The 134795-nt window shown below is 38.3% G+C and overlaps 2 protein-coding genes and 1 long non-coding RNA gene across 12 annotated transcripts; 2 read left to right on the top strand and 1 right to left on the bottom strand.

Annotated features, from left to right (window-relative positions):
- Positions 1-10335: 10335 nt before the first annotated feature.
- Positions 10336-36214, bottom strand: MARCHF5 (membrane associated ring-CH-type finger 5). Of its 2 annotated transcripts, none has more exons than XM_071439160.1 (6): positions 35942-36214; positions 21598-21800; positions 17624-17724; positions 14280-14463; positions 13684-13850; positions 10336-12564 (listed from the first exon to the last, which is right to left on the bottom strand). In XM_071439160.1, the coding sequence occupies exons 1-6, from the start codon at positions 35983-35985 to the stop codon at positions 12448-12450; spliced, it is 816 nt and encodes a 271-aa protein (XP_071295261.1). In that variant the 5' UTR covers positions 35986-36214; the 3' UTR covers positions 10336-12447. The 2 variants fall into 2 exon arrangements, with proteins under 2 accessions (XP_071295261.1, XP_071295260.1); XM_071439159.1 differs by having other exon boundaries at positions 17624-17754; positions 35942-36213.
- Positions 21721-33450, top strand: LOC139595636 (uncharacterized). The gene is made up of 2 exons (XR_011681076.1): positions 21721-21827; positions 32988-33450. It is a non-coding gene; the product is annotated as an uncharacterized lncRNA (long non-coding RNA).
- A 91-nt stretch (positions 36215-36305) lies between the features above and the next one.
- On the top strand, positions 36306-116829 carry CPEB3 (cytoplasmic polyadenylation element binding protein 3). Of its 9 annotated transcripts, none has more exons than XM_071439150.1 (11): positions 36311-36488; positions 44461-45371; positions 64537-64696; positions 75595-75651; positions 85106-85129; positions 89618-89785; positions 91561-91650; positions 103873-103991; positions 105284-105398; positions 108079-108260; positions 111143-116829. In XM_071439150.1, the coding sequence occupies exons 1-11, from the start codon at positions 36431-36433 to the stop codon at positions 111368-111370; spliced, it is 2112 nt and encodes a 703-aa protein (XP_071295251.1). In that variant the 5' UTR covers positions 36311-36430; the 3' UTR covers positions 111371-116829. The 9 variants fall into 9 exon arrangements, with proteins under 9 accessions (XP_071295253.1, XP_071295251.1, XP_071295258.1 ...); XM_071439157.1 differs by lacking the exon at positions 36311-36488 and adding an exon at positions 41806-41922; XM_071439155.1 differs by lacking the exon at positions 36311-36488 and adding an exon at positions 43780-43917.
- The last annotated feature ends 17966 nt before the right edge of the window (positions 116830-134795 follow it).

Here is a 134795-nt window from a genome sequence, read left to right on the forward strand (position 1 = left end):
GCACCGAGCGCGGCCGCCGCTCTGCCCCGCGCCCTTCTCTGAGGGCAGAACTGAACCTGCCCAGGAGGCTGTGCCGGGCACTGCTCGGCACTGCGACAGCTGCCACTGCAGGGACACGCATGGAGACAACAGCGGTTTTGCCTACGGAGCAGGTTTTGAGGGACAGTGGCGCACAAGCAGCTGAGGGAAACAGAGAACGGCGCTGGTCTGTCCCGGCGTTTGGCATAACGGGGCCTTGATGGTAACGTGCTCGTAGCACAGACTGGGAGGTGCAACTGCCCGGTGTTCAAGCGAGGGAAAAGGGTCAGTGCGGGACAGCTTTCGTTCCGTGGCAGCCGGTGACACCAGGGGCGTTATCTGGCGGGGCACACACGGGCCCGTCACGTGCAGGACGCGTGTGTCGGGCGATAAGGGCCCGGCGCTGCCGCTGCCCGCGCCGCGGAGCAGCGAAGGGCTGAGGGCCTGCCTCGCACGGTGACAGGCCCACTGTCTTCTCCTCCAGACCATCCCCTCCCCGTCTCCCATCCACGTCCTTCTCCTCCGGCCAGACTCAGTCCTCATCTCCTCAGCCATTTGTCACCTGCCGCCTTCAGCCCATATGTGATCAACATCCCCCCACAGCCTCCTGCAGCTCCTGGCTCTCTGTCACAGATTGATGCCAGCCAGCTCTCATGCGCTTTTCTCAGTGACGGCTCGGTCCCCACCCTCTTTGTCCTTCCTTCATTACATGTGTTGCTAAAGCCACGTTTTATCTTTTGCCTTGGAGTACGATAGGATAAGCAGGGAAGTCACCAAGAGCTGTGGAGGACAGCCTTTTTGCTTTCAGGTCCAGCCATACAGCACTGCAGGTGGTGATAAGGTGCTAAGATCCATCTCTTCTCTTAATGTGGCCCTTAAAAAAACCCAAACCCTTGGAAAATTGCAGTTCAGTTTCATCCAATCCCACCTAAGCAGCTCCAACATTCAGATTTTCAGGGTGTTTGGAAGATTCGTCATACAATTCATAAAGCACACCATCTCAATCTGAATTCACCCCTACCACCTAATTTTCAATTCCCTGCTTCAAACTGTAAGACTGTCTGAGATCTGCTACCATTTCCCATAAAGTGTCCAAACTATGCCAGAAGAAGTCTTCCATAGTTGCTCACTGAGGCCACAGATCATGGTGTTTGAAGCTCAGTATGAATCTTAGCAATTGGAAACATGGTCTTATTTAAAGAATTACCAGGCAACCAGGCGGTGATAGCAGCATTCCTGTGTCAGGTGGAAGTAGAGGAGGAGCTCTGTAACTTAAGGCTTGAATGGAATCAAGAGTATGATTGCAAATATACAGACTGCAGGTCCTGCACATCTGCCTTCCCAAGGTCTGTATAACAGCCTCCTGTTGGCTCCAGACTTCCCAAGGGGGAGCTGTGAGGATGCACAGGTGGAGTGCAGGCACACGGGCACTGAGAACGAGCCTTAGGACAGCACAAGAACAGAAACTGGCAGCAGTATCTCATTAACTGCACACTTTGCACAGTGAGCAAAGAACAGAATTACAGAGCCACAGGCCCCTTCCTCTGTGCTTTGCCATGCAGCAGGACCTTCCTTTTCCCCTGGGTCACTTTTCTGCTGGGTGTGAGTGTCCCTGAGCTGCACCTGCTGTGGTGACTCGCTAATACATCTGCTTGGAAGAGATGCCTTGTTTGCACGTTGAAAGGATAAACTGCTTATCCTGTTTTCTGTAATTCTGTCACAGAGAGAAAAAGCTCATCTGACTGGTTTAACTTAAGGCTAAATACAAGGCAATGTGGTTGAAGGAGATAGAAAATGGAGAAGGGACTCTAAATCAGCTGATTTGTATTTAAAGGCTTTATTCTGCTTGCTCTCCCTTTCTAAAAATAATTTTTCTGGTTTGGAGAAATAATATATAAATGATACCCTGGCAAGAAGTGCATAAAATCTGACAGATGAATAAATTGCACTCTCCAGAGCTGTAAGCTTGAAAAGAACATTGCAGAGATAATGAATGTTCTTGGCTTGAGAGAAATCCTGACCATTAGAAATATACCTCTCTGAAGATTGATCTAAACTTTTGAGCTTTCAGCTCTTTGAGATTTGAAAAAAAATGCATTTATTTAATTTCCCATTCACCAAAATTGAATAACACTGCAGTTGGTGATTTAAAATGTTGTTAAATTAATTATGACATTTTGTTAAATTCCCTTTTGTCTTTCCTTTGTCCGTTTTTTATTTCAAAGGCCTCAGTAATAGCCAAAGTGTATCACCCCAGTAGAGATGAGAGATGAGTCAAAGATTTGTCAGCTTGAATGGCCTTAGACCTGCACTTATCCCTGCTGACTACCCAGATGCAAGTCTGAAATGATGTTACTTGCATCTTAAAGAGCAAGACTGAGAAAACTCAAGCTCCCTTGCTCAGCTTCGTTCTGACCTTTTCTGCTACAGCCTGTCATGCCAAACAGGTCAGATTCACACTCATAGAGCTGTAATAAATAATCTAAATCTGGCAGCAAAGGAAATAGTGAGAAGGAGTGAGTCTGAAGAGTGGTTTCATGAGTGACTGCATCAGTCTCATGGCTGTATGGGGAGGATCAGGTGTGCATCTGCACCCTCCTTTCCAGCCACCCACCTCAGCCAGGACCTGGGAATGGGCAACTCAAACAGCTCCTGCTAGGAAGGACAGTACAAACCATCAGTACCCTGGCTCATGGCTCTTCAGTAAACCATGCCCCTGCCCATGCAGATTTATGGGAAATCTAATATGATGTTACACACAGTATGAAAAGAGTAGATGAATCTGTTGTTCCAGCATCTTTCTTCATTCACTTTTAAATTCACCCGTGTGAATCTGAAGTCTCCTTAAATTTTCCAGTAGCAGTTACATAAGTAACAGCATTAGCCATGAATGTACAGCCCTATTTGCAATCCTGGACACGATTATGGCACAGATTTCTATGACTTTGCAATATGAGAGTGGAATCTGTACACAAACAGCTGCTTTTGAAGCTGGACTAGGCAGCTGCCTGAGTCAGGCCTTTGATAGACAAACTCTGCTGCCAGCCCCTGCCCCTCCCACCCAGCATGTGAGCTCAGTGCAATAATTTGGTCAAAGCTGCATCAAATATTAATGCTTCAGACCACAGGCATTGTTCAGACCACAGTGACCCTTTCACATGGTCTGCCTCACATCCACCCTGCAAACCAAACGTGCTACCCATACTGAAACAGGAAAGGCCTGCAGCCATGACTTAGAGAATACATGGTAGGAAAGGAAATCACTGCTGTGCTGATGAGAGGCCTGTCAAAGCCTCTTAGGATGTGCTACATAGGTTTGCAACATTTCAAATTTCAGCTGAAGACAAATTTCTCTGCTTTTCTGTACCATACAGCTAATTTTTGTGTCATCCCTGCAATTTTATTGTTCTGTGGCATGATTTACAGCAAGCTATTTATGGGACTAAAATAACTGCCAGTTTGGAGAAAGGACACATTTTCTCTTGTACGTAATGGGGGTTAGAAGACTGTTAGAAAGTTCCTGTCCCAAAACGGACAGCAGAATATGGATGCCTGTACAGGAAAGGTGGAAAGATTTGTTTCTTACTCTGGTTTTATGCTGTCTCCTATTCTTGAACAGTTGAATTTTAATTTCAGGATTTTGTATTCTCTTTCTGATTTAGGTATGCCATGTTGTATACTCACATCATCAATGCACTTAATATTACAGCTGATGACTATCTTTAATTATGAGAATGATTGCTGCCATATAAATTTCCCTGAGATGCCATTCTTCATTTGAAAAGGCAGGCACATGTTTTGCTATTCCACTCATCTGCATGTTGGTGCACTGGAGCAAAATTTATTTCTGAGAAATGGGCTTTGCATATTTTTATATATCCTTTTAACATTTCATTAATTTGAAGCATCTTTTGGTGAGAGAGCATATCAAGAGGCTAAACAGTCATTACCTCCCACAAATCACTATCCTTGGTAGAATAAGCCACCAGTGTTAGGTGGCAACCCCTTCATGATGAAACAGATGCTGGATTTATGAGGTACAACCTGAAGATAGCTGTTATCGAGACAAGACTTCACAAACCTGAAATGCAAGTTTAAACCAAAATGAATTCATATTTTGGGCTTATAGAGAAAGGTGAAGGCTAGAACAAACATCTACGGAAGAAAATAGTGCATGCTCATCACCTTGAGGCTTGCAAGCAGATTCAAATCTCAGCTCAACAGCAGGTGCCCATAAGGGAAAAAAAGAGACCCTCCCTTAGGACTTAGTGCTCAGCCTAACAACATCCTGCTGCTTTTGAGAGAGGAGTTATCCCTGGCACACTGCATTTGCATTGTGTCTGCTAACGTCAAGGCTTAGCACAGGACAAAAACATCATGAATTTAGCAGAAGTACTAATTCAGATAAGTACAGGCTCAGCTGTTGCTAAATTGGCAATTATAACTAGATAGTCTCTCTCCCCTGCCATCATCATTGTCGGTGCTGAAGTGGTGTCTCAGTTCAGCGAGTATTCTATTTTCTAAGCTCTCATTTGTCTTCTGTTTGACAGCTTACAGTGATTTTGTTTAGCTGTACTGATGAACTGCTGTCAATGGAAAAAACTCCAACCACCAGAGGCATATGAGGATTAGCCAAAATGTACAATTCCTACACAGTTGGAAAATGGGGAGATTAACTATAAAAGGACTGAACCAGAGTATGAGATCAGATCATCTTCTCAGATACCGCATGTGTTCAGGATTGCAAATCCATATCCAACTATCTTTATCTCTGACCTTTTAAAATAACTTTCCAGCACTACTGCAGCTACTGGCAGGAGCAGCAGAAGCCAGAAAAAGAAAACAGTGCTGGCAAGTCCAGCATTTTACCTGCTGGGGACCTAGATCTGCTTTCAGCTGGTGCAGAATTCTGAATTCCAGCATCTGCTCTAGGCTTATATTGCTGTGATAAGGAGGGATAATCTTGTTCTAGACATTAGATGAAATTCGAATCTCTTTTTTCTAAGCAGTTGGTACAGTCCCAGAATTCTGCCACAACGCTCTCATTTCCATCTTTTGTTACTCTGCACACTCTGAGGCCAACCTGGCTTCTGTAAGGTTGTACTGTGGTCTGTCTGCATTGGTGTCAGAGCCTTATAATGCACCACTAGAGGATTTTTTTAAACATAGTATCTTCTGGGAAGAAAGAGGCCATGAAGCTTGTTCCATAGGTGAGATCAGTCTTAGCCCCATTCAGATCAAGTACCAGCCAGCTCAGCTGTTTGCATTTCAGTTCTGCTCTCCTGGTACAGCCATGGCTCCCTGTGCCCTTGGTGCCTCTGACTGCAGGACAGGGGCACTGCTGGGCGCTGCAGGTGCTTCCTGGGGAGGCAGCTGAGCCCAAAGGCTGGAGCATCAGGGTCTCACCCAAAAGATTCCCAACAGCATCCAGCAATCACCTGGAAAGTAGCAATGGGCAAGGTGCAGTAGGATTTGAAGCATCAGGTGGCATATCCATCCATGGCTCATACAGTCAGAATTACTGTTTGTGCATCTGCTTCCCCAGGACACATCATTCCTGAGCTGTGTCACTGCACCTTAAACCAGGTGAAATTTAATCTGCAACAACATCCAGCTGTGATAGATTTGTCAGAGGTGCCAGAGGATCCCAGTCCTCTGTGATTGAGAGCTTATGTTGACAGGTGGTTGCTTTGTTTCTGTAAATGGAAGAGGGCAATTGTAGGACTTCTGGGACTGAAAAACCAGATTGTGCAGCTAAAAGTGGCCCTGCAGTCACTGCCTGTAGCAATCACCTCCTACACTTGAGTCACCTGCAGATTTTGTCCCAAGTGGTTTCTTCCCAAGCTCCTGCTGTGCAGCAGTGCTGCTTCCTCCAGCCAGTGGGACCCAAGAAGGTGAAGAGAGCAGAATTGCAAGGGCAGCATGGCCAAGGTACTCAGCTCCCACTCTGGGTCTCACTTTTGGTTTGGCATCAGTTTTGAACAAAAAGGCAGGGTTTGTGTGTGTGTGTGAGCATGGGTGTCGTGGTTTATCTAATACTGATTAAGTGTTAATTTTTTAAAATGCAAATAGATTTTAAAAGACAAAAGTGCAGTACTCAAGACAGCACCAAATTCACCTGTTAATAAGTATTAGAATTTAATTTCATTGTACAGTCTCTCCCTCTGCTTCCTTACCTACTGGACAGGGAATATCAAGTGTTGGTTACTGTATTTTGATGATAATACTATTCTGTTCCTCCATATGTCAATTAGTAAAAAAAGATACTCGACTTTCAAAAAAGGGTTGTTACAGAAAAAAAAAGCATATTTTGAAGCCATCTAATTACATCTCAAAAATGCAATCATAAGAAAAGAATTTGCTTTTAGAATACAAGACATGTTACCATGCAAAAATACACTTCTGGAGTCTGCCTACCATGAGCCATGTAATTGTGGTGTATATTTGACTTGCCCTTGTTATGTTTCAGCATATTTATTTGCTTTTTGACTGGAGCAGAACTGCCACATGCTGATCAATTCAGCTTGCTTATGCCTTTTGTGCCTCTCCTGGGGTGTGCAATATGAAAAGCCTTGTTGTTTTAAAAACAGAATAACACCAAACCAAAACTAAAAATCACCCGGCGAGCTGCACATCATGGCTGATGCAGAAATACTCCATTTCTCTTAGTCCTGTTCATAGGTCTGCCAATGTGTTTTAACATTGGCTCAGTGGATGCCATTCACAAGGTGCAAGGAAAGGATTACATTACTTCCCAGATGATGATTATGCAGCTGCCAAAAGGGATGAATTTATCATAAGCACAACTTTTTAAAATGCTTTGTTAATTTGCTCGTGAGCACTATCCAGATGAAGCTGATTACCCTGTAATGAGGTTCCTAAATCTGACAGTCTAACAGGCTTTTGAAGGTGTCCAGCTTATTATACAGCATGATTTTTTTTATTACTTTTTTTAAGCTCTTCATATGTGGATGCCATAATGAACTCCTCAATAATGAGACAGTCTAAGGGAGGTTTATAGGAGTTAATTAATGTGGTAACAAGAAAAATAAGATAACCATGAAAGACACCTTCTGCTTGTCAGCTGGAGGTTTGCAAATAGTTCCTTATGTAACATCTGAATGCCAGATGCAATAAAAAAGGACTAGGCCATCATTTTGAAATAAGAAGCCAGTAACATGACTTACTATATGCTCCTCATAGAGTTTTGGGAGGCTTTGGCACTCTTGTTTCCTTTTCTAAGAATATTCTGTAGTTCCATTATGTGCAAGGCAGAGGTTTATCCCCATCTTGGTACATGGTTGAAAAGACCAAGGCACAGAGAGCTCAGCACAAGAAGCCACATGATCCTTGCAAGGCATAGACTCAAGCCTCATGCCCCGTGCTGCTCAGATTTATGAAGACACAAAATGATTTCCCTGACATGTGGGGCAACTTCCATCATCTGTTGCTGGAATGAACACTAAAATGTTTCCCCAGATGCTACTAGTAAAGCTGGTTTAGTTTTTCTTGGTCCTAATCTGTAGATTAGGGCAAAATATTTCTGTGGGCTGCTAATAATTCTACTCTTCAGTGTTACATAAAGGGATTTCAACACAGTGTGTGTCATTTAGCTCAGTGAGAACTGAAATGCTGGAGGAGTATTATAGACTATCTATGGTCACTTACTCTGACTCTTCCCAGAGAGCTTCTGGCCTCAAGGCTCAGGAAATACACATAGATTTGCTGTCATTTGGCATACGGTACCCCCTATGTAAATGTTGTACCTGTGCTTCAAAAAATATAATAAATAGATGTAATGAGTCTTAGCACTTTTGTGCCCCTTTAGAAAGGAAACTAAAAAATCTGTGTTAAAAAAAAGGATCTAAAGCTGAAAAAAGGAAGCAGCCATACTTTTGAAATCACTTGTGAATTTACTCTTTAATTTTATCTGCATTTTAATTAATCTTTGAAATGAGATGGGAAAAGCAGCCTAATTATAAGTAAGGTGCTATGTAGCATAAATCCATAGCACAATTCTGTGTCTGCAGTAGGACACACCTGGGGCTTGGTAATGGGGGAAGGTCAGTTATATTCCCAGTACAGAATTTATGCTAAGTGGAAAGCACTTTCTTTTTCACAGTACCTTGAAATTTAAAAGCATGCTGGGGTAGAGAATCCTGCTGTTAGAAGATGCCATTTGCTTTTTCAAAAGAAACCAACACAAGAACGCAATAACAACTGTTTTGCATTTAAAAGGTACCAAAAAAATTTAAAACCTGAAATTTTTGTTTCATGAAATTCAAACTGAAATATTTTTATAGGTTACCACCAATTTTCTATGCTCCTCTCAGCAATTCCAAAAGAATTGCTCTTGTCTTTGGTTATAAGAAATCCCACTAGCCTTTAATAGCTTCATGCTAAAGGAATTTGGTCTAAGTCTCAGATTCTGTATGTCAAAATGGCATTTTCTTCTATTTCTGTTTTTATTGCTATACACATACCCCAAATGCCTTTCATCATGTACCTTGCATTCCAAAGAGGTAGCGCAGTGCTCTTGATCCAGAGGCAGTTATTGTAATATTTTATCTATACTTAACCAAGATCTGTCTTGGATTAATAAAATAAAATACATAAAGCCCCTGAACCTGAAGTACAAACATACTGGATAAGCAGGACTTTCCTCCTGCACTGTGGTCTTGTTTGAAACAGAATAAAGCAACAGAAATGCTGCAAACTATGATCAGTAACAAACTCTGTAAAGAACTACCCAAGGGAATGATCTAGGTCAACCTAGAACTGTGCAAGAGAGGTAATGTGGTAGAGACTTCCTTCCATCAAGCTATTCAAACAGTTCTGAACCAGCCACCATTTTGCTGCAGAAAAAAACCCCAAAAATCATTCTTGCTTTTCATCAAACTAAAAATGTTTTTAATTCTATTCTTATACATTCTATCTTGTGTGCATGAGAAGTATTTAGAAAATCAGGAAGGGGAGGCTCTTTCAGAGGTAGCTTCTTGTAGTGATTCATGTCAGAGAAATGACAAAAGCTGACAAAACAGTCCTTAAACCTGCAGTAAATACTCAGAGCAGTGTGTTCCTTTATCAACTCCCATTAAACTGCAACCAAGTGTTACTGAGTTGTAGTAAGAGCAGAGGAGCAATTGAAAAACACTAAACACCCCAAACATCAAGCTGTGCATGCTCTACCACAGAGTGGTCTGAAGGCAGGAATTGCTTTTATTTTTTATTTTAAAAGCACAGTACTTCCTATGGAGGACCACTGCTTAGGCAATTGCTTTTCCATGGCTTAGTCATCCAGCATTAAATGAGATGCCTGCACGATATGTTTTGACAGGTGCTGCTGAGTTGTTTGGTTGAGGCAGTTTCAAGTCATGTCTCATGTTTGCTTTTAGTGGTTCTGGAATGGAATTTTTCTACTCAACAACTCAGTACAGTACCCAGAAATAACTGCTTTATGCTCACAATATTCAGCAGAGCAAAAGCAATAAAATATCCAGAGCGTGTGAATAACTAACTGGCAAGAATGGAAAAAGGGGCCACAGGTCTTCAAACCTTCTGAAGGCCCAGGAGCCATGGCCCAATGGGTAGTTCATCCCCATCTGCAGAGCACACTTTTCACTCACAGCAATACTTCTGTGTGCATGTGTACTGGGAGCTGCCCTTCTGGAGAGTGAGTTGTATCACTCAAGCTCTTGAGTAAGCCTTGAAATTAATTGATAAAGCCTATCTGGATCTCTCTGTCTTAGAGAGAAGGGCAGAAGCATCTTCTGTGTATTTACCTAATCACAGTGTAGGTAATTTGTTCCCTTATGTCGATGTAACGGCAGTCTAAGAGAAACCATGTTACTTGTAAGGGTATACTGAGAAATGCCAGACAACATTTCATAGTCCCTGTCCTGAAAGTAATGGGACATAAATCGGCTATCAGTGAAAAATACAATTCCTTCAGCCAGTATTATCTTTGTTGATGAAGAGGGATTCATCTATTGCCCAAATCAATGCTGCACATCAGCCAGCCCAAGGATTCGTAGTCACTTCCCCACAGTTCTGTGTTACTGGAAGTTGCCCATATTGCAACAGTTCTTTTGCTTTAAATGTTTAAGAAACACATTCCCCTATATCATTTATTCATCACTAGAGAGAAGGAAAAAAAAATGTGATGTCAGACTTAAGTCTTAAAGTAATTCTTTCTTCATCACAAAGATATTTCTTTAGTCCATCAACTCAAAATTAATTATATAAATCTTTACGCATGCATTAAAACAAAACACTTTCCCTTCAGAAGTTTTTGTTCAACTGACAAAGTACACTAAGGAGTGTAAAAAATATTTATTCAACCTAATTCAACATAACTATAATTTTCAATACTTAAAAACAAGATTTACAGATTAATGACCTTTAAACCACTCAAGTGAAATCATCTTACAGTCCATACAGTATTTTATAATTGTATTTTTACAATAGCTTTAACTTCCAGAGGAGACAATGAGCTTTCCCATGAAACAAGTTTCAAACCCACTAATTTGCATCATTCAATTCTCTCCACGAGACTTTAAAAAACAGTAATAAATTGCTTGGAAATATATACAGTGAAGACCACTGAAAAGCTGTTTTCTTGAAACGAGGAATTCTGTAAGAAATACATATTATATTGTTTCAAGACTATCTTACAGAGTGTAGCAACTTTCAGAGGTTGCTACTCAGTTTAGGTTTTATATAAAAGTGAGCCTACTAAGACAAATATAATCAGCAGACTTACAAGGTTATAGTCATTCTTCCATTACAGCAAGAGCCTCAAAAGTATTTGATATTGATTGAGTGTATCATTTTTAACACCTGTATAGGTTTTTAATACTAACTGGCCTTTATATACACTTTTGTACAGTTTTAAAATATTACATCTTGGTAATTAAGATAAACATACTATAGAAAAGGTACCTTACTTGGAATTTCTCCTAACATACATTATTGCAGTCAAATAGGAAGTCCATTCTGCATTTACTTCATTTCTGGTGAAAAGAAATATTTACTAATGAATAATTCCACTCAAATATTTTTAAGCTATTCTTCATGCATTTGACATACTAATATGAACAAGAGAAAACTCGGAGAAAAACAAAGAAATTATTGTTAAGAAAGAACTTCAAATACGAAATCCATATTAGGTCTGGTATGAATATGCAATATTCAAATTATGTTTGTCAGAATTTAACTTCACAAAACAATCAATTTCTGTTGAAATCAGATTTAGAAATACATCAAATAATGGAAGTGCTAATGTCTCCCTCAACTGACTACTTTAGACATATGGGAACAGTAAAGCCTACTGTATAAATAAACTTTATGACACATTTAAGATTTATCCTGTAGTCCTTTACAAAAATGGAGCCCAGTTACCTTAAGCCAAGGACCCTGCTGGCAGGATGCTCAGCTCAGGTACCCAGAGTGTAGTGTCAGCCCCTTGCAGCCAGCACTGCCACCAGGGCAGGAGAGCCCAATCCTGAGCAGAGCTGAGTTACACACTCAGGTCTGGATGCTTCAGGGGATGCCCTGCTGGCAGTTCATATGGAGCTTTAGTGTTCAATGCTGCTTTCTCACAGGTTTTCTATGGGTATTTACACAACATAAAGGAATATGGAAATTAAACAAGTGTTCTAATACTTAACTACAAAACAAGCAAGTGAAATTTATTTCCCCCTTGTAATTATTTTAACTGGAGGAAAAAATGCAATCCAGCACCAGTTACAAACCAGTAAAGCCATGAGAAAATTACACTAGGCACTGCAGAAGATACAACAGGACACTGAAAATTACCAGTAGTAAAATAGTCACCTGAAAGCCATGCTAATTTTAACACCTAATACTTAGGTGGTTAAAGCTGACATATAAGTCCTGTAGAGAGTGATCTATCTTCTGCTTTCTCTGTCATTTGGGTATTTCACACTCCCTGTTTGATACCAGCAAAACTCAAGGAAAATTATTTCTCCTTGGTAATGACTCACATTCCCCTTCTAAAGCAATCTCCCTTCATGGTGTGAAATGCTAAACTGAATGACAGCGTGGGTACAAAATCACCTAGAGAAAAGACATTTGGATATAGCCTACCTAACTACATTTAAAATGTTCTGTAGTTGATTCTTTTTTTCTTTTTCCATTCAGTATATTGGCTCAAAGAAAATAATTCAAAAGCCTATTGCCCAACAAAAATACCCAAAAAATAATGAAAGCCAAATCACATTCTTAAGTTCAGTGGTTGCTGAAAGGATTTACCCTGCCACAAGACAGTGCTTTATTGTACTTAAAGGAAAAAAAAAAATAAAGGAGCAGCAACTTATCACAATTTTCCACTACTGTGCAATAACAATGGAACCAATACAACCTGGAAACCTGTTAGGTGAGACTCTGTGACATCTGGAGGGTACAGCCTTACGCTCCTTCTTGTTCAGGGTAATTTAAAATTTTGCGGTGAGCTTGGCGCAAATATTGCTGCTGCTTGAAGTAAACCTTAAAAGCTCCTTTTATAGCAACAAAAGCAATTCCACCCTGAAATAAAAAGATATTTTGAAAACCTGCACGGTTCAGTGTCATATCACTGCAAATGTTCTTAAAAATTTCCAGTCAGAGAAGATTTGTTTTCTATACATATGATATTTTCTTCTAAAGATTAACTAAGTACAGTTCCAAATGAGTATCTCAAAGTTTTCTGTCACAATGCACTATTACAGAGGTTAACATTACTTAAAGGAATTACAGACTGAATCTATAAAAGCTTTTATTTTCTTGGAAGTCTCACCATTATTCTAAGTGTAAAAAATCAAAATCTTATTTCAATAACAAAGAAAATGCAGATATGTATCCGCTTTCCTCCCTTCTCTGAATGTATACTATACAAGGCACAAGGAATAGTACTGATAACCATTCTATAACTAGACTGTGAAAAATGGCACTTGCCAAAAGTGGAGTAAAATAAAATCTATTTTTGTAAAACAACCTTTTTTCCTCTCTAGAAAGCTTTACAATATGTTTATCTCAAGTCTTCAAAATGAGACACCAAGAAGCTTTTAGTTTGCATGAACATTTGCAATATCACTGTTTGATCTGCATAAAAGAGAGGGGTACATAAACATGCAGGAATTGAAAATGGGCTGTGGTGACAGTCAGATGAGCAGGGATTCCATATTACCAAACTCAGTGTACTTGTCCTTGAAAGGCTGCAACCAGAGAGGTTATTCACAAAGCAAGAGATTGTCATTCCCTCTCCATTTGAACTCTATGGAGAGTTAATTTTCCTCTCTTTATTAAACTAAGAAACAAAGAGCTTCTCTCCAAATCAGTAAACAAAAGCTAATATGAAAAGGTTTATGATATAAATCCCAGTCTTCCCTTACAGAGACTGTTCTTAGAAGATGCTGGCTCCTCATCTTCATTGTCAGCCTTAATTACTGCTAAGGCCTGCTCTACTATAGTGCCAGATAAAACTTTCATCCTTGTCATGAACTGAGATTAGTTTCAGTCATAAAGACAGTCTTTCACACACATGATGTTTGTCCACTGCTAAAACAGGCAACCTTAAAAAAACCCTTCCTTTAGTCAAATACTGTTCTTAAAATTCCAGATCAATTTATATATCAATAATTTATGAAACAGAGTATTGAATCTTACCAAGATTGTCCTTTGTAAATTTGAGTTAACACTGCTGAACATCAGCTTGCCAACTATTGTGGCAATAGTAGGGAAAACTAGAGCTCCACACAGAATACGTGTGGCAGAGACGTGATCTGCCAAAGGGTTGGCCTCTGCTGGGATACGAGGAACAGGACATCCAATGCCTAAAGGGATGAGAATGGGGGAAAAAAGGTTACATAGCCTATACTGCCTCAAAAAAGAACACAGAAAGTGCATTACTGCCCACTCCCCACTCCACTACAAATCTATAGCCCAACTACTTTGTGAGAACTATCCCTCTTCTCAGTGAATAGTCTGTTTCCAATAAACGACTGCAGTTTTACTTTCAAGTAAGACCCATGACTTTTAGTAGCTTGTTTTGTTACTAAAGCCTGAACTGAAACCATGTTCCAGCTACTCCTGCCACACCCATCTCAGGACATATTACACAAACACAATCCAAACAGAATGAACATGAAATAGAGGGATAGTGTTAATCACCTCTACTTAAAAATAGCAAAAACTACTTGCCTATCCCCATCTCCTAAAGGCAGTTCAATCTTGGCATTTCTTTTTAAACTGAATCACACTACCTGGAAATATGCTGTTCAAAATTTGTAGTTTATTAGAGTATTTGCGCCACAGTCTGAGCACATAGTCCTCCCAACGGATCATCTTGCCCAGTATTAGCATGACCGGGATAGTGGGAAGGCCAATCAAAAGGAATAAAGGATCAGCTCTCTCCATCACATCAAGACCTTCTTTGTGACCCACAACCTAGAAAATATGCATATAGTTGACAAACATAACAAAGGCCACAACAATGTTACAATGCACAAATGAACAAAAATGTACCCTATAAAGTTGAGTTTGTTTGAAGCTGCCCACGTGTTTTAAGTTAAAGAAAAAAAGAACACTGTTTTACCTAATTTATGCTGTTTTCTCTTTGTATCCTTGGTTGCTTATGGAGCATAATGCAGGTGAGCTACCAGCCCTATTTTGCAAATCATTATTATTGCAGAGAGCTGTAACAGAATTCCTGACCATCTCAAGAAAGGTTTCATGTGTTTCTGTGTACGTAAAAGCCTAAACATCTGAAACACTAATAATACAGCAAGCTTTCCAAAATGCATTTAAGAATTTACAGTTTTATAACAATTACTTCTACACTCAGAAACTGGTCAGATACTACTGTTCATAGGATAAATTGATAGTAGGTACCTCAGGATGTTTTTATCCATATTTTGTGGTTTTTAGGAATACCTTACATAACAGAGATCACAGTATTTAACTATTGTTTCTCAGGACAATGCAGGAAGATGAACATTATTTTCAACTGTAGTGGAAATAGCAGCATATCTTCACATGTACCTTATTTTCATATGTAGTTCGTTCAAGGATTTTAAAAGATCATTATTACTGCTATGGCTACACTTTTCTGCTGATATACAAAAAAAATTAATCAGACTTTTCCATTTATAAAATGCAGATGTTACAACTGCAACAGAACGGTTCCTTATGTCTTTTAAAAAATACATTGCTTTAATTTTAAATAAATCTAGTAGGACTGAGGATAAAAAACTACATTAGAGTGGTAGATATCCTCTAGATTTGTCTCAATTTAATAAGTATAAATGCTAATACAGTCATTGAATTGCTTCCAGGAAGAACAGGCTCTTTCATGACTTTTTCTGTAAGAATCTGGGAGGACTAAAAACACTAAAATAATAATTATGTTTGTCAGGCACTGGATTTTCTGATGTGTTTTCACTGACTTCTTGTTTTCCCCACAAGTACAATAACTTAACAAGTCTTCAATTGCACAAAAATTAGAATTAGAAGGTAAGAACATGAAACAACAGCAAAATTGTAAAACAGGAAAATAACAAACCCAGTACTTCTGGAATAGGTAGGACACAGGGAAGAAGCTACAGTAATGTACCACAGTACCTTCAAACTGTACATTTTTGCCTTGCTCTGAAAAGCATTCCATGTTACACCTCCAGAACAGGAAGTTATGTTATATACCACAGCCTCTAAAAATAGGCATAACCAATATTGTTGCTGCCAATAGATTATTCCTGAAAAAACATTCAGCATTTGTCTTCCAGCTTCTTCAGTATCTTCTACTCAAGCTGTGAAGTCTGACACTATCTTTTTTCTCCTTATAGTCATTGTCCATCACAAAATGCTTCAGTATCTTGTCTCTTTCTGCTTTAGATTATTTTATTTCTCTGCTTTCAGTAACTCCCTCTGACTTGTTACTGACTTAGCTACCACAATGTCAATTCTGTATTTATTTTTCTGCACCTGAAGTCTAAAAATAGCTTCTGTGCTTCTCTCTGGCCCTTCAACTAAGGGAAAAGACTCTGAAATACATCAGGAGAAAAATTATATTAAACCTAGCAAGGCTGGGGTGGCAAAAGGGTTGGAACAGTTTCCCTCTACTACCCACTCAGTCTGCTCCTCTACAAGCAAAACTAAATTACTGTCTTGCCCAGCATGCCATCCATACAATCAAAACATTAAATCATGAAAATAGCTAATTCTTCATATCTGCGATTTGACCAGCTGCCCAAACTAATGTTTACACAGATCCTCACTTCAAAAGCAAAACAACTTCAGAACAAAGCATTTATTTTTCCATCTGGCTGTAGAGCTCTAGGGCAGCTAAAAAGGTCACCATTTCCTACAGAAAAGAGCTCAGTGTAGCAGTGAGCAAGGAGAAAAGGACTGATGCACTTCCAAAGTCTCGTTGTAGTATTACAGATGGTTGTAATGCTCCTGTTGGAGCCACAACAATGAAATATCCAATGAAGAAATACTTAATTGCACCACTCTGTAATACAGACTCACCCACTGGAATGGAGGGGGTACTGAAAGCCATTACACATCACCTATGCAGCTGCCTGACCCTTGGCCACACTGGTACAGGGAAACTGCACCACTCATTTGGGCTCCATTTCTGCTTTCAGATCACACAGAAACTGAACCAAAACAGCACACCATCTTCACAGGGCAGGGCAGTACCACACATCTCAATAACTAGTGCCAAATGACTTATGAGAGAAGAACCAGGTTGTATATTTAAAATTAGAAGGAGAGGAGTATTTATTAACATATTGGCTTGTTAACTCTATCTACAGCTGAATTAGCATCAGAAATACTTTTATGCTTTCAGGTAAAACACGGGTTATAGACTTGATATAGGAATCAACAACTAAAAGGGTAAGGAAGTGCTTCTGATTGTACAATCTCTGAAAACTCTGGTCTTGTGGTTGAACTAGAATCACCATTACCAAGTCTTTCCATAGTTAATAGGGTACCACCTGTCAACGTTACTTTTCCATTTAAACAGTAAGTTCACAAGAACAGAGGCAGGAAAACTGTTTTTCCCCTTTCAACTAATCAAATAGTCTGAAGTAATTAAAACATTAATTTGCAGTGTTTTGTATTTCTTGTTTATGAATGAATTGCATCATTCAGAGCATGTATTTTCCTTTATATAATTTAAAAAGAAAATCACAATTTCCAGAAAATAATTTACCATCTTTCAATTTCTACGCTTTGAATGTTACTAGCAAAGTTTTTCTCCAAGTAAAAGAAAAGATTAAATCTCCTGTCTTTACTGAAGATACTCATTATTGGCAGCTAGGTGGTAATGGCACCTTTTCCCACGAGAACAGAATTGTGCTCACCAGTCTGCCATACACAGGGCAGCCAGCTAGAGCAGTAGTGGAGTTTGTTAGTTGCAGACTGAACCACGCCCAACAGGCAGACTTGCAGTTATAAACTATGACCAGTTAAACATGAAAAACCATCTTGAATTCACTGGTAACCACACTGAAAGCAGCTAAGCACGTTTTAAGCCAAGGAAAGAGGAGTCAGAATTGACTTTTGCTCTCAGAGGGGGCAGGAAGAGGGAAGAAGCGTGTACCTGCATGACTGTCACCGCTCCGTAGGTAACGGCTGTCCAGTATATAGAGCCCACCATGATTCCAGCTGCAGCAAAGGGACATGCCTTTGAGATCAGGCGATCTGCAAGATCCAAAACGTAAACAACTGGACCTATGATAAAGGAAAAGTAAGGTTTCAAGAGAGATATATATATATATAGATACACACAGATAAAAGCATACTGTAGAAAAGTCAGCATCTATCACCAATAAGAAAGAACAAATGAGGCAAAGTGCAAGTCTGACATACCACACATGCTGTATAAGTGAATATATATAATATAATATAATATATAATTAAAAAGCTATTAAGCTAAACTTGTAACTTCTGCCTACCTACCATTTCAATTTTCCAGGAGATTGATACACTGCTTAAAGCACTAATTTACCCAGTGATTAGCTTCCTTTGTGTTGAGTAAGAATTGTTCTTTTGTACAAACCACTTTAGGCTTAGTGCCTTTTTTATTTGTTAGATATTTTAGTTTTCTAAAGGAAAAAATACTGATTTGTTGTAATGTACTTCATGTCCTTATCTTTGACAACTTCACCTGAAAATTCTGTCACTAAACTATCCTGCTATGTAGTAAAAAGTAGCACAGTTAATACAAAAGATTCCTTCCACTGGAAGAAGCTGCATTCAGTATGTTTAAAGGATCACCTCTCAAAACACTGGAGGAAAAAATACTCCTATTCAGGTTATTCAGTGCCTTTGACAACAACACATGAATTGGTTCATTGTTCTGCCTATGCACAACTGCACTTTCCAGACTTACACAGGGCAAGACAATAAATACCCTGACTACCTTTGGTGAGGTAAACAAGGGCAATGCCTGCACCTTTGCTTTGAGGGACTGCAAGAGTATGAGTGAGGCCAAAGCCAGAACACTGAAACGTATACATGGAAGTGAAAACCATCATCACCATAATCCACATTACTTTTGTTTTTGTCAACAAATTCTACATACAGACTGTCCTCCCACAGCTCATATGCATGAGCAGTTCCTGTGAGCTCCCTCCTACTTTTTCCTACCAAAATCAGTGGAAATTCTCAAAACCAGCCTACAGGCATTCCTCAAGTAACTAATCCTCCATGTCTCTCAAAGTTTACCCACAGTGACAAAATTGTGACTCCCATTTCATGACTTAGTTCTTTTTCTAGAGAACAGCTCTACTGAGAATGCTTTCAAAAACCCCAGTTCCATTCAGCTCAAATCAGCTGGTGGAAAAAAGGCAACAGGAACGTCCAGTTCAACTCTTAATAGTTGTGTTTGACTTTCCAGAACACACTTAAGAAAGTGCTGAGAATCTATCAGTATGCTGGAAGTAGCAACAAGGTCATAACTGCAAGTACTAAATGCACAGTAGTTTACACATCTTGACTGTTTCCCAGAGGCACTGAAAAAGTTGTTTGGTTTTACCATTTTGAAAACTTATGTTTGAAGACAGGAGACTCAAATGACACTGCAGGTTGCCTTATAACACAAGTACTAACAAATTACACCTACTGATACTAATCATTAAGAGAAACCTGGCTAGAGAATCAGGTATTGAATCTTGAGAAAATACTAGAAAAAAATTATTGAAACAATCTTTTAATTAGGCCTTAGGAAGGAAGTATTGAGAAAGGAGGACAAAACTGGTTTTGCTTTTTAAGGTGGTATGGAGAAAGAAACAGAAAAATAGATATCACTGATACTCAAATTAAAGAAGGAAATATGAAAAAAATATTTTTCATTTTGAAAAATAGATCATGCTTCAAAGAGTTTTTTTCTGCCAAACAGTTTTCTTTTTATTAAACTGAAATAATTATCTAAGAGATTCTTTGGCTACTTTCAAAGTGGTAACAATATTTTTTCTATTTAGTGAAAGTTCTTGAAAGAGCAGAAAACGGCTCACAGGAACATAATTATCACCAATCACCAGAACTGATAGGCAGTATCAAATCTAAAATGGAATTCTGATTTTGAGATATTTCATGAGAGGTTGTTTTGAACTAGTAAATATATAAAGAAACACCCACTGTTACTTCTATTCACTGATGTCTCCTCAAGTTTATATTACTTCTAAACTATAATCATAAATTAAATTTTGTGATGAGGGTATCCTTTCACAGAATTTTCAGAAAAAAGTTTCCAGTAGTACATTAAGGGAAGTCTTAAAGTAAGTAAGTTTCTGAACTGTGATGCCTCAGGGAAAGGTATGACAAACACTGTCTTCAAAAGAAGTGTTCCAAGGCTTCTTGGAAAATTCTTACTGTCCTTACTCTGCCTGGTGTGACCTTCACTGACTTGTAGTTGAATTGTGCTAGAACAGCTTTGGGTTACTAGAAAGAGTTACAGAAGGGCAAGACTGGCTCACTTGTTTAAGGCACTTCAAGGTCATGACTGATGTTCCATGGACCCAGATTAATTTCCCTGCTCTACTACCAATGTCTTGTGTACTTTTAGACAAGTCTGAATTTTTATGCCCTTATCTTTAAAAATAGAAGAAGATGGTATTATGAGGCAAAATGTATCAAAATCCATGAAGGGAGTCTCATATACCTGCATGCAAAAACTGAACAACGTCATGCAAGAATTTTAGGCCAGCTTCAGAATCCAGGAATGTTGGAATCTAAGCTTTCAAGTACAGTTTGCCACGAATTGCAGGAACAAATGAAAAGTCCTGTTATGTTAATGTATCCTGTCCAAATCAGAGTTGCTACCCCTTTTCGCCATTGTCAAAATAAAATGCAAACACATCTCACATTACAATTTCATCAGTAAAGATACAAACAAGAATTTCAAACAGTGTAAAGTTTTGTGGTGCATTCTGTGTCCAGATGGAAACCCAGTTTTCTTCCCAAAGCCAATTCTAAATGTTATTGTTTGATGCCTTCTTTATGATGGGGAGTTACCCTATTCAGCAAAGCCGAAGTGGGGCTGTTGTATTAATAACTTGTAGTAAGTTTCATATGGGTTTATGTCTTTTTTTATATCAACAATGCAATACTGTTGTGTATATTTTCTTTCCTATTACTCAGTGTTCTATCATGGAAGTAAATGTCACTCAAAATTCCCTTGACACCTTAATTTCATCAGCCCTTGAGCTACTAAGAAAGAGGTCCTCTCCCAAAGAACTGGCAGTGAGTTATTTTCAGCTCTTTCATTACAGAAATAAGATACTTTAAAAAATCTTCTTTAAAATCCTCTAAATGCCTGCACTCAATTGCTACATCACCATTTCTCTAACAATCAGTTTTACTTCTAAACAAAATTTAAGTTTCCATGGCAACATTTCATTTTGATTTGCTTAATATATCCTATAGAACACATGGACAAACGAGGGCTGAAATAACAGCAAGCACTGCTAATTTAAATAAAAGCAACATACTGTGCATTATCCTACTTGGCTAGTCAAGTAAGAGACTGGAAGACCATGTCCAACTTTTTTTTTGACCTTGACAAACAGAGCTACAGCAGTATCCAGCAATCATAAATATTCTGCCTCTTGATTACAGGGCAATATTGTCTCAGAAACACCTCCTGACCAAAGTGAAAGTATGTTTTTCCAGTAATGCCACATGCTGCTTAGGAAATTCTCCTCTAAATTTCCTCTGATAAAAGTGTCTCTGCAAGCTGAGTCAAAAAAAGGATGTGTTTATGTGCTGTGTGGCAACTGCTGAAAGAAGTCACCTTCTGCTCAAGAAGAAAAACAATCCCATTAGCCAGGAAATAATTACAGGTCAATCACAAGATTTATCTATATACCTAAGTGGAACAGATCCAAAATTTTTAGAAGGTATTTAACTAAGCCACCAAACAGGATGCAAGCAGAATATAAGTTATTTCTTTCTGTCTGGGAAAGGGAATAGACAGGTTTCCAACAGAAGTGGTGCTCTGAGCACAAGAAAGGAGGAAAAAAAGGAACGCAAGAACAAATAAATAAGCAACAATTTAAATTATCCGTATCTTACCTAGCTTTGGAAATACTATTAAATATTCTGCATTGCACTGAGGACAAGCAACTCTAGCAGTACTGTTTCCTCTTTGCTTTTCATCCACCCAGCGCTGCAGACAAGTCTGATGCACCCATTTGGTGGAGCCCCTGCACCTGCAGGGCCGCACCCACTCTGCTGTCCGATCGTCCTCATCGGTAGCAAAGCAAACCCAGCAGCTTCTGTAATCACAGGAAGGAAAAAAAAAGGTATTTTCTGCTACTTTTACATGCTTAAAATAAACATTCACGTGTGAAAGCATACAGCTTAAGAAAATGTGCATCTAGAGGAGATGATGGTTATTACTTCACTCTTAATCACCAGAAGTTTAAGTATTTTGTATCACAGTTTTGCTATAAAATCAACATAATAAACATAACTTTTCAGATAGCTAAACAACTGCTTTATACATTCTGAATTATTAATTAAACTTTTAGATAATTTATGATTAAAAAGCATTGAGACTATAGTCCAACCTTTGAATAATTCAACATATGGAAAATCCATATTTTTTAATGTTTTATCATCTCCTACAACATTTTGGTAAGTTTTTTTAATTTTAAAAATATAAGATCAATACTGTAGTCTGTTGGGAAACTAAGTCCAATCCACTTAAATAATAAAACAACACAAATGATACAATATATCACAAAAACTCTAAACAATTATATCAAATTCATTTGCTCTGTTTGAAAAGATGAAGTATTTAGTTCAAACAAGTTGACTTTGTATAATATAAATTAAGTTACAAAGTACTTCAAGAATACTATTGGACCAGTAGAGGAGGAAATTTCTGCTTTTGACAATTATGTGGGCATAAAAATTCAAATATATTAATTCTGTAAGGAGAAAACACAAGACTGACAGTCTATACCACCTAACCTGAAGTGAGCATAGAACCAGGAACTCCCAGATATCTGGTCTGATGATTAGGCCAGACTTTTGGCCAACTTATAAGACAAAGCAAAATATGGATCTAAACTAGGAAAATATCAGGTATGTTCAGCCAGTAATTTCTACTGTGAAACAATTTGCTAATTCCCATACTGAAGATACTGAAATTTACATAATAAACCAGAGTCTAGCAAAATAAGAATATTACTATTTATATATATATATATATATATTTATAATGGTTTGATTTAAAAAAAATACTTTATGCAAGTCACTACAATCATAGTTTAACCCTTATAAAGGAGCACAGCAACAGCCTCCTTATAATTTAACTACCAAGACACAATCTAATTAGACACTGTGACCAAACTGAAGTCTAACATCACAATTTTGATGATGAAGTTTTTTTCTCTTAACAACTTGTGTAACAACATTAAGACAAAACACTAAAAGGTTTCTCATCTGTAATGAGTAACAGACAGTAACTGAGGAAGAAGAAACAGAGAAATGCTCTGACTCTCGTAAACAAAACAACTTTATTATTTGAGAATAATGATTGTAGATTCTATGCCAGGATGTTACAGTGGTTCACAATGCTTTTCCTCTCACTTTTGCTTTTGATTAACTCCTCTGAGGAAAAGGAAGGGGGAATTTGCAATGGGAAATTTAATTTTGTCCGGCTCCAACTTCAAGACATGAAAAATATTGTTGTCTAACAGCTTTGCTTTTAAGACCTCACTGTTTTGGGTAGTATTCTATTTGTAAATTGAAAGTGTTCCTTTACAGAAGAATAGCCATGCTTTTCTAATAGAAATGACTGTGCCTATAAAGTACTTGCAAGACATTCTTTAAAGCACTAAATCTTTTTAACATCTACAGTAGTAGAACTATGTTGAAAAAATTGCAAGTGTGTCACAGCAGAAGGCAACCTAGAGCAATTTTTTACTTGTAAAAAGGGAATATAATTGAGCACATTGTAAAAGGCATACATACAATTGGCATACTTGTAAAAGGGAATACAACCTGAGATTCAGATTCCAGGGAAGACCAGAGAGAAAGCAATTTAATATTGAACAATCCGTAAAATGAACCTGTAATGTCCAGTTTTAATTACAGAACACATTATAGTAGGTACAGATGTAAATTTAAAGTGTGGTGGTCTAAAACTAGAGCCTTTCAGTTGATGACTGACATCTGGAATCAGAACTGTAGTTTCTTCCATTTATCTTAATGGGAAGGTAAAATCAAAGTCTGACTTATTTACATTAAGAATCCCCAAATTTCCTTTAACAACAAATAATACCATACAACACTACTGATAATTGTTCCTCTTCAGAAGTTTTTTTTTCTGCATTACAGGTAAACATTCACTCACTCATTCCACATCCTATTTAAGTCTACAACTGCTCTAAATTTGTAATTCAGATTTTTATTTATAAATTAAAGGCTTCACAACAGAGCTAGTCAGGTCTAAGGATAACATCACAAAATGCAAGTCTAGAGTTTATTCAAATAATGACAGATTTAAGCATGAACATAATCTTGCTACACTGCAATTTTAACTGAATTTGTCCATGACAATGGTTATAGATTAAATTCTGTTCTCAAGTTCTCTGTCAAGGTTATTAAGTCAAGAAAAATATGCATCTTTTCTTTAATTGCTTCTTGCCAGCCAATCATGCTTGAAAACCTGAAAGACCTATGAAATGAATAACAAAATCCTTCACAGACTTAAACCTTCAGCAAGTCATGAATAATGAACAGTAAATTCCCTGTATACTGTCATCAGCTTTATCTCTTTCCATTGACAGCAGCTGTAGCAGAAAGGACTAAATAAAACCATTTCAAAACAGGTATCTAGGCTCTTGCCAGATTTTCCATTTTCTTGTACTGAATAAAATATGACCTTGATTCTTACCACTGAATCAGGCTGCTACTCAGATAACCTGAAATAGAAAGGGCTGAAAAGGTGGAACAAAGCATTGTTTCTGATAGAAACTCGAACCTTTTTCCTTGATGACTTTCTACATAGCCAAATCAATAACACCAATGTATTTCTCCACACTTCCTTGGCTCAAAAAAAAAAAATCAAAACAAAACATACAAAACTCCAGACCAATATCACTATTGCAGCTCTGAATATAAGGTTACAAATGTCTTTTAGATTCAGCTCCCCAGCAGACGAAGCTTTCTTGTCTCAAAAATTCTATTCTGACCCTGAGAATAAAGCATTTTTTGGATCTGGCTTTTTTTTACCTCTAGCAAAGACAAACTCTTTTCAGGGCACTGCTTGTGTTAAGAGCAAAGCAGTTGGGGAGAAATCTGTAATAATAGAAGATTAGAGATCCTATACTCCAAATGTTACATGACTAAGAAACCAAGGCCTGCCTAAAACCAGGTTCCTCCAAACCACAAGTTTCTTACCAGTAAGGAGCTTCTCTCTCTGGTGCCTGGTTGGAGCTACAGCTCCAACACATCCCTAAGACCTCCAGGATCAGACATACCTAGACTGCTCTCCTTTTTATTAAGCTATACCCCTTCTAAAGGTTACTTCTTTCCAAAACCAGTCTTAGATGGGAGGGACGACAGTATCTAATTCATGTTATTTAAATCAAATCTGACTCAATTTGTGAAAGCTGAATCCATCATGAAACAGTTTTGTTTTCAAGCAGGCATGACTGTGTAAAGCAACACAAAAAAGCCCCAAAAGTCCAGCAGATATCCTCGTATCCACAACACTTAATGGAAGATGACTTGCTAGACTGGGACAGTACAGCTGTTTTATGATCTGGTTTCAAATATTCAGTACTGAAGTAGGAATGGAAACATCTTGGAATTTTCTCCCTTATGTTCAGTGGCATACAAATATGAATGGTCAGCAAAACCAGAAAACTTCTCAGAATAGAAAGCCCTATTTGACTTTTAGATCTAACTCTTACCGTGGGAAAATGCAAATTTGAACATGCGTGACGTGCTCTAGAATCAGGAGCTAGAAACGCATTTTCCCTCTCATTACAGTTCATTCATAAAACAAAACATTTTCTGCATTTCTCTCCAATCATAAAGCTCTATTCCTGAAGTGGTAGGAATTTGCTGATATCTTGCTGCAAGAGTAAAGCATCCTTGTCCTGCTAAACACAAGGTGTCAGAGCAGCTTATTGCAATTGAATTTCACATCCAAAAAGAAGAAAGTGAAAAGGCTGAAACATAACTGATAGTAACAATAGCACAGAGAGCCAAGTCAGTGAGGGGTGAAAAGGTACCTTGAAAGAAATGACCAAAAGCATTCCAATCACAAGCCATAAAAAGGCACTGTTCTAAAGGATGACCCACAAGTCTGCTGTTTGGAAGAGACAATTTTTCATGAGCTTCTATAACAACTTTTTATGCATAGTCTATGTCAACAGATAAAATATCTTGGATGATGAACAGTGATAAGCTTTACACTAAACTTACCATCTACACTCTAAGCACTACAAGATCATGTTTAAGTTGGAAGACTAGGATGTCAGAAAAATGGAGTTACCTAGTAGCATTAGGCTGCTTTGGAGCTGGTTGGAATTTTACTAGGGGGACAGCAAACTGTTCTCTCATAAAGCAAGAGAAACACCTCATTGCAAATGCTACCACTAAGCATTTCCTTTTCCAGAGTGTGAAGAACCAGCAGCAATAAGATCTTGTGCTAGAGGGACACTGCCTGGTCACGAGAGAATGCAAGCCTAGCCTACAAATCCCTGACAAAAGCTGCAAAGGAATACCATTAACCTGAGAAATGTTAGCTTATGTCAAGCTTCACAGAGGAGATGAAGTGCCAGAAGAGATGAACCCACTTGTAGGATGGAACACTGCTCTTTCCCCAGTATTTTCCCGGCCATCAAACACACCAAAAAATACTTTAATCTTCAATCCAACACCTGCCTATCAAACTCAAAACACCCTTACACTATCTTAACAGGAAAAACACACAAGGGAAATACACTGAGTGAAGAACAGACACTGGTGCAAAAATAGTGGTCCTAGATGCTCCTTGGGGACTTCAGAGGGTGCTTTTAAGGCAGCATGGCACAGCAGCCATATGCCAGGCTGTCTCACTCAGCTAGAAAACATGCTGTCACTTTGAAACAAAGTCTAAAATTCTCAAAGGAAGTCCTGAAAGTCATCTTATCATCTTATAAGAAAGATCTTATACCCAATTCTGCTCTGCCTAGTCATCAAGGATAGCCTGCAAAGCTGAGTAAAGGAGATATTGTTAAGAGCCTAGATATAACAGTAAAGACACTTTACTACAAAAGCAATGCTTTCAATAGAAACAGCTCAAGAACAGAAAATCAAGCGAATGTTGGTGTGAACACACGGTCACACAAGTGGTATTTATATATAGGCTCTGACTTCCTCTAACCTCAGAATGACATCCTATAAACTAGCTTTTAAAAAGCTTTTAATAAAAGCATGTGGATAACTAAAACTCAGTAAACAAACACATTAAAACCCCACAGAATAATTGACTAGAAAGTGCACCAGAAAGATCTACTGATTATCAGAAGTTCAGTTCAAGCTTTTTTATATTCTTAATTACAGCTTAAATCAAGGGGAAATATTTCACACTTGAGTTCACTGCACTATATAAAGGCAGAGATATGAGTAAAGGACAGTTCCCTGAATCCTGCTGGCTGCTTTCTAGCTTGTGGATAAAATTACATCTTTGACTGCCAGGCATCACCTATTGTGCTTAAATTTGGTCTTATTTTTTTATGGTCTTTGCTTCTAGCCAGCTTAGAATAAGGGATCCCTCCTCAGATCTAGGTATCTTGTTGTGTTTTGGTCTCTAGTTTGCCAAAATCTGGACTGTCAGTAAAAAAAGTTAGCTTTCATTCCGAATAAATTAAATTTTTGCAACCAGTTAATCAGACACATTCCTTTCACAAAGTCTTCAAAATTCAGTTATCTTAAAGTTTTTAATATTACCATACTCTCACTTTTTCAAAAGGAAAAGGTGAGAAATCATCAAAGCTTGGTGGCCTTGCTATCAGCCTTTAAATATGCAATGAATTTTGATATTAGAAACATTTGTTTTATTTCCTAAGTGAGGGAGGAAGAATGGGGCCCTTCTACATGTGCACAAAGGACAAATCAGGAAAAACAACAGCTTGTACGATAAGCACTTTATTACTAAAACATTATATATTTTGCTAACTGAACTCTTACTAATGTGTATTAGCAGCTTGGCCTAAAACTAACAATTTAAGCTACTGAGTGCCTGCTGGGGGTGGGTAACACTGATTCTCACCAGCCTAGGAAGAAAAACAAAAATGACTAAAACCAAGTGGAAAAAGAAAAACCAACCAAACAAAACCTAAACAAAGAACCACATACACACACACAAAACAATTTACTTCCAAAACGGAAACATACTTTGAACAGAAAGTTGACATGTAGTCAAGTACATACACAGCAAATAGTGAAGAATTCTAATAGCATTAAGTTAATGCTTTAAATATTTAATGGATTTTTTATAGTGCAGACAGCATGATACAATATAGGGAAAACATTTTCTCATGCCTTGTTTGATAAATCTGTCAATAATCACAAACACAGGAGAGATGTGAAGCAACTAGGAAATTATGCATTAGAGGCTATTTAAAGTTACTTCCTTGAATGTGACTTAAACACCTTAATTGCTTATTAATTACCTCTAAGATGACCAGACTCCAAATGAAGACAAAAATATGTAGTTTCTATAACCAGCAATGCTATTTCACACGGGGGGAAAAGGGAAGGGAGTTGCATCAGAAGAATACCAATACTGGTATTTGTGGTACATGTACAGAATGGATGACAGATGCTACAAACACAGGAGCAACCTACATACAGAATAGACCAAGTCTGACCTGCCTGCAACTGTAACCATCCTGACATTAAGCTGTTGCTGTGATGAGCAAATGAAAAGAAATGCAAAGTTATTCACTGAGTCTGTATCATGTGAGCTCAATCTCCTGCAGCCCTTTTCCAGTGTCAGTTAATGCAGAAGTACAAATGAATCTTTAGGCACAGCAGCTTTAGTTACAGAAGCAAATACAGCATAGACATCTGTTAGAAACTAAACATGGTTCCTTGCTTTATATTCAATTTTGAGGGATAGTCCTTGTGAAATAGAAGTTTGATGTTTTTTATGTATTCCTAGAGAGTTTCATGGTTAAACCTACCATACAGGGTAAGCAATCTTCCTGCTGAGTTCTTCCAAAGAAAAGACAAGGAAAAAAAAAAAGGAAGTGTAGTCCTCCAACTCCAAAGCAAGCAAATTGCTTTGAACTCAAGAGTTTATGCCAGATAATATTACTCAAGTTTTTCTCAGTTTATAATTGCTATTTTTTACCAGAAAATTTACAGTATAAGAGAACAAACCAAAAAAACTCTACTTAAGTCAGTCATCTTATATAATCCTAATAATAAAAATTGGAACAATTTCTGACCTAAAAATTACAAAAAAATTTAAATGCCAACAAGATAAATTCTTGGGATGTTAATATCTCAAGAACAACAAACACCACCTATCAAATGTGGCAGACATTGAAAATTTGGAAATGTCTTTACTCTGAATAAATGTGAACAAAATTGCAAGGTGTCTGATGGTAACATTAAAGTAACTCTCCTCGACAAGCTGTGCAACTGACTGCATGACTCACCAGCAGAACAGTCACAAGCACCCTGCACATGGTCTTCTGTAATTACATCCCTCACAGAAAGCTAACTAAATGTTGGCACATTTTAGGCCAATAAAAAATATCCACTTCTAAACAAAAATATTCACATTCCAGAAGGCACTTACAAGAAACAAATGAGAAGAGATCTGGAAGGTACATAATGACCACACTGCAGGTTTAAAATAGAGGGTCTTGTCTTTTTTAGAATGTGAAGAAATAATTAATTATACCAACATGGCTTAAAAAATAGCACTGAATGCCAGCCCCTCTTGTCCATGACAACTCTTTTATTTACCATCTTCCCACTGTTTTAGCAGTTTCTTTTACTATGTACACATTGAAGAAGAGCTGCATGGTCATAGGAGGAAACAGGCAGAGATACATAAACTGAGAACACTAAACAGTCCATACTTTCCATCAACAATTACCTGAAAACCTAGAAACACACTTATCCAAAAAGTTTGTTTCTGTGAAAGTTGTTTCCAAACATAAGCACATACAAAGATTCCCTGGATAGCTCTTAAATCAACTGGTATTTACTTGTTGTAGGGGAAATATGATATAGCAGGCCAGTTTAAGTTTTAGGTTGAACAGCTAGCCCCTGATTTAATTTAACTTCACTGCAATTTTTCAAAGCAGCATTTAAAAGTGGATATTTTGATTGTAAGTTTTCTTATCCTACAGTAGTGTTAGGCAGGAAGTGTCTAATTCTTCCCCCAGAATCACCAACACAAAAATCATGAGCATAAGCACTTCCATTCAGTTTTAGAAATTTTTGACAAAAAGCACTCATATTAGCATTAACATGACAGGAGGAAAAATTCTTAAGAGAAAAAAAGTAAATTCCCAATCCAACTAGACAGGAAGTTATCTCAACTTTTAGGTAAAACTTTCAGAGCTGGTGCTAAAGAAGAGCGAGTGCAGATTTGCTAGAAGGTGCCAGTGGGCTGTACCTTCCCATTGGTACCTCCAGCATAGTATGCTTAAATTATGCAGTGCAAATGCTACTGTGCTGTTTTCCCTTAAACTGGGATTACATCCACACTTGGTATCACAGAATTACAGCTTGGAAGGGACCACAGGACATCTTGTCAGACCTCCTGCCCAAGACAGAAGCAACACCAAATTCAGAGCAGACAGCAGAGCGTTCTCCAGCTGGGTCCTGAAAAGCCCCATGGGCCAAGATCCACATCTGCACTGGGCAGCTTGTTCCCAAGCTCAGCTGCATCACTCCCATCCTCACATGCTGAAAACTTCTCTGTTCAAATTTACAGTTGGTTCTCATCATCCTGCCAGGAAACTCCACAGTCAGTGTTCTGAACAACCTCCTTGGTAGGTAGAAGGTCATCAGGCCTCCCAAGCCATCCCTTCTCCAGACAGGCTTAGCTCCCTCTAGCTTTTTCTAGTAAGTCACATGCTCCAGCCCCTTCACCAATTTATGTAATCTCAACAGTTTCATTTAGAAACATCAGGCAGAAGCAGTTTGCTTTAACCTTTAAGATTGACTCCTCTTATTATTTTGCACTGGCAATGAATTTGCTACTTGTGGTAAACTACAAATGCCAGTAAAAGCATGAGCAAGTCACACACTCTTTTGATAAAGGTAGGTATTTATATCCTATAAAAAATCTAGTACTTGGCCCATTCTGCTGCTGAGAGGAAAACAAAATTGTTCATCAGAAAGCACTTATTTTCACACCAGGAATTTTCCACCCTCTTTGCAATGCAGAAAGGCCATAAGCAGGTTGAGATGCCAAAAGCACCAAACAAGCCTAAAACAGCTGGCATATTCATTACCACTTTAAGTATTACTTTAAGAAGTTGTTGGAAAATTGATACCTTAACCTTTTGATATTTGTCTGTAAATTATTATACATATATTTATTCAACACATTTGCATTAACTGTCAGAAGTTTCCATTTCAGTGAGCACTTAAAGACACCATGGCAAATGGCAAAGGAAACCATTAAAACTTTAAGCACTATTACAGAGTCTGAACACTTTTATATGGAAGAGATCAATAAACAGGAGTTTGTACAGCCTTTTTAGATAAGTGAATGTAACAAATGAAAATATTCTCTGAATGCCTTCATAATACATGAGATGCCAAGAGTTTGAATACAACAAATTGTAAGTTGTCTCTCAGGAGTTTCTTCACACTTAAATAGGAAGAATAATTACCTAATGTCTGCAGGTAGAAGTTAATTGTTAAACAGCAACTAAAACACGTCCATTTGTTCCTAAGCATATCAAAGCAGACATCAGAGACAGAAAAATAACAAACATTAGACAACAGTCAAAAGGTTAAGATAGTTTATAAACAACATGCTGACACCTGTACATTTCACATGGGCAAAAGGCAATGTACAGGTCTGCATTGAGTCTCCATTAATCACCTTGACTGGTAAGACACAGGAAGAAGTCAATCTGCATAGAACCTTCAGGATAAAGTGAAGCAAAATACTAAGGGATATACCTGGGATGAAGCAGTAATGAGAAAGCCAAGATATTATAAAGCTATTAGTGTTTCCAACTTTCTTTCTTGAAACCCACTCTCCAAGATAGGTGTGATTTTGCTTTTTCCATCCTGTATCAACATCAACTTCCAAATAGTTGGACTAAGGACAGGGAAAAACAAACTCCTTGTTTCCTTGGTAGAGATGAACTCAGCACAGTCCATTCTCTACTCTCACACAGCCTTTCCTTCTAAGCATGAATAACCTACTCTCAAGGAAGAACAGAAAGCCAGGTACTTCTAGACACTGACAGACTTCAAGCAGAAGTTAGGAAGATCTCTCTCAAAAGATCTCTCTCAAAGGAGTTTAACTCTGTTGTGGAGAAAGAAAATAATTACTTGAGGTTGGACAAGGAAAAGAGACATGCCTAATCAGCAGAAGTAGAACAAACAGACTGAGTAATTGCAGAGATGTCATTCTGTGAAAAATAAAGATAATAAATAAATCCTGTACTGTGTTTTATGTTGCTTATTACTCTGCATATCTTATCTGGTTGAACTCCACTCCTAGAAAGAGTTACTCGTGTGTCAACTTCCCTCAGTGTGAGAAATCAGAGCACAACATACAGTACAAGTCTAAGATGTTCAGAATAAACATCTTTAATCAAGGACCACACTGCACTAATTACACTACTGAGGTTGTAGCATTAGAGTCATAATCCAAAACCGTGTATTAGCTTACTGAAGTATCAACAATTAATTGTACAAATAAAACTAAAACAGTGCCTGCACTTTCAAAGAAGGAAGGAAATTAACTGATCTCAACACAAACACCACCACAAATGGTGACTGGAATGGAAAGAGAAACTGAAAGTCATGTACAATACCATACATATTCTTTTTTCTTGGAAAAAAAAAAAAAAGAAAATTACTATGGAATCAAATGACATTTCAAAAAACTGAAAAGGAAAATCCAATGCTGTTTTGCAATTTTTGAAGTACAATTGCTAGCATTTTTCCAATAAATCAGTGATCTGGAAAGAGAAAATTTAATTGCAACAGCACTCCTCTCTAGATAGTAAGAGTAATTTCTTAAACAAACTACAATTTATTGTTAAATCGCTTTTTAAGTCTACCTGCAATTTCAGCTCTCGTCTCCTTTCAATAGGGAATGGCAGAGACTTAAAGTCACATCATCTTGCTCCAGTTTTTATCAAGGATATCGACCACAACTGAGCAACTACCGCTCAGTCAGAAAATTAAGAATGCTAATTCAAAAACTAAACCATGCTAAAATGATCACTATGTTGATTCTTCAGCAGGTACCTGCACAAGCCTTCAACAGATTATCCATCAAATGTTGACAAACACCTCGAAAGATGGAATTACAGAAAGCAATGGTGACCACGTTCTGACCATGGTGGCAAATACATGGCAAGAGGGGAGCAGCTGTCTTTAATTTGGATAGCATATGAGATACCACGAATCACTGCCACAGGATATGCTTTGAAAAACAGAACCCCAGCCATTCATTGGCATAACCAAGTGCAAGAGCAATCCACACATAATCCAACTGAAGTCAAGAGAATAAAGCTTAAAAATATGAGTACATTTTAGCATTACAGCTCACATTAGCAGCACATAAAAAACCCACTGCCACATAATTTCAAGTTTTAACAAAGATTACTATAATTCTGTAATTTATGCATTAAACTAACACGAACAAAGGCATTAAAAATAATGAAATAATAATAAAATCTCAGCATTTAGCCAGATTACTAATACCTGTCTCAAAAGTGTACGCATTAGTTCAGAAATATGGGGTTTTACCACAGACTGAAAAAATTTCTGCATGCAGAAAAGGACAGTATTTCAATAATTATTATCTGGAACTGTTATCTGAACATGAAAGAGAAGAAAAAAATTACAAGAGGGATGGAAATTCCAATTTTCAGGCTAGAAAAGATGATGCCAATCATATGGATTAGTTTCCTAAATGCTGCAGATGAGACAATCCACAATGTAGTGTCACTTCACTGTCATGCTTCTTGTATTTATGCTACAGTTAATCTTTCAGGTAAGTATAAAATCCTTAGGTAGAAATTTTGAGTAACTGACTCCTTACATTTTAACAGCTATTTACCTTCTTCATTGTAAATCCATGGGCTGCTTCCTAGACTGAATTATGCAGGCAAATAAAGGATGGAGCACAAAATACAGCAAAGAAAGATGAATCCCAGGCAAGAATGTGGTGATGCTATCAAGTAAGTCCTTGCACTAGAGAAATCCAACTTTACCAAGGAAATAAACCTGTAATCATACAGGTATAGAATCTAAGAGTCAAGAGAAGAGTCCAGCTGTTCTCTCTCACAAACAGAGAATCAAAGAACTTGCTCTGGGAGCTCTGACCCTTGTATACAAAGCAGTGCATGCACTCAGATCTACAGCAACACCTAATTCCTGATACAACAGCATGACACCACTCTTGGTGGTCATCTAGGTACTGGAAACATAAGAAAAGCCTTCTTTTCCCCTTCCTCAACTATTAGAATCCAAATCAAAGTCATCTTCACTGAAAAGCTGTTTTCTGCATCCTTCAGTAAAAGATCTTTATTTTATTTTAAAGTATGCATTTTGTGTTAAGCTATAATCATTTGCAATTACTCTTTAAGATTTTGCATATCACACCTCCTTTTATGCTGCTTAGGTATTTCAAATTCTTTCCCTGGTGTCCTTGATATTAAGGAAATCAGAGACACTGTCCAATTGTTTTACACATCAAGCTACTCTAAGCATACTAGGAAAAGTCTTTGAAAAGAGCCAGAGACACAAATTATAATTTGACAAACTTTAAAGGATACAAGAATATTAAGTGTACATCAAAACCCACATCTCTATTACAGGTAACAACTGAAGAACAGTAAACTGGTTTGGCAACCTGGTAACTAATTTCCCTTTTTCTTTTTTAATTAACTGTTTAATTTAACTGGTTGGTCACAACAAAGATTATAAACACAACCTCACAGCCATTTCCCAACAGAGTGAACCAGGACTTCAGAACCAGGGCAATAGCCATGGGCATTAGGGCAGCCACAGAGAGTATTATGGTTTCCTTGGACTGTAAATATTTATTACTAGACCACAAAATTCAGAGTGCAGATAAAAGTTTGTTGTTTTGTTGGTGTTTTTTTCTTTTGGTTTTTTTTTTTAGTTTAAGAGGAGTTGATTCAGCAATACTTTTATAACATAAATCATCCCTATGTGTTCTAGAAAAACTGAAAAGGTAAGAGATGACAAACTTTCCCTCCCCAAATCACCTTTATCCTCTTTCTATATCAAACTGGAACGTCTCAGCTTCCAGGCTGCACAAGTTCTACCCCTGCCTCTCATAGTTTGCATTTCCATCACCTGCCTGATGACAGGCTGTATTTCATTAAACACTCTTTCCTTAGAGGCGACCTGGAAAGGACAAAACCACCAGGGCTCATTTTAATTCCTTATGATGAAAACTTGACAGGTTCATCGACAGAAGCCTGACTGCTTCTGGATCTCCACCTTCTGAGATACCAGGCTATTACAACTCCTGCAATAACAGGCTGTGAGTGTGGTTTATTGTTTGTAGGAATAGGTTGCAAGAGCTTCATAGATGAGTTGAAATTACACTTAAGGAACCTGAAGTGCTCAGTGGAACAGGATGAAAGTGCTACATGTTCAAATAAAAGCATACAGAGAAAAGAAATATAAAAAATAGAATTTACAAGTAGTAATTATAGACAAGGAAAGATGCTTAAGTCATAATACTTCTAAGGTTGTAATTTTTAAAAACGCTCCAGAAAGCAATTGTAGGCTTTCTTCAGATCATAAAACCAGCAACAAAACACACAAGGCCGGCTAAGCTTAGGTCATCTTTTGGTGCCTCACTTTACGTGCACGTCAGTGAGTTCCCTTACCGGAGGCTCTCCTAGGCCCAGGGAGGGCTCCCGCAGCCCCCGGCTGCCCAGGGCCCGTGCGCAGGCACACAGGCGCACACAAACACACACACACACAGACACACAGACACACACACAGACACAGCTCCCGAGGGCTGCGGGAACGATCCCTCCTGGCCCTCAGCTGCCCGCCGTACCTTGCGCTGCTTTACGACAGAGCTCGCACAACTTCTGTCAGGCCACCGAGGCTTTTAGAAGGCAAAAAACGAAACCGAACCCGCGACACCGGCCCCAAACCCGCCGCGGGGGGTCACAGGCCCAGCCCGAGCGTTCCCTCCGCGTACCTGTCCATGGTCTGCGGCAGCGCCAAGCCCGTCTGCTCGGCCATGGCCCCGGGCGGAGGAGCGGGCCCAGCCGAGGGCCCGGAGCCTGACAAAGGCGTCACGCGTGCGGTGGCGGAGAAAGGGGAGCGAACGGGAGGGCGGCAAATCCGCCCTTCCGCGGGACGGCCGGGGCGGCCCCTCCTTCGGCAGGCAGGACACGGCGCAGGGCCGGTGGCCGGGGCAGGACGGAGCGCCCGTGCCGCCGCGGGGAGAGGCGGCGAGCGCTGAGCGCAGCCGCGCCGCCGTCACCGCCGCCCGGCCCCGCAGCGCGCCTGCGCCAAGGGCAGGGCTCGGGCTCGAGCCCGTGCCCGGAGCGCCGGGAGCGCTGGGAGCTGTAGTCCTGCTGTAGTCCCGCCGCGGTGCCGCCGCAGTCCTGCCGCCGCTGGGAGCTGTAGTCCCGCCGCCGGCGCGGGTTTAAAGGTCCGGCGGGGCGCTCCCCCTGCCCTGCCCATGTCTCTCCTCGCCGCCGCCGTCGCGCAGTCGCTGCCCGGCTCCGCGCGCGGGGCAGGTACGGGAGCGCGGCGGGGTGACCGAGCGGGGTCTGCGGGGGGAGGTCCGCGCCCGGCGGCTGCCGCCCCTCCTGCCGCCCCCCGCTGCCGGCCGGGACCGCTCACGGGTGGAGGGAGGGAGGGAGGGAAGGAAGGAGGGAGAGGCTGGGCCGTCTGCTCTGCCCCCTCCCCGCTCCCGCAGGGACCCTCTCGGGCAGGAGCATCTCCCCTTCTCTCCCCTGCCGAACAGGTGCAGGCGGCCCCCGCCTCTGCTCGGCCGCCGGGCCCCGACCTGCCCTCAGGGCGGAGGGACCCTGCCCGGTGCCAGCCCCGACCGGGCTGCCCAGAAAGGCGGTGGCTGGAACGGCGGAAGGGAAATGAATCCGTTTCAGTGGTGGTGTTGTCGATGACAAGGACAGGCGCCCTTGTAAGTGGCACTTGGTGCTCGATGGAGGCCCGGTGACCACTGGTTTCTATGTGCAAGTGGGGTGAGGGATGGCGCGGCCGGTGGTAATGGCAAAGCTCTTTTTTGTTGGTGTGCTTCTAGATGGGAAAAAAAAAATCCTTCTAAGGTGCTTTTGGAGTTTTTTGTATGTTAGGAAGTCAACTTAGAGCATCACAATCTGGAAAAGTGGAAATTTAGAAGCTGAAGAGCCTTTCTAGAGCAAAGAGGTGGATAGTATCTGGAAAGAAGTTGCCTTTCCAATTACCTGTTTGTCTCCTGCCTTCACGTCGTGCTCCCGAAGCAAGGGCAATAGCCTGTTTTTCAGACATGACAGATTCTTGGAAAGATTAGTTAGTAAAAATCAACTTTTCATTTTCCTTTTCATGTTATATTTTTAAAGAATAGTGCTTATTTGCCATATGAAACTAGTTCCTCTACCTTGTGTAAATTACCCTGCAGTTGCTGTTCAAGGTTGTAATTTACAGGGCCAAGCCTGGGGTGCAGCTGTGCAGCTGCATCAACCTAGAGCTGCTCTTGGCTGAGATCAAGCTTTTGCATGTATGTGACAACAGACATCAGGTGGAATAGGAAAGCAAGTTTAGGGAATATACTGGATTCTTTGACTGTGCTGCCTTAGCTAGAGACAAATCACTTGGGTTTTGAGAGTCATTGGGGAAAGAAAAGTGTTGTCAAAATGTGTGTATAGTACTTGGACTTGTAAGCAGTATTATGTGCATAATAGTAAAGGTGTTTCTTTTCTAATTGCTACAAATATCATAAAGAGGAATACTGGAGTATTTACAGAGTTGTAAATGTTCCTTACAAGAGTTATAGAAACAGATAGGAAGAAGGCATCGACATCCTCTCCCAGAAAATGTATTTTGCTCTTATTCTTGGGACCATAAAATTCAGTGTGGCTCCCACTGCTGAGGAGTGTTGGATGTACAGTGGCCTGAGTAAACCACATGGGCATGACCTCCTGGAAGAGATCCTAATACACACTGTCCCAATTACAGCTGTCTGTGGCATGTAAGAGCAATATTGAATATCAAGACTTTCTGGTTCCTATTCTTGGTCTGGACTAAGCTCAATGCCTATTGGCCAGTACATTGAGCAGCTAGGCTAGCCTAGCTTAGGTTTTTTATATTTATTCTCAAGTGTTACAAATGGAAAGAAGGAAGCCGGTTTTATTTCTAGGAGTATGTGGTTTGTGCAGTTTCTGTATTTTTGCTTTGGTGTTGAAAGGATATGCTGGTTGCCTGCCATTTATGATAAAGGTCATAGTGGCTAATAATAGCTGTGAGGAATATTTACCTGGAGAAATGGAACTAGAACCCAGGATCACTTGGCTACCATTTGAGGCTATAGAACTCAAAAGGTGGCTAACTTGCTCTACCACTGGCAAATGAAGGTATGACAAGACTGGAATGGACAAAACTTGAATATCAGATCAAATAGTGAACACTTGGTAGGTTTGGATTTTTTTAATTTTATTTTAATTTTTTTCCAAACATGAAAAATAAAAACGTACTAGGATACATAAAAGCATGATTGGACAAGCTTTAGTGGTTTCAAACTAAAGGATGGTAGATTTAGATTGAACATAAGGAACACATCTTTTACTATGAGGGTGGTAAAGCACTGGGACAGGTTGTCCAAAGAGAGGGTGGATTCCTTGTGCCTGGAAACATTTAAGGTCAGGTTAAGCAATCTGATCTGGTTGAAGACATCCCTCATTGCAGGGAGGTTGGACTAGAGGAGCTTTGAAGGTCCCTTACAACCCAAAGCATTCTATAGTGGTAGACCCCTTACCATCCCATAAATAGCTTAAAGATTCTGAAATCCGAAAACCGATTGTGGAAACTGCTGGCCAGCTTGGGGTATATGTTCTTTTTCTGCTCCTTCCAGAATCAAAGTGTGATCCCAAAATACATATATAACTAACTGGTTTTAAATTTGTCAAAAACCACTTCCTTATTCCTAGACAGAGCAAGAATTGTCATTTTATCCTTCTCTATTCTCCTTAACAAGACTGGATATGCAGCTGCTCTATTTAAATGCTTGCTTTATTCTCCCTACAATCTCTTCCTTCACTCTCCCCACTCTCTCTCATCCCCCTTTTCTCTTTTTTCTTTTTTTTTTTCTTTTTGTTCTTTATGCTTCCTTCTTTGCATTGGCAATTCCACTGTAAATCTCAGATTGCCTCTTGCATTTTGTTTTCATTTTTCAACTATTGCTTCCTATATCATCCCTTAATAGATTCTTCTTTGTTTCTTCCTTCCATTTCTCTGATGTTCGCTGCACTCTGCCTCACTCTGTCATCTCTTACCTGCACCTGGCAGTGAGTGGCTGCATTTGAGCCGAGGGAACTCTCCTGGGAGCAGGCTGTGTTTGGCCAGTGCAGAGTGAGGGAAAGTGGCTGCTCTTCCTGGAGCTTTGCCAGGGCTCAGCTCCCAGACACTGACTGGAGGTAGCAGCCATTTTAAGTAAATTAAGTAAAACTGCGCAGTTGAAGGCAAGTACAGAACTTCATGAAAATTACCAAATATAAGCTATTTAGGGCTCAAAATAGAGTCCTAAAATTGGCTATTGGATTTACTACAAAATATAAACTTTTAAAAATACGAAATGGTTTGATAACAAATTTATACAGATTTAAGCTTAGTAAAGAAGTTGACAAGCAAGTACTGAAAGAATGACATGGAAGTAGATTAAATATGTATGTATATATGACTGTTCCAGGGAGGCCTGGAAAAGAGGACAAATATGGTAGGAGCTGTACCTTAATATAGTTCTTCTGACCTGGCAGTATTAAAACTGTGGAAATTATTCGCTGTTTACAACAAAACGAAGTAATCTGGCAATATAGGAATATTCTATTTTGGCAAATCTAAATGTTATCTGCTATGATAGTAATATGTAAAACTAGTTAGGGCCTTTTTCAAGTAGCCCTCAAGCAGTCTAAAGTGAAACTAATATAAGTCAAAAACATGTTTCTACAATAAAACTTGGGGTTTTTTCAGTACTGTAACACTTCATTTTAACGTTCAAGCTAGTTGGAATAGTCACTTTCTCTCAAAAAGACTAGCATGGTTTGTTAGTCACAGGAGGCTTAAAGAGGCTTAAATTGCTTCATAATGAATTGCTTAAAATAAAAATACACCTTATACAATGTTAATTGAATTAGCTTGGCTTATTTTGGGCCTTTCTTCTATTTGTTTCTTTGGAACTGGCCCAGGTCAAGTAGTTCATATACCAGATTGAATTAAGCTCCTGTGTTCTGATTCAGCTGTCGTTACTATCTTTTAACTTCCAGTTATGAGGGAGTTGGTTGCTAGAAACAAAAAAAAAAATTGTTTTCTTCTAGTGGCTAGTTGATCAAAAACTGTCTTTATATCTTGATTTTCTTTGGTTCTGGAGTGCTTTTCCTTATCCTAATGATTGATCTATCAAGTGAAACTGTCTCCTGGGAAGAACCGACAGAAACAGTGCAGTCCCTTGCATGCAGATCCTCAAATGATCTGAAAAGCAATAACCCACAAGTAAATAGGGACATAAAGGAGGGGCATAGAATGCCTAGAGCCAGCCCTGTGAGAGGTGGGACAGTTCATAGGGTTAAGTGTTTTCTATTGCTGTAAGAAAACAGTTTTGCTGCCTTTAATGATTCAGAGTAGCACAAACAGGTTAGAGCAAGTGTTGAGAAACTCTTAATTACAGAGTTGATTTAGGGCAGGCAGACCATCCAGTCCAACATAAACAGAGTGCAGAAAGCAGAGATGTAAGTGTTAGAACAACTCACTTTCAACTGCCCTAATTTATCTTCCTCAGCTTTAGTCATTGCTCTTTCATGCACAAAGCTGTGCATATTTCATCCTTGGAAAATCAGCCTGCACTTTTATTAAACTCTGTTATTTTCACACTTCTGATTTCAACGATGTATTTCCTTATGAACATTACTATTTGGTCTGAATAATTAATATTATGAATTACCCAGAATAAATATGCAGAATAATTCATGGACTAGTGCAAAATGGAGCACCAAGTGCCAGTGAATGAAATTATGAAAATTTTACCCAACGTACATTAATGATCACTATATTAATATGTTATGAGAGAAACTCCTGTCAGGCTGTGTATTGATGTGAATGCTGGAGATATGTAGATAGTAGTGAAAGGGAGGGAGGTGAAGTGTGGCACCACCATGTACAGAATAGATGGAATGGGAATATTAAATAGTGACATTCACACCTTGATTTTCTTCTGAGCAGTTGCTTTTTTTCTTTTTTTTTTTTTTTGGTGGAATTTTCAGTGTAGTAACCACTCAGTAAGAAAAAGTTGTAACTTGAAAATTGGAAACTATTCAAATAGTACAACTTCTCACCTATGTACTGATTTTCATTTCTTTTTAAATTTTCATACTTGACCTATTTGTGTTTGAGTTTCAGAATATATTTAGAAATTATATTATGACACATGATTATTTAATTTCAGCTAAGCAATGTGGCACAATTTCCTTTGTAATAGCTGTTAACTTTATAGCTGGTGTGAGCTTATAATTAATTTCTTATGCTAGGAGTTTGTAAGGGAAGTGTGGAAATACTGGAACTATTTATTTGTCTAGCAGTTGTTCTGAATAGGTGGCTATTTGATCTGGGCACCTAAATCAGACTGTTTAAAAGCTCATATTTAGTTAGTCACTTTCAGCACAGTCTGTCACATATTTCCTCAGAGCTGATGATTCAGATTGCAGCAGTTTTCCCTGGGAAGAGGGAGTGTGCACATATTTTTTCCTTCCTTTCGAGCTCTCCTCCTTTCAGGAAGCAGCAGTGAAATGCTGTCCATGGGTAAGACTTCAAGCCCCATGATTCCTTGGGAGAGCATGCGCTGAAAGCTTCCAGTTGTCAAAGTGCTCATGCCAGACTGGTCGACTATTTGACATATACCAAACCTGAAAGAAGAAAATAAATATACTGTCCTTTTGTTGACCTTTAAATACAGAAAATCCAAAGGTAACTGTTCCTTAACCATTTCTGTGTTGGCTGTGTGGGTTTCTGCATGCAAATGGATCTGGTATTGCCATGGGGATAGAGATTTCCTGTACTGGATTGTGAATTTGTACAAATACTTACACCAAATAATCAAGAGTACTGCATACCAGTCCCACATTAGACAGTGGCTGGCCTGTCTGTCAAAGCCACTTATTAACCAGTAGTTTTTTCATTTGCATTGGCTTCATTCATTAAAGGAAGGTCTTGACCTTGACAAGAGGGTTGAACGGTGCAGTGATTTTTGCCTTTAAAAAGCACTGTGGAAGGGAATATGAATCACAGTCCTTAGGATAAAGTTCAAAACCAGCTAGCTAAGTCAAGGTACACATTTGAAGCAACTGCAGTATTAGCCACTATAGATAACCTGGTGACTAACTAATTTAAATATAACTTTATTGACGACAGAATTTTAACATTTCAGCTGCTATGTTTTTCTCTCTAAATGTATTTTTATACTGATAGGTCAGACCCGGGGGAGAGGGATACACATAATCCTTTTCTCCCTCTGATGTGGAGTCATCAGTAGTTTTATGTAGCCTTAGCAGTAATAGCGATGTGGGTAGAAGTGAAGCTAATGGAAAGTTACACAGACAGAGCTTGGTATATTGTGCTTTACTGCAGTATTGCTTTAAAATGCCTTGCAAGGTTTTCTGCACTCCCAGCAGCAGCAGCAGCAGCATCGCTGCCTGGAACAGATGCAATGGTTTACCCCATTCTTAGGAGCTTAATGTTGTCTCACAGCATGGTCTGCTCAGGAAGCCTTGCTGCTTGCTTTACATACTGAACTGGTAAATCAGGGGCAGCATTAGCAGTAACTTACTAGATACCAGAAACCCCTCCTGGAATTCATTTAACTAAAATGTGTGTGTATGCCTCAGAAGATATTTAAAGGAAAGAACAAAAAATGTAAGATACACCTGGACCAGATGTCAGAAAGGACAGTTTCACACTTTGCCACCTTTCTTAAACAATTAATTGATTTGGCTTTACATTGTTACATTTCAAATACAATCCTAAAAAATGCAGTCTTAGGCATGTAAATGTCATATGATTAACTCAATAGCAATGCAGTTAGATATTCAGCGATGGCCATCTTTGGCATAGTTAATTAATGTAAGTGATTTGGGGCTCATTTAAAATACTTTTGAGATTTAGAATTATCTCCTCAATTGACTAAAAGCCTGCAAAATGTGGAGGTTCCTGTTGTGATTTCATACAATTGCTGTTCATTGATGTCTGTATTGTATTAGTACTATTGGGTCTCAAAATCATTACAAAATGATATGATCTGCCCTGTTTCATATGGAACACCTTTTCTAGCAGATATAAGCCTCAACCATTCCACATACATTTCCTTTCTGAAGTTTAAACTTATGGAGTGATTTAGCAAATAATTTGCATCACTAGTCTTTGTTTTGTGCATATAAAGATGATTTTTCAAATCATCTTTATATGCAAATCATCTTTTTCAAATGCAGCATGTCTATATTGTAAATATTTCGATTTTCCCTGGTTTTATATTTCATTTGAAAGCATTACAAATATCATGGTCTAATAATACCTCCCCGATCTGCTGATTTTGACCTTAGGGTTTGCTAATGGAGAAATCACGGATGATTTCATATGTATGTGTATAAATAGAGCTGCTATGTATATAAATAGAGCGAGTAGATAGCTATACCTTCAAGTGAAGGACCGCTTTGATGTAAAATAGCGTTTTACGCGGAGAGATCGTAAGGTCACCGAAGGCAAATGTGACACCCATCGGTGGCTTTGTACGCGGAGTGTCCCCGCCCCCGGCCCCCCTTCCCGGCCGTGCCATCGCCTGCGCTGCCCGGAGCCGGCGCGGGGACGGGCAGGAAGCGATTGTGCAGCGAGCGAGGAGCCGCTCCCGTATCAGCCAGCGTCCCTGTGCGCCTCGGCTCTGATAAACCCCAATCACTGCGAGCTTGCTCGGTAATTAAGGAAAATCAGTACCCGGCTCCTTTAAAGGTCCCCTAATAGAAAAGGGGGTGGAGAAGAGCGACGACTGGTGTCTTTTTAACCTTGCTGAAGGACGCAGCAGTATTTATTGACGTATGCAAATAACCAGGGGGAGGAGGTGGAGGAGGAGGGTGCTTGGAAAAACAGGAACCAGAATCAGTTTCTCATTGCAGGGTGAGAGCTCTGAGTTCCGGTGTAAGAGAAAAGAGACGTGGCGAAATTGCTGTATATCTCTGCCCTATAAGCACATCTCTCATTTAGACTGAAGGGAAACAAGGCATCAAAAAGGGTGAAGCATCTTAAAAAATATTTTAAGGGCAATCTAGCACGATCAAAGGTTACATATTCCTAAATGGGGGAGGGGGAAGATTACGGGTTTGCCTTGCAATATGCTGTAGCATAGTACTAGCAATAGGACGAGATTTTTGGCTGGCAAATGATTAAAACAGACTGGCTTGTGGTATGAATGACAATGTTAATAATCTGTCTTTGTGGTTTTTTCCCCTACTGTTTCAGCTGTGCAAACCATGCAGGATGATTTACTGATGGACAAAAGCAAAGCCCAGCCCCAGCAGCAGCGGCAGCAGCAGCAGCAGCAAGATCCAAACTCAGCAGAAGCCCCCTCTACACCCATCTCGTCGGAGACACCTAAACCAGAAGACAACAGTTCAGTGACTAGTATCGGCACATCGGCTCCTTCCCAAAATAGCAAGGAGAAGATGCAGATGGAGTCTCCCATTTTGCCTGGCTTGAGCTTTCACCAGCCTCAACAAGAACCTGCAGCCGGCACCTCCTTGTCTCCCTCGTTTGGCAGCACCTGGTCTACGGGGACCACAAACACGGTGGATGATAGCTTTTTCCAAGGGATTACTCCAGTCAATGGGACAATGCTTTTCCAGAATTTTCCACACCATGTCAACCCTGTATTTGGTGGCACTTTCTCACCTCAGATTGGCCTAGCTCAGACTCAACACCACCAACATCAGCAGCAGCAGCAGCAAGCTCAGCAGCAGCAGCAGCAGCGGAGGTCACCTGTGAGTCCTAACCAGGCACCTTTCGCCCAGAGAAATGCTGCTTACAGCCATCAGCCCATCATGACCAGCAAACCGTCTTCCTCCTCTGCCTCTTCTTCTTCCTCCTCCAGCTGGAATAACCATCAAAACGCGGCTTGGAGTACACCTTCCAACCCTTGGGGTGGGCTGCAGGCTGGTAGGGACCCTCGAAGGGCAGTTGGAGTGGGGGTTGGCGTGGGAGTGGGAGTCGGCGTGCCCTCCCCCCTCAATCCCATTTCACCCCTTAAAAAACCCTTCTCCAGCAATGTCATTGCCCCTCCGAAGTTCCCACGGGCTGCACCCTTAACCCCCAAATCCTGGATGGAAGACAACGCGTTCAGGACGGACAATGGCAACAATCTGTTGCCTTTTCAGGTAAATGACTACATGCACCTTCTGCAGATGACAGCTATCACAGATTTCTGTTTTTTATAGGGCTGTGTTTCGTGTTACTGCTCTGAATGGCATCTCCATAACTCATATTTTCACCAAATAGTCACCTTACGTGAAAGAAGTGGGGTTGAACCTAGGGGCTGCATACACAAAGATTTCCAATTCTAGCTTAAGGTTTAAAATCTTGTTTTTCTTGTAATTTATTGTTAAATGTGGCATATGGGGGGTTTTGTTGTTGTTTTTTGCTCTTTTTTTAGCATCTGAAAGGTAGTAGCCTTCACGAAAACAGGCTCAGCAGACTACGCTCCTTGGTGCTGTGTTAGAATTTTTTTTCCTATTCTCCCATATGTGAGCAAACTGAGATGTTGAAATTGCTGGTTCAGTTTTCTAACTGGGCTGTTAATTTTAACCAAAGATGCTTCTTGACCTGAAATTCAGTTAATGATTTTATCACCATTGCAATAACTAATTGTCCTTATGTTGTGGTGGGATTTAACAGGGAGCCTGCTCACATAAGGCATCCATATGAAAAGCTGTGTACATCCAACACGTCCACCCTGCTGTTAGATTCACAGTGGACGTTTTGAATCCATCTCGAAGCAGCGTGGGTGTGTATGGAAAGAGTGGCGTATCTGTCCTTTGCAGTAAGGAAATGCCTAATACAATTGACATGATTTAGAAATGGCAGGAAAGTATTGTATAAAATAAACCATTTTATGCTGTTCAGAATATTTGCAGAGAAAAGAGACAATAGGACACGACCTTCAGAGCCATATTGCAATGGAGTCTATTTACTAGCTACATAGCTCTGAAATATTTAAAGCTGCAGTGCCCTTCACTGTTTTTTTTTTAAATCTATGACGACAAAGCAGATCAATTGCAGCTGAAACTGGGCCAAATGGAAGATTTGCAATTTTAATGCAGAATGAAACCTGTCATGGTGTGAAATCCATTTTAAGTTGAAAAAAAGCAGAGCTTGCACTTGCAGTTCTATCTATACTAGGTGAAGTGAATCTCAGACCTTTTCTAGGTTAGCTGTTTTGGTGGCCGACAAGTCAAAATTTTCTGCTTTGAAATACAGTTAAATCATTCATATAGGCTTGCTCTTTAGGTAGTTGTTTTCTCAAGAAAGTATGACCTCTCAAACATCTTTAACTTATCAGTTTGGTAAGAATAGCATTTAGATTGACACTTTAGTTTTAGAAACACAGTGAAAAAAAGAAATCAAACCAATGCATCCCCACCCCCATTATTTTAGGAGACTGTTGAAGTAAAATATATGCACTTTCCAGTCCTATTCAAAGAGGACATCTTATAGTCAGCCCTGAAATTTCATTTTGCTGCTTCATTCTGTTTAAAGGGAGAGTTGCAATTTTTTTATTGGCTGCCCTAAATGAAGGTGGGGTGGCTTCTGGTGAGCTGCTGGTTAATGTCTCTGAAGCACTGAAGGCTGGAGGAAGATTACACTTTAGACACAATATGCCTGCTGTAAATACTATGTTGCACAGCACCACAAAAGCTAATAGCTCCCAGTCGTTTTTTAGGAGTGGGAAATGTGTTTCAATTTACAAGTATTCTGAATTGTCTACATGCAAGACATTACAAATCTTGGTATATTTCAATTAGTAGTGAAAACAACAGTAAATGGTCTTATTTCTGTGGTTTGGTTAGTGAGATACATCTTTAATGAATACAGAACTTTATTATTGTGACTGTAAATTGTCACAAACTGGCAGATATTTACTCAACACAAGGAAAAAATAGCTAACTGCTTTTAAAGAAAAGTTCTTTTGATTTTGAAATTAAGGTTTAAAAAAACCTAAAGTATTAGCCAATATGTAAATTGGAAACTTGTTTTCTTCTCTGTGGATTTAACCTGGTATTTTCATGTTCAACTGAAAGCAAATGCGTAGGCTATTCTCAGCACCAGCTGGTATAACAGTCTGATTTCAGAGATTCAGAACACTTGTATTTTTTTTTCCTATTAGGCTCATTTTTTTTTTAATACAAGCTGCTGAATTTTGCTTATTAAAAATTGTAATCTGGGTTACTGTTGATTGCTGCTTTACTTAACGAAATGCCAAAGACATCTTGAAACCATATTATTGGTAGGAGGCACTGTTTAGTTGCACAGATAAAAATGAAATTCAAATTAATCTAAGAGTTTAATATTTGCTGCCAAGGTTCTGGTTGTCTTTTTCCTTCTTTCCCCCACCCCTAAATTGGGCAATATGTTGACACAGTAGGTTCTGCTTGTCAGCACTATCAAGTAGTTCTGGCAGGTTTATCCTTTTACATCTGCCACCCTCCATAACTGTGTGGTTTTGAGCAACTTTAGAAATACCTTCCAGTAAACTTCCTAGCAACACACTTATGCACATTAGCAAGTTCTTTGTGTTAACCTGTTATGTTAGGATTATTAGGCTTTCTAAGAAAGAAGAAAACTACTAATATGTTCACTGTTTGAAATAACATCAGGGAGAGCCGTTTTGTAGTTCAGGTCTTTGCAGTCATCACAAATTTTGATCAGAAAAGATCTGTAACTGGGATTTGTGTTCTGAGTCTGTAATATTTGAAAATAGTTGATACTCAGCTATTGATATATCTTGTTCTAGGAAAAAAATGTTCAATTTGAAAATATTTCTCTTAAGACATGTATATAAAGCAATATGCTACATATTTTCATCCCTTAATTTGAGTAATTCTGTAGTGCTTCTTGTATGTCAAAACCAATTGGTATCTGTCCCAAGGAGTTGTGCTGCAGAACATATCAGAAGATTTAAAATACGACTTGGTAGGAACTCTGCTGGTGCTTGCCTTGTGATTGGTGTGGAAAGGCCACTAAAAATACTTTGAGGGAGACTACATTCATGCACTTACTGGGAAAAATCAATTGCAATGTATATATTTAAAAAATGGAGATACAAAGCTGCTAGTTGAAAGGTGAAAAAGTGATCAGTCTGGAATGAAATGTAATGTAGCAAGTAAGAGTTGGAGACGAGATCATAGGAGCAGGTGTGGAACTAGGCCAGAGAGGAAATACAAAAACATGGCCAGTTGGTTCTCCTGAATATTTTTTGGCTTCTGAGTGGTTGAGGTGAGGGTCTCTGGCTGTCGTGTGGCAAGCAGTGGTGCTGTGCTGTGGTGTGAGGGGATCCTCAGCTCTGGCACCTGAGGCTGGCACTGACTGATCATCCCGGGGACGCCGTTCTCCCGGCACTGGCTCAGCTCCATTTTCCAGCAGAGTCCTGGGGCTTGTGCAGAACTGTTGGCATCTCCTGCTTCTCTTACCCCTCTCTTCTCTCAGGTAAATGGTCTATTTCTTTTGGCTTTTGGCCATGTGAAGATATTGGGACACAGCTTGTGGGGTTAGGAGGATTGATAGAGCCTGAAATAGACCCTTGGAGGCAAGGATAAGAAATTCTCTTTGCAGGGAAGATAGAGAAGGAATTAAATGTTTGCAGACCAGTATTCTAATTATGTATGTCTACCTTGTGGATTTTTAATTATAGCAACACTGTAACAATTTTGCAGAAACTGTGCTGAGTTTTGCTGTTTTCCAAGTAATGTTCTTTAGGGAAAAAAAAATGTATTGCAGTTTGTGCTCTGAAGATTCTGGCATGCATCAAACCATTCTTGGCAGCTTTACTGATAAATATTTCTCTAGCAGAAATAAAAAAGGTGGTGTTTATTGTGTATAAAGATAGTTTTAACATGCTATCTTTTGCAGGGAGACTGAGAGAGGATTTTTGGGCAAGTGTTTTGTTGTGGTGGTTTTTTCTTCGTTGTTTTCCATTTTGAATTAATCTAGACCAGATAAAATTATAAGCTAAATTTAGGAATTTTATATAATTTCAATATTTCGTACTTAAACAAAATGCCAATTCTAACATGCAGTGAGTGTGTGTTTAAATATAAGTGCATATATCTGTATAAAAGTAGAGTTCAAGTATTGGAACGTTCATGAGTGTAACAATTAAAGTTCTGTGTTTATGAGTAAAGGAGTTTTACTGGCTGATACAATCTGGTGACTAATTTTAAAAATCTTTTTTAAATCTAGAGGGTTTCTTTTCAGTCAGAAATAGTTGAATGCAACTATGTAATAAGTATATTTAAAGATTAATTTTTAAAACACTGTATTTCTTTAGTCTAAATTTCATTCTGGGCTCTAACTTCTTGGCATGGTAAATGTCTGCATGTTCAAATTAACTAAAACGTAGTAACAGTACAAAAAAACCCCCACATGACTGTTTTATATTCAAAGTATGATGATTAAGCACTAATTGCTTATTGATCAGAGTTTTGATTTTTAAGTAATCAATCATAGTTAATCTGTCAGAGTTAGTGAAGGTAGAGCAAAGGTCTGAGTTCAGTAGGGAGCTGATGTTCTGACCAACTCTGTACATAGACAGGACTTCCTTAAAAACATTAAAGGTACTAATATCAAACACTGAATGAACAATTCTGTCTTAAAAATTTGATAGAGGATTTATCTGTCTTTGAGAGGAACAGTAAAAGGGAAGGAGAAGAGCATGGAGTTAATTTTGCTATTTCACTCCCTGGATCATCTCTCCTAGTTTTCATCTCTTTGCCTAGACTGCTTTTGTGAATGGAATGTAAGAGGAAGAGAGACCTGGAAAAGTCGTGTTTTCAGGTTCCAGTGGTTCTTCAAGGAAAAAAAAGAGTTTGCTGAGTGAATGATGAATATTTCCATTTGTTAGCAGTTGGTAAAATAGCTCTCCTTTCATGAAGGTCACTCAGGAGTAATTTCTAGCAGACCTATACTAAGGGGAAGCTAAAATATAGCACTGTTTAGTTTAAAGTTCAAAAGTGATCTTACCTGAAACAGAACACATCTGAATCTTGCTTCTATTCTAGACTTCACAGTTTTTGGGCTATTGTGATGTCTTATATGTTCTGTACCTAAATTTAGGGTAGCACTGCCATGTTCTGTTTCATTATTTTTTTAAATCCAATTTTTCCATGTTTCACAAAAGCATTGCTTTTAAGCAGTTGTTAGAATGCTGCACATGCTGGTACTAAGCAGTTGTCTCAGTAGTTAGAAGAATGTAACATTTTTGTATATAGAATTAGATCTTCATTTGTGTAATCATTTTATTATTATGTGTAAATTTTAGAATTTTAAAAATGCAAGTTGTGAAAAGTCACAGAAACTTTGCTTGTGTTTGTTCAGACTTGGTCAACATTTTAATTTCCTTAAGTTTCAGTTACATGATTCTGTTTTTTCCTATAAGCTATGAGTAGATTTGTAAATCACAATTAATTGATGTCTTCCTTTTCCTCTTTGTTGTGGAAAAGTTGCTTTGTCCCTTTATTGCATGTTTCTCAAGCTTATTCCAGAGATACATTTGTCAATTTTTCTAGGATCATCTAGGAGAGAAGCACTGTGCCAGTCAGGGTAGATACTGATCTGCTTTGTCACAACAGTGTTAGAAGGGATGATGTCAAGTCCATTCTACAGAGGTAAATAAGGTGCACAGAGTTTGGGAAATTAATTTTCTTCTCATGCTCAATCTGAGAAGACTAAAAAAATCATATGTTTTTTCTGAAATATTTAGAAAATAGGTCTTTGAACACAGAACATCCACTGCAGTCTCTTAAGTTTGCTGTTTGTGTGAATCTCAAGTTAGGCATGAAAAATTGAAGACAACAAATTGGTTCCCGTGAAAATATTCAGTTCACGCTACATAGCAAATACTCAGGAATTAAGAATTTTTCATCAGGGAAGAGAAAAGAAGCAAAATATTTAATTGCTTTGATACCAACTTTTCCTTCAACTGTGTATGTTTTTCTCTGTGAATATTCAAGATTCTGGAGAATTACTCCTGCTCTTCCTAATTATTTTTTTCTGTTTGTGAGAATTTGAAACAGTTTTCTTTTAAATTCCTGGAGTCTAAATAAACTACTTAAGCAAAACCACAGATTCTGTTGCATGTTAGAATGATAAACTTCACATGATTCATCACCCAAGTTAAGAAGCTTTTGATCAACTCTATAGTTCTTTGTTCTTGGTTTAACAAAGTTAATGAAAATTATGTGTACAGAGCACTGTCAATAGTTTTCAGTGGGCACGGCCCATTTTCTTTGTTTTATCCACCCTTGAATTGTTCAGCTGTTTTCAAGCATCTATTTCTTCCTGTTCCTGAATTTTGATTATTTTTTTCAACGAGGCTTCTCATTTGAGTTGGCCTCCCCTATTCCATTTTCTGTGTCAAAGCTTCAGGTTACAGTGGAAAGCCCAATAAATCCCTGTAGTTGTGTTCACTTAGTCCTGTGCAAAATTAAGAGCATGAGGGGTTTTAAAAGTAGGTTTAATCAAATTCAAGGAGAATGAAATTTTCAGAAATACTGGCTAGAAGTTCTGAATTCTAGAAATTTAGACATTTTAACCAAGTGATAACTTAGTCTGAACATGCAGAACTGATTTTCTTTCCAAATGCCCAAACTGAGCTTTGAAAATGTATGACTTGGGATGGATTTTCACACAGATTGACAAAGAACCACTTCTGACATGGATGAGAAAAGCATTCCTTATGGCTTTTTCATGGACTTTTTATATATGATTTTGTTTTATGTCATAGTCATAAATGGATTTTCTTGTGAAATTCACCTTTCCGATGTAGAATTATTGTGAAGGTGCTCAGCTTAAAAAGATTCATCCTAAAAAGTTATTTTTGGCAACACTGTAGGCAACTTAAAGCTGATCATTTAATGAGAAATGTCAGACAACAAAGAAATTCACCCACCAAAGCTCTCTGGGTTTTATTCTCTGACTGAGGCTCTTTTTTCCAAGTAAAACTCATTTCCTAAAGAAAGTCTTTGGAATTGTAGCTTCTTCTCAAAATTGCTGAAATAAATAGAGCAAACATTTTGTTTTAAAACACTTGAGGGGTTAAATGTTGTTTTGGATTAAATGAAAATTTCCTAATTCCTTGTTGAAAGTTGCTGCTTCATTCTGCTTTGTGAAAGAGATGAGTTTAAAGCATTAATGAATTAACATGGTGGTAGCTAATGTTACTCCCATTTACTGCATTTGTAAAGGGTTAACAAATTATTTATGTATTAACTGATTGTTAGCATGTTAACAGATGGCTTATAAGCAAATCTAATGTCATCTATTGATGTGCTTAGCAAATGTTAAGGTGTGTAATAACCAAGTGTGTAAAATGTTTATAGCACTCTTTGTGGGTTTGAAATTTTTTTTAACTACTTATAAAGATAACTTCTAGTTTTGAATCATGATGCCCACAACAGTCTGACCTAATTATTTCACCTCACTAAAGAATTCTCTTGCTCATGTATTCTCTCCAGGATCATATTGTTTCTTCCTGTGACAATAGAAAAAAAATAGAGAACAGTGAGACCTCTGACAGTAACTGAAAGGGTTTTTCTTAAAACTCACAAAGCCTGAAGTAGCAGCTGACTGTGTAGCAGGAAGACTAAGAAAGAACAAGAGAGTAGAGAAAACAAAAGTCGGGAACAAGAAAAAGTAGGACTTTTATAGTACAGAATGGAAGGGGAGCTGTGGCATTTTCAAATATGGCAATGCAACATGATAATATGCCCATGCACTTTCTGCAGCTGAGAATTTCTGCAAATAAAATCTTGAAAAGGTTGGACCAGATTCAACATTTAGTGGTAAGGGTCCTCAGGTGGGTGGCTCCTGCTGCTTTTGGTTGCTAGTAAGTGAAGCTGTACCTGTGATTTCTGAGTAAAAAAAATCAGCCATAATTCTCAGCAGATTTTACAGGTGATGTTTTGATGCAAGGTTCTGCAGACAGTCTCACCTCCTTTTCTAAACAGAAATACACTCTTCTGGCATGGTTTTACAAGGTAGTAGATTACTTACATAACATTTTTTCTTGCCAGGCAAGGGAGAAGTACCTGCTGTTATGTATGCCTTTCAAAACCACTTGAAAATGGATTGTCATAAATTTCACAGGTTTTTTTTTAAAGGCTTCACTTTTGTATAGGAACTGCAAAGTTTTCTTGCAAATTATTTTGCTTGCACAGTAGCTTTGTTTGAATATAAACGTGAACTGGTGAATGTCTCAAAATATAGCTCAGTCCTTGGCTCCACTGGACATGTAGAGCAAGGAGAATTAATTTAAAAGAACAAACACAATGAACAGAACTTTTTTTATGAATAGAGGCATGCACAGATTCAAAAGGCAACCATGTGAAATGCATAGTTTTTCATACAACCTACAATTTTGTTTACCTTTTCACACATAACATTTATATATGTGATTTATAATTGTCCAGAAATCAACTAAAAAACTCCTGTATTTCTATTTTCTGTGTCACTCTTACTGATTGATGAGGTCCTACTTTATGGTGAGGATTGAATTCTTGAGGTCGTGACCTTGCAGTCAGTGCTATTAAATATCAGTCTGCTTTGCTGCAGTTCTTCAGCTCTTTTTGTATGATGAGCTTGCCCCTTTTGGGTTGATGATGTCTTGTAAATATTATTATTATGTTTCTACTTTAATAACCAACATGACTCATTTCAAGTATCTCAAGTGATCTCAAGGAAACTGGTCTCAAGATTTGCCCTTAAGAAACTGCATTATTTATACTTCTTTAGCAGATTCTCTTGAGCACTAGGCTGTTCTTTCCCTTTTTGCAATTTTCTTTCTTACCTCAATTGCACTGGTTACTTTTTTGTCTCTATTTATGTGGTCACTTTGCCTGCAGCAGCATGTGAAATGCTCTGTGGAAGTCCTTGTTAGTTCAGCCATATCCTCCTCTTTCAAGAAGCAGGAATCACTTTTTCCAGGGTATATGTCAATAATGCATAATGCCACATTATTTCTGTACTGTGCTTTGTAAGAGACAAAATCCTTGTATTTCAGTCATAAAAACTAGAAACAGTGTTTGTCATCTATAGTTTCATATCCTGCTTCAGTTATTGCAGTTCTTTGATTTTTATTTTGCTGGTCAGATATACACAGTGCTGACACTGTGAGTTGGACCAGCTTTAGTGCTTCCACTGACAGCCTTACTGACTCTGGCTCCATTTGATTACAGTGTTGCCATGCTCCTCATCAGTTACTGAGTTGGATAGATGATATTGCTTTCTCTTACTATTTATCTGTCTTCTCTGTTTACCCTTGTTTGCCTGATTTTCCTCTATGAATGTGAAGAGCAGTTATGGAGGCTACATTATTTTCTCCTGACTTCTGGTGTTTTAAAAATTTTTTCTGAGTCTTACTAGACTTTTTCTAGACATTTGTTGTCCATGGTATTCATGCTGACCTTTTAACAGTTTCCCTGAATATGTGTAAGTGGCTGAACATCCTGGTTCTTTCCTTGTAGCAATATTTTCTTAAGGTGCCTGTCAGTTTTTATTATCCTGTGCAAAAAAAAAAAAAAAAAGGAGAATTCTGTTGCAAATCAGGTAGGCTTTTATCTCAAGACATTTTTCCTGTCTGTAGCAATCTTTACTAAATTTGCCATGTGCTAATCAGTTTAGCTCTTATGATGTAAAAGGAAAGTGCTTTTCCTGCTCGTATGAATATGGTTTTCAATTTCTGCATAAAGAAGGTTTCCTTTTGGTTAATTGGCTGTTCACACTTGTACTTGTGTCTTGTAAGTGATTTCCAAATTATTTTAATTAAATCCAAATATGCAGCAGTAATTTGAATGCATAACACCTACCTGACAACACAACTGCTCATGGCCTCTTCTTATCTAAGGGGAAAAATTTTTTATTCTGGTTATTTTAAAGAATTTTAATGTAAGTGTTCAGGCATTTTATATTAGTTATTCTTTTCCTCATATCCTCTATGCCTTTAAGCCCCTTAGGCAATAAAAGATGGAAGTATGCAGAGCATGATTCAGTTACTATTTTAATATATTATCCTATAAAGGTAATATATTTAATACCTTAATTCTGAATTTGTTATTAAATTGAAGTTTTTTTAAATAAGTGGGATGATTCAGTACTTGCCACTGAAAAAATTCCTTTGTTTATAAAATTTAATCTGAAATGGAATTGCTTGCATATAGTTGATCTGAAGAGTTGCTTCTAATTAAAACATAATTTTGGACTGGGATTTTTTTGCTCTCCTTCTGTCCTTCCTTCCTCTAAGTGGAGCTTAATGTTACAAGTGGTTTTTGGATTGCTGCTCTGTGCTCTTTCCTGCCTGTTCAGTTGCAGCCTTTGGTAATTTTGCTGATGATCAAATACATAATAGCAAATACTTTTAAATTAGAGTTTCTAACATAATGACACTTCAGGAAAAGGTTTGCCTGGTATCTCACTGCCTAGACAGGAGTCTTCAACTCATGTTTAGAAGTAAGTGCACAGCTTGAGAAGGCCTGTAGTTCTACTTCCTTTACATGAAGGTGTCTGAGGCAGTTTGGGATTCTTGATAAAGTCCCAGGATGAACAGGAGTTGCTCCCTGGCTATTCTCAATCCCCTTAGGAAGAATGTGACAGAATGGATTGCTGTGTGCCACAATTTAGTATGCTTATTAATCATGCTATATAATGGTATAAAGTTAGGACTTGGGTAGTTCACATGAGTATTTGGTAAGTAATTAGTAATTAAAAGCATATTGCAGCTAATAGGTTAATTTTTTTCTTTAAATCCTGCTGGATGCAAAGTGACATTTGGCTGCAAAGGTGACATCACCTTCTTGTCTTCCCTGGGAGCTGTTTTTCATTGCCAGTGTTTCTGGCCTGCTTTAGGCCTGTGAGTAAATATTGGTGAATAGCCCCAGTCCCTCCCAGGCCTCAGGAACAACGATCCCCACTGTACCATTTCCTCTTCTCAGATGGACCATGACTGTCCTCTCTAAGTTCTCCAGACCTGTAGCTGAGGATCTTGTCCTGTGTGAGCAGATGAAATGTGGTATCTCTCTTTTGTTGAAATAGCTACTGGAGTTCTGACACCTACAAGATTTTTGTTAGGAGGCGCTATTTCCTGAGCACAACAGAAATGGAACAGGAGTGTGAGATGGAATGTGCCACTTAGATGTTATGTTGGTCACATTTTTCTTAAAAGCACTATGATTTAGGGTGAGAGACAATATTTTATTTGTCATCAGGCTTAAAACATTTCAGTGACACTTTTTTTCCCTCTTACCAATATATTCCTTGTCACTGATGATCAGTAACTGTAGACAAAACCACTGCTTCAGAGAAATCCTTGAGTCTCCTTTGCTTGGTGGCCATGGTGAATGAAGCCACTGGGCAGTGGTGCTCAGAGATCTGTTTGACAGTGATTGCTTGTGTTCTCTTCTATCTCCCATTTTGTCTCGTTATGCTATCATACCACAGACAGACTGTAAATCTTTGAGACAACAGCTTCCTTATGCAACATGTCTCTTCTGTCTTTTACATTCTGTGGTCCAGCCTGCAAAGTGGGATTATTGAGCTGTAGCCTCCCCAGTACTCCCTCCTCCTTTGCATCTCTGTAGCGCTTTCATTTTGTGATTTGAGGTTTGCACTTGTGCTGATTTGTCTGGCAAGGAGTTCTTAGGTCAATGTTACTTTTTCCTTGCAATGGGACACAGGCAACATTCTACTGAACAGAGAGGTAGAAGCCCAAAGGTAACTTATCAGTGCTGAACTCTTGCACAGCAGCCCAATGAACCAGTTAAATTATGTCATTTTAATAGCTCAAGGGTATAATGAATGGGCTTGTAAATTCTGCTGCTGACATATTTTTTTTTTCCACTTGCTTGTTTTTGTGAATTGATGGTCATCTTGGGTGTAACTACTTTAATCCTATATTTTACAAGTGTTAGAACTGTTTGTTACTGGAATCAGTCACTATAATAGAAAGTGGATACCTCAGCTGTTTGAGATGCATTCAGCGGCAGGACTGATGAGCAGATTTTTATCTAAAGCATCACATTGAACAAAATATGACTAAACATAAATCCTGTCATTGGGTGTTCAGTCAGTTGTACTGTCTGCAGATCATTCCCTACAGCAGTGTAATGGCTGTAAAAAGAATAGATGTTTTGTTGATTCTTCTGATTTTTTTTATTTGTTGTTGTGGGGATTTTGTTTGGGTTTTTGAAATATGTTGTTCAATTGCTTTCATGGCAAAAGATGATGCTTGAAATATTAATTGTATTATATGATCATATTTCTGTTTGCAAAGATGGAAGCAAGGTAAAAGATGGTGTTCCCCATTGGAGCATTTGACTCTTCATGCTTGACTGTCATTGAATGGAGAAATAACACTAGTGATCATGTAGAGTATGCTTGGCATATTATAAAAATGTGTATTGGAAGAAGAACTAAGTTATCAGCTTTTTTTAGGAAAATGCAGTGTAAATTGAATTACTTTCTTTCCCCACTTTGCAAGCAAATAATGAATATTCAGGAACTTGACAGGATAGTCAAGTTTAGTGAGTGTGATGCCAAGTCTTATAGCTATAAAGACTGAACTTTCTTCTATATATTTTGAACATTTACATTAGGGGCATGCAAAAAGGGAATCTCAACTGCAAAGTAAACTGCAAAGACTGCATTTGAACCAAATAATATAATTTTATTCATTTTTGTAATTCTGTATAATGCTGATTGTGATTGTATCTCTTCATATTTCTATGCTTTTTAGTTAATCTGAAAACTAAAATTTCAAACATTTCACTAAAATATTTTAGAACTCAGAATTTACAGGCTGTTAAAGTTTGAATACTTTACCTTTCTTTCTGGAAAAATTGCTTGAGTAGGTCAAGTTTTCAAGGCTTTTGGATTCAGTCCGAGTTCTTGCATGTTAACTATAAAAGTTTATATAACACACAAAAGATGACTAACTAGAGTTTTGAAATATTATTTTTCAAATTACATAGAGATGTTTCCATAATCTTTATACAGTTAGATATTGTTTCATATGTGTATTAGTCTTCCTTATTTTTCTTAGAAGTCTTCTAAATAGGCTTTAAAAAAATTCACCTTTTGCTCAGTGAACTTCTGAACACCTATGAAAATAAAATGTGCTACAGTTGGTCATCTTGAAAAAAGACAAATGTATTAGAAGTTGATGTGTTCTGTGCACACTCCAAGAGCAACAATAACATAAGAAAACATTCCCCAATTTGTTCCAGTAAAGGAACACAATAAATCCACCTTAAAAATTAACTGGAAAGGTAAAAAAGAAAGTGGAATTCAAATAAAATTCCATTAAGACTTGGTGTTAGTAGTTACACCTCATTATGGGCATAGACAAATTTACCTTATTGTTCCATCCTAGCTACATTTTATGTCTTCTAATTTGTTTTGGTTTATTTCATTTTTTACTAAATCCAATATAAGGAAGAATTACTGAAATTTCTGGTTGTTCTAGTTCTGTGTATCTGGGTTGTCAGTCATGTTGTTGGCAGCATTCCAGCACCAAGCTGCAAAGGAAGTAACACTTGCTATGTACAATTTTTAAAATTCTTTTGTACAGTGATAATTTTACTTTACCATGTGACCATATTGTCAGATTTCCTATATTTTCAAAGACTTTTTTTAAACTTCTCTGAGAATGCAAGTGGGATTGGGCATCCACCTGAAGCTGTGAGGGGTGAAGGACTGCCCAGTGAGCCTTTAGAGTGTGCTGGATGTGATCATTCATATGCACCATCATGGCATGTTGAGCATGTCCCAAGCTAAGCTTCAGAATACATTTTTTTTTTTTTCCAGTTGTTGGTTTTGCTATTTTGAATTGAGATACTGAAACAAGACAAACTTGTTTTCCTTGTGTTCTTAGTAATTACCTGTGCTGCAGGTGCTAGAACAGAGTGAGCGAGCCCTGTTTGAAACAGTGCTGGCACTTTACCCTGTACTTATTCAAAGCTTTGCTTCCATTGACTTCAGCTTTTGTTGGCAATGCTTAGCAATCCTGTCCAGCCAAATCCAGATGTATGGATAAATAAAATAATGCAGCAGTGACCCCTGTGAAGAAGTTTGCATTGATAGGAAAGTTGTTTAAGTCCTAAGAGTTTTAGCTGTTCCCTATATCTCAAAATACTACATGTAATGACTGCTGGGAGCCTCACTGGAGTTGTGGTGTTCTGGAAACAGTTAATATTTCTGTGAGTTGAAGCCATCTTGTTGCTCAGCAGAGTTGGGTTGTGTTGTGCCACATACTGGTGCAGAAAGCTGAAAAATCTAGGGCAGCATGAAAATGAAGAGCACTGAAATAAATTACTGAAACTGAGATAGTGCTCAGAATATAGGAAGCTTGTAGGAAGTCAGTGAACTGAAATATGTAGACCCAGGGAAATGTGTCTTTGGGAAGGTCCAGATACCTGAGGATTTGTTGCTTGCACAGTAAAAAATAGGCAGCTGAGGGGTGTCTCTCAACTCCATGTGTATTTTATGGTATGGATGTAGATGACCATGCCAACAAGGATTTAAACATGCAACCTTGTGTTTCATGGTTAAGGATTCTGATTATGGATGATAGCTGGGCTTGGGCACCATGAGTTAGATTGCTGACGTGCATTCTTAGGATAAAAACGTGTCCCTTTTTAACTGTACTTTAATAATTCATGCTCAAGTGTCTTTTCTGCCACAATCCTCTGCAGAGTCAGAAGAAAATGATACAGCATCAGGTTTTGGAGCAAGATGCATATTGTCCATGTCTCTGCCATGGGATAGGTCAGTCTTTTCCTTTTTTAGTTCATTAGTTCCAATTACTTTGGGCTACTGTTCGAGCTGAGAGTTAATGAGGAAATCAGGCTGTATTAAGATCCACTTCTCACCTGTGGTCCTAGCTATAGATTTGATCTTGACATTGTCATTTGTGATGAAGTCATATATTTTTTTCTCATTCTTTATCTTTCCCTCTCAGCAGTAAACACATGGTTTGTGTATCTACTGGGAGGGACCTGGAGTAGTGCTGGGTATGCCCTGCCCTTACATGCCCCTGCTGTGAGTCTGAAGGGATCAGAACAAAGCCTACCATGTTACAGGGTACAACAAATGGGAAAAAGTTCTTTTTATTCCAAATGTTACAAATGTGTCAGTACTTCAGTACTGCTATGTAATATTTGTTTCATAAATAAGTTTCAAAATTACTTTTGCCTTCCTGGAATTTGGTGATGCACTTATTACAACTCAGCCATCTCCTGGAGTAAGTGACACAGACAGGCATCTGTCCTAGAGATAAACAGACCTCTTCAAAGCACTGTTTTGATTCACTGCTAGAGCTCGTTCATTATGTGTGTTGGATGGAGACTGGAGACTTCTGACTAATTATCATGGCTGTGTAATTAAAGACTAGCATAATACATATGCACGAAAGTGTAAGATTCAGATAAAATGCACATTGTTGTATTTTCTCATTTTATTTTAATGCATTGACTCTGCAGTTATTCTTGGCACTTACTCTTTGGTTTTGGTTTTTTTTTTTTAAAGTAAAATATTATAGACACTGTGTTATGTGACATTTTTTATCAGACTTACAAGTAAGATATTTAGAGGTAGAAAGTTGAGACCCAGCTCCAACTAAAGGTTCATTTCACTTTGTGATTCTTCAAAATCTGATCCTGATATGCATTTGTGTTTTCTCACTATATTGATGTCCACTTTGAGGAAGTCCATGGCATAGATGAATGTAGAGATAGCAGCCATGAAGGGCTGGGATTTAAAGTTATGGGATGCATCTCTTCTCTGAGAGCTGTTATTACTAAACTGGTTTTCTTTCATTCAAGTCTGGATAGTTCTGAGAACTGAAATATGCTGCCATATACACCAGCAGCTAACGAGGAAGGAGCTGCTGTCTGCACACAGCAGAAATACAATCCAACATGGGCAGGCTGGACTTAATCTTTTGCTGACTTAATGATTATTGTGTAGCCAAAGGCAGTGCCTGGTAGCTGGAGATTTCTCTTTTATCCATAATGCAGTTTATCTAAGTAGGTCTTAGGAGCTTTGTCTTCTGTAGGAAGATATCCCAGCAAATCTTCCAGACTGGCTGGATTTTAAAACTTTTTTTCCAAGTTATTTATTATGCTTTATCACTCTGTATTTTGTATATCTTTTGATTTTAGTTCATGTTCCTAGTCCCAGAACTTTCTTGCAAAATCCTCATGTGCTGCTAAGGACTTTTATGAATTGTTTATGTTGTTGGGATTGTTTGGCAATAGATTGGTGGCCTATGGAAACAATGCAAAAGGCAAATCCAGGAGCTGGAACAGTATCAGCTCACGAAACCAGGAGAACCTGTTCATGCTGAGAAATGAGGAAACATAATTGTGTGTGTGTGTGCAGAAGCACCAGTCATCTTGGAAGAAATTGCTCAATTTAGAAAACAGTTTTCAAATCTGCTGAGTACAAATGAGTTGCTACTGAAATGAAAGCTGCTGAGAAAAATGGTAATAGCCCTTTTATTTAGGAGCTAGAATGGTAGCCCTTACTTGTGTTTTATCACCCACACTGCAAAGTCTGTAGTCAGCACACGTTATACTTATGCACTGCCACAACACACTCGTAAAATCTGTTGTGTTCAAAATTTCCTTTACTAGATTTATCTTGCTCAAGTGCTATAATGGGAAGTGTTATAATTGCCTGGTAAAGGGTTTTGATTAAATAGATCTTCCTGTGTTTAATGTAGGTCTGTTTTAATCCTGAAAATATATTGCAGGTTTGTGTGCCCCTTAAAAGGTTAGGAATATGCAGCATTCCAGCAAGCCTGCCCTGCATAGCCTTGCTGCCATGCCACAATTTCTTTCTCCCTTTTCCCCCTTGTGCTGAGCTCCTTGGCAGGTTACAGAACAAAGCAAGACCTCCCAGGGATTTGCTACTATAGCAGCATGGTTAAAATATAACATACATATGTTAATAAAGGGCAATTAAATTCAATCTGTAGGCTGTGTCCTCTTCTGAACTCAAGCCTTCTGACCTCTAAGACTGTAATCTCAGGAATGTTTGAAGCTGGAATAAACTACCACTGAGGCAAAAGCTGCAGTCCTGCCCTTTAGCTCTCCTGCCAGTGCTGGTTTTGCCAGCTCAGCTCTGCTATGGCTGTATAGTAAACCAGGTCAGGGCACACATCTGACTGAAAAATACTTCCTTACCTCTATTGAGGATATAAGCTGTATCTTTGCATTCATATTTTCTCTTCAAAAGGATGTTGTAGTTGGGTATTGAAGCAGCTGACCACTTACATGCAGTACATATATCTAAAAGAGGCAGATAGAAAAAGCCAACAAAAGTTCTTGGTTTAAAGGAATGATATAAAACCTGTTTAATCAATTTACTAATGCATCACTAGAATGGGTTTTTTCATCAAAGTTAATGCTTTTTCTTTTTGATTTACCCTTGCATTTTTTAAGGAAGTGATTATGAAACAAACTCTTCTCTACTAGTGCATATTACTAAGAAGTGGGTTGTTTTAACCAAATAAAGTTTTCTTTTTGGAAGAAAAAAACCCAGCCTCAGCACTTTGGATGTTTTCATTTGGTTTGAGGGTTTTTTCCCCTAGGATCTACTTTGAATTTGCTGGACATACATACATTTTATTTTATATTTCAGTGTATTGCTCCATTTGGATAGGGAAGCAAGTACTCTTTTAAATACAGTATACAAATGATGGAATTCTAAGCAGCTGTAGAAGAGAAGAATCATCAACAAAGAGAATTGAAAATGAGTGAGCTCATTTGAACTTCAGTACTTAGTATAGCTCCTAACAGAAATCAAGTATTATTCTTTGAACATCATGTTTGACTGCCAGAAATGCTCAATAGATTAAATAAATGTGTATAGACAATAATGGTAGTCCACTTATAGAAAATACAACATTAGCACACTGAATAAGGGAAATTGGGTCTTCAGTTTAGAGTAGGCACTGTGGGAACATGAGATTTTTGACAGTAAGATTATCTGTATTTCAGAGTTTTCTGTAATAGCAAGCTTTTAATGATGTGTATTTATTTTAATTCCAGAACAAGAATATTAAAAGAATAATGAATTTATGCAAGTATTCTCTCCTTTAGTTTTACTTAAAGACAACCTAAGAACAAGATGGTTCAAGAGAAATAGTATTTATTAAGACAGAATTTTATTACCTTTTCTATGGATACTGCTTTTTCTCTGAGGATTTTAAATACTAGTTTTGCAAGCAAGAATATCTTATAGTAACATGTGAAAAACATTGTTCCAGGAATTGTGGGAGCATATTACAAGGAAGGTTTCAGTTTGCAGGGTAGGATGTTATACCACTTTTCATCAACTGTAGCATAATATAGTATATAACAACCCCTTTTTTAATGATAGTGATGAGAGTAGGCAAACAAATATTTAACACCTGGGTGACTATAAGGGGCCATTCTGTTATGCTGTCTTATAGTGTACAGTACTCTGGATACATGGGCATTGGTAGATAGTTTCCTCCATGGAATGGTATTTCCTCCATGGATACTTTCCTCCATGGAACTGTTCCTGAACTTTGCAACTGGTTGTTCTAGTAGGCCTGCTGAAGACTGATTCTGGATTTTGTTTTTCTTTTCTTTTTCCCTTTTACTTACCAAAAGCAGAAGCAGAACTACAGTGAATTAAAAATGGGAGGTTCAAACAATACAGACCAGCCCTTGCTCAGGTTTTTGAGTGTCCTTCAGTGGAAGTGTTATCCTAGCTTGGCTCTATTTTTTCTTGCACCTAGTGTACTTTCCTTAAACCCATCAGGTTAATGTTGGACATTTGAAGGATTAATTGGTACTTTCTGGCACAAAGGTGCCTGCTGGTGTCTTGAGCATTGCTTTCCTCTGCTCTGATATTAAGGTAGCACAGTGACAGGAAGCAGATGATGAAGCTGCAAACCAAATATCTCTGAAATAATTTCATTTCTCCTGTGTAAGCATTAATATTGCTTTATTTCTAAGTTCTTATTTAAATGACAATATTTAGAATTAGCAGTTGCTTGTATGTATATTTTTAGAAATACTTAAAAGCCTCTTTGCATAGCTGTACTGGGGAAAACAGCAGTTGCAAAATGAAGGGTATAATTTTAAACTGTAGACATATTTATATTTTTTTTTTCTTATAGAAAGTTCTATCAAATTCTATCATCTAGAATTGGATGCTGGAATTTATATAATAAGAAATGAGCCTATGTTAGAAAATTAAATTTTTCAATAACACTTGTCTTTTCTTCCTTTTTTTTGTTTCTTCTAGGACCGGAATAGGCCCTATGACACTTTTAACTTGCACTCTTTGGAAAATTCCTTAATGGATATGATAAGGACTGATCATGAGCCTCTGAAAGGTAAACACTACCCTCCCAGTGGCCCACCAATGAGTTTCGCTGATATAATGTGGAGGAATCATTTTACAGGTTAGGAATATTCATATGTCCATGCTTGCTTGGTGTTTAAACAAAAATCAGCTTTTCGGTATTTCTATAAACTTTTTATTAATGAATGAGTTTCCAGTTTTGTGAAATTTCTGTTTTCCCATCTTAAGATAAACTTCTCTACTAGGAAGATAAGGTGAAATGTCTATCCATTTATTGTAAGTGTACAATCATAGTATTATCTGACTGGCATATCTGAAACATGAGATTTTGTATCAACAAATTGTAGAGCAAGATCACTTGCTGCAGTCACTTCAAAAATATTTCATGCAACTGGAGTCCAATTGTTGTGTTCAACATCTTTTTAAAAGATTATACTAAAGTGTGGATTATCAGCTAGGATGCACTGGTCCTAACCCAACCAGTGTATCAAAGTTATTCTCTATAGTTAATTTCAGGTTTCTTTAAACAAATTTATCCTGATTTGGATTTCAAATTGTTAGGGGAAGCCAAAAGATATTAGCTGTTGTTAAGTGCTGGGAAAGTTGTGATTATTTATGCTGTTAAACTCTGTTTGTTCTACCAGGTGTTGGCATTAGGGATGAAACCATTTGCAATACTTGGCTGATAGTATAGTAAAAGGTGTGGCAGCATTTCATTGAATTCCTGATCAACCTGCACCCTCCTTTGTCTTTATCTTTCACTGGTTATGTTTAAAAATAGGTACACATTCTTGCTGATATGCATTCTTGCTAACTTATAAGACTGAGGATAGTTGTAAGCCATATACCAAGGAAGTATTGAACAAGAAATGATTCCCAAATACTAACACAAAGAAGAAATCTATTTGTGTATAGCACTTCCCATGCTAATGCTTATATACATGTTTTTTGATGTCGTGACTGCCTCATTTACTCTCCTCTCCATTGTAAAAATATTTGTTCTTGGTCAAAAATACTGTGCCTTTTTTACCTTATCTTCTGGGTACAGGTTTTATTCACAAGCCAAACAAACTGGCTTCTTTACCCCTGTCATCTTGAAATCTGCTGTGCCATAGCCTTCATGTGTCTTTAACCATTATTCATCTGTCTAAAATGGCAAGGAATGCAGTCTCATGTCTATTCCGATCATAAAGCCCTGAAATAAGGGTTCAAGTCGAACTTAAAAAACCATGCTCAACAAAATTGACATTTCTACTGGAAATATGTTTCATGTGGCTGGCATTAGAACATTAATAAAATTCAAATTGCTAGTAAATACAATTAATTAGTTATTGTATCTTGTTAGATACATTGTAATTTAGCTAAAACTCATTATTTTTATGGAGTTTTTCAGTATTTATTTACATATACAAATAGAAACTAATTTTTGAAGAATGAATTTCCACATGAATCTTAGTGTGGAAAAAGTGAAAAAGATGGGGTTAGAATTGGACTGGATATTAATTATTGAAGTTGGTTATTGTGTAAAGTTTAAATTGATCTTTTCCATTTGATAGTGGGACCATTAGCTTTACTTTTGCTCTAATAAGGGCTTCTGTCTCAGACTGGATGTGCTCTGACTATTTCATTTTCTCATTCAGTGTTTCTCACCCATTTTGGCCTTCCTCCCTTGCTAATGAGCTCACTTCCAGTCAGCAGCTGTTGGAGAAGTCTGTTTTTCTCTTAGTTACCTCCCTGCCTATGGGTTTCCCCCCAGTGATTCTGTTGCTTTCCTGGTTTCTTTTTTCTCTTCCATCTAAGCACAGGGCTGACTTTGCCAGCCCCCAGCCTGGCCCTGGCCTCGAGTGCACTTTCCCTGCTCCTGTTTTCACACTGCAGTGTGACTGGGAATATTCACAGGAGCAGCTCTTACAGGACATGTTCATTCTCCCTTGCAAGAGGTGTTGCTTTCCTCTGTGTTAAACAGATCAATGTTCCTATTTTAGCTGAATCCTTTTCCTGAAAACCATTCTTCTGCAAAAATTGATGCAGTCCTGACATCACTTTCTTACTGTATTTTTGCTGTTTCTTTTTCTGTGAAAATTGGTCTTGAATGTTTTCCTGTACATTGCACTACTTTTTCTCTACAAAAGTGCAGAAGGTTTTCAGCTGCTGTCCCTCTCTGCACCTTCCTCACATTTCACTTTGTTGTCTTATAAATTCACTTGCTTTTTCTTATTTATTTCACACTCCTCTGACTCTCCCCCTTAAGGTAGCAGGACATCTTAGTCTGTTAGCACATTCAGAAAGTGAGTGATCAGTTCTGCTTGCTTTAACTTGCTCTTAAGTCATTGCCTTGAAGCTTTTTAATAGATATTGGTTATGTACTTCAGCTTAGTTTTTTCAGTTCCTTGTAGACAAGCCCATGTGAATGCCTCTTGTGTGAAATTTCTGGAATATTATTAACCTAACCCAACCTCTGAGCTAGTTCCTCTTCATTTTACCAACTCTGTCTTTCATAGTAAACTGTTTATTCCCTTTAAATCTTTACTTTGTCTTTCATCTGATTGTCCTCTCTTAGGTTTGTGCACTATTTCTTCTGTAGATACAAAAATCCTAATATAAAATAAAAGCAATGAGATGGGTTTCAAATGACTTTTTTAAATTGTTCTTCTTTTGGTAAATGAGCCCTTTTTTCTCAAACAATCACAGTTAGCAGCACTTACAGGTCAGTTTGCCATACATTTACTACCCAAATTTTAAGTGGAAAGTATGAAAAGGGTGAGTACCAAAATCCTCTGATTTTGAAAATACAGGAAGATTTGATTCTAGAAAAACTGTATATTTCTTGGAGCCTCCAATGCATGTTACAGAGCCTGAAACAGGTCCATGTTTCAGGATCATTTCACCCTGCTGCTGCCAGCAAGTACTTATTTTTAGAAGTACTGTCTGTATATGTATTAATGAGTAAAATATTGCAAGCAGTTTATCTGAAGTTTGAAACTTTGCTTGAAACATCATCCTTCTTGGCATGTGTGCCCTTCATGTCCCAGCAGATACTTGGAACAAAAAATAATTCTCTTGGGTATGGAATAAGAGCTCACAATTAGAATGTGGGTGGGAGGATTAACCATAAAAGATTCTGATGGGAAGACCAAACTGAAATGCTTCTGGGATATTTTGTTCTCGTTTTGGGGTCTGAGTTCCTCATGCTCTGTTTGGTTCAGAGGAGGTAATGGAGAAGCTCAAGGTGAGAGAGTCCCTTGTTTGTAGTTGCTGAAGCTTCATACCCTTCTCTCAGTCTGAGGAATGGTCAGGCTTTGTCCTGTAGGCCATGGAAATTGAGTTTATTTCAAGGTCACCAAAGCAGATCACTTCTTTTAAAGCATGATCCACTTGACCTTGAGACAACATGTGATTAAGTGATATTTTGGGAGGGACTTTTTTATTGCTTTCAAGTGTGGAGCAGAGCCCATGTGGCAGGTTATTGGTGCAGCAGCAATGATCTGACCCTCACTCCTGCAATGCTGAGTTACTCACATTGAGCCAGGCTGATTGGCAGGGTGCTCTCCAGTGAGGACAGCCAGGGTCACTCAATCACTCTGTTCTTTTTGTGTATTTCTTGCTGTAAAAGAGATTTGAAATCTAGCTCTGAGTTTTCTGGACCTAAATTACCAGCATATCCATCTAAGCTGCATTTTATCATGAGCCCAGTCTTGGGAGAAGGTGCTCAGTGTCAGCTCTTGTTTTGTTTCTAAAACTGATTTCTTTTTCTTAGCTTTTCCTGCCAGATAGGGAAACCCTTCTGTATGTTCCTGGCTTTCTGTCCTCATAGTCTGGGAACTGTGCAACTTTAAAAGTCATTTGCCATTTTTGTACTTTGAGATTTAAGGAATGTAAATTAATTGAAAAGGAATTCTCATTTTCGTTTGTCCCAAGACCCTTTGGCAGATTTCCCTACCTGCTTTCTCTACCATCAAGACCAGCTTCAACATTTTGCTTTCAGTCAATACTTATAAATACTTTCCTTCTTTCAAAAGGAGGGAAAAAAAGAGGGAAGAAGCTGAGTAAAGGAATTGTTAAGCTTCACTTAGTTAATGACAAATTACAGTGTATAGCCCAGGGTATCTGACTGTTACCCATGTCAGTCATAACGAGGCCTCTTGGATAGAAATGTGCAGGAATCTCCTAAGATGTTTTTCCTGAACAGTCTTTTTTATTTTCTGAATGGCCAATAAAATATATTATACACTACAAAAATATGAGTGACAGTTTTGCTTTAATGAGGAAAGGTTATATTTGCTGTATTTTATAACCTTCTTTATTTACATTCTGCTTTGACCTAAAGGTGTAGGGCAAAAGTAAATTATCAGAATGGCTATGGGTAGATGCCACTTATCACTGACCAGAACATTTCTTTCCTACATAAAAGTGTCTCCTGTCTGTGGTGTAATATGTCACTGTTGCAATATGTTTATCCATGTCAAACTATTGCATTACAACACAAACAGAGGTATTCTGATCTATAAAAAATATTTTGATCAGAAGTAACTAGCAGCTGCCTTTGTTCTATTTTTAAATAATTAAATAAAATATTTCAGCTGTGTTAGATCATATGCTGTGCACATGTGCTACTGACAGGTCATGAAATAAGTATAAAACTGAGGAAAGAAATCATGTCCTTCAAAGTATTTCTTTTAAATTTACTGTTACACTAGATCAAAGTATTTCTTTTAAATTTACTGTTACACTAGATAACAGTAATATTTGCTTTTTTATTCTAAATCAGAACAGAAACAAACTTTGTAATTTACAAATCTCCACCTAACAAAAATTGTGGGTTTTTTTAAAGAAGTGTGACACAGCTTCAAATACAAATAATTGGAGACAACACATGTACAGGGAGATTTCTAGAGTAGGCTTTATAATAGATCTAATTTCAATGGATATCACACTGTAGAGAGATACACAAAGCATGTTTTGATTGTGTCACAATATTTCAGTAGAGATCAAGATGTTGAATATAAATGTACAACAGTTCACAGGCAGGAATAGCAACTGTGGGGAAACTTTTTATCTTGATTTTCAGTACTTAATGTCACTCATTTATTTGTGAAACACAAAACTGAAGTTACTGGGTTACTACTGCATAACTTTTGTAAAGACTCTATCAGGTCATATGAAAACTCAGCAAAATTTAGGATTTCTTGTTTACATTTAAATTACTCACGTTTTTGACAGCCAAGTGTTTGAAGATTATATGCAACTTAAGACTGTTGGATTCTGTTCCACAGAATGGACCTTCACTTTTCCACTTTAATTTCCATTCATTTCAGTACATGCCACCTGATTTTGTTCAGCTGTATGTGTTCCTAAGCTTTTTGTAAGCAAAGCACTAAGTTTGCCACATGACCCAAGAAAAGTGAAGGTGAATGGATAATATTTGTGTTTGCAGTCGGCAGCTGAACACAAAGGTCGTGCAAATAGAACAAATGTTGTCATCTCAGTGCTAGGAATGGTGCTACACTGTTGGAGCTTTTTGCAACACTTTCAGTAGGAAAAAAGTGCAGTGTTCTAGCATTTCCCAAAATCTCAATGCTCATGAAAAACAGAGTGAGCAGACAGATGTGTTTGCACATGTATTTGTGTTTAAAATTAGGCCCCTCGTGCTAATCCTTTTGAAGGAAAGAGAGTATGTTGCTTTTCCATTTGAAACGCTGCTTATTTTTAAAAATCCTCTTTAATATTTTTTTTTCAGGACAGAATAAGGTCATTAAATGGTTCATATTTTTTAAATTAAATAAGTGCCTTTTGCAACAATCCTGTAGTATGGTCATACTTCCTAATTTGCTGCTGGCAAACAGCATGTCCTTGTTTTTGACCTGCTGAATCTGTTTGGTCAGGAGTGGTGGGGTTTTTTTATTTGCTTTGTTTAGTTTAAGAAGTGGTTATAGAGATAGCAAATTTTCTTTCTCTTTATTTCCCTCTTTTCATTGTGCTAGTGAAGACTGGCCTCACAAAGACCTAAAGCTGTTTTGCTCTTTTCTTTCTCACTTTGCTAATGTTTTGAGGGTTTTGTATATTTTAGTCTAGATTCCTACTGGTAAAGTCTGCTTTGATATTGTTTTATTTTAGTCCTCCCAAACACACCAATGAAAAATGCCAATATTGCTCTTTTGAAACAGTTCTAGAACTTCATGTAGAATGAGCATATGTGTACAAATACTTGTCTACCACTAATCAGTAATGCAAAATTTAACTTTAAGTTCAAGTATTGCTTTCAAAGTACTATTAGCTTGAAAATATAGCTGTTTCAAGCTAAACATGTTTGCACTACTTAAGTATGTGCAAGATTGCTGTGTTTTATTGGAGCAATGTAATTTATTTATAAAGTCTGCATTTCACTGTAATGTATATGCTGTTTTATTTTATGCTATTTTGTTTTCCCTACTGATAGGATATATTTGCTTAGTCAGTGAAAGGAAGAAGTTTTATTACTGATATTCATAGCTGATAATTATACATTTCTCTTCACTTTGCCACAATATGTTTTTGCACAGTTAAAGTATATACATGTGAACACAGTAATAGTTCTTCATATTTCCATCTGGCAAACAATAGTACTTTTGTTCTGCTCAGTATTTTAATTTTTTTTAAAGATCTGTAAGTGTGGGTGTTTAAATTATGGGTGTGAACAAATGGCAAATATACATAAAAAAAAGAGGAGAGAGAATAAAGTCAATAAACTTCTTCAGAGAGCCACCTCTTATTTTTATATTTTTTTATGTGGACCCTTGCTTACAACATTCTTGGTGTTGAAATTGTCTTGGGCATGTCTGTTATTGTAGCATAGCTTCACATATCTGTAGTTTTGGGGGAAAGAACAGAGAACGGTTGAAGGTCTACTCAGGTAAAAACTATTAAAATTCCTGTATATGCACACGTGCTTCACACTTTGTGGCCATTTGTGACCCCTGGAGCACACACTCATGGCTGAGCTGGGGGTGTGGGGAGTCATAGGTTCTGCTGTTATCTGGGCTCCCAAATACATCAGAGTCAGATGAATAATCTTATTTCACATGTTTGGGGTAATATTCTGGTTTTTGCACTCTTCTGTGTCTAAACTTTACCCTACGCCACTTACTACCTATCTATTCAAATCAGTATTGCTGGATTTTAGTGCCTTTTGTTGGCAGTAACTTGGAAATGATAGGAAAGAGTGATAAAGGAGGTATTATTACTAAAGAAATAGAGCAGACCTAGTCCTGTTGCCAGTTTCATTTGACCTTGCCACAGAATTCTTTAGTCATAAATTGTAATTGATATAAACAGTGATCTTGAGAATTATGTGAGAGGAAGTTCTCATTCCAAGGAAGTTCAGGACAGGTCAAAAGCAGACCAACTTTGCTATTTTCTAGCAAATCTTATGCCAAATATTAATTGCTGAATTGGTATAAGTGGTCAATCTGGTGCAAATCAGGAGGTATAGTAGTGTAAGAAGTTTTTCTCAATATATAAGCAATGAACATTGTTTCTTGGAAAGTTGATTGTAACATAAGAAAGGTTAAAATAGGTAACTGTAGTCTTAAAAGCCCTTCACTATGTGAGTGTTCATATCCAGGTGCTGATTAGGGTTACACAAGTTCCAAATAACATGAAGCACTTAGGAGAAGCAAATGAATAAAAGAAGAAATGCAATGTGGTAAAACTGTGTCTGATACTCATTTTTGCTATTTCTGGAACAGAATTATTTCTCAAAACTGATCACGTAACTCAAAATCATCTAGACAATTAAAAAAAGTTTATTTGCAAAAGAATCAAGAAAGATTCTTATGTGGGATGGGTCTACTTTCTTAAGTTGTTAGAAAGATTTCAGAATTCATTCAAGATCAGTATGCACCTTTACAAAGAACAAGGTAAAGTTAAATCTATTTACCATCTCATTTCCAGTACAATGCAGAAGAGAGGATGCACAGACTTGATGTGCTCCAAAAAGGATTTGGGCTCTCTGCCATTACAAGTATGATATTGCACATGCAGCAGGGCACCCAGGCAGTCCAGCTAGAAAAGTCTCTCAAATGTTGTTAGGAGAGATAATTTAGGAAACTTAATGATGTAAGATAAGCAACAGTGCAGCCTGGGCTATACAAGAATCATCAAGCCTTCATTCATACTCTGAAGTGTTTAAAGAGGAGGAACTATACAGCTAGATTTTTTTCTTTCTAAACTAGGAATTGAAAAGACATGGAAGAGTGATTATTGTTGTAGCCTAACTGCAAGGCTCTAAGTGTGTGTTAAAAAAGCATGTAATTGAAAATATTCTCTGGAAATAGTTATGAAACCAAGACAGGCAGACTGAAAATGGCAGATGTACACTGACTACAAGTACTGGGGATGTTGTTACTGAAAGGGTTCCTATTTGTGATTGCACTGGACTGCTGGAATACATAACTTCTGTGCTCTTAACTTCCCTACGTTTCTGTTTAGTGAACTTAATATTCTTGAAAAGTGAACCCTTTATCTAGAGATTTTGTTTTATAACTATAATTTGTTTTATAACTATAATTTTGTTTAATAACTATAAAAAATAATATGTGCCTATATAGATTTTGTAGATGTTCAGGTAACATACATGTGTTTTTCCTAAAATTGGTTATTTTCCAGTTTTCATTTATGTGTTTCACCTCCACAGGTCTTTGAAAGTACATATTCTTAATTATATTTCACAGTTCTACATTGCACCTTTAAATTAAAAAATTACAATTTCCTTTCTGTGCTCTCTTGTTGTTCCTTAGATAATTATGCAGTTTTGTAATCTACAGATGGCCTGTTTTTTCAATTGAATAATTTGCTTCAAGCAACAAAATATTAAAACATAACCAATATGAAAGGCTGTATAATTGTTCACAATTAATTTGTTGTCTCATGACTGGTATATTGCCAGTCTCTTTAGAATGCTTTTGGTACAGGTGTGTTTTGAAAGGATTCCATTAATCTGTTTCTGTGGAGTTGCACGAGGGAGCTCTGAAGATGTACAGAATTATCCTGCAGGCTGGCTTAGCTCAGTGGGAGAACATGTCCTTCTGCTTGTGCTGCTCTGTATTTTCTGCTCCTCTCAAAAGATAGCTGACAAGAACTGTTCAAAAATAGCAGGCCAAGGGCAGGTGACAAAATGTCACACAAGCAGCACCTGGTCCAGTGACAGCCTGGAGGGAGGAAAAAACCAAACCCAGATGTCACAGATAGGATTCTATTTCTGAAGTCGGTTGAACAGCAGAATTTCAGCTTCAGCAGAGGAAAAGAGAAGGAGCCATCCAAGCATTATGCATTCAAATTTTACTCTATTTTTTCATAGTTTTTTTTTCCTTCTATTCCAAGTATTAATTTTAAAGTACAAATTAGTACAGACACCTTTTCTCTTTACAAGTAATACCTGTACCCTCACACTCATTAATGCACTGGGAAGGAAAAGGGGATTAATGTTCATCTGGAGATGTCTGACGTATTCTAGCAAAGGTTATACTGGATGAAATAATAGCAGCTTTAATGTTTCTGCAGTGCCAGATTAATGTGAAAATATGTATAGGAGAATTATGTCTGTAATTAGGAAATGTGAAGTGGTTAATGAAGATCATCTCTTTAAGAAGCTTTGCTCAAGGAGTTGGAAAGTAAAAATGGAAATTCTATTTACCTTGTTCCTCACTTCTTTCTGGAGGTGCTCTTTGCTTCCTAGCCTTATTGTGGTGTCATTTTTTTTCTAAAAGAAGGAGAAAACTTCAATGTGAAAAAAAGATTGATTTACTTTTCTTAACCTGCTTATCACTTAGTTTCAGAAGTGTATTGAAACTTCATGCTGCATCTGTTCAGAAAGAATATTCATTACAGCACAGCAGTTTCTGTGACTGGAAATAGAAAGTTTTAATTATCAATAGGAACTAAAAATGTTGGAGAGGATTGGCTTTAGTTCTGCTTTGCCAGAGTTTGTTAAAATTAGGGTTTGCAGAAGTGCAGGAACATAACCATTATATTGGTTTTCAGTGTGGTGAGTGGATCTTGAGCACCCATATTTGAGTGTCCATGTAGTGAAAAAATGTAAAATGACCTCTTCCTTAGCTCCCAAAGTTAGCCACAGACCTAGAGATAGGAGAAGCCTATGAAATGGAATTTCATTATATACAGGAAGTTACTTAGAATACTTATTTGAAATAAATTTTTACCTGACCATAATTATCCTTTTACATCTTTTTCCAAGTAAGGACCAATGCAAATTACAGCTTGTAGATTTTCTTGGGTGGTTTGATTTAAAAAGGCCTATGCCAAAGTGTCTTCAGGATGAGATTTAATACTTCAGCTCAGTTAAAAAGCATCCAAAATGAATCTGAACAGCACTACTGCTGTTAGCTCATTTTTTGCTCTAACAGTAAAAGTAGATTTCTCTGCACTGAGTCTCCTTTAGGTCAAGAATATCTATTTTTCAAAGTACATATGAATGTACTGCTTGAGAACAATATTCCTTCCAGCCCAATGTCTTATTTCAAATGGTAGGTGATGGGAGAGTCTTAGGGAAGGATGCAAAACCAGGGTAAGAACTCCCTCTCCAACTATCTATTAACTTGAAAGCTAAAGGTGCTGCATCTAGTATGAAAAAGAATGATTTATTTTTACCAATTAAGTGGAGTTTTGTAATGCTGTACTCGTTATTGGAAGCCAACTATAAATGATGTAACTGCAGCAAGGCTGAACTTGAGGCCTTGTTTTGAAAGGGTAAGCATAATGCTTTCTTAGTGCAAAGTAAAGGAATGTATGAAAATAATTGTTTCATTGTTTATGTTTTAAGTACATAATACTGAAGGTACTGTGGTGTTAAATATTTTGAATGTGCATTCTTGGGAAGTTGTCTTCAATTGGTAGAAGATCCAGCTACCCTGACTGTTCATTCCCTTTAGAAATTTTTCATATTAATGAATTTAATTCAGTTTGAAATAAAAACATTGAAAATAGCTTTTACTTACATTGCAGGGCGTATGGGAATAAACTTCCATCATCCAGGAACAGACAATATTATGGCTCTTAACAGTAAGTAGTTGATGTCTAGTGGTTTATATTGCCATGTAGAATATTATTTCTTACATCTACTGTGTGTGTAGCTGTACAGTCAGACATAAATATGTGTAATGTTTGCATAGAAGTTCATGTTCACTCTCTGAGAATGTTTTTCATAAGTCAATCACCTCTGATTCTTTATATTAACTTTGTAATGGCTTTATGTGTTTCACTGCAAGCTTCATATTGCCTGCTATGGAGAATATTACAGAACAGTCTCTCTTGTTCCTTCTTTTGTGGGTGTGTATGTGTGTTAAAGCTGTAATTTTGATTTCTGATATCTCTCCAGACATATTTCTTCCTGTTGGGATGAGCTGTTACAAGTTTTGCATACAACTACATGGACTGATGGTGTTCGCCTTGTTGGTTTCCATTATGTAGACGGGAATTGGGAGAATGTTTAGACATCTAAATAATGAGGAAAACTGCACTTCACTGAGAGATTATTGGGGTGTTTTTTCTGTCAGGAAATAAAAGTAAGATTAAAAGTCCAGTCATGAACATATAGACTCAAAAAACCTGGCAGAATGGATGTGGAAGACAGTTCCTGTGTGGGGAGGGTGGGGGACAGGGTGTGAGGCAGCACCAGCAGAATGCTGAACTGAACTGTGCAAATCAAAGCAGATATTTGTCTGTCTAATCCTGAGAAATGCTGACTCTTTTGAAATGTCCATTTTTGTTTACAGTGTTGAGTTAGACATTTTAGGATTACTTACAAACTTCTCTAAAAGTTTTTGCCTTTGCACTGTCTATGTAGGTTAGACTGTGTATAGCTGAAAACTGCAGGGATTTTTTGTGTAGTACCAAGCAAAGAATAATTTATAGATGTGAAGAAGCAAAAATTTGTAATAGATAAGATGCAAGGTGTTTAACATTTGGCTTTAAAGGCCAGCTTTTGAAAACTGTGACTTTGCTTGTCCTCTTCTTAGTTTTACACAGCTAATGGTGAGGTGATATTTTGGGGAGTTTTTGTTGTCACAGTTAGCATATACACCCCATTTCCTTATGGCACATGAAATTGTGGGAAATCAAATAATTAACTAGGAGAAACGTTTTGTTTAATTAAAGAGATTATTAAAAGAGAAAGCTGTTCATGCCTCTCTGTGTAAATAAGGTCTACACAGTTCAGGTGTCAGGTGTTTGACATGAATTCTAGTCTCAGCATGTATTTGTTGTTCTACAGTATCCATTTCAAAAAGTTAACTGCAATAGAAATAGATTTGTGAAGATGGGATACTATGATTGAATTTTGAATTACCTTTAAAAATTGACAGTTATGATGAAATACATAGTAGCATTTCTTAAAATATCTAACAGATTTTTGAAAGATGGGAATGAAAAACTGAAACAAGTTATACTATTTTGGAATAACTTGCTTTTATCTTAAATGAATGTTGTGTTTTATTCTGATTCCTTTTTGATGAAAATAATGAAAAAAGCTATTTTCCTGTCTAATTTCTTTGAACTTTTTACAACAACTGTATACTCTAATAGTTTATAAAAAACATTCATCTCTTGTAGCTATAGTCCTGTTGCATGGTGAACATATCAGCATAGCTAATTGAAGGACCAAAGCTATATATATATGTATGCATTTGCACTATTTAGATATTATTGGTTTATTCAAATATTAACTGTTTAAAGACTTAAATAAGCATGGAATCATAAATATGCAATTTATGCAAAATTAAATTAAGCACAACACCCCAGTCTGAATAAGTTCCCATATATTTTTCCTCTTCTGCAACTCTTTTCCCTTCCTTTCTCTACTAGGCAAGGTCGCACCATCAATGAGAGCCCTTAGTTAGAATTATTGTACTGTGAAACCTGTTGGGTTTTACTTTCAAGTCTTTGAAGAGCTGAGAATAAAAGCAAATATTCAAGTACACAAGCTTAAAAATTACTTTCTGTGATTGAAATCCTTTTTTGTATGTAGCTAAACTTGAAAAATTTAGAACTAGGTAATTCCTATGTCATTCATTACCTTTTCCCTGTAATGGGGAAATATACCAAGGAAAATTTAGTTCAAGAAGAAACATTCTTTTATGTGCTGGAATGGCTGTGATTTGGGTTAAAAAAATTAAATAAGTCAAATAAAAATTCCCAAAAGATACTTCATCACAGTATTTTTTTGGAATAATTTTGAGAACTCATGTAATTTCTTTAAATCATAATACTTGTCATATCTATGTTTAATTTCTGTGAAACCAAACACTCTGCTGAGTCTGCAAATCCAACCTTCCCATTCTATTTAAATGCATTGCTTCATAAGCATTTTTCTCTTTTCCTGTGAAGACATAGTAATAATCTTTAAGATTTATTACTCAGAGCTCAATTTCACACTGACAATGTAGGCAATCTTTTGAAGGTGGAATAGAACATGTGCTCATGCCGAGAGCAATGCAAAACTTCACATGCTGTAGGGAGAGGGGAAGATTTTGGGGGATGTTTGTCTCCAGCTCCTCGTCCTCTGTGGCAGCACTTCTGACTGTGCTTCAGCTGTCGTTCCTGTTTGCTCATTCCAGCCTTTGGGAACTGGGCATTTTCCTGCCTGCCTGTCTTGAGCTGCTGTCTGTGGGTGTTGGAGGGCATTGTGTGCTGTGAGGTGTTGCTTAGCTGGCAGCACAGGGGGAGCATGCCACCACCATTCTGTTCATTGTGCAAGGCTAAATCATCACTAGCTGAAAACACTGAGTTCTGAAATAATGAAATTCATGGGGTAAAAGAGATTACTTTCAAATGCGTAATTATTATGAATCTCTTAGTGTCATTAGTGGCATTATGCTTGTGTACATACAGAGTTGAACATGTGTATAAACATGTTATGTTATAAATGCTCTGGAAGTTCAGAGTTAGGCTTCTGTAGAGGAATGCGATGCTCAAATATTCAGAGAGATCCAAGCACAATCCTAAAGAACAGCTAAACAAAAGGAAGATGCAAATATTAGAGTGGAAGCATTTTTGAAGGGGAAGTGGTATAGCTTTTGTCTGTACTAGATCTAAATGGAATTTCTCAAATTGAAATAGTGTTTAGGATCAATTAGTGACATAAGGTAATTTTTTAGTTCATACTGGGCTAAACAGTGCAAGAATTTTTATAAACTTTCATCTGCAGTGCCTTATTAAATAATTGATACTGTAATTTGTAGGGGAAATGTGGCATAAATTTAACTCAAGCTGTCCTCCATCCTTTCTCTTGCTAATATCCAATACCATTTGTAGCCATACATTTCTGCAGCCATTGCTTCTCTTGAGTATATGCTCCTTTCTGATTAGCTGAGCAATCAGGACTGAGTGATCAGCATGAATGCATAGTCAGCTCCATGGCAGGTGGTGAGCTGTCTTTAGGGCTTCTTGGGAACTCCAGAAAGCCTCAGTGACTTCAGTGGGAGAGGAGTGTGGCAGGTGAAAAAGGAAGATGGGAATAAATGAGGGTGTGTGATCTCTATAAAGAAGCACTGAAGGGTTGTGCTGGGATCCCTAACAATCTTCTGTAAAATAAATGGAGTCTAAAGGTAGTTAAATGAAGCCCCTTTGTGAAATGCTGGAATTTTGTTTTTTGTAAAGCTCCTCTGCACAGTGACTTTGCAGTCCTGTTGGGCTACAAATGTTCCATCTGCTTCCACTGTTCATTCTTGTCTCATACAAAAATGTGTCATCTGTGAGGTCTGGTACTATTTGCTCTCTGACTGTCTTTTCTTTTCATTAGTGTAATTTAGTTCTATTTATTCAGAGTAAAATAATTTGAAAAAGACATTAAGGAAAGGATTTGGGGCACTTTTTTAGATGTCTGTGTTAAGATTTTGGTTTTGTTTTATTAGTCCTATTTATGTGGGGAAGTTGTCATGCCATGACAGGAAATTTAATGCCAACAAAACCATTTCATTTTTTATTTTCATGTTTCTGTTGTTTTTAAAATTGCCTTGTCTCCTTAAGAGCTATTGTACTTAGCTCTTCCTGATGTGCTGTTTTCAAACACATATAGTGTTTAGATGTAAAAGTTGCTGAAGTAGCATTTTATATTTGAAAGTTTTGCCAGTGCTACTGTTATACCTTGAAATAAACTGCTCCAAATTGAAAGCTTCTTGAATTACTTTTGTCTTGCAAGATCTTCGGTTGGCAGTTTAACAGCTAATAAAAGCTTTCTTTTTGTAGTGGTGATATTCTGGGAAAATGTGTGACTAAATTCCAAGAGGCATCAATCTCATCTAATAGTTTAGCTCTTGCCTGTAGGAATTTGCTGAGCTCTTTAGCCCAGTTGCCAGGTTGGGTTACTAATGTGTCACCATCTTAATGGCATATTTAGAATAACAGAGAGGAATAAAAAACACCGAGAAAACTTACAAGGTTTGCAAAACTGTCCTGATTTAGTTGTGAAGAGATCTGAGTGAATACAAGTGGAGGGAGAACATGTCTGCTGTGAAGTGTGAGCTAGCAAAGCCAGCGGGGCTCAGAGGAGCCCCAGAGTGTGGGAGCTGTCACCTTGCACATCACCTTGTGAGGTTTTTCAGAAGCAGCTGTACAAGCATTTGCTATTGATGCTGCCTTGGAGGCTGTGAGGTGGGCTTGCTGATATCTCAAAGTCCCTTCTATACCTATTGAAATTTTAAAAAGGGTAAAGGGGAAGCAGGGGAGCAATAGTAAGTACATGCTTTTTCTTCTTTCTTCCTTTCAGTTTTTTGTATTGGCATCTGCACTTCCAGAGATCCAGTCTGGCTGTTACTGAAGGCAGTATCTCTTATCAGTGGCTGCTAAAGGCTTTTTCTAGCAGAGGAAGATTTCTTAAGTTGTCTTCCTTTTAATCCAGCTTGGTAGCTCTTTAATGCCTTCTTGTTTGTTTGTCTGTTTGTTTGTCCCACTGCTTTTCCTGCCTCACCACCTCACCAATGTGCTTTCCTTTCATCTTTGTGATCCTCTCTATTGTGGGTTAGTGCCATCTGTTTCCTCTGAATTTTAAGATTTGCCAGGCTACTCCAAGAGCATTAGATATGATGCTAGAAGAGATGAAGCAGCCTGGCTGTTAAAAATGTGAGTTTTATTGGTAACATATTTTTTAAACTAAAATGAAAAGATGAAAATAGATAAACCTTCCCTCTTGCACAGTTGCTTGGCTGCTTGTATGTCTCGGGAAAGGACACCTAAGCTGCTTTTGGATATTGAATGCAGTTCATGTGTTTGATCAAGTGTTTGAGGCCCAGTGTGTGGGACTTAGCTGCATACAGCTTACACATAGCTTGTGATTTTCTGGTGATGAGATTCTGTTGTATATGTTAAAAGGGAGGTTGCTGCAACACTTGCATTGTTAATATTGGAAAAAAATCGACTGCAAGGGACTGTTGAGGTTCATATAACCAAATCATTGTAGTGCCCATCTGCACATCCAGATGTGCAGATCTATTAATGGAAGTTGAGAACCACCTTTTGAACCACTCGTAGATGAGAGTCCATCTTTGCAATTCTTCTGGATGATCCCTCTGTAGCAGAAAAACACATTGCATAATTATACTTGATTCTGTCACCTTCCCTCAGTTCATGAATGCATTTCCCTGGTATTTTAATTCACTTGTAAACTTCCAGATCCTAAGAACTTCAGAGACCCTCTGTTCAAAAGCAAAAGCTTGACATATTTTTATTTCTGATCTTAGAAAATCATTGCATAACTCATAATGTCCTAAAGCAAGTATTGTTCTGAACTGCTGACTGCTTCAAGAATACAAATGAGTGTTCCAAGCTAGAAATAAGATTCTGGTACCTTATAAATCAAGGAGGTTCCCAGTCTTGTCAAATAAACTTTCCTTTAGCCAGTATAGCTCCAAAATTTCTAGTCTGAAAATGCTGAACTCTTTTTTTTTTTCATAGAGGTAATGCTATTTTACATCAATTTAACATGTGTCTTCAAGATTTCTTTGAAGTGTGCATCTTTGATATTGTGGCCACATAACTGCATGAACAAGATAAATACCAGAAGTGAAGAAATAATGTTCTTAAAAATCTGAAAATACTCCCTATTAAGTCTTCCATAAAATATGATAATACAAATAAATGTTGTTGCCTATTTCTAAATTTGAAATTACATGATCAAATTAATTTTAAGTTACGATATGGAGAGCATGTAGATCTAGTCCTTTTGAGTTAATATTTTATGGATTCACAAATTTATTGTTTCCTAGGACTGCTAATTATTTGATACAAATACAAGGTTCAGTTTCAGTCCCACATTATAATAAAAGAGTAAAAAAATCCCAGAAAAGTTCTTTTTCATCAGTTTCATGTAGCCTTGAGATGCAGTTAAAATTTGAGTGAGTTTTGATTTACTGCAACAATGGGCAGTCTTAGCTGCAGGCTTTGGGGAATTCCAAAGCATTAACACTGAGTTTCCTTGATTGCATTACAAGATTTGAGGTTTGGGGAGTTTGTTGTGCTGGTTTGTTAAAAGATTAAAGTTCTGTCCTTCATGATATAGTTTCATGTTCATAAAAATAGGATTTGCTTCTGGGAGGAGGGGAGTTAATAGTTTCAGGAGAGTTATCAGTGGCTGAAAAAGAATCCTGTTCCTTTGCATTTGAGGCCATGCAATTTGGGACACAGCAGTTATGTAACTTTGTACCTGACAGTTACAGAACATTGCTAAGGATGGACAAACACCAAGGCAGGGCTGATCCTGCTGTGAGCTGCACAATCCATCCATGCACTTTTTACATGGGAAAATGTGCTCATCCCCCCTAAAGCACCTGGGTTTGCCTTAATATTAATGATCAGGACATACCTAGGAAAGAATCATTTGTGCTGAATTTAGAAACATTCCAGGAGATGGCTTTCTGTGCAGAAGGACATTTATATGTGGCACCAAAACCAGGACATGGGGAGCAGATGCATTAGTTGGGGTACAGTTTAAGGAGCTCCCAGTTGCTTTTTGTCTCCTGTTGGACAAAAAGAGAAAGTAACTTCATGAGCACAGCTCTGGTAATTTCATTGTTTGTAATAGTGCAGTATTCTTATTTTCTTGCAAATGTCTTCATTCAAGAATAATTTCTAAATTGTTTACTTTCTAAAGTATTTACTCAAACTGGAGGCATTATGAAATTCACCTGATGAACTATTCCTGCTATTTAATCTGTTGTGCTGTGAATTTTGACTTGTGAACAAGATGGGTATTTTTTATTTAACTTGTTTCGAATGACACATTCAAACTTCACATCCTGAGAAAGCAACATAATAAAATGTGCATTGACATTCTGAAGTTGTCATGCTGAATAACTCAGCTTCTTGGAAAAAATTAACATTTTAATCTAAATACTAGTTACAACTGAGATAATTTTCAAATTGTGTGTATATGTATACAAAACATAATCAATAAGGGTGAAACTTCACCTTCTTGGAGTATTTAAATATGATGCAGTGTTTTTAAATCAGCAAAAACTGACTTGCTTGTCTTCCTGTTTAAGTGAATTGCACTATTTTGCCCCTGGAATTTACAGGCAAATATATCTTCAGGGAGTTTCAGTAACTTTTATGTACTTAAAGATTGTGTGTGAATGCAAATATAGGATAAAAGTATTATTCTGCAGTGCTGTATTGCATATAAGTGTTATAATATATGAGTAGCAGTAGGCTATTCTAAAATTTACAAAAGCCTATGGTAGATTTCTGCCATCATATACTGATCTTGATCAGAGCCTAAAAGTTTACATTAAGCACATAAAGCTTTGTTTTCTTCAGAAGAAACACAAGAGTCTCTTCCATCTCATACTGAAATAATGCTTCTCTATTTAATTTTTAGATTGGTAACATTCTGAGAAAACTCTTTCAGATGAATTGCTCTCAGAATGTGTCCATAACTATACCTTGAAACATGCTTTTTTTGGGAATGTGGGCATTCATCAAGACCACCTATATTTAAATAGAATTAATGCTAGAATGAGTAACCAGGGTCCTCCCTCTACGACACAAGCTTACATCTGTACATTATTAACAAATCACCAATATACAAAAAATCAAACAAGCAGAGTATTAAGACTTGCTACAAGAGATCTGGCCATGATTCTTTGCCATCATAATAACTAATAAAATAGAGCAAGAACTAGAAAGCAGGAGGACTAATTCTATTCTTGCTGCAAAGCCAGCTCTGGTGTTAATTCTCAGTATTGCCTGCTATGCAAGAAGCAGAGTCTCTCTCAGGGCTTACCAACCACCTCACTGTGGCTGAGTAGCTGTTCACACAAACAGCCCCTGCTGTCTTCATGTTAAACATAAATTGCAAAGCAATTCATCATAGACCTTGAAATTTTTTAATCCCCCCAATGACATACTCATGTAGTTGCCTTTTGTGCCCTCATTGATAGTGGAATAAAAGGTGTAGGGGCATGGTGTTTCTTCAGGGCAGGAGGAAGAAGCTGCTGGGGTAGAGAGAGGTCCCTGTGCTGAAGGAGGGCGAGCCTTGCTCTGGGCAGCCCCAGGGCCCCTCGGTCAAAGAAAAGCAGCCAGGGAATGCTGGGGGGTCTGGTGGGACACTGGGTGTGTAGGGCAGGACTGCAAGGCACTGCTCAGAAATAAGAGATGGGCTTGGGAAGGAGCAGGAACACAGAGTGTTACAATGAGGAGAGAATGAAACAAAGCAAAGCTCTGTTGCCTCTTACCTAAGCTTGCCTCTGTTGAAAAACCCGCTTGGTCCCCAGCCTTCCACGTTTGATTACCTTGGGAGGATAGATGGCTTTTGTCATCCATCAGAGATCCTGTGTAGGAGACATGTGTTTTCCAGATTATTTTCTGTTTTCTAAAACTTCAGATCAAAAATTCTGGGTTTTGCATTTGCCACTACATCACAAAATACAGTTCTAAAGTTGTCCAACATTGTGGATTCGCCATTGATGCATGTCTCATTGAAATGCTGTGTTAATTCTGGTAGTTATGAAAGCATTTTGTCCATCTAGTTTTATTCATCTGAAGGTACTGGCTACTGAGTTCATATTGTTTTAATAGGATTTTAGTATTTACATATGGTTAATTATTTAAATTGAAACATAATTGGAAAATATGTTTTCCACAACTATTTAATAAAATGCAAACCTGGTTCTTTTAATTAGAATTACTGTTGATGATGTTTATTGCCACTTAAAACCATAATCCTAAATTATTATTTTATAATACTGTCCTATATGCCTGATTTTTTTAATACCTTTGCCCTTTGCTATGTAGAAAACTTGCACAGCAGGTATGTTTGGTTATCTTTTTCCTTCCCTGGCTGTATCATCCTCAACTTTTTTTCTTGTCTTGGATTGTTTGAATTTCATCCTGCACTTTTAAATGTCTTTTCCTTCTTTATGGTGGGAGGGGAAAAAGAGAAGAGGTAGAAGCTACATTCTCATTGCTTTTGGAGCTAAATCTAATGACAGCTGTACCCACAATTTTCTTCTGTGTTTACATGCAGCCAGGAGCTATGGGCGGAGAAGAGGTAAAAGTATTTACTAAATGTTTTGTTTGCTGAATAGTGGGAGAAATAAATATTTAGTTTTCTTGTGGTAAGATGATGTTACCAATTTTAACATTATTTAGTTGATCAATTGCTTTGTATAAATCAGTCTCATATTCTTCCTTTGCAAAACAGCTCCCTTTTAACAGCATCTTAAAGCAGTGATGATCCTGAGCTGATAACTTCAAGTGTTGCTATTACTAGAGAACTGGAGGATGGCGGAATGTAAAGATTCTCATGATGTGTATTTGTGACTTGAAATGCACAGTGTTCCAAAAAAAGATTGGGTTTGGGTTTCTGTTTGATGTTTGTTTGTTTTGTAGGAGACCAATATTTAACTTCTGCATTGAACATTTGAAAATGACTTTTTTTCTTACATGAAACAGCTTTTGCTGAATATTAGACTTCATTACATTGAATTGCCTCAGATAGAACATGTGTGAATACCAATGCTAGTAACTGTCCTCAGCAGTGAATATTGATAATAATTTTAAAAAGATACAGTATTTGAGCACATTTTAACAGTATTTCATCACAGACAACCCTTAAAACATAAAAGAAAACTGAAAATATTTTATAAATGTACAGTGCTACATATCAGTTTATTCTGACAGATGAAGGAACAAGGACAATAGCAAGTCCAACAACTGAGCAAGTCACTAATGCAGCTTACATTTATGTCCTGTGCTGGAGCTTACACAGACTGGTTGTTACTGAGAAAATAACAGTGAAAATGGCAGCTTTTAACAATTACATTTAGATAGTGCCATCTGCATGGGGTACTTTAGCATTAAACTTAATTTTATCTTCCCTTCCATGAAGTTCTCTGCCAGCTAGGCAGGTGACATTGCCCCCTTTTCCAAATATAGAATTTGCATCACATTTGTGAAGAACCTTAGAGATAGATGTATGCATCACACAAACCAATATGTCTAAGGGCTTTTGTCATGTGTATGGGTTGAGGTGGTAGGCTGTACAGGCCATACTAACATGGTTTGTAATACAGAATTTGCTCTGATTTTGTTCAAAGCTGACACATTTTAGTGTTCATTTGATAGCTAAATCTGAAACAAAGATTCAGATCTTCCTCACAAACTTACTCTCTGTGAACATGAACGCTGTTTAATTTTATTTTAAGATTGTGGCAGGTGTTTCCAGATTGATCAAATGGCACCAAAGTAGGAAAGGAGGTAGGAATCAGTTGGATACTATGAATTACTGGCAACTCCTGTTTACTTGTAGAAGTAAAATACAATAATGCAGAAGTAATTGTGATGAATGTAATTTAGGCTGTTTTATATAAATATTAGTGAAGACAAAACAGGGCAAACAAGTTCTGAATGTGCTGGCTTTTCAGATTTTTTTCTCATTACCAAGAAGCATGTTTCATTACACAAGACTTGTTTCCTGTGTGAAATGCAGGCTTTTCCATACTAACAAGTAGATCTGTGTGTGTGTTTCTTGTCATTAATGTTAGGGATTTTGACTTGCCTCATTCATATTAAAGTCTGTGATGTTCATGCTTTATCATTACCTTGACTTATATAATGTTGGTTTTGAGCTTCCTTAACCTTAAGCATGAAATTCTACAACAGTCTGTTAAAAAATGTGTTGGTTATCAAATATTCTCATATATCACTCTCTATTATTGCTTTTAACATTTGCATTGGGATAACATGCAGAGTAACCACAGGCAAGTCTGTGCAAGGACTCATTTTATGTTTGTTATACTTGGCTATTTTAATTAGTGTTTGATTCTGTCATTGATTCTGTCTTCTTCTGCAATGAGAAGAACTTTTGTCAGACATTTCTTGAGGTTTGCCATAAACTCTCAGTTCCCTACTTGATTCTCTCTTTCCTTTGAGAAAAGAGATGAGCATTTCTTTGCAGGTATCATGCTATGAGCTGTTGAGTCATGTTCTTGGTACCTTGTTTTTTAACTTTTACAACCAGTTTTTCAGGTACAGATGTAAGCACCACTGTGAGAAATCAGCCCAAATTATTTTGCTACACTGACAACTCAGAGATGCCTAGGGAGGGGTACAGGAGTATGTTACAAAAAAGGTGCATTTAGTGATGCTTTCCCATACTGTTCTCCCAGAAATTTGCCCAGGGGGTCTCTTGAGGTGATGTTTTAATATTTATTGCCTTAGATTGCATTTTTCTCTTGTTCTTACTCATTCCCTTTTCTAAGCCTACATCCATTTTTAAACATCCCAAAAAGTCTGTAGCAAGGGTTTCCAAAGTTTGCTTTCAGCCTTGGCATGTACTGATTGTGTTCAATGCAGTTCATTTTTCCCTTACCAGAGAAGACTGTGAAGAGTCATTCCCTATTCCCTTGTCTGTATGCTTTCCATTATTTTAAATGTATTCTTCTTACATTCAGCTCTATACTTCACTTAGCTATAAACTTATAGAACATCATTTGCATTTATTTAAGGTGAGTGTGATGCCTGCAGACTGCCAAGTGTCTGGCATGGTGCTTAGAGGTGATACCTTGCTTTCTAAGTTGCTGTGAATTTTTATTATTTCCTTCAGAACTCAGTCTTCTCTGCAGATCTGTGTTTTAGTTGAACACCTTGTTATTAATTTGATAGGTCATCTTCCACTAATGGCTCATGTTAGTTGTTTGTTTGTTTTTACAAGAAGGTAGGTTCATGGGCAGGAATTAAAAGATGAATTATCTCTCCAGTAATGTCAATCTCTGAGACATTTTCAGATTTCCAGCTTTTCAATGAGTATTCTGATTTGATATTTTTACACAGTTGTAGTATTCTTCATTATTTTTTCTCTCATGCAACTGTTCTCTTTTATTTTGAAATGCATATGTTTATACATATGCATGACGTGTTTGTCCATTAATGGAATATTCATCAAAAGTCTTTTGTGTTTTATGCTCTGAACCCACCATTTCTGACAACAAGTCTTTGAAAGGTAGCAGCTCTACATCCTTCTCTGATTTTGGCATTTACCCTATTTTTTATGTTGATGTGTAAATGCATGGTAGGATTTTTACTTCAGTGGATTTTTGTGTCTCTAATCTCTTCCATTGTTTAACATTCAATATATTATTTTTAATCAACACTTTTCTGGTGCCTGATGTTTGTAATTAAAAATCAGGCAGATGCTGTGTGTCAGTGACTTTCCTGACTTTATTAGCTTGTTTTTCCTACACAGGATTACTGTTTCTTTTTTTAATCTGTCTTTTGCTTCTGGAGCCAATTACTGATATTTTCAGTGTATATGTTTTTCTGACTGCTGTCCCTCTGTCTTGATTTTTCTCCTTGCCCCTCTTTTTATGTCCTTCACTTCCTCTGCTGTTAATACCAGTATGGTATTAAACTGTAGGTCTTGCTGTGTCAATTTCATGTGATTCATTACCTTTGAATTTAATTATGTGCACTTACAAAAGTATAAATACATTTATATTTGTAATCAACCCTCGTATAAACTGTTTGTATCAATTAATTATAATTCCATCCCTGGGAGAAATCCTCCATGATATGAGGGGACAAGTAGCCTTTTCAGAGTTGAGGTGTGGTTCTTATTTATACATCTCCCTATGTTGCAGGATGTATTCACTCAAGTACAGGGAATTGTTAAATTCCAAAGTTGGCAAGTGTTGCTTATATGCAGTCTTTGAATATTTTTTCTCTTCCTTGTTAATAAATCTGTTCTTAAGATAATGTGTGTATTCTTTGTTAGTAGCAGAAACAAGTTGCTATTGCATCAGATGGTTACAAATAAATTCTTTACTTTTCATTAACAAACTGAGTAGCAGCCATTTATGTTGATTTTGCCTGTTCATGACTGAAAGGATATTTTAACTCAGTAACAAACAGGCTGACAGGCTGTTCTAGCTAACACTGTTTTGCTTCACATGCAAGTTCTTTGTGGTTTATTTAACAAGATTTTGTTTCTTGTTCACTGAATCTCTTCACTTCCTGTTTAGTATCCACAATCCAAAGCTTTTCCATGTTTATTTTGCTGTTTGCCCCCCTACTGAGTGTGGGCCTGTGTTCCATGGAGGTGGAAGTGCTGCAGCCCTTGCTGTCAGGATCCTGTACAGCACTCAGAGGACTGTCCTGCTCTGCAGTGCAGTGGCCTGAGGGATCTTGAGATCATTCCTTCAAGATCTGTTATGGAAGGTGTAAATCTTTAACTGGTTTGAAATGTAAATCTTGCAAAGGTTATTTCTATAGCTGTGACACATCATTTCATCAGATAACATTTCTATCCATTTGCAAGGGTTTGTTTTAAAGCTAAATTGGGTTTATTGTCTTGTAAGGGTAATCCAGTCTTGGAAAAATAGAAACAATACTAATGAACATGAATTGGAAAACTGACCACCTAGCTGGGTCCTTTAGCGCAAGTTCTGTTAAAGTAAAACAGCAAAAGAAAGTTTTTTACTGAAATATTTCATTCTCCAGGAAATAGCATTAACTATAGATCCTACAAAATCTGTTCCAGGTCGGTCTTCACTGTTTCCTTTTGAGGATGGCTTCCTAGATGACAGCCATGGGGATCAGTCACTGTCCTCGGGCCTCAGCTCTCCGACACGCTGCCAAAACGGGGAACGAGTGGAACGCTACTCTAGAAAGGTGTTTGTTGGAGGGCTCCCTCCTGACATTGATGAAGGTACTGTGAATCACTTGCATTGCTGGCACGTGGGAATTGGCTTTCATATCATTACTATTAAAAAGGTGGGATTTTCATAGAGGCAAATGAATTTTGCCAGGCGTGTCTCTTGTAGTGCTTGTGGCAGTGCTTAGAACAAACACTCCCTGCCACCCCTGCAGCACCCGAGCGTTCACCTGGTGTTCTTGTGTACTGCAGATCAGAAGTGGCTGCCTAGCAGCTCTTCTGATCTGCATGTCTTCCCACGACTGTCAAGTGGGAAAGCTGAAAAAGGGAACTTAGTGGGTACTGTCTCTCCTCTGTAGTCTTTTCCTATTCTTGGATGTGGTTGACTTTAAAGACTTTCTTAATGCAGTCCTTACCAAAATACTGTGGGCTTTAAATAATCAGCTCTTATACCCAGCATGTATCTAGGGTTCAGATGATAAATATAGGGTAATAATAGGGTTTCAAAGTAATGACCTACCCAGCAAGGATGGCCAGAGTTTTTCTCAATCATTATCTGCTCTACTTGCATGTGTCCCCATAAACTCTTACTCCCAAACTAAAATCATGACAATTTTTGGTATATTTTTCATGGCTGGAATATAGCTGGAATCCACCACTGTCTAGCTTCAATGAGCATACACAGGGAATGTGAGGATGCCCTGTAATGAAATGAGGGAGATCTCTAATCTACTAATCTGAAGCCTAAACCATGTACAGTTTTTAATGAAGAAATAGCATGAGTTGCCAGTCTGTTTACAAGCACCTCAAATGCAGTTCCCACGTCACACCAAGAGTTGCAGGGCTGTTGTATGGGGTCTGGTGGGTAATCTGGATTTGCAGCTGTAAGAGGCAGCAGCCCAACAGGGACGACTGATGTACACATTGCTGGGACACTCAGAGTCAAAATACATGCCCAGTCTGTCCTGTGAGGGAGTAACATGGTGACCTGGGAGCTGTCACCCGCTTTCCTGAGAGGTCTCCTTCAGTAACCCTTTATCCTTCAGCTCTTCAGGTACACAACCTGTGTGTTCTGTCTCCAGATGCTTGAAATTCTGGCATGCAGTTTATGGGGTCAGAGAAACTGGACACATCTCAAACAGCAATCCAGAAACTGTAAAACCCCACTGCCTTTTCTCCTGATGGCTTGTTCTGATCTACCTAAGATCACATTAAACTAATTCTTTCTTTAAAGTATGTTTAAAAATGTATTGAGAAAATAAGATTTTTTTCAAAAAGAAGTTTAAATACTTTTTTCTGAAGGATTTGCATATAAAACAAAATTGTCCTATAGGATAGCTCTTGATGTGTGTTACATGGTGGTCCCAAGTTGATGCTTAAAAAGTGAAGAAAAAACTTGGTAATTCAAGGCAGATTTCCTGAAGCGCCTGAGGAAGGTGAAATGCCCACAGTGGCATGACCTGCTGCAGCCTTTCTAGGGCAGGCTGCAAGGAGCAGCCCTGCTGACATGGAGCTCCTCCATCAGTCCCATGTGGCTGCATCTGACCCTGCTTTGTGGCTATAATTAGAAACAGACCGCAGCTGAAGCCTGTTCACTTCTGATAGATCATGTTTGCATTTAATCCTGCTGCAGACTTCCACCAGTGGAATGTAAAATCACTTTTTTAAGCAGCCATGTACAGCACAGAGATGAAATAATATTTAGGCATTTGCTATGGAGATCATTGCAGTTTTCACTGTTCTTGTTTTGTTTTTTAAGTAAGACCTTTTTACCTTGCCACTGTCAGTTTTTATGTTCTCTCTAAGGTGCCTCATTCGTTTTTTTGTAGATGAGATCACTGCCAGCTTTCGTAGGTTTGGACCTCTTGTGGTGGACTGGCCTCACAAAGCTGAAAGCAAGTCATATTTTCCACCTAAAGGTAATTGGTTTAAAATACACTTAAGAGGGCTGTTCTGGTAAAAGGAAATTACATCTGCCATGTGGTAAAGCAAAGTTTTGACTCTTTATGGTGAATTTTCTATCTTTCATCAAGCATATTTTCAGCCATTGTCCTGATGGGAAAAAAATTCACAATTTGGTAATTGAAACATGCTCCTCTCTGTGTACTTCTTCAACCCACCTTGAACCCTTGAATTATGCCTTCATTTGTACCAGCAGTAGGTAGAATGCAAGCTGCAGAAATTTCATAGCTGATTTTGTTGTGGTTTGCACGTTGCCAAACCCAGGGGAGGAAGTGCCTTGGATTGGGTCATTGGGTTGGGTGTGCAGTGTTTTGCAGGGAGTTGACTCCGGTGTGAGCTGTGACCCAGGGGCTCTGGTCCTGCTCCACATCAGGGCTCCCTGGGTGCTGGAGCACAGAGCAGGCTCTGCTCAGAGGGCACCCAGGGTAGGCCAGAGTGTGAGCAGGTGGGGCAGCCTCTGATCAGGCAGCACAACCTTGTGCACTCCTGCTTTGGGTGAGAGACAGCAGCTGCTGGGAAATCTCTTTGGGAGGGTAACTTGGCTAAATCAAACTGCTCTTGCTGTACCCTGCTCTCTGATTTTGTGCAATACCTTCTGCTCTCTTTCACACGTGCCTCTTGCATGTAGTTCCTGAGTTCACTCCTGATCTGAAACAGTAGCAGGAAGTTGTACACAAAATTTCTGGTCTATATGCAAAGAGCAATTAAGAGCTCCCAGGGTCATTTCTCATTGACCCTGGAAGCTCTTAATTGCTCATTAAGGCCACTGATTATTTTGGCAGAACAATGGGCTGCTCAGTCAGTGAACTAGCTAATCCTGAAATATTTTGATATAGTTTGACTGTAAAAACACACAAATAAAAGCCAACTTAATTTATTGGAAGCTTAATTGCTGGAGGCAAAATAACACTGTGACAAATACTTGCCCTGTGAACAGTATTTGGGACACTTAAAATCAGAAGAGAAGCCCATACATGCTTCCTCTTTCCTGTTCATTCTCACCACTCAGCCTTGCTGTCAGCAGTTATGCAGCATCTGTTCTTGAATTTAAAAACAAATCAAACAGCCCTAAAAACAACAAAAAACACCCCAAACCCCAACCACCCTGCAATATTCCTAAGGACAGTTGCTAAAATAGATGCTTTTCCCTTTTTATGTTATTTTTAAAGATCTCTGGGGTCTTTCTGGCTAGTGAATTCTAATTGTGCCTTCACTTAGAAGTTTGGGGTTTTTTAAGTAGAAAAGCCAGCTTCTCCTTGTCCTTATAATCTCTTAGTATTATCTCCTTGTTTCCCTTTTTTATTTTTTTCCTGTTATTAATTCAATAAGTAACTATTTGTTGAATTAACATGGGACTTGGAATTTTGATTTAGTTCTCTATCTGACTGTGGACTAGTTATGCCTTGACAAACCTGTAAAATGTTTTTGAGTAAGATCTATTTTAGCAGAAGACATGGGAATGCAGCCTCACTTCTATTTTTGTCACAATTCTAATATAGGAAACAGCTTTCAAAGCCCCTGCCAGTTGCCCTGAACGTCTGTCTGAAAGTGCTAAACAACAGTCAATCCCAACTGTTCCAGATTTATTTATATCTGACTTCTTAGTTATCAGTCAGGGCTGCAGCATCAGACATCCTGCATGCCTGGCTCTGACATTCACTTACAGTCATGGTGAGCTCCCTAGGTCAAATGCACTTGATTTACTATGATCCCACACAGGCAGCACCTACACAGAAGACAGAATATTATTTCCAGGAGTCAGAGGGTAAAGTTTGAATGTCTAATTTTTTTTCACAGCTTTTTGGTATTTTTTTTTTTCAATGAAGAGTACTTGCTTTTCAAAGTTATTATGGAATCATTTTCAGAAGTACCACAATAAAATGTCTCCAATGCTCATTTTGATCAGAAGTTCCTTCAGACCTAAAATTTAAGTTGGTGGGCTTTGGTTTTGGATTTTTTTGTTTTTGTTTTACTTTTTTATTTTAAGCTGTTTTGGTGCATTATTGGACATTCCCTTAAAAGTACAAACAGAGATATTTGCAATTATGCTTGGTGCAAAATTCAGTGAGACTTATTCCACTGTCAAGTACTCATGAATTCAAATGTTTTCTCCCTTCATTTTTCTAGATGTCCTGTCTTCCATGTTGCATTGCTAGTCTGTAAATTTTCTGATGTTTTGAATATGAGTCTTTCAAATGGAAAACATGTCCAAAAAAACAAAGGACAAATGAAATTATGGAGGGGAGAGCTGGGGTTTCTATGCTAGCAATCTTGAAAGAAAACAAGAAAAATGAATTGTTGGAGTGAAGTGGGCATGATGCAGAGGCTACTCACACATTGATAAAGCCTGACCTTCAAGGCTTCTCCCAGCTCCTTGAATGTGCCCCAGAGGCAGTAAAATTGAGCCCTGCTCTTTCTGAATATATGTCATCACCTCCAGATGGACTTCAGTGTCCTTTTGATGGATGGCCTTTTCCATTGCTGGAGGGCCAGGTCATTGGGCAGTGTCTGGTCTTCCAGCAAGGTTCAGGATTTTTGTCTGTTTGCTTTGGTAAGTGTTCACTGAGAGCTTTGGGGCAGACAACATCAGTAGGTGATGCCATGGGCCAGCACAGGCAGTGAAGTTTTATGCTGCTGCTGCTTCACATCAGGGTTTTCTGTCCTCAGTTGCATCCAGGTGATGCAACATCCCCTGCAGTCCCAAATGAATCATTACAGATTTTCAGTATCTACTTGGTGGTATAATTTATTGAATTTTGGAATGTTTGCTATGCTGGTGCAATACATGAATTCCCTGTAGTCAGCCTGTATTAGGAGCACTCTGCTGATATTCTTAGGACTAGGAAGAGAAGGCTGCAGAAACCATTAGCCATGGCTAATCTGATCAAGCATGAAATCTGAAAGATTAAAATGTTGCTCACAGTCTAGTGACCTCCACCAGCACCCACCACCCCCCTGAGGGCTTTATCTGGTTAGTTTAGTGAGTGAGTCAGGCCATAGATGTGTAGCCAGTTCCAGCAAGCCTTATTAGCTAATTTATTAGTTGTTGGTGGTAAGCTATTTTATTAGCTTAGCTGCAGTGGCATTGTAAGCTATCACTGGGACCAGTTGGAGTCCAGAAACATTCCTGCAGCGCTGAGCTTGAACAAAGGTTTGCCTGGATTTGGCATCTTGAGCAGGATGGTGTCACCACAGGTCTGCTTGGGCACATTAGCTCAGATTTAGTGCCTGGCCTGATGACATAAATGTTTGTGTGTGAAATGATGCTGAGCTGGGGTCTCCAGCATGGTGAGTAACACCAGGCTTATCCCAGTGTGAGCTTAACAGTGCCATTGTGGCTCTTGGGGGATGGCACAGCAACACAGATGTATCTGCAGCACGTCCCTCAAGCACATCATTGCTATCTGTATATTCCAGGTTTTCCTGTTTTCCCAGATACTCTAGGGGTTTGTTGCCCTTACTGAATATTGCCTGATGTCACAGAATACACGGATTAATGTTTGTGAAAGCAGTCTGCCTTTGTCAGCTTTTGAGTTTTGGGCGTTGTAACAGCAAACCCAAAATCATTCTCTAGATCAAGCACAAGTTACCTTACCTTGGGTGCCCGTGAGTTCCATATTTAGGTTGCTGAGAGAACAGGGATGCTCTTGTCACTGAAAGTGAATATTGTGCACTTGGGCGACAGAAGCTGCCAACAGCTGACAATGTGTGCAAGAGGCTCCTATTTCTAGTTCTGAGCATCTGCATTGTTGCCTTAACATTTCTTTTTACCCCTCCTGTGCATTGTAAGCTTAGCACCATGTTTGTATGTTTGTGTCATGCATGAGGTGGTTTTTAATGCTTTGCCTCTGAATAAGGCTAATTCATTCCCATTGCCTGAGAAGTCTTTGGATTACTTCCTTTGGCATCTGTTTGGATATGTTACTGACTGAACTGGCAAAATTATAAATGCCATGTGTTGGTCTTGGGTAAGCAGATGCCCAGTTCATAATGTGTTTACTTGGCTTTCACCCCAGAATTTGGGAATTAAATGTGGTTTTTGGTTAAGTATCTTTTGAGTACCTATGAGACACTGAGAAATAAAGAAATATGAATTAAAGGATGCTGTCAAAAGTAGTTGCACATTACCATGTCACAGTCTATTTATCTCTGGCAAAATCCAGATAATTCATGTTTTATTTAAATATAAATTGATGGGGTTTTCACTTATTTGCTGGTGTGCTGAGTTAAGCAATGCTTATGCTAACTACAGTAATTTTTTTTCTTTCCTTTTTTTTAATTAAACAGATGGTGCCAACTGTTTCAAAAACATTTTTTTCAGTTGTTTTTTCTTTAACAGATTGCTAGCTTTAAAACAACTTTTTAAAAACTCTTTACTGGTTTTTCCTTGTGATAACTATGATTTTTCTAGTAATCACTTAGAACTGCACCATGTGTTTTAAAATGCCAAAAAATATGCAAAAAATTCCTTTTTTTTTTCATTTAGAAAGATTGATGTTTGGATAGAGATGAGAATTAGAGTTAGAAAATGAAGCATGGCAGAGCTTGAAGATAGGATTGGTTTGGAATGGGAGGAATGCTTTGGCTTTACAGTTGATTCAGATGTATGATGCAGCAGTCTGATCCTTTTGTGTTTTCCCTGTTCTTCAGTTTGTTATGCTGTTATCTGATAAAATTAAGCACATTTGTTCCTACTGCTCCATAAGGGTCACTAGGGTGAGGGAGATCTCATGAAAACAAAACACTGTAAGCAAGGTTGCACAAAGAAATATGAAATTGTTCTCATGCTTTAATTTAAAAACAATTGGTGGACAGACAGTGTGAGCCTCTCTGATTCTCTCCCAAGTACTGTTTAGATGAGAACACTGTTGTTGTAGTCTTTTGACTGATCTTGATTTCATGGATGAAGACCATTTCCATGGTTAATTCCATTGCCACTGCAGAGGCAGTTGTAGTTTCTGCCAGAGGAACAAGAGTGAACAGTTGCAAAGGTAAAGTATGGAATCATAATTCCAATTTCATTAGTTATATTCACAAGAAGGTATTAGGTCTGTGCAAGGTCTGTGCAAATACAGCACTCTGTTCTTGAAAACAGCCTGCTTTGGCTTAACTGATCAAATATGATACCAGCACAGTCCAGCATGAAATGCCAAGCTAATTTTTGTACTTAAAAAACTGAAGTCAGAGATGACAATATTGGTTAGAATGGAAACTGACTTTCCCTATCCAGAATTACATTGTGTGGCAGAGAGTGATTCTGGGAGGGTTTTTAGAGGTTTTTTATGTTCCAACACAGGGCCTGTGTGCAGTGTCAGTCGTTGTACCCCCTGACATCTGAGGCCATGTCTGTAATTTGTAGTCCCTATGTCTTCCCACAGCAGGGCAGCATCATCCCAAATCAATGCAAGTCACAAAATATGTGGTGGCAAAACGCAGTACTCATGTGCTCTTGTGTAGCTGTGTGACTTTAGCATGCTTTACAGAGAATTTTCTTGAAGGTTTTTGGTGACTTTTGTTTGAGCCTCCCTTTTTTAAGCTCTTAACACTGTTTCCTGTCTTGTCCTAAATGTTTGAGGATTCTAGGTGGTGTACTGATAATGATGATTTTTTAATGTCTGTCTTTGAGACTGCTGTGCCAGGTACCTAACAGCATTCAAGGAGCTTGCTTCATGTAAAAGAATTTCTGTTCTCTAAAATGATGCCACTTGCAACTTCTTTTACTAGGGGAAAATAAGAATCTGGTGAAGCAAAATCCAAAAGTATTTTTGAGCCATCCAAGCCTAGGCAGAACAAATCTGATTCTGAAGTAGCATTGCAGGATTATTCTCTCCCAGCTTTCACGTTGCTTTCAACAGATCCTACTTTCTTTCAGAATTGCTGGGTTGCTATAGAAGAAGCCACAATTTTTAACAAGCATTTAACCCTTTTTCAATAATTTGAACATATCAAAGTATATAAAAAGTTTTCCATGTTTATCTATAGAGGTAGTCAGACCACTTTTGTCAAATGGAAGGAGTTAAATATTTGTCTTATTAACCTCTCCTAAAACCCAAGTAGATTTTACTGTGGGTTGTACATGTCACCCCTCCCCAATACTATTTTTATTAAATGTCACCTTTTCTTTTGGTTTATAAATGGAGATACATTAATTGATCTGTAAGTATTATGGGCTTCAGGATAAAAGCTGTCCTTTGAATAGTGTTTAAGTTGAGGACTTAGTATTATTTTGTGCTTTGTAGTAACTTTTGCTGTCTTGTTTTGCTAATAATTTAGGAAGCACTAAATTATCCTTTCAAATCATTGAAATGTGTTGAAAGGGTTGTTGCAGGTGGTGGTGCAGAGACAGACTCTGTACTACCACTGCAGCATATTCATTGTTCTGATGGCCATCTAAGAAGTTGTTCCCTACTCCCACCCCCAATCAGTTGTAATTATTTAATGCATTAAAAACTTTAAGTCTTTAATTAAGTCCTACAGGCATTACATGTATAAAATTATGTATTTGGTTCCTAGGATCACTTCAGTGTTTCTATCCTTAAAATAATGATGCAGTAATCTAAAATTGGTGCAAGATCATTGGAATACACACATCCTAAATTTATCAAAGGTAATACCCCTAATTATACTTGTGTCCTCTCAAATCAGAGGTTAGGACTGGCAGTGTGAGTATTTCAGGGGCTGGATGTGCTGTGGCTGCCTCTGCCCAAGGCACTGCATCTGCCTCTCTCTGGGCTCAGAGCTGCTGTTTCCCTCAGCTGTCTCAGAGCTGTGCTTGGCAGGTTGTGTCTGCTCCATACCCTACAAATCCTACCTGCCTGTGGGACCTACAGTGTGTCTGAGTACTGATTATACCAAGAGTGTAACCAGTAGTCAGCTGTATGCCAGTGGAGGCTGGGCTGTTTCATAAATAAAGGTAAACACATCATTTTTTATAGGATTTGGTAAGTCCAGCATTTTTATTTTTGTTTTTTATATACTAATCTGATCTCCCAGGGGCATGCATACTCTTATTCACCAGAAACAGTTTTGAATTTTCTTTGGTTTTGAGAGGAATTTGTTGTTCAACATAATCCAGTTTTGGAAAAAAAATCCTGTTATTAAGGAGGGCTTTTTCTTACAGTCAGCATCTTTTTCTTACAGTCAACAAAGACAATAAATTTGAACAAACCAGAACCTGAAAACAATCCACATGTGAGTGAACATTCAAATGGTTATTAGCAGCACCACAGCAGCAAATGACAAATTGATTACTTGATTAAAAGAAGGGAAGTCAAAGCTTAGTGCTGAAGCTCTGCGTTCTGCCTTTAGAAATGTTCCACAGCTCACAGGAGAGTAAGACACATACAAAAATCAGAAGATATGTTACTAACTTCATCTGTGCAAATGACATGGGGTGTCTTTTCTTTTTGATTGAAGTACTTTACTTTGAAGCTCTTGACAACAGTCTCAAATATTTTGGGATAAGCAGCAAGTGCTGCTTGCTTTCTTTGTTAAGAAAAACATATAATTCAAAGCAAAACCTATTTTTATTGTAAAACCCAATGTCAAATTTAATTTAAAATAACTGAAATCCAGCTAGCCTGGATTTTTGGACCAGTTCTTTCTTCCTCTGAATTTTTTTACCCTATGCTGATACCGTGCTTGAAATAGAAGCTGAGATCAAGCAGAGCATTTCTATTTCTGTAGAATTTGTCCACATTAATGTTGGTTGGAGTAGCACTGGAAGATGGTTTTCTTGCAAAGAAGAGTAACAGGTTTTGTTCAAACTTGGAAGCAGATGTCTCTTGAACCATCTGTTCAGAGTAAAAGCAGCAGCAGCAGACCTGACCCCCTCCAGATGATGACCATGAGCTGCTCTGCCCAGAGTAGTCACCATTGCATATTGCCCTTGAAAATCAAAATTTAAAAAATTCAATTCTGAATTTATTTGGATTTTTTTTATATTTACTCATTTAAATGCTTTTTTTCATGCTGCTGACTCAGTAAACTTCACAAAGATAGCTTCCACCTCATCAAATATTTAGTCTTTCTCATATGAAATCCATGTGACTACTTTTACAACTACAGTAACCAAATTGTATATTAGAGCCTTTCTTTTATATCCTTTAATTCTGATTTATAGCTCCTATAGATCATGTTGCAGTCTGAAGTCTGATGTTGAAAATGGCTGTGACCTTTGAAAGAGGAGACAACACTATAAATTTGCTGTTGCAATGTTTTACACTAGTTCAGAAGTAAAATGCCAGATAAAGACAGACTTTAGTATGCCTGTGGAATATTCTTTTGGTTAAAAAACCACCCAAAAAAATTCCAAGTAATTTATTTCAGTCTTTTCTTTTTTAATACAGGTGGGTGGGAGTATTTTTACTACAGGACAAACTGAGATGGCATATGTATACTGTTCTTTTGGGGCTTTTTTTATCCATAAGTGGTGAAAGTAAAGTAATGATGCCTAGAAAATCTTTCTGCTTTTTTGGAACTGAAAAGACTTTATAAATCTTTAGCTGTAGGTATTTACTACAGCACTATAGAAATGCTGTCCTTTCTTCTGAGGAAACACTGGGGCACCTCTCCCATGTCCCACAAATAATGCATGTCCAGAAAGCAGAGGTTCTGTGGGGATTGGGTTTCTCCTTCCACTTAAATTGGAGAAAAGCACTGTAATATTTATGACAAAATAGAAATAAATATTTGTGATATGGTAAGATCATTATTAGTAAGGGTTAAGTGTTAGTTTCCATTCTTTTGGTGATTGTGATGTGGGCTATTTAGTGCTAGGACTGGAGTTATGAAGACATGCAATTTATTTTACAGAAGCTACTGATACAGAACCTCAGTTTTCATTCAGCTCTTCTCTATGACCCACTCCATTGCTGACTTCTCTTGTTATGTCTCCTGTCTTCCATTTGATATGTACACTTCATTTTATTGCTATTAAGATTCGGGCTCCAATTATTTTTCCGTGTAACTGAGGATATGGAGTACAATCCTTTAATTAAAATCAAACAAATCCTTCCCCAGTCCCTGTCTGTAATGTGGCATAGGAGGAATTTCTTACATATCACACCAGCCAGGCTTTGTCTGGTTTTCATGAAAAACATGTAAAAATGTAAATGTACAGAAATAGAAGAGTCTCTGTAAGATTCTAGACTGTTCCTATTTCTTATACACCTTTGTTTTTTAGAGAAAAGAATCAGCTGACAGGGTCAAACACTGCCATATAAAATTAGACTGACTAAAAGAAATTAATCTTTGCAGCCCTGACTAATACATAATTTCACTCTTCTGCAGTAGCTAAGTGAGATTACAGCCTTTTCTATTTTGAGGTTTCTTAAGTATTTAAAGCCTTTGAAGTTTTTTTGAAAATGCAGTCATGTCACTGCAATGTTTAAAGGAAAGTCTGCAGTTTTTTCTAACACCTCAGATTTTTATTTTTCAAAAATGAGTTTAATTTTTAATAGTAGTTTAGTCTTTGGATTTTCAAATGTGTTTTATTCATGTTCAAAGCATCTTCTAATAAGATTACTAAGGTGACTTTGAGCAATGACCCTTGTCATCACATTAACTGATTTAGAAATTTGGTTCACACTGTTTCTAAATGTTCCTTTCCTGTGGGATTTTAAAACAACTTTATTCTAAAAGTTCTAGTAAATACCACCATAATTCAGTTCAAAACTATTTTTTAAAATCTAGTAAAAAAAAAAAAAAAGAAAAAAAGAAAGTGAAATATATATTTCATGAAAATGTTAAGTCTATTTAAATTTACTTCTTTGAGGCAGCCATCTCAACCATCTAAAAATAACCCTAAAGAAATGAGACTAGAACATTAATTTTCTTTGTCATCCTTTTTTTTCACATAATATGAGGTAGATTTACATATTGAAATACTTCTATAAGAAATCTGAGGTTGATGCTAGATTTTATTGTAATCTTGAAGCTTATAAAAACATGAGAAAAGACACTGTCTAAATGGCAGAAAGTTGTGCTTCAAAGGTAGTTCAGCTTGTTTCAAGCATAAATGGTCCTTCCTTTTGCAGATGAAATCAGTGCATGTGACTGCCCAAAGATGTTTCTGACTTGCTATGCACAATGTAAAGAGGAAGTTCTCTTCATTCTCCTAATTCTGCCACCCAGCCTCAGTGTTATAAAGCTGGAAACCTGTGACCCTTAGATTATGATTCCTGTATCTGATTTTGCAAGTGGGCTGAATTTTGGGAAGTATGGATTTCAGATCAATTGCATATGAAATCAGTAGGTGATATGCAGACATGTGACAAAGAGATTCAAATACTCTTTGACCTTATATATAACTCTTCATTACAGTATTTCACTTTGTTTGAAAAGAGCCCAGATTCTAAGAACCAGAAATAGGTTAATCCTTCCCTGTTGGCTATATAACATTTGCATGCCAAATGCTGGCTTTGTACCAGCAGATTCAGCTCATGGTTGATGCATTTGAACAACAATTTATCTACTGTTGTTCTCAAATGCAAGAACTTAAATTATTAATTACATTGAGTATTCACAAGTTGAGCATAAAATGGTACCCTTCAGCTATTATAATAACAATTAATTGAAATTCTGAAGAAAAACTCTTGATTAAACTCAATCTGCTCTGGACTTCATTAAGTAAGAGATCTGTACTTTTACTCCATTGGTAAAGTGGAGTATGAAATACTGAAATATGAAATATTTCTGAAATATTCCTGTACCACTGAGTAACTAGAAATATTTCTGAAATATTCCTGTACCACTGAGTAACTAGAGACTGTCCAGATAACCTTTACTCTCACAGTGTTTGTAATGAATCACTTGAATGGAACAGAGTATAAAAATTCTAATATAACAAACTTTGTTCCTACCTTCTCCCATGGGTTTAAAACAGTCAGTGATTTCCTTTTACTCTACCAAACTGTGCCTAACCATGGAGCTGTAAAAGGAAGGTGTTATCAGATTTAGAAGACTAAAAGAAAACCTTTTCTTTTTGTAAACATGCTCTTTTCATGAATGCTGTGAAATGCAATCAGGCTTTTTCTGGTAAGCCATGGCAGGCATGAATCTGGATAATCTTTAACTCTTGAGAAATTTTTGCTTTAGGTCTTTTCTCACAAACTCTACCAGCTGTGGCTTGCTAAGTTGAATGGTGTCCACAGGGCCAGTAAGTTTATTTTCTCTCACATGCCTAATACATATAATGCACATTCTGCTATAATAATGGTGAATGAGTCCTTATTTTCAGTTAATAACATGAGGAAAGATAGGCAGATTACAAACATAATGCAGTATTAGCTAAAACTGCAGTGTGACTGCCTGTAATTTGTACCAAAATGCCAGTTTTTAACATCAAGTATGAATATCAAGATCATCTTTTATTAGAAAGGCAGAACAGGCACCTTAATATGATTTCCATCTAGCACGTTGTTTTAAAGAAAGAGGTCACTGAAGCCTTATTACAAACTGCTTTCAGTAGTACAGAAAGGTTCCCATCATTAGAGAAGATATGCCAATGTTGGTATTAATTCAAATAGAGATTTTTTTTTTTCCTGACTGGCTGGCAAAAATGCTTTTGCCAGACTGTAACAACTTCATTTAGTTCCAAGTGTATCTTGCATTTCAAGTGGCAACCTTGTTTCAAGTTTGTGGGACACAGTGTATATGCCAAATTTTTCAGTTTATTCTCAGCAAGGTTAACTGAAATTAGACCAACTGGACTAAATTACCCTTTCATATGGAAATTGTGTCACTGTTTAGATGTCAGAATAGGACATGTACAAAGGAGCTTAGTTCTTACACTGCTTTCCATAAAATAATGAATCTTGGAGCTCAGGGTCAAGGATCTCCTAGGTTGGCTTCATAAATTAGGGAAATTAATTTTCTCCTTATCCTTCCCCTGCTGTACCCTTTGAAAAGTTGTAGTGATTTTTCTTACACCAAAATACATTGTTGCCTTTTTCCCAGAGAATTCCAATATTTCTTGGCAGCATTGCAGTGATGTGTTGCACCAACAGCAGAGGAGGAGCTGGATTGCTTCTCCTCTGCCAAGAATCCAAATATCTGGGGATAACCTCAACAGTTATTTGTAATTTGTATATTTTACCCACTTCTCTGGCTTGTTTGTTTAAAAATGTACTATAAATTAATCTGTTACTTTTCTTTCTTGTGCCCTTATCTTTTTCAAGGTTACGCCTTTCTGCTGTTCCAGGAAGAAAGCTCTGTACAAGCTCTGATAGATGCCTGTCTGGAAGAAGATGGAAAACTTTACCTATGTGTGTCAAGTCCCACAATCAAGGATAAACCAGTAAGTAGCTTATGCCATGACACTTATGCTGGTTGCTAACCCATTTGCTGTTACTCTTCTCAGTTAATAAGTTAATTATTTGTCATTTCCTGTTTCTGACCTTGCTGCTGCATTGAATTGACTTCCTGTATCAGCATAACATGGCTTTAACATTTGCTTTTTTCTGATAAATGCCATGTTCAATTAACTTTTATATTTGGTACTCCTGGTATGCTTCAGGAGTGTGCATTCTTTTACAGCGTTAGCTGTGAAACAATGGAATGGTAATGTTTCATCTATTTGATTTGAGAGAAAAGAAAGCCTTATGTGATGAAATGAAGAAACTTAACCCTGCCAAATTATGATCCAGATAGCACCAAATATCCCCTGAATTTTGTTAGTTTTTTTTTATTATTATTTTTTATGCATTCAATAGCTAATCAATTTATAATTTAGGCCTCATTTACCTTATAGAAACTATGGGGTAATTTCAACTACTGCAGACAGCTATAGCAGAATAGAAGACATACAGCAGCCTGTTTTTATTATTCACATCTCTAACATTCCTTAATGCTGGTCTTTTTTTGTGCCCATGGAGATATAGAAATGAGGTGAAAACTGCAGGCAAATAAGATAAGATAAAAAATGTGCTACTTTTTAAAAGTACTATCAAGAATCTTGCAGAGATGAATGAACAACCCAGGATTGCAGCACAATGAGCAGTCTTGTGTGATTCCAAGGATCAAAAAAATGGATTGATGAACAGCTTTATCTAAATAACTTCTGAGCAGTTTTTTCTGTTTAATCTAAAGATTTCTTATCAGCTGTATTACTTGCTGCTCAGTAGAAATAGGAATTCACATATTATACAAATTCCTTTTGTATCTAAGCACAGAAATTAATTTTATCAGCTCCTATCAATGCTTTTAAATTGTGGATCACTGTATGTGATTTCAGGAAAGCCAGAAGCCCAAACTACAACTGTAATTGCACATACATGGTAAAATGTTCTGAAAGCCCTTTCACAGGTTTCTTCCTATGATGGCGATTAGGGGCAGGGAATTAATGAGTGTAGGAGTTTGTCATGAGGACATTTAACTCAAGCCTGGCCTCTAGAGGTCATAAATGAGTTGTCCCCCTTCTTTCAGATACTTAGATAAGGTATGTTCTCTAATTGTCTTGGTTCTTATAAAACCAACTTACTGCTTTTGAAAAGTTCAAATTTTGTTGTTAATTATAGGAAGATTTGGCATGTTTTTCTTAATTTTAATTAAGTGGCCAAGTTCCTCTGCTAAAAATGATCCTTAATGCAGGTGCAAATTCGACCTTGGAACCTAAGTGACAGTGACTTTGTGATGGATGGGTCTCAGCCTTTGGATCCAAGAAAAACAATCTTTGTTGGAGGAGTTCCACGGCCTCTCCGAGCTGGTGAGTAAAAGGAAAATGTAGGACATGAAGCAGATTAAGTAGAAAAGATGAGGGAAGATAAATAGCATCTGCAAAAGATGAGAAAATGAACTCTGTGTTTTCCAAAGATCACAGCTTTTTTTCTAAGACAAGGAGTATCTTCCTGTTTACAAAATACAACAGTGAACTTTTTTATCTTTTAAATAGGTTAGTAATTAGGATTGCCAGTAGAAAAAGCTTTCCCCGACTTGGCATAATATCCTGGAACTTGGCTGATTTTTTGTAATGTAGACTGTCTTAATCTGAACTCTGATTTGTTTGCTGAGGTGCAGACAGGTTTCCTTTTCCTTTGATTAGAAGACAAAGACCAGACCCTTCTCCCAGACCCTTTCCAAACCAATTCCAACCTCAGCCCTATGATTTCTGTTTCCCTTTTATTCAACCCTTACCTTAATTTTTCCATGGAGCTATGGACATGGCCTCTCAGCTATTGTCCCAAAAAAAATTTCTCCCAGCCCAGGTCTCTTGGTGGCCTCACATGGAAGAGCATTTTCCAGACTTACTCCTAATGTAACTTTCCTCTCTCAATTTTTTTTTTCTTTGCCCTTAGCTCTTTTTCTTCACTTTTATTTGCAGAGCCATAGACAAGACTCCTTAGCTTTTGGCCAGAGGAAAGATTTAACCCAGCCCAGGATTCCTGGCAGTCCTCATTTTGTTTTGAAGGCCCCATTTGAGCACTGCTCCCAATTTATTTCTCCTAAATTCTGACATTTTTGGTGAGCCAACAACAAAGCCATGAAGCAATTTAAAACATTTCTCCTAGCCAGATCTTTTGGCAACCCTCACTTCTGTTTGTACTCCCTTTCCAGCCTCACTCCAAGGCAGCTGCATGGTTTGTCTTTCTCATCCTCTCAACCCTAATCCTAATCCTAATCCTGGGAAACTAATAGACAAGGCCTCTCAGTCACTGTCTGGAAGAAAGACTTTCCTTGTAGCCCTCAGTTTCCTCCAGCAGCCAGTTTCCAGCCCCCTGGAACTTCAGCTCTTCACTTTATATTTTGCCTAATCCTAAATCTTTTGGGAAGCTGTACCAACATCCCCCAGACGTTGCTGACAGTAAGATTTCTCTCATTCCATGTTTCTTGGCAGCTTTCACTTTCTTCACCATCTTAAAAAAAGGCCCAACTGTAAGGTGGTAATTATGTAAATAGTAACAATTAAACCTTAGCTCATTCCTAATGAGTGCCTTTATAAAACTGTATGCCATTTGGCCTGTCACAGATCCATTTGAAATGCATTACATTTGAAAACTGATGCCTTTAAATAGGTAACTTCTCCAAAGCATATAAACAGTTTCCATTTCTTCTTGTTTGCAGCTTTAAAGGTCAGATACAGAAGTTTTCCCTGAGATATTTGAACATTGCCTGCTTTCCTTACCTTGGAATCCTATATATTCTTTCTCTATTGGCAAGAGTAACTTAGTGGAGCTACTATTGTAATTCTGTTCATGATGTTTATTCTGTACTGTCACTTTGAGATCACTACCCAGGGGATGATTCCAAATCACTAGAAGGCAGAACAATCTATTAATCACTACATTATGCTGGTAATTTTTCCTTTCTCCTTGGAACAGAAGTATTACCTGGTTGGGTAGAATGAGTCAGACATTGGTTTGCTTGTTGCAAATGGACAAGTTAGCATACAGTCTTCCCTGCACACAGATTTATACAAACACATACACATCAGTCAATTTGCTACTGAGAATTTTGGGAGAACTATGGGAATTTAAATGTTTAGTATTTGTGAGTTTAAATTTTATTTTGGGTAGCTAGATGGTAACTTGCTACAGAAAGTGTTTTCACACATTAGCACTAGAAAATGGCTGACTTGGCAGGGCCTCTACAGTCTCTGTTCTTGCACTGGCCACCTGACAAATTTGTTGGCCTGGGAGGTATTACAGAGAGTTTGGCTCAGTGGCCATACAACCTTGCATAATTTACATGGCTCTTCCCTGCTTTCTTCAGCCTCTTTACTACTTCCTTCAGTTCTTTCCCTTAACTTTCCTTCTGTATGTGTCCCAGCCATGCACTCAACCTGTCTGATTTTATGAATGATATTTATAACTTCTTTAGAGTTATTGTTAATAACATAAAAGCAACAAACCATTTCAAAAGATCCACAACCAAGATAATGTTCTACCAAAATACTATTTTAAATTGCATCTATAATGTAGGCTTGCTTTAGCTGGAGGAACTTCATATGTTTCACAGATTTTTATTTCAAATGTGAAACACATCTTTGATATCTTTTGAACCTTAGTACTTAGGGCAAAATACCAGATTCTAAAAACAGGAATATCCCTAAGTGATCTTACATGTAAACTAGCATTAAAAAGTCTACCAATACTAGAGCTTTACTATGCAATATTGTACATTCTTGTTCATCTGATACCTATTTTAACAGCATAACTCTGCATTTTTTTCACACTTCAGCCACATCAACTTTTTACAGATTCTGGTTTTTGCCTTTATATTTTACTATAATTCATGTAAAGTTGATTGAATCTGTGTTTCACTCTGGAATTTTAGACTTTGGAAGACACATCTGATAAGGCAAAGGGTGCTTTTTTAAATGCAACAATCCAAATGCAACACCATGATTTATGTTAAATCTATTACATTTAACAATTGACTTCTTGCAGTTGAATTGGCAATGATTATGGACCGTTTATATGGAGGTGTCTGCTATGCTGGCATTGATACAGACCCAGAGCTGAAGTACCCAAAAGGTGCTGGCAGAGTGGCTTTCTCCAACCAGCAGAGCTACATTGCTGCTATCAGTGCTCGCTTTGTCCAGCTCCAACACAATGACATTGATAAACGGGTAAGTAAAACTGCATGGAGCACAATGGGGGTTACCAGACTGTACAGGTATTTAAAAAATCTTTATTAGAATTGTGTTGGAGAACATTAGGTTCTGTTCTTCAAATGACGTTAGTGTATTTTTTAAAAGCTTATTTAAGCATCTGAAGCAGAGTGAAAAAGTACTTTAAACATCTTAAATAGCTGTTTAGTGCTAAACTCAGAAAATAGTTGAGTGTAAGCTTATTTGTCCTTGTTCTCTTTTGAATTCCATAAGTCAAATTCCATAGCATTTCCCAGCTTCTTCCTCCTCCTTTAGATGTTTGCTCATTGTGCATCAGTGACTTTTAGTTTAGTGACTACTTGTGTAGCTTCTGACGCTTTTGCTATTATTAGGCCATTTTCTGTCAGTAGTGTAGGTCTAGAGTTGAGGTCCTTAAAGCACAGGTTTATTGCAATTAAAATAGGCAATGCTGACCTCAAAAGTCTTCAGAATTATTTAACTAAAACCAAATGCCAAGAGATGCTTGATAGGCAGAAGGGTGAGAAATGAGATTCTTTTTTTCAGTCCATATGAAATCCCTAAAGGGCTTTTCAAATATGGAGTGAAGTTACAGTATTCACTGCAATTTTACTTGAACACATTAAAAGAAAGCATTACTTAGTTTCCAAAAAAAATTTTTTTTCCTTTAGACCTTCTGTCTTCACCTCTTGATTACACATACAAACAACACCCATGCTTTGAGGGCTCTGCATTTAGAATTATTCAAAAGGACACATGACATGGACTGCTGCTATGTATTTTTCTGATAGGGATGGCTTGTTTTTTCCTTAATCCAGTGTAAATGGTTTCTTCAGAAGTCAGTTTAACAGGTACTAGGTGTGTCTATTATGTGCAGTATGCTTATAAATCTGCACAGCTGCAAAGTTCAAATTATTTTGACTTTGTCTTTACAAATCTGAATTGTACTTTTTGTCAGTTTCGAGGAGGTCATGGAGTTATAAGTCCTCAAGCAATTTGTGTATGGTGCTTTACACACCATACAAGGCTATTCTTAAACATTTCTTGTCCGTTAGATTCTGAAAAGTCTTACAGAGAGATTGAGAAGATTACTTTTGGAGTCTTAATCACACATTGAACCCTTTGAGATTTATATATTAGCCATGCTTACTAGAAGGTTCTCTCTAAGCTTTAGGCTAAAGCCACAAAAGGGCACTAGCTAGTAATTTTTTTCATCAGTCTATTCCTTTTTTTCATTTGGTGGACTGATCATTTAAGTTTATTTAGTTATCTTTTTTCTATTTTAAAAATAGATTTATGCGTGAGTTTGAAGTATGAAGTCTCTTAATGAGTCCTTATATTTTATTCTAATAGATTCAATCTCTGAACTACACAGCCGACTTTTTAAAATTATTTCACTAGTAACCAACGCAAGAAAAGATGAGAGAGAGACAGAAAGAGACTCTCTTTGAGACCTTCACAATTCATGCTTGGGAAATTTGAGTAGGTGGGGATCTAGAGCTGTGCTGGACATTGGACCTGCTTTCTTCCAATTTCATTTGAGACAGCGCTGTTTTATTTTACATGATGCTTCTAATTTTAGTGATACGGCATTTGATATGCAAAATGGCAGTTACTCAGACTTGTTCCCTGCAATACTAGTAGCAGGGTGTAATTAAAAAAAATAGATTGGCAGCCCAAGCTGTTCCTTAGGCAAGAAATACAACTCTCTATAGAAGCTTTACCTCAAAGGAGTAACATTTATTGAAGTGTGATCAGGATAAGCTGAAGTAAATTCAGCATAAAGCTTTTTTGGAGAGTGTTTCTTGTCTTTCAGCTTAACATCTCATTCTATGTTTCTTTAGGTCTCTGTGTATTTAAATATTGTTACTAGACTCAGGTTTTCCTCACAATATACAAATTGTGCTGAACTAGCAGTTGCACAGTGACAGCAAAATTATTTATAATAAATGTATACTTCAATTTTTTCTATCTTTTCTAGTGCAGTTAAACCACTTTATAAATAGCATCAGAGAGCCATAAGAATTAGACATGCATGAACTCATGATTTCCCTGTAATGAATGAACATTCAATTTAAATGTGTAGGCACAATTCATAGGAACATATTCAAGGTCTGTAATAGCATTATTGCAAGTGCCTAATCATGCATCAGTCCTGCTGTGTTTGGCACAAATGCTTTAAGAACAAAAGGCATTCCAGCCCCTAAGTTGTTTACAAATGAGTGTAGGACTGAAGTCAGCAGCTCTCCAGATTGTAATTGATGGCAAGGCCGTAGTTGAAACTAAAATGAAGTTTTATTGCACCTCAAGAGCAAAAAATCTTTAGATAGTGATTTTGCCCACAAAATTGAGAGTATTTGATACAAGTGCATTTAATTTTGTTTAATTTGAATCTCTTATTAGTCTGGTCCTGCATTTTGCAAATCATGAAAAAATAAAGAGACCAAAAAAATATTCTGAGGAAAAAAAGCCTCTGAAACTCACTAGACCTCTGAGGTTTAGAAATATACTTTTGTTTGTTATAAGTTTTCTTCCTAAATGCTGCTCTCATGGCCTGCCCCTCTTGTTACTCTATTCCGATTCCTGGAGCTTTCTTAGTGGAAAATCCATGGAGATTTTTACTGTACTTCCATCTTAGTACTTTCCCAGACCCAACTTTTCCAAGGAATGTTGAATAGTTACAAAAGCACACCCTTCTTCCTTGAGATTTTCTGACAGGTAAAGCGCATGGTATGAAAATCAAACTACCAGCCTCTTGGATTAATCCTGCATCAGCTGAAACCCTTCACTAGAGCCAGAAAGAATTAAAATATTGGGGTTTGTGTTGTTGCTTAGCAAAACTATGAAACATTCTTACAGTTGTTTTCTTGTCCCTGGTGCAGGTGGAAGTGAAGCCATATGTGCTGGATGATCAGATGTGTGACGAATGCCAGGGCACTCGCTGTGGTGGGAAATTTGCTCCATTCTTTTGTGCCAACGTTACCTGCTTGCAGTATTACTGTGAATACTGCTGGGCCAGCATACACTCTCGTGCTGGGCGGGAGTTCCACAAACCACTGGTAAAGGAGGGAGGTGACCGGCCCCGCCACGTCCCGTTCCGCTGGAGCTGAACCCCGGCCGCAGCCAGCAAGAAGTACTGGAGTAAATAAAATTGAGTGAAAAGAGAGCGCTGCCTCAGGGCTTAGTGTTCTGGAAATCTGTGCATTCGTCCTCGACTTTAATGAAGATATGGGTCTTTTATTACTATTATTATTATTTACAGTCACATTACTGAACTCAGTGTCCAGTATAATACAAACCGGCAGAGTGTAACTGTACTGATTTTGCACTTTGATTCACACAAACATCTGCTTGGTACCTTAATTTCCTACACAAGACTTGTCACTAGTGACATTATGTAGACTGCCATTCTCATCAGTCTTCATGGGCTGATGCGTATGTGATGAAGATTTTTTTATTGTAATTATAATTATTTTTATTTTTAAAATGGAGCATGCACTTATTTTCAGAAATTTAGACTTGCCCCTAGCAGATGACTTACCAAAGGTAATATTCACGAGTAGGTGGCAGATGTAGCAAAAACTTAAACAGATATTCAGCAATCATTAGTTTGGGTCATTTAGAATAGTAATAACCCTTAAAGAAAATAAGCCTTTAGTTGCTCTCGATTTTGACTTGTAAGGATGATACCTCATAAGCTGGATCAGACTTTTTTCTTTTATTTTGCTGAGGGGTTTTTTTTTGTTTGTTTGTTCCGTTTTGTTGGGTTTTTTTGTTTTGTTCTGTTAGGTCTTTTAGTGTTATGTAAATGTATGCTGCAATAGCTTTTGCTGCTATTAAAATGGTATTACTAATACCATAATACTCTATTCAGGCTAGGGTATCAATTAAAAATGAATATGTGATTAAAATAGTGATGGCTGCTGAAAGGAGATCAGTATAGCATACAGAAAAGCTTCCAAGGAAGGTCAATATTTTTTGACTGCATGTTTACTTAATCAGGTTGCTGCATGCAATAAATTTTATATATGTCTAATATAAAACCTGCCCACAATGCACAAATTATGAATCTACGTAGGCTACAAAATGCTCAGTAACAAAAAAAATTGATTACTGACTGGAGGAAGGCATGCCTCAGTAAATGTAATGCTTCTGAAATTAGGATCAGCCCATTACAGAATGACCTATATTACAACAAATATAAAAACTAGCTGTAGGATATTCTTAAAAAAAAATTGTGGATGGTAGATGAAGTACTTTGCGGTGCTCTGTTATATATCGTGCAATTTATTTTATATAGTAAAGTGATTATGTCTAGTACTGTGATCAAACTTAACTGTTAAAGCCTCTGTATCTGACATTAACACATTTTTGACAGTTCATAACAGGTACATAAACAGAAATGAGCTCTTAGTTACAATCTCTTTCCTAATGCTTGCATCATTTACGTAGCTGCAGACCTTGTCCAGAAAACCAAAGAGCTCATGCTGGCGTACATACACTACCGATTAGATAGTCTGTCAAATACTAACCTAGGCACATTTAAGGAAGTTAGGAAACAAAGTGGTGCTAAAGAAATGTCTGCATATTAAAGTAACATGAGATGTCTGCTCTGTGGATGTGGCGTTATCTCTCTAATCCCTGGATGTATCCTGTGAAGCTTGAATACAATTAAGACCTGCTAACACAGTGGACATTTTTTTAGCATGAACTATGGGGCTGCAGATAGCATATAAATATAAACACACTTGGTATACTAATGATTGTGAGAATGTGTACACTATTTTTTTTTTCTTTTTCCTCCTTTGTTTTTGCAGTTCTGGGGACAATCTGACTGGATATGACACCGCATAGTAGATTTAAATGTTCTGGGTTTTGTTTGTTGTGATGTCCTTCTTTGTGTCTAATTTAGTAAGTTGGTTTTCCCGATGTTTAGTTGCAAGTATTGGCTTTGAAAGGATTTTTTCTGTTTTTGGAGAAAAAAAAAAAGAAAAAATAGTTTTTTACTGGTTTAAAATGCTTATTATAATTATCCCTTTTGAAGTTACTTCTGGGCAGTTTTGTGATATTGCTTTTCCCAGCCCAGGTGTCTTTTCTGTTTTTTTTCATCTGTACAAGACATTTTGTTATGCACTACTTTTTGTATCTAGACAGTTTTCAACAGTTGGCTGATGATTTTTTTTAAAGAAAAAGGCATGCTTTCTGACTGACATGATCTTTTGCAATACCTCAATTTTGAAATATAGGAAAGAAAATGATATTTTCTAAGTAAGTTTATTCAGAAAAATATATATTAATTTAATTCTGCAAGAAAAATGATTTAACAGATGGGTAACTTTATTTTTTTCATGCTTATTTGAGTTTTTTTGAAAATGAAGAAGTTAGAGCTTTATAACTGTAATATTAAAGATCATAGCTAACCTACAGAAGTCTACCTAATTATGTGAAAGAAGTAAACCTTTTTGAAGAAATACCCCTCTTTCATGTAGAAAAATACTCCCAGAGAGAAAGAGAGCGAGAGCGAGAGAAGCTGGAAAATGTACAATATAGCATTATGTTGGATAAATCTGAAGCAAAATCATCATAAAGAACAGGTGTAAACACAAACTCCATTTGGTGCTGAAAGTTGTGAATAGAAGGTGAAAAAATATTTTCCCTTAATTTGTATATTTATAATCAAGTGTGATTATGCACGACTGACCAGAATTGTGAGAGTTCTTCTGTTTGTATTTTTTTAAAGAGAACTTTTTTTAGTTTATTAAATTATGACATGCTCCCTTTTGTTTTGTAAATGAATGTGCCCCTGAGTTGTTAATATGTTATATTAAAAGAGGGTCCTTCAAAAAAAGTTATTTTTTAAAATATGGAGTTCTGAACTGCAACTTGACTAAGAAGCCCCTGGGTACAACAGGTCCTATTGTGGCCTTTTCTGATGTGAGACTTGAACTAGTCGATTTTTTTGAAGGCTAACCTAACCTCGACTATTTGTTGTTATGTGCAATACTGTTTGTACTGTTTGTATAAAAAAAAAGAAAAATGAAAAGAAAAAAGGCATAAATCTTTATTGCAGATTTATTTTCATTGCAGACTTTAGACATTGTGATTCACTAAAATCATTTTTCTACTGTCAAATATGTACCTTTTCTTCATGCTGGTATTTTTTCAATAGTAATGTAGCCTTTGTACTGAGACAAATTTTCATTGTTATTTTTAGAAAGATTTTTTGCTAAGAAAAAAATTAAACATATTTACATATTTTTCATTTTTATTTCGTATTTTCTTTAAGGAGTGCTTTCTCAACCATTAATATAGTTGTTTCTGGGAGAGACTTTCATATCTGGTCAATGTCATTAATATTATTTTGTATTTTTACTTGGAATAAATTAATTTTATGATGCTGATTCTTTAAAAGTTTATTTTTTTCATTTTCAGTTATTTTTGAAGCTAAAATCTTTGTAATATTGTTACTAAAGTGTCTAGTTTTTTGAAATGCAAAGCTTTATGTATTAACTTGCTGATGTGGTTTACAATAGTGTGGCAATGATGAAAATGGTTGGTTATGTAAAGTGATTGGAAAATTGTAACAAAGAATTGGGCAATAAAATGACAGAATGAAGCAGAAAAAACGTGATATTTTGAAAAGCCTTTTCCTTTATCAAAATGATTTAGGGAGATAATAGGGATGTCACAGTACCAGTTCGCTGTCTAGATTTATACACCACCAGTCTCGATGAAATACTATTGCCGTTATAAGGAACTAAATCTATTGAACAATGGGTTTTTGACCCTGCCCATTCAGCATAACTCTTCATTACTTTTCTTGTCATTGACTCAATAAACTCTCTTTTCAATAGCCTTAGAGTGAACCTCCTAAAATATATATTCTTCATTGTATTTTGCCACCGTGTTATTTATTTACTGAAATTGCCCCTTTCCTGCACGAGTCCTGTCTGCATGTGTTTCTCAGTGGCAGCGTGGAGCAGACTGTCGGTGCCCACAGCATTTCCTAACCCAGCCACCCCACGTGGGTGGCAGCTGCCAAGTTAATGCAAAACACTCTCTGTCCATCCCCTGGTAGCAATGCAGTAACTCATATTGCCACCACGTCTGAACATCTGTTCAGCTTCTTTGTCCTTCTCCGTTCCTCTCTGCCTCTCTTGTGTCTTTGTCCTTTTTTCTTTTGTATTGGCAATACCAAGGGCCAGTATCAAAACGCTTTTCACCTCCATTTCCATCACCTTTGTTTCCCTATGCAGCCAGAAGAAACCCCTTCCTGAAGCCAGTGACTCTGTTCTGGCACCTGAAACAATCCAGACTAAAACTGGTGTTGCGTAAACAGGGCATACAATGACTTTCTCTAGACAAAACTCTCGCTTCCACAAGTTGCTGATGACCTTTTAGACTTAACTTCTGCTCGAGTGTTAGAGTGGCTCGTCCGTGACTTGTGGGAAGAAATGTGCCCAGAGTTGGTCTATTGTGTATCCTCTGTGTGTTCAGTTCTGTAAGTAATGTATAGACTAGATCAAATAGTGAAGTAAAATTTAGACTCAAATTAGGTACTACTGGTTGGAATGTACACAAATTGCAAACAAAGGAGATTAAGGAATGAAGAGGGAATAAAAAATTCCTGCTAAGTGGTACAAAGTTTATGCTTATATTTCTGCTGACATGCTTGTATTTTATAGCCTGCTAGCAAGGCATGGGCTAAAACAAATTGTATTGCAAATATGCAGTTAGCAAATAACTTTGCTGATTTCACTATCTGTTAGAGTAGTAAAAAAAAAAAAAAAAAGAAAAAAAAGAAAAAAAAGGCGCTTAACTGGGAAAAGCTCCCATGTTAATATTTCAGTATTGTGACATCTCTACTTGCAAGGTATGAGTGAAAGATTAGTCACAGATTTGTAGAAATGTCTCTTTTGTTTAATCTGGCTTGTATGTAGTTGCTTTTATGCTGGTTTGTATGATGTCAGCTAAACCCTTTTTCTTTTCCTTCCTCTCTTTTTTTTAAACAGACAAACTTCTTAATCTCTGCTGCTATAGTGTTCTATCATACCACGGAGTATTTTATATTCATGTTAGTGACTACTCTATACCCCAAATGGGTAGCTGGTCAGAAATCACATTGGTCACATAAGTCTGACACACTCAAATTTACATGACAAAAAGATCATCAGTAAGTAGAAAACCAGGGTGCTAACAAGAGATAATTTTTGCTCTTTTTTCTTTCCTGGATGTAGTTCTGTTGGGGTATAAAGTATTAGATATTTGTAATTTTACTGTCAAACTAATGGACATAACTTTTAGAGCATTCACAGCTAAGATCTCTGTACTTGTTTTTCAACTAATTTTAAATGTACTGTATCTTTTATTACATGTTCTCTTAGATTGTTTTTGCTAGTAATTCTAACAAGGCTTCTTCCTTTTTGGCTTGGACTAATGCTTGTATGGAACTGCAGTACTGTGACTAAACATGGAGCTCAATGCTGCTATTGCTTACAACTGCTTAAACTTTGTAGTTTGAACTTTATTTTTTTCTGTAATAACTTATTAAATATAGTTGTATGAAGTACTGATATTTGTCATCCTTTGCACATGCTAAGGAAATCTTGGGATATGCATTATGGGAATGTAAACTAGATACGAAACCCCCAAATCTTGTACTGGAAAAGGTTAAGCAAAGACACACCTTACATGCACACAAACTGTCTTTTCTAGTTATTTTATAATGCAAGTATATGGTCCAATTATGTATTCTCTCTAAAATGGAAAAGCCACCTTAAAGAGGTATTTATTATGCTAAACTGAATATAAATACAAAAATATATATATAATGGAAATACTTCTGGGAATGTAGAATGAAGTGACTTGAGAAAAGGAACTGTTGAATTATTTTCTCTGAGCTAAAGAGAAGTTGCTGGCTAACATATTGTACTCTTTTATTAACAGTGTTTAACAGTGGTTGCAGGCAGAAATTAGACTGATCAGTTAAAAAACAAGAAAAAAAGCACTGCAACAGAAGTTTGTAAAAGTTTAATTTTTAAGAATATATGACAATTAAAGCTCAGCAATACAGCTGTTTGGAATGCCACAGGACACTTCCTTGAAAAAATAGGAATTCTTCTATGTCAGGGCAAATGAAAGCCTCAAGAATACTGCATGGTCTGTCACTGCTTTCTTTCAGTGTCTACAGAAATGCAGCTCAAGAGCCCTGCTGAACTATCAGCACTAGGAATCACAGGTTGACTTGTTTTCACACTGGTAGTGAGTACTGGTAACTACCAGGAGAATGGTCTGGCTGCTCTGCCAGGAGAAGTGCTTTTAGTGAGCAGTACTGTGATCTGAAATACTCATTCCTGGACTGAATGAATACAGGAGAGGCTGTGAGCTTCTTACTTCAGAGCTAAATTTGAGAAGGGAGTTCTTAAAAACACTTTCCAATTAATTGCTTAGTGTAGCTTCTCACAGTACAATATTCCAAGTCCACCTGGACAAAAATCAATCTGAGTTTAGCCCCTCCTCAATTAAAGAAAACAGTTGTGGGAAGAAGTGCAGCTCCTTTGAACCTTCTAATCCTCAGTCCTCCTCTTCTTGATAAAGTCAGCCATGCTGCTGGCAAGGTACACTGATACTGACAACTCCCTTCTCCAGCTGATAACAGCATTTACCTCAGCCTTTGCCTGCATTTAAAAAAGGCTGCAGTAACTTAATTTAAACCAGTGAATTTTACAAAAGGCTGCATGGCCTCATTTGCCTCTGCTTGGTATGTCTTATTTTGGCAAGCTTAAACTGAACTAAAATAGTCACCTATGTGACTGTGGAAGTGTATTAAGCTTATTTACACACCCCCCCAAGCAAACATTTTTGCACTCAAGGCACCAAAGCAACGTGTTCCCCCTCACACGGACCTGCAGGAAAGCTGAAGCTTAGCTCTTAAAAACCATAATCTGCTTTCCTCTGTTTAGCAAAAGATAAACAGCATGAGCACAGGGGCAGAATTGCTGCAGTCTCTCCCAGGGATCAACCAAGAAATGGGTTTTAAAACAAGAAACCTCTGTAACCTGTTTTCATAAAAACGAAAACAAGTTTACAGCTACTTGCAAAACCCTTATAGCACACAATTCAATTCTGAGCACAGGACGAATTTGAATGCACCAGCTGCACCCACAGACGATGCCTGTTCAAATGAATCCTCTCTCTCCCCTGGGGCAAGTTTTTGCAGTTTATTTTGGGTGACAAACTGCTCATACAGCAGTTAGAGAAGGAAACATGATAAAGGTCCAGAAATCTCCCTGTTTTCCTGTTTTTGAAGGAGAAATAAACTATCAGCAAGTATAAAGTCATATGGCAGGTCCTTGGCAACAGCTGGGACAGAATTTGTGTTGTCCCACCCAGAGCACAGCAGATTCCCAGTGTGTCTGTGCCCACCATTGCTTGAGCACTGTGGGAGGCATCTGGGGCTAAATCACTGAAACCAGGTCTCCATTTAGGAGCTTGAGTGATGTTCATTTGCTACCAACTTCCTGAAATCCCCTTTGAGCTGCTGCCCTAGCATTGCTGGGCCTATGTTTTTGTGAACAGGAATATACAAACCTGCTTTGTCGTAATACTTCACAAATGTTCAATAACCCAAGTTCTACTTAGATTCTCAGGGCATTCCCCTGCATTTTTTTCACCTGCAGGCCTAAATACAGAAAGCACTTGCAAATGTATTTATCATGTTTCACGTACTGGAGAACAGAGGTGTATTTCTCCTTCTCTATCCACTAGTCTGAGTGGTCAAAACACTTGGGGATATCTTTATTTTTTACTATTTTCTTTTTCAAAATTTCCTCCACTATGGAGCAAGAACTAAACCTATTTAGTCATGGTTGTGGCAGCTACTCTTAACTATTTTGTGGTATATATTTTGCTCTCTACCAAGTGAAGAAGAATGGTCTCTGGAAGAGCACAAGCACCACCATTAAGGTAAAAAAATCAAAGTGCTTGTTCATAAAATTATATGTAACAAGATTGTGCCCTCTGATCCACCTTCTTGACTTCCTTGCCAGTTTCAACATGTATCCACTGAAATGTCAGCCTGAAAAAGAGACAGAACTGGTGCAATTCATATGCAAAATAATTCTGCAAAACACTGTCAAAAGTCATGGCAAAGATATATGATATCATCTCATCTGTCCTCCAAAATCTTTGCCTTTCAGAATTACAAAACACCCTCTAATCTCATTGTTGAATACAGAACATGGTCAGAGTCAAATAACAACCATGAAATTCTAGGAGATGGGCAAAATCTTGTTTACAATGAACCTAATTCCTCCAACTGTGCCTTGTGCATATTGTTGTACTCAGGGCCCACAGAATGACAGCATAGACACATGTGCCAGAAATGCTCTGCTGAGCAATCTGCCTCTACCTTTCTTACTTCTGACTGGACCTGCATGCTAGCATTTGTAAATGGGCACATTTCAGTCACTCTGGCAGAATTAAGCAAAGTATTTGAGGATTACATTGAATTCAGAAACAGGACAGAAACGAGAACCAACAACTCCTCCCTCCCAAGTGGGTGTCCAGGCCTTTCAGTTAGTAAATCATTCCTATGCTCCACCCTCTTAGTCTAGAGAAACTTGATTTGTTTTATATAAAGTGGAACAACAGAAAGCAAAAGCCTTACTCCAGTCACAGGCAGCATAATGCAAGTAAGCACTACTGTTGTGAGTATAAAACACTCTGTGTGATAAACCACCCTGAAAAGCAACTAAATTAGGCCATCCTAAAGCACCTTGAGTAGCTCTGCATCACATTTACTTACAGGTGCCTAACTCAAGGACAAGGATTATGCTGTGGCCACCACAAGCTAAACAATTAGACACAGTGATGCTCAAATTCAACATCACCGGCTTAATTTGGAGATTCAACTTTGAGACCTTGATTTGTTTTTCTTTTTCTCAGTTCAGATTTTTATAAAAGCACATTAGGTGCTTAGGTTGTCCTATTCAAACATGCTAAATATTGATGCCAGACAACAGCAGAAAATACACACTCCAACAAGCGCAGAGAAAAAATTACCTGCCACACAAAGGAAAATTACTTCACAGTGTTGAAGTGCTGAAGACCTGCACTCTGTGAGGCAAAACATAAAATAATTGATAATGCAATCACACCCCTTGCACCCCTCCATGCCCCTCGCCCCAGTCCTACAAAGGACAAAAAAAGCAAATCCAGAAATAGAATGTTTAAGCACTTTTTTGTCAAGAGAGTTTAGAGGCAGAGAAGTACCATTACTTTATGGCCATGTAATGAAAGCACCACCCTCAGAGCAGGATCAGATATAAACATGACAAACTGTAACAGTCTCTTGCTAATGTTTTGTTCAGGAAAATCCATCAGATACCAGGAAACTTCAGTGCTAAAATTCCTTCAGTAAAACTATTTCACTTACTGCCCTGAAAAAAAAAAAGTTTAGTATAGACTATACAGCCAGAAGGCCAGAAAAAATCCTGGTCATGAGGAGATATGACTTACTGAGTCTGGAAATCTGGAAATCACTATTATATAACCCAGTAACTTCTGTAATTAACTCCCTGCTGTGTAATGGCTGTTGACATCTAATTTTCAATGAAACTGGGGGTTGTATTAGACAAAGGAAAACAAATGCTAAGATATGTGATACCTTCTGCATTTGTCAGACTATTCTTACACAACATTTTAGATAACCCTTAAATCTTAAATTTACCTCCATCCTGTGAGTCTTAGCTCCACTGAACAGAGCCTGTAGAGTGTAGGGTACATGTATGAAGCAAGAGGAAAAGCAGAAAAGTGTGGGGATGAACTTCTTCTGCAGTTTAGATTTTTATTAACACAGTAGCTGTGACACACAAAAGGACTCTTCACACAAGCATAGCTCAGTCTGCCTTTGACAGAGCAACTGCAGCCCTGAGCTGAAGATGTCTGCCACTGCCCTTAAATAGGACAACTCCTTTTGTTTGGAAAGGGATCTTAAGGACCATCATTTCTATCTCATGTTTGATTTCTTGTTTCTGAACGACATATGAGGACAGAGAGGTGACAATGGCCTTTCCACTGAGGAGTGATGCCAGAAATAGGACAACACTACACGACATTCTCCTTTTACTCTTTTAAATACTACTCAAGCTTATGCTCTCCTAACCTAGTTTTAAGTAGAATTTAGAACTATATTTATAGCAGCTTTTCCACTCTGGAAACTGCCTTCACTTGCAGAAAGGATGTACTCTAGTAATTAAGTTGTGTATTATAAGCTGCAGTATTGCCCCTGAGCAAAACAGATTGGGCTAAGCCTGCCCACTTTTGATCCCAATTTCCTAATTATTATGGATCACCCTCTTCACTTCTGTTTCTGTCAAGTGTGAAGAGTTCATGGGGATTGGTTGGTATCAGTTCTTTTCACAGGGGAATTAAGCTGCATTCAAAATGCTGCAGGAGGTAACACAGAGTCAGCAAGTTGCAGTGCCCTTCTCTCAGACAGTCCTCTTAAATCATGCTCTGAAGGAGGGATGTAACAGAAATAGCATTAGCCAGAAGTGAACACTTCATATCAAATACTCAAGCTGAATCTTTGCCCAATTTCCACACCAATTCCAAATGCGCTATCAGATTAGAAATTTGGGGGGGGTTGTCATCCATTTTGTGATTCTTGCAGAAACAGGAGAGAACAACTCGCTGGCCCCAGGAAATGGAGTCAGTGGAGTCACTCAGCTGCAATATGCAAATTCTGAAAACTTGGTTCTCTCAGCTTCCTAAAGCTCAGGCTGTACAGCTGAGCCAGAGCCATGTGACTGTGAGTCTGCCCAGCTCTTGCTAAAATGGGTTCTCCCTGGCTATCTCCAGCACACATACTGTTCCCACAGACTGAGCCTGTCATCACCAGCTGTACCACCTGCTTGGGCTCCTGGGGCCCTTCTGCAGCTCCTCCTATTACCCAGCCATGTACTTGTAATAGCCTCACCCTGGCAGTGGGACAAGGCAGTTGGGGAAGATGCTGGTTCTCTCTGGATCTAAAGAACATGATATCCCTTCTGAGGCTTTGGAGGGTGCTGATATCACCCCTCTGTCAGTTCCACCTCTCCCCACGAGCACAGTCCCAGACATGCTCTAGACCCTTACACATACCTCTCCTCAGATCATCCTTGCTCTGAAGTATGAACAGAAGCCTCAAGAGCACAGCTGAGGAAAGGACAGAGCAAAACCTCCCTGGGCTGTCTGATGCAACCCACCAAGCTGTATGCTCCCATTTCTTCTACATTAGACAGGAAAATGTGCCATAAACTGAATCCCTCTTCTTGCTGCTTTGCTTGGAGATATTTGGGGTGCACTTGGGAACAGCTGTGGATTTGCTCACTGTAGTTCTGTCAGTACAGCTGACAGAAGCCCCCAGCTACTTGTGGCTTTTCCAGCTGGAGGAAGAGCTGAAGATGAGGAAGTCAGCTAGGATGTAGTGAGGACGGTGATGTCCAAGGTGCTCATTTAGCTAGACCAACTCTGATGTGAAGTTACACACTTAGCTGTAAATGGAAAAAAAAGGCTTCCTGGGGAAATCTACTTTTGCCACTCTCCCATCTTGACCTGGGTCAGGCTGGACAGGCTCTGCTCTTCAAGGGAGAGATGTGGCTAAAAAGGAAGAAAAAGGACTACACTATAGGGCAGCACTGTCTTCCTATTATAGGCCCATTCTTCCATGGCCAAAGGGGAAATGGCTGATGGCCAGCAGACATTTCTTAGTACATGGGAATAATAATTAAAAAATAAAAGACACAAAAAATCACTTCCCAAAAGAAAGAAGAAACTCCTTCACTTGTACAGGTTATGGTGCAATACAGTGAAGGATCCATTAAGAAAAAATCAGGACAAGGAATAGCACCTTAGATTTAAATATTACTTACAAATGTCCCAAACAGTCCTTCCTCTCCCTTAATATTTAAGCTGCTGTATATTCTTCCCACTGCCATGAACAATATTTATCTCACATATAGCATAGAGCTGATATAGCTTCATGTACCAGTTCAAAGAGGCTTACACATTTCTCTCCCAATCCTGGTGCAAAAGCAATTCCATTTCCAATACATCTTCTGGCTCCTGTACTGCCCTACTTCTAAACTTTGTGGAACAAGCACCCAACTTTGTAGAAGTGTGTGTAAAATTTTTGCCAATTTTCTGGGTTGCACTTTCATTCAACCTAAATAACAAGTCTCAGCTTCAGCAACCCACATTGTATGGCCTCTCAAGTAAACCATCCTATGTTTATTCCCATTAAGGTATCTGTCCAATGCATAAATGACAGAGTCTCACAGGATAGAAGCTAAAGCAGATTTTCTGTCTGTGCTGACAGAGCAAAGCAGGCTACCAGTTTTCTACCACAAGAGAGTAAAGCAGAAACGTTGTCAAATTTGGAGGAAGACTCCTGGGAGCCAAGATTTGAACAGCTATAGAAGCCAGAAATTCCCCAGTCAGCAATGCACTTTTAAAGACAAGCCTGACTGTCTGGAATTACTTATGTGCTTAAAATTACATGGACACTGAAGTAATTGCCAAATTGGGGCCAACAGCTATCTCTGACATGGTGAGCCAAAACATTCCCTACCCCAGTATGTCCCAATGTTCCTGCTCTTGAACCTGCACAAAGACCTTTGCCATTAATATGTAACTGAAGCCCTTGACTGAAAGGCTAGGAAGGACCTATTGCTAAACATTAAACTAGACATTTGTCCACCTGGACAAAGATCATATGCACGTATGTGCAGCTCATCAAAGCCAGATGTAAGCTGTAAAGACAAATGAGCTGGCAAGCAATCCTCTCAGATTTTCTGGACAGCTGTGGGCGTGCTTTCAAAACGTACTCTGATGACACCCAGGACAAGCAGATCCCAAATCCAACTTCTGAATGAGGACATGAACCTTAGACTGAAGGAAATTCCTCTGGTTTGTTATCTGTTGAGCCTTTCATCTGCATTTGCTCCCAGCTGATGTAAGGGCACCTCATCAAAATGGTTCCTCAGAATATCATATACATTGCTCTGAGCGCCTGCCACATCATTCAGAGCTGAGCACCACAGCACAGGGAATGAGCCCTTCATTTCCATTTGTGGCCCTTAGATGAGAGAGTTGTTAATTCAGCAGTTCATTTCAGAGAAAAACTAATATCTGTCCCTTTTCATATCAGGTGGGGAGCTGAAAATTCAGGGTTGGCAGATCAAGCAGACAGACTGCAGGCAGAGATTGCACACAGAGTCAGGATGTTCTCTGGCATGATCCTATTTATGAACAGCGAACATGAATTCCTCCGTCTGTCAGTAGAGGAGAAATACACGAAATAGGGACAATATCTGAGGTCACAGCTGCAAATGCCTTTGAAGGTGAAATTGTTAGTGTGGAAAAACCTTTAGTACTGTCTTAATCAAATCTCACCATAGGGCCAAACTGAAAAAATAAAAAAGGATGCAATTAAAAACTAAAGTCCAAAACTGTTCCTGAAAATTCCTCCTCAGCTGCTGCATAACCTTGAAGTTGTCTGAACTCTCTGGCTGAGAGAGTTGCCTAAAGGTGCATCTGCACAGACCCAGAACTACCTGCCCTGGCAAAGCAGAGTAGGTCATTATATAATAGCTGTGTGAAAAGTACCAAAATCCAAAGAGCAAGTGCTTTTGTAGGCCTGCATTACACACTTTCATTTCCCACCACCAAGCCTCCACCTTTTTTCACAAGTCATAAGAAAGCTTCAGTTGCAATGATATATTAAAGAAGAAAGAAAAAAAATTAGTTGACTGCAAGGACACACAGGTGTGAGTCTCATGTGACAATCCCACATGCTACAGAAGGGCAAGATGTCAGGTGTACTGCTGTCCACACCACTTCCTCTTAGCTGCTCCCGGTGAAATCACATTGCCAAGGATGAAAGCATTAACTGCCCTTAACACTGGGCACGTTCACAATTCCCCAACCAACCAACAGGCATCCAACAGCCTATAAAGATGCACCTGCCCTACTGGGGTTTTGAGATATTATTAGCTGCCCCTATATGGGCTGCAGGTAAGTGAATTATGAACCTGCCTTGAGGATCAGCAGATCTAGTGACCTGGTGTTATTTCTCAAAAACTTGCAATTACTAGGAATGCTTGTTACTGAGCTAGAAGGTAAAGTAGAATAGTCCACCATGACAATACCAACAGAGTATCTAAACTTGGACCACTCCCATGACAGAAATATTTTCTCTGATTACAGAGGACATTCTGGGAGTCACAAATCTTCTGAGGGAAAACACACAGACCACAATTTTGGTGTTGCGTCTGTGGACTAATTAGTGTCACTTCCTATATTTAAAGTGCCTTGTACAGGAGAAGTGGGGTGAAGCAAACTGTATATACTCTACCCATATTTAAATGTGCCCTTCTATGATTAAATCAGTCAGTCTGTTTATTAAAATATTTGGGAGGGGGGACTTCCTTTAGCTTTTAAAACAAAGAAATTAAAGGCCAGAGTAATTGCAACCATAACTGTCTTTGCAGGTACTCCCCATCATGGCCTGGCACTAACTCAGTGAGAAGGAATTTTTGACTGCACTTATTTCCCACACCTGTGCCACCAGGGCTGACTTAATCTAATCAGTGCAAGTTCATTTGCTGTGTTTTCTGCTGCTGATCATGGTTAAGAAGTTTCCACTCCCTGGACACTTAATCCTACTTCTCTGACAGAGTTCCAGCTATCTCAGCTCTTCTCTATCTAATTACTACAGAATGCAATCTCACTCTACAAAAAACTCAAGTTGGAAAAAATAATTAATAAAGTAGATCAGCTGGTAGAACTGACATGACAAGAATTTCTGGAGAAGCAAAAGTCATAAAATGTAGTCAGACCAAGCATCTCTTAAGCAACTTAATTTGCCCCTCTTAATGTGCCCTGAGACCAACTTGTGCTTCAGAGGAAGAGCAGAATTTTATGGCAGGGTTTATATGTTGCCGTGCTCTTTATGCTGACTGGACGTTCAGGTGCTGTTGTGATAAAAATAATAGGAAAAAAAAAAGAATGAATGGAAAATTTATATAATTCTTCAAAGGAAAGCCTATTTTGATTTGATTTGTTTGTTTTACAGCCTAAATATTACCACACTGCAACCCTGTGCCCCTCAAGGCTCTTGATGGTTAAGTTTTATAAGCAATCAGAGCTGTCTGTGTAGGACAAGGAGTTCTTCAATTTTTACTAAACCTCTTCTAGGCTTTAGCTGCTAGTGAGACATGCAGGTATTGAGCTAATATGATTTTCAGCCAAACACAATTTAACCACTCACATTCCAGGCTCCTTCAGACTCAGCTGCAACTCTGAAAGCATCTTGAACATTTAGAATGTTTGCAAAAATTTCCAGTCTCCTCCTTTCCAAGAGAAGCGTCAGCAGATAGGGTAGAGCAGCAAAGATTCCTCTTTCTCAGGCCAGATTATACCTTTCCATTCAAAGTCAGTGTAGTTAATTATCTTTGAAAGTATTTATGTTTCATCAGTGTCTAAAGGCCCCAAAGCAAAGCTCTGTTAGGCCTGGCATTACAAAAGGCAGAGAGAGTGAGATTATGTCCTGAAGTGCTTTCAGTCTAAGCACAAAAAACAAAATGAGCACGTAATAGTAACAAAAAAAGTAACCTAAAAGAAATAACTTGTTTGAGATCTTACAGCCAATCAAGAATGCACTGGTCTCAGCTGTAACACTCAAGAAAGCCAGTCCTTTTTCCAAAAGAAAAAAACTAATTAATGTGATGATCTTTTTCTGCCTCCGTCTCCATTGTAGAGAACACATATTGGTATAATTTAATTTCTATACCTAACAACTACAAGCATTTAAGGAGCTTTAATTGCTGGTTCTTTCTCACTGTGTAAAGAACTGAAGTTGAAAGTCTGATCCCTCTTTGAAAGGACTGTGTTGGGTAGAGAGGTTATGAACATTTCACTGGCTCTCTATCCCCAGCACTGGATTTTATTAGGTCAACATTTCAAAGACACGGCTGTGATGTCCAATAAGGACTGGAAGTATTCAAACAAAACTTGTACACAGAAAAGTACAATACAAGAAGCTGTTTCTCAGCAATATCCCATTACATGCACATTTCCAACTGAGACTGAGTTAGTCAAAACCTATTCAATGCCCTTAGGTTAACTCTACAAACCCCTTTGGATTGCAAATCAGATCGACAGAAACTGGAAGAAAAGGTTTGCTCAGACATTAGAAACAACTCAGGAAGCCAAGCTGACAACAGTTGTGACTCAGTCTGGCTCAGTTTCTGTTAGGCAGGTTAAAATGTATTGTTTGTACCAAATGAAGCATGAACAACAGCTCTGCCTTTGTCTGCCTCTTGCACCTCACTGCTGCTGGGCTGTAGGAGACAATGCCCCCCACCCAGGACACTCACAGAAACTTCACCTGCAGCTTCCTCCTGTAGATTTTCTGCTGGGGCAAGGCTGGGCTCAGTGATGCAGGGCACTCTTCAGGCAGCTCTGTCTCAATATCTTACTAAGTCCTAGAGTCAGTATGCTGAGATTGTTTCTAATTTCAAGTTGTTCTGATCCAACCTCTCTTTTTTAGAAATTATAACAAAGTGGTGCTCTCATTAACATATTTGATTAATTACTCTAAAGGATTCAACCCTGCATTAACCTTTTTGCTCAGCTTTATTCTTGGAAGAAGAGCTAACAAGGCTGATTTCCTCATGCTCTAAGAGTGCATTATCATTCCTTTGGCCCACTGAGCAGCATGCTGTCATCTTTTTGAAACAACAGGGATATTCTTTACACTGAAGATTAATAGAAAATTGTGTGATGTGATGTAATTTGGGGAAAACAAAATCCCTTCTCTTTGTTTTTTTTCTGTATCCCCTGAAGAATCAGGAGAATGTTTTTCAAGTAGCTGTAGGTAAGTAGCAATTACATTACCAGGACTTTTTTTGCATTTTAGCCAAAGGAAGTTTTGCTTTAACATGCATAAAATGAACAGTCTGTGATGCAGAGATACAACCACAGTTTCTTTTGTGATACAGTCTCTCTGTGATGCAGAGACACAACCACTCTCCCTCTTTTCCATAGGGAAGCACATAAAACCCAGACTAGAGTGAGCAGCCTGATATCCTTACACATTCACATTCCATACTCCCCATGATACTTCAGATTGTGGAAAAGTTTCAGGGTGAAAGGAATCCCACACAAATCCACTCATATCCTAGCATGTTGTAGGCCTTTACACTAACATCACTGAACAATCACTCTTGTCCATAAAAATGGAAATAGGACTGGGACGGCCATTTCCCCCTGGTGCTCCAGCTGTGCTCTAAAAGAAAAGGACAGCAGCTGGTATTTGTGCTCTGTTATGCAACCGGGATGAGGAACATTATTCCTGAATCCAAATCCTTTGGTTTAGACATGACAAAAATACCAAACTGCTCAGAAAGGAAGTTACAGGCATATGAGAAAGCTGCAACTAAATGCATAGAAATACCAAACCTGTCACAGTAAGGCACCTCTGCTGGCATTTCCTCAGGTGAGGTTACTCACAGGTCTGGACCTTTGGCCTCATCTTTAGCCAAAGGGCAAGATACAAACCTGGGAGTCGTGAATGTCACTGCTCCTGAGCATGTGCTCTCACTACCACAGTTAATTCAGAAGTACCTTAGATTAGAACTAACTTAGTTACCCACTGTAACTCCCAATGAGCTCAAGTTTTTTTACTGTGGTTCCTTTAATTTCAAGAAGCTGTGGACTCCAGGTACTGAGGTGCTCCTGCACCCTGGGGTGTGTCCCTCTGCCTGTGTGACTGTTCCTGGGGCTAGAGTAGGTGACTGCACTGCTGCAGAGCCCTGCAGGACAGCAAGATGGCTGCTGGACCATCTAATGCTGCAAAAACCTGCACCAGCTGTACCTCAACACATCTCCTCCCAGGATGTAAAGCCTCAGACTTTCTAGTTTCCAAAGTTTTGCTTTAACAGTATTCACCTCCTTAATCCTTTCCCCCCTACTTGTGTTTCAGAAACTCAGGTGGCAAGAACGCACCACTCAGCAATGCAGGATGTCTCCAGCAGTAACAAATGGACACTTTGGAAAACATAATTGCTGGGTTGGGGTTTTCAACACATCTCTGAAAACATAATCTCTTATAATTTGAGTCCTGACTATGCTACCACCTACTAACACACAGAAAGACTCACTGAAGTGGAACTGCTCTTTAGTCTCACCATGATTAACACCTGCCACAGGAGATGTAAATTCCCTAGCAGCTGTGTGCTAGGATTAGAACAAGGTTGAGGTTTTTGTGGGTTTGGGTTGTGTTTTTTCTTTCAATGATGAGGAAAAATAAAGAGCTTTAAGAGACATCGTTTCTCTTTTCCCAGTTTTCTCTTTGCCTATTTCTCAAACACAAGAGATTTTTTTCCCCCTTTCAGAATTTGCTTTGGAAACTTTAAATGCTGATGGGGAAACTTGTTGCAATAATTTTTAGAGCAACCTTTCTTCCTATACTTCAAGTCCCCTACCAAATTTATTCTGCCTTAACTACCTGCATCACTAGGTATTTCCTAAAATACAATTTACGGTTCATGAAACATTTTCTGCACATCTGCAGAGAACTGGCTGATTACATGGTCCCACCACCTTTTTGCAACTCAGCAACTGACCTGGATGAAACACCTTCTCTCTGACATCAGCTTTCCAAGCAGCCAATGGTAATTCCCCAACAATTACCAGTCATCCATGGGAAGCGAAGAGATAGGACTCAGAACTGCCAACTCCCAAATATTTATGGGAATGTTTCTTGCTCCTCTCACCCCCCTGTAAAGTAGAATGGGCACATTTACACAAAAGCATTGAATTTCCAGCTATAATTCTAGTTCTCATAAGGTCAGTTAAATTTGAAATAGTGATGCCTAACATTTTTGTTATTTTGTGAACTGCTTTACTTTAAAACAAATGTCTGAATCTGGTGGGGGCATGGGTTGGGGTATGTGGAAATAGCAGAATTTTATGTCTGTGTTGTAAAGAAAACTTGTATCCAGATTAAAAAACACTATTCTAGTGAAAATTTTAAGGTATTGAGTTGTTGCAGAGACAGATCTTGATGCTTTTCAGTTATTTTGAATTCCTCTGAGTGCTGATATACAAAAGTTAATGATATACAAAGCAAGAATGCATCTGAAGTCTCTCAGTATGCAAGAGATCTACTTCTGCCATTGTGTCCTTAGCTTCAAAAAATCCTAATTAGCAACTGGTCCAATCTTTTAATGAGTCTGTAACATCCTTTAACTCTGCAGCAACATGCCACTCAGATTGCCTTTCCTATTTTAATGGGAGCTAAATTAAGGTTTAACTTTTACTCATCTCCTAACTTTCTCAGCTGTGAATAATCCTCACAGCTCAGTGATTTGGCTGGTATTTGTTACCTGGGACATGCTGCTTAATTGCTACTACCTGTCCTAACAAGCCCTCTGACTGAGACAGCTGACAAACGTCTAAAAACAAAATGAAAGGGGAAAACAGCAACAAATCCTCCTCATCTTAACTGGGTGGTGTGAAAATGGGGTTACCTCATCAACCTTTGTAATTTTCAGGGATTAATTAAAGGATAATGTTTGCTGCAGAGGAGTTTATGAGGCAATAAATAGCTTTTGCGGCTGATTAAGTGCCAAAGCAAAGCTGATAAAGGCATCTAATAATTGCAAAAGCCATTTAGTGCCTTGAATACATCTCTCACGGAAGCAAGTCTTACTTTGTGACAGATCAGCAGCAGACTAACGAAACGGAGAGGGGCCCTCCTAGCCTTCAGAGACCTCGGGTGGATAACTAGAAAAGCCCACAAGGTGTCCAACTCAGCCCAAACCCGGGCTGATCCTCACCTGGCAGGAATCCACAAACCCGCAGCTGAGGCCGCCGGTTTTGCTGCTCGGAACGTCCCAACAGCGCAAAGGCCTCGCCGGGCCCCGCCTTGCCGGGCCCTGCACAGCCCCAGCCCTGCCCGCCTTGTCCTGGGGTCCGGGGAGAGGGCTGGTTTCTGGGGCTCACAATGGCAAACCCGGGAGCGGGCTGAAATGGGAAGACGGGGAGTTTGAGGCCGGCTTGCACTGGGCAGCCGCCATCAGTGGGAGCCCTGAGGGCGGGGGGCGCTGCGGGGATCCCACACTGTGCAGCCAGCGCGGCCCCACTGAGGGGCACCGAGGGGCCGTCCCTCCATCCCTTCCCCCGTGAGGGCGATGGCAGGAGCCCGAGGAGCAGAGTGGTGGTTCTGAGGCCCTTTCTTCTGTTATGCCGTTTGGAGAGTGAGGGATAGCGAGGGCATGAAGGCAGGGAAGGGTTAGTTTGGGTATTAGGACAAGGTTCTTCCCCAGAGGGTGGCTGGGCACTGGAACAGGCTCTCCAGGGAAGTGGTCACAGCACCAGCCTTGACAGAGTTCAGGAGCTGTTTGGACAATGCCTTCAGGAGCACAGTGTGGCTCTTAGGGCTGTCCTGTGCAGGGCCAGGAGTTGGACTCGCTGAACCTTGTGGGTCCCTTTCAATTCGGGACACTCCGTGGTTTCATGACTCTGCGAAGGCAGCGCTGGCTGCCGCATCCTCACTGCCGGTGTTGGGCCTCAGCTCGTGTGGAAGGGTTGTTGTTTCTCTCTGGGTTTCTGTGCAGGTGCAAGAAGCTGTGGGGTGTTTGTAGCCATCTGCCACTTAAACTTATCAGAACTTTGAGTCTGGTTGGTTTGTTTTCTCCTTTGGGGTGGCACAGCAGGCTCCTGTGGTGGTGGTTGGAGCTACTTTTCCTGCTTAAGTGGGAAGGGGATGAGGCAGCACACACCAGGCTCCCAGTGGTAAGGCATTCTAATCTCTTCCACAGCAGTACTCGGTGGCTTTGCCAGCTGTGACCACATCTAAATTGGAGGCAAAAATACTGCACAGTGGGAAACTGAGCGAAATAAACCAAACGGAGCCAGGGAAAATAAGCTGATGGCAAGTGCATCCAATGTCCCTTCCTCCTCCTTTACTTTTCCTGCCCCTACACAGCCCATGTAAAACTGTCATGGGTTTTGGTGTTTTTTCACTCTCCTTGCTTTGTTTGCTGCCTTGCTCTTCAGCTGATAAATAATAGGCACAGCCAAAGAGTGATGCAACTTCTAACTGTGAGAACACAGAGTTCTGCATTTTATAAACAATAATTAACTACTGCTGACTGTGTCGGCTGTGAGAAGCCTGAAATACTGATCACATCTTGCAGCTCTCACCAGGGCAGCAAAGAAAGCAGAAGTACCAACTTTGAATTCTGCCATGTTGTCCTTTCCAGCTTGCAAATGAACTGATGATTTAACTGATATGATGCCTAAGTGGGTGAACTTTAAATTAGTCATAAATGAAGACAGACACTGGTGGGCTGGCACTTACTGTGGGTTTTGTTATTCTGCATGATTCCTTCCTCTGCCATCTCTTGAAAACACATTCTCTTGAATATGAGCATGGGCTACATTTTGACTTTATGCTCAGAAGTGAACTTTGCCTGTGTTTATATGAATCCAAATGTGTCCAAATGAACATGAAATAGCACCTGAGTACCTAAAGTTTAGTTGACAAGTTTGATTCAGTTTGATTGTTGTGCTTTGTGAGTGATAATAATTGCAAAATAGAGGCCAAGAATAAACAGCTACAAGTGTCCCAGAAGTTTTATAATCTGGACTGTGTGGAGGCAAGGGCAGCATGAAGAAATAGATCAGAATACAGTGCAGCATTTTCCTAAAGGCACACACTTGTTTTGGTAATGCAAAGTTCAGTTTTGCTGTTAGGTGAGGCAGCTCTGATTCAGAAGAAAGGCAGGAATTGGAAAGTGTAATTTTCTCGGAGTTGATGCATTTTTAATGTCTTCCCTCTCTGGCTACAGCAGAGATCATGACAAATTCAACTGACTTTTTTCAAGCTCTGTTGTTGCAAAAGCAGATTTTAACATCTGCGTTAGCTCTTCCCTTGGCTTACCATTACAGATTTCAACTTGAAGGCTTTATTTCTCAGATGCTGGGCTGTGATTGATAATTAAATCCCTGTAAGTGCAGTATGAGTCACGAGAAACAAGGTCAGAATACAGAAATGTGTATCTGGAGAGCACAGTATTTACTCAGAGAGAGCTAACATTGAAACAGCAGCAAAAAGCACACAAGTTAACCACATGAAACGCCTGGGACGCTACACTGAGCAATATTCCCTTTTCTCAATGGAGTATCTAAGCACCCAGCCTGCATAAACTGTGAAATGTAATTACCCTGACATATGGGAAAACTCTGGCAGGCACAGCCTTGGCATGGACAGCACACATAGTCCTGCAAAGGCCTCTGGAACTGAAGTGCATTGGAGACATGGCCAGCATGTTCCCATAGCTCAGCTATTTCTGAGCCTCTCCCTGAACTGCAGAGAAGTTCACTTTGCTGCATCCCTGGAACAGCCATTTGGCAGGATGCAGTGTATCCTTCCTTTCTCCCCCTTCCTGCAGCTTTTGCACCTGAGGCTGAATTTATGGGTTTGAAGTTTCTGCTCTCTGGCTCAACTTCCTTCCCTCATCTGAAAAGGGAAAATGAGCAGTAAATGTTTTCCTTTAGTATGTGGAATACCTTTTACAACTTAGCAAATCCTGGTCTGAATTTTACTTTAAAAGAAAATACTGAAGGTCATTATCTGAAAGAGTTTGTGATTGTTGATTACTTTGTAAATTGTCAAACACCCAATTCCAAGTTAGCTACCCACATGACTGAGCTAAGAAAGCAGAACAAGTCTTGAACATACGACTTTTTAAAGGTTTGATAGCCTTAAGGAAGAATAGCCTAACAAATTTCCTAAACCCTCATGTGCTGGTTTGTGCAGATGGAAGCCTGGTGGGTACAACTTGAGATATACCCACCAGCAAGTTGCAAGTTTGGATCCCAGTGTCTACAACAAGTTAATAAAAATGTCTTAACCTTGGCAAAGGACAACTTTCTCTCTTGTCTTCTTGCCTATCTACTGCAGCATATGCACACTGTGTTTAGAATAGTGTATTTAGCTGTTGCCCAAGAAAAAAAGATACAGAGGAGCTTGGACCTTCTACTCTTTATGCTAAATTAAAGGCACCTGTTAGCAATAGAAGACAATTAAGGTTTTGTTGTTATTGCATAAGGTTTATGAATGGAGATGACTTGGCATTATACACACCATGCTTGCTCCAAGCAGCAGAGCTCTGCCCATGCACACACACAGATGAAGAGCATCTCCTTTTGAGTGACATCCAAGATCACAGGATTGTCAGTGTGAACTTAGAGCTCTGTGACCCTGCTGCTATCTGGTCCTCCCAGGAGGGGAGTGGCATTCCTGTTCTGGAGAGGGTAGTGCTGTCAGTTTCACACCAAAGGAAGCTTTCGCTTGCTGGGCACAATCCCTGAGTCTGGTCTGGCTGCCAGAATCAATTAAATCCTGATTCCTGAACAGGGAGTTGGCCTTAAAAACAGCGTAACTGAACAGATACTTCCAAACCTGCTGTAGAAGAGAAT

Source organism: Agelaius tricolor, unplaced genomic scaffold (assembly GCF_023055355.1).
Source record: "Agelaius tricolor isolate 1412-34295 unplaced genomic scaffold, bAgeTri1.0.p SCAF_13, whole genome shotgun sequence".
Taxonomy (NCBI): domain Eukaryota; kingdom Metazoa; phylum Chordata; class Aves; order Passeriformes; family Icteridae; genus Agelaius; species Agelaius tricolor.

Bases quoted from the DNA above. Each gene is read 5' to 3' on its own strand.
- MARCHF5 (XM_071439159.1), bottom strand. From the start codon at position 35,985: ATGGCCGAGCAGACGGGCTTGGCGCTGCCGCAGACCATGGACAG. The intron at 17,755-21,597 runs GTAAGATACGGA...CCTTTATCATAG, and splicing joins AATAGTATTTCCAAAGCTAG to GTCCAGTTGTTTACGTTTTG. The intron at 13,851-14,279 runs GTAGTGTGATTC...TCATCCCTTTAG, and splicing joins TTTGAACAGCATATTTCCAG to GCATTGGATGTCCTGTTCCT.
- CPEB3 (XM_071439149.1), top strand. From the start codon at position 44,040: ATGCAAATAACCAGGGGGAGGAGGTGGAGGAGGAGGGTGCTTGGAAAA. The intron at 44,119-44,460 runs GTGAGAGCTCTG...CTACTGTTTCAG, and splicing joins AATCAGTTTCTCATTGCAGG to CTGTGCAAACCATGCAGGAT. The intron at 91,651-103,872 runs GTAATTGGTTTA...ATCTTTTTCAAG, and splicing joins GTCATATTTTCCACCTAAAG to GTTACGCCTTTCTGCTGTTC.